The sequence below is a fragment of the Sander vitreus genome, chromosome 1 (assembly GCF_031162955.1).
Source record: "Sander vitreus isolate 19-12246 chromosome 1, sanVit1, whole genome shotgun sequence".
NCBI lineage: Eukaryota > Metazoa > Chordata > Actinopteri > Perciformes > Percidae > Sander > Sander vitreus.
In genome coordinates, this window is record NC_135855.1 from 28,873,860 (window position 1) to 28,995,638 (window position 121,779).

At 40.0% G+C, this 121,779-nt stretch overlaps 9 protein-coding genes across 17 annotated transcripts; 5 read left to right on the plus strand and 4 right to left on the minus strand.

The window, feature by feature from the left end:
• The first annotated feature begins 217 nt into the window (after positions 1-217).
• On the plus strand, positions 218-25,381 carry lpin1a (lipin 1a). 2 transcript variants are annotated; one of them, XM_078251650.1, is made up of 23 exons: positions 218-382; positions 2,260-2,460; positions 3,103-3,198; positions 9,048-9,144; positions 9,228-9,447; positions 14,044-14,118; positions 14,345-14,437; positions 14,582-14,699; positions 14,921-15,149; positions 16,815-16,967; positions 17,080-17,173; positions 17,852-18,048; positions 18,259-18,352; positions 18,879-18,948; positions 21,778-21,870; positions 22,076-22,137; positions 22,226-22,364; positions 22,774-22,922; positions 23,133-23,219; positions 23,446-23,598; positions 24,035-24,149; positions 24,346-24,449; positions 24,576-25,381. In XM_078251650.1, exons 2-23 carry the CDS (start codon positions 2,269-2,271, stop codon positions 24,697-24,699), a joined length of 2,754 nt encoding a protein of 917 aa, XP_078107776.1. In that variant the 5' UTR covers positions 218-382; positions 2,260-2,268; the 3' UTR covers positions 24,700-25,381. The 2 variants fall into 2 exon arrangements, with proteins under 2 accessions (XP_078107776.1, XP_078107784.1); XM_078251658.1 differs by having other exon boundaries at positions 14,585-14,699.
• A 4,407-nt stretch (positions 25,382-29,788) lies between these two features.
• On the plus strand, positions 29,789-33,444 carry LOC144518760 (uncharacterized). Of its 2 annotated transcripts, none has more exons than XM_078251671.1 (7): positions 29,789-29,894; positions 31,066-31,188; positions 31,381-31,497; positions 31,759-31,815; positions 32,066-32,179; positions 32,972-33,085; positions 33,236-33,444. In XM_078251671.1, exons 2-7 carry the CDS (start codon positions 31,066-31,068, stop codon positions 33,278-33,280), a joined length of 570 nt encoding a protein of 189 aa, XP_078107797.1. In that variant the 5' UTR covers positions 29,789-29,894; the 3' UTR covers positions 33,281-33,444. The 2 variants fall into 2 exon arrangements, with proteins under 2 accessions (XP_078107797.1, XP_078107806.1); XM_078251680.1 differs by lacking the exon at positions 29,789-29,894 and adding an exon at positions 29,914-30,091.
• Positions 33,445-44,771: 11,327 nt separating this feature from the next.
• Positions 44,772-51,257, minus strand: ddias (DNA damage-induced apoptosis suppressor). Its single transcript, XM_078251690.1, has 5 exons — positions 50,836-51,257; positions 50,404-50,565; positions 48,568-48,667; positions 47,136-47,449; positions 44,772-46,801 (listed from the first exon to the last, which is right to left on the minus strand). Exons 1-5 carry the CDS (start codon positions 50,955-50,957, stop codon positions 45,103-45,105), a joined length of 2,397 nt encoding a protein of 798 aa, XP_078107816.1. The 5' UTR covers positions 50,958-51,257; the 3' UTR covers positions 44,772-45,102.
• Positions 51,258-52,144: 887 nt separating this feature from the next.
• On the plus strand, positions 52,145-59,320 carry LOC144518799 (uncharacterized). Its single transcript, XM_078251723.1, has 10 exons — positions 52,145-52,283; positions 52,378-52,442; positions 52,533-52,641; positions 53,716-53,867; positions 53,991-54,133; positions 54,297-54,459; positions 55,534-55,642; positions 55,779-55,857; positions 56,936-57,009; positions 57,096-59,320. Exons 1-10 carry the CDS (start codon positions 52,270-52,272, stop codon positions 58,087-58,089), a joined length of 1,902 nt encoding a protein of 633 aa, XP_078107849.1. The 5' UTR covers positions 52,145-52,269; the 3' UTR covers positions 58,090-59,320.
• A 1,712-nt stretch (positions 59,321-61,032) lies between these two features.
• On the plus strand, positions 61,033-70,246 carry LOC144518808 (uncharacterized). 5 transcript variants are annotated; one of them, XM_078251729.1, is made up of 7 exons: positions 61,033-61,122; positions 61,229-61,370; positions 67,016-67,195; positions 67,297-67,458; positions 67,556-67,608; positions 67,794-67,884; positions 68,102-70,246. In XM_078251729.1, exons 1-7 carry the CDS (start codon positions 61,033-61,035, stop codon positions 68,236-68,238), a joined length of 855 nt encoding a protein of 284 aa, XP_078107855.1. In that variant the 3' UTR covers positions 68,239-70,246. The 5 variants fall into 5 exon arrangements, with proteins under 5 accessions (XP_078107855.1, XP_078107856.1, XP_078107858.1 ...); XM_078251730.1 differs by having other exon boundaries at positions 68,120-70,246; XM_078251732.1 differs by having other exon boundaries at positions 67,297-67,440.
• Positions 70,247-70,332: 86 nt separating this feature from the next.
• Positions 70,333-77,589, minus strand: cdc42se2 (CDC42 small effector 2). 2 transcript variants are annotated; one of them, XM_078251753.1, is made up of 5 exons: positions 77,494-77,589; positions 75,365-75,608; positions 74,147-74,248; positions 73,973-74,051; positions 70,333-71,774 (listed from the first exon to the last, which is right to left on the minus strand). In XM_078251753.1, exons 2-4 carry the CDS (start codon positions 75,416-75,418, stop codon positions 73,977-73,979), a joined length of 231 nt encoding a protein of 76 aa, XP_078107879.1. In that variant the 5' UTR covers positions 75,419-75,608; positions 77,494-77,589; the 3' UTR covers positions 70,333-71,774; positions 73,973-73,976. The 2 variants fall into 2 exon arrangements, with proteins under 2 accessions (XP_078107879.1, XP_078107873.1); XM_078251747.1 differs by having other exon boundaries at positions 70,333-72,571; positions 77,494-77,585.
• Positions 77,590-77,611: 22 nt separating this feature from the next.
• nip7 (NIP7 nucleolar pre-rRNA processing protein) lies at positions 77,612-85,686 on the plus strand. Its single transcript, XM_078251738.1, has 5 exons — positions 77,612-77,767; positions 77,897-77,983; positions 78,077-78,215; positions 80,956-81,096; positions 85,238-85,686. Exons 1-5 carry the CDS (start codon positions 77,712-77,714, stop codon positions 85,355-85,357), a joined length of 543 nt encoding a protein of 180 aa, XP_078107864.1. The 5' UTR covers positions 77,612-77,711; the 3' UTR covers positions 85,358-85,686.
• Positions 85,687-85,769: 83 nt separating this feature from the next.
• On the minus strand, positions 85,770-93,871 carry terfa (telomeric repeat binding factor a). Of its 2 annotated transcripts, none has more exons than XM_078251710.1 (13): positions 93,678-93,871; positions 93,053-93,148; positions 92,458-92,588; positions 92,081-92,167; positions 90,670-90,807; positions 90,236-90,360; positions 89,039-89,560; positions 88,143-88,271; positions 87,262-87,384; positions 87,040-87,171; positions 86,615-86,697; positions 86,469-86,515; positions 85,770-86,134 (listed from the first exon to the last, which is right to left on the minus strand). In XM_078251710.1, the coding sequence occupies exons 1-13, from the start codon at positions 93,841-93,843 to the stop codon at positions 85,976-85,978; spliced, it is 1,938 nt and encodes a 645-aa protein (XP_078107836.1). In that variant the 5' UTR covers positions 93,844-93,871; the 3' UTR covers positions 85,770-85,975. The 2 variants fall into 2 exon arrangements, with proteins under 2 accessions (XP_078107836.1, XP_078107828.1); XM_078251702.1 differs by having other exon boundaries at positions 86,469-86,533.
• Positions 93,872-95,739: 1,868 nt separating this feature from the next.
• On the minus strand, positions 95,740-110,604 carry zdhhc7 (zDHHC palmitoyltransferase 7). The gene is made up of 8 exons (XM_078251764.1): positions 110,441-110,604; positions 108,718-108,816; positions 102,647-102,997; positions 101,288-101,412; positions 101,009-101,105; positions 100,342-100,423; positions 99,681-99,811; positions 95,740-99,128 (listed from the first exon to the last, which is right to left on the minus strand). Exons 3-8 carry the CDS (start codon positions 102,989-102,991, stop codon positions 98,946-98,948), a joined length of 963 nt encoding a protein of 320 aa, XP_078107890.1. The 5' UTR covers positions 102,992-102,997; positions 108,718-108,816; positions 110,441-110,604; the 3' UTR covers positions 95,740-98,945.
• Between the last annotated feature and the right edge of the window lie 11,175 nt (positions 110,605-121,779).

The following is a 121,779-nucleotide window of genomic DNA, read 5'->3' on the forward strand; positions in this document are numbered from 1 at the left end:
AATTAAGAATACTAAATACAGAATTAGTAAAATCACATTAGCATACAGTCATAATAGATCATAATATAATAAATAAATAAAAACATATAGGGTCAATGATTTTAAGAGGGACATTTTCAGTCAACATTGTGTGACGTCAGCGCCGGCTCAGCCAACCGGATCGTTCTGTATTTGCATTGATCGGTGGCGGTGGGAGGAATAGTTTAACCTCGGTTTACATAGCGAAGCAGCCTCGAGCAGAGCAGTGAGGATCAGCTGTCAGGAAAGCGTTACCGACAATGTTAGACCTGAAGACTGAGGACACGTAACGGACTAACGCTGCAGGGGACGTTTGGTGGAAAATTTGGATTACTGGAAAAGCGACATCAATAAATAGCCTAATGTAAGTAGGATTGCTGGACTGTACAATAATCTGCCGTCACGGAAATATTAAACATCATAATAGCCTATTCAGTATTTGTTGAATAGAGGCTTGAACTTCGGTTTTGCGTAATGTGCGGCTGTCAGAAAGAAGCTCCGGTGCAGACTGCAGTGCCTCACCCCGTGTGCAGATGTTTACATGTCGCCTTACAGGCCACACATGATACTACATGTTACAAAACCTCGTGTTTATATCTCGTTTGTTATACAGCTTCGACATAGGCGTTTTCATGCAAACAAAAACGACGTTTCCTCACTTTTTGTTGTCTATTTAGAGAGAATAAGGTCAGACCAAATTAGAAATAGCCTGTATGAAATGTGTCAGGCTGCTCCTTCAGTCACATTCATTCAGTTTTTATTGGATAATTATTCGCATTTTACATCTGCCTGTAAATCCCTCAGCCTATCTGTCACATCTGTCTGTCTCTGTTTGTATGTGGGTGTCTGGTCTCACTGTCTGTGCTGTAGTGACACCGGAGGTTGTTTTTTTTATATTGACTAACATTGAATAAAGACACCTCTGTGGTGTTGAGTGTTATTGCACCCTCGCCTCAGAAATAATAGCAGTTAGGGTTAGGGCGACATGAGTTTATGAGTGGTCTTTAGATTGGCTATTACATAACAGAGAAGCATAGTGATTGGCTGGTAAACAGATATTTCCTAGAAGAGTGGACAAGGCTTAGGTCATGTGTGTGTGTGTGTGTGTGTGTGTGTGTGTGTGTGTGTGTGTGTGTGTGTGTGTGTGTGTGTGTGTGTGTGTTCTTGTTTAACTATATTCGTGGGGTCCAAAAACCGGGAATACAGTATACTTGTGGGGTCCGGACAGCTTTGTGGGGCCAAAATGCTGTAAACCACAACTTTAAAGGGCTGTTTGAGGGTTAAGACTTGGTTTTAGGATTAGGGTTAGGATTAGGTTATGGTTATGGTTAGGGTAAAGGTTAAGGTTAGGCATTTAGTTGTGATGGTTAAGGTTAGGGTAAGGGGCTAGGGAATGCATTATGTCAATGACGGGTCCCCACAAAGATATGTCAGTGTGTGTGTGTGTGTGTGTGTGTGTGTGTGTGTGTGTGTGTGTGTGTGTGTGAATGATCCCATCTGTTTGCACGTGGTCTATGTAGACAGTGATATCAGGTCTGTGGCATGACCATGAATAAGTAAGTGTGCATGTCTGTTTGTGTGAGACAAAGAATAAAAAGACCAAGGGGTCAAATAATTATGTAATCTTTATCAAACAGTCCCACTGCCAGTTCTTGAGTAATAATTCACACTAAGAGGTTATAGTGTGCACAACTAGATGTCACTTAAGTTAGAAAATATATTTCATGTAATTTGGATTGACTGACCTGACAAAAGACAGATAAGTTCAACATATCCAAAAGACGCCACTGTTATTTTTAAGTTTAATCCTGTATTCATAGGTCAAGTACATGTGACAGTATACATTTAGTGTGTAGTGTATATCTATGGAGGGTGATTCGAGCAGAAGAGCCCCATTCTCATATTCCCAGTAATTGATGGGTGTTAACAAAGCATCCTCATCATTAGAATGTTCTCACATGGTCTGCCAAAATATTGAGCCATCTGTTCCCCTAGGCGACAGAGAACTAGAGGATGCCAGTATCTGAGTCAGCACAAGCAAGTCGCAGGTGGAAATTTTAAGGGACACTTTGTGCAGACAAGACAATGATGTCACATCTTTTACATACAGTAAAGGTCTGAAATATGAATTAAACCTAATTTAATGGACAACAAAAGAGAAAAAAAACTAGAGACGTCTGTATGGGAAAGTAATCAACAAAAACTCTCTCCCTCCCACTTTCCTTCTCCGTCTGTCTCCAGTTACAGACCATGAACTACGTGGGTCAGTTGGCGGGCCAGGTGTTTGTGCAGGTCAAGGAGCTATACAGGGGACTCAACCCTGCAACACTGTCTGGATGTATAGACGTCATCGTGGTCCGGCAGCCTGATGGCTCACTGCAGTGCTCCCCCTTCCACGTCCGCTTCGGCAAGATGGGTGTGCTGCGGTCCCGTGAGAAAGTGGTGAGATCCCTCACTCACGCTTTCACTATCTTTCTTTCTTTCTTTTTCATCTGCATGTACAATTTAGTTGTGTGTACTCAGAGACGTTTGCTCACACTTGTATTCTGACAACAGCATAAAAGCAAAGGCAAAAATAAGTTCCTAAGAGGTGATGACAAGTTTTAATCAGTTGTGGAAGAAGTATTCTGGCCTTTTACGTCTGTAAAAAAAAAAAAAACTTTTCCAAGTAAAAGCCCACCATTCAAAAGTGTAGCTTTTTATGACAAATTCACACGTTGCAGCACAATTCAGTTGACATTTAATGTGCAACGCAGTAACATATTTCAGCAGGCCAGAAACCATATTGTATTAATTGAAAATCAAACAGTAGTGCATTACAATATTACAATACAGCACATTAAAAAATAATGACAAATACATCACCCCCAACACTGTGTATGTATGCATTTCTACATCATTGTGGGTAAGTTAAAAGTGACAGATCACACACAAAAATACAGTAATTGCTATCTGTTGGACGAGATGGACATTTATTTACAAAACTAACAGTTACTAAACACGTCAACACAAAATCCCAAATTGAAGGATGTTTTATTAAATGAGGTTTAAAACATGTTAAAGGACTAATATTCTGTCTTGCAGGTGGACATAGAAATTAATGGCGAGCCGGTGAGTTTGCACATGAAGCTGGGAGAGAATGGAGAGGCCTTCTTCGTCAAAGAGACTGAGAACAGAATGGTGAGTAATGATTGACAAGAGTCATTACTCTGAGTCAGTAAACGCACACAAATATAGGACGGAACATAACTTACTGACGTTAAGGTCGTACAGGATAAACTAACACTTTACAGAGTGGTGCAAGTCGTCTTTTATGAACATTAACGCGGCAAAAACTAAAGAAATGCTGATCGACTTTAGGAAGAATCCCCCCACCCTCTCTCCCACCCTTATTAACGATCAAGCTATCGAAGTAGTGAAGCAATACAAATACCTCGGTATTATAATAGACGACAAACTCACCTTCGAGCCTCAAGTTGACGCTGTCTGTAAAAAATCACACCAGCGCATGTTTTTTTTATCGTAAATGCAATTTTAATGTCGATAAGACCTTTATGAGGATGTTTTATTGTTGTTTTATTGAAACTATTCTTTCTTTTGCCTTTGTGAGCTGGTTTGGGTCCCTCACTCTTAAAAACAAAAACAGGCTGCAATACATAACTAAAGTGTGTGGCAAAATTTCCCACAACTCTCTGACTGACTTAAAATCGCTATATGAGACAAAGACCTTGAAGAAGGCCCAGTCAGTCCTGGCTGATATAAGCCACCCCCCCTGAACAGCTACTTCATGTTGTTGTCGTCTGGCCGCAGATTCTGTCTGCCTAAATGTAGGACAAACAGACATAAAAACTCTTTTGTTCCTGCTGCTATAGGGTTTGTTAATAATTCAATGTGAGACGTGGACTTCTGTGTAGTATGTATCTATTTGTGTCCTCTATTGATAGTGTCTGTTGTTTGTATGGCTTATGTGTTGTTTATGTTGCATTCTATTGCTGCACAACGAATTGCCCCTCGGGGATAATAAAGACTCCTTGTCCTTGACCTTGACCTAAAATACAAGCAGTGCTTACATTTTTGCGCAGTAGTAGTTCTAACTGATTTCACCACCTGCCAATAAATGTGCAATTACATGTCATTGTCATGTTAGTTATCAGGTTTAGATCTCTAGTTTTACCAGCCGGACAAGCCCAGAGGCGGCAGAATCCTGCCCCTCCTTTCCAGTAGTCTGAGATGGATCATGAGACTGAGTTCTGCCAGACAGCTGCTGGTGGAGGCTTCAAAATCTTTTATTAGTTACCGGCCTGTCATCATCCTACAGTACCAGTGGGAGGGTTGGCCCGAAAAATCAAAACAGACAGTAGGTCTATGAATTCAATAAGTGCAAAATAAAGAGTGCCCTGGTCTTGATGACAGAAAATATGCCACAAAATCTGAATTAAACAGAAATGCAATAATACGATCATGAATGCCGTTTTTAATACAATCATGTGAGTTTTTTTTTTTTTTTTTTAAATAACTCGGCACCTTAAGAGAGTTGTCTAAAACCATAACAATAATCAACACCTGACTGTAAGACTAATAGCCTATATCAAGATTCTAAAATACCCCCAAAAACATTGGCAGCCAGAGAAGAGAGCACCAAGTTTCTGTAATAATGATTTGATTTCACGCAGATTGACCAACTTTTACAATTTTAGGTCTAATTGCAGAGGGTTCCAGGCAGAGGGATGCAGCGCACATAAAAACTATTTTACTTCAGGGAGTTTGGGAACTGGGAATGAAGAGCATAGCTGTTCATACATTTTTGTTGAATAAACTTACATGAATATATGAACCCGATGAATATGTTTTTACTAGGTCAATCGATTAAAAAATGTAATCTAATTAATTACGTACTCTGTGATTAATTAATCGAAATTAATCGCATACATAATTAACGGTGCCTGAACCGATACTTTTTAAGAAAGTAAGAAAAGAGAAGAAAAAAAAGGGTACTAAACAACAGTTGGTGACATTAAAGAACGGCTTGTTCATTGCTAAGGCCATATGGTCAAAATTAAATGTTTAATAATAATGTATAACAATAACAATAACTTATTTCACTAGTAAATTGAACGACAAAAACAACCACCAGATGGTAAAGGACATTTACAATAACTTCAAATGCACCACGACGCTGTAGTTTACCAGTTTCATTGAACGCACCGTCTGTGTTGTTTCTCCGACGGCAGCTACAGATTGTTACATCCCGGTGTTGAATCCTCTACAGTAAAACACAGTCAAACTTTACACCGTTTAGCGTTAGCTGTCAACATTTTAACGGTTTTTAATCCAGCTACTAGCTAGCGGTAGGCTAACGTTAGCTGCTGTCGAGTATAGTGTTAACTAGCGTCATGTGCAGCGGTGTTTGTGTTTCAGAGCATCAGAGAGAAGCGCAGACATATCAGTGGCACCAGATTTCGGTAGCCGGCAGGAAGAAGATTTTTACAAGTAAATGTTCCAATTAATGATCCAGGCAGAACATTCTTGTCTCCCTCCTTCATTTTACAGTCGAATGGTGGCTAGAATGGCTCTGGGTCAAACGTCAATATTGAATGCATTAATCTGCGTTATTCTTTTTAACGCGTTATTTTTTTCTCAGATTAATTAATCGAAATTAACGTGTTATTTTGACAGCCCTAGTTTTTACATTTAAAAATGTTTTATTGTTTATATATGGAAAGTATATAGTGTATATACATGTGTCTAAGAAATAAGAAATTATAATGTTAGGTATTTTCAACAGCAGCCTGGCTGTACAACGCATTGGCATTTGGTGTGACATTTGGAAAACAATCTGCTGATCTGAGAGTTTGTTTCTAAAAAAGCAGATAAAGACTTAAGCATGTCAGCTGAAATATAAGAATGAACATATGAACAACAGGAAGGAACAAGAACTTCTGTCCCCTCGTGTCATCCTGTTGGCCAGCATGAATTTATTTTCTTAAAAGTTTTCCTAGAAATAAACAATCAGGAACAGAAACAGATACAGACACGCAAGCAGTGGACGGTTTGTATCATTTTCACGCATGATTGTGGAAAAATTAACACTAATTTTCTCTTTTTCTCTATCAGACAACAACTGAGCTAAATCTTGTTGTATGCTGTTTTCCTATGCATTACAAACATCAAATCCATGGCATGGCCACTGTTGAGGGGCGGGTCTAGAGGGGGGGCACGGGGTGGCACCTGCCCGCCCCTGAAATATGATTGTCCCCCCCCCAATCCATTGGGCTAGAGTGCTGTCAATCTGACAAATTTGATTTCCATTGGATCAGAGTACTGTCACTTGTCTTCCTGTTCTGCCAATCACTGCCTTTCCATTTGGTAAATGGATATAGGCCTATACTTTAAACACACATTGTATGGCAGCTGTGTACTTTGTTGAAATTTTGAGGTCAGTTGAGAAGTAGAAACATATTAAACTCACTGTAGAGCACTTGTTAATGGGATTAATGGGATGTTGGAGGGTCAGGGGCATGAGGGGGAGCACTCCTTTGAAGGAAACAAGGATGAGTGGTGAGCATGATGAGAACTGGCTATGTTTCCCAGTTAGGAGTTAAGAGGAATATGTCGTAGTCTGAGAAAATTCTATTCCTTATCTGAGCAATTACATTGGTTTTATTACTTACTGTCTCTGTCAAAGGTATGGGAGCCTTTCTCCAACCGTCAATCCTTGACATCATTTTTCCTCCACAGAGTGGAAAACCACCAGAGGGCTATTTATAGAACCTTCCCTGCAGTCGGCTGCACACAGGAACTGGCTGTCACTGATCTGTGTGCTGTCCAGTCAGACGAGAAGACAGGCGAGATGGTCAGACAGACATACACATAGTGAAATAGGAGCAGGACAAACAAGACACGCAGAGGCCAGATAGGCAGACAGCACATACATCACATACTGTACAGTACTAAAGCACAGATAAACATACACAAGAGGAAACACTCTCAGATATGGCAGCTTGAGGATAGCTATAGCATGGTCTGTTCCAGTTTCGAATGATTTATCTTCCATCAGTGTTTTTGTTCCGCCTTTCAATAATGGTCTAAGTTATCATCTTAGCTATTTTAAATGGAAAAAGATCACAACAACATTTTTGAGGAACTATTTGGCATCAAGCCAAATCTGTGCCTCTAACCCCCCTCTACTCTCTCCCTCTCGGTTCATCAGGAGGTAAAGTAAAATATGAGGATTTGTTGGGGCTTGAGTATTGGCAAATAGATTCCGCATGGGATGTTCCAGCAGAAATTAATCTTCAAGTTAGACAATCAGGAATCTTTAAATAGCTGTGGTTATGAAACACACATGATGTAATTTATCTTTATCTTGATGTGGTTACGTTAAAATGCCTTGCAAGGGAAAACTGAAAATTAAGTGTAATTGTTTTCACGTTTGTCTAATCTATTCACTGTATAACCAACTTTAATTTCAGTGAGACTAATCTCAGTTATTACATCATGTCATCTAGTTTTTGCAGTGTATAAACAAACACTTTATTGTTGGTCAGCTTCATGGGTGAAGTGGGTTTGTCTCAAAAGATAGACCATCTGAAAAAATAATTCATTCATGTAACATATTACCTTGATGCAGGTAGATCAAGAAAATAATATATACAGAAATAGTACATCAAGCTTTGATAGAAAGTTATGTAATATATTAGCTAATAGATTGAGAATTAAGCATCCGAAAACATTTAAATGAATTAAAAGTGCTTAGGGGGTGGATATTTAGAGCTCTGAGCAGATGAGCTGTGACCTGGTATAGTGCACATCCTGAGCACTGTCCCTTTCTCTCTCCCATCAAAAAGAATGGGGCTGTGTTGGACTGTGTCATGACACGTGCACTGCAAGGCATGTGTCAGTCTGCACTCTTTGCATCATCTCTTTATCTTTCCCTCGCTGTCTCTGTGTGTCTCTTTCTCTTTCTGGCATAGCCATTGTGGTGAGACTGTGATGAGCAAATCTGTGTGATTTTACTAATCTCAAACCCAAATTCCCACCAGATTATGTAAAAAGAAAATCTGTCTCATCAATCAGCAACACTCATTTTCTACTCTGCAATAATGTGTTTTTGTGATATAACACAATGCATTTTCTAGCAAAGCTAGCTGCCTGGCTCCAAGAATGACGATATCTGTTGGTTGGCAAACCACTTTGTTCTGGACTGAAATATCTCAACAACTATTGCATGGATTGCATTGAAATTGTGTAGACATTAATCGTTCTTACACTTTCACCCCAACGGCAACAGCAATGTCTCAACAACTATTCAATAGATTGCCATGAAATACGTTACACACACTCATGTCTCCCTCAGGATAAATTGTAAGCTTTGGTGACAAATATATCAAAATATTGGTAACGGCAAAATTAATGACATTCCCATCAGCCTCATCTGTAGGCTACTTTGTGTTTAGTGCTCATTAGCAAATGTTATCATGCTAACACACGTGGTATTAACATTATACATGCTTAGAATCAGCATTGTCGTTAGTATGTTCACATTAGCAGTAAGCTCAAAGCAACGCACCGCCGTGTCTAAAAGTACAGCCCTACAGAGCCACTAGCATTCTTGTTTAGCCTTGTTTAGCTTATTTCTCAACAACTACTAACGTTAGATGGATTGGAATGAAATTTGGTCTTGAATGTGTACTTTGTGTTGTGTGCTAATTAGCAAATGCTAAACTAAGATGGTAAACATTATGCCTGCTAAACATATGTTAGCATTGTCTTTGTGACCATGTTGCCATACTAGGGTTAGCATTTTGTTTAAAGCACCGCTGCACCTAACTACTGCCTCACAGAGCATGGCTGTAGAGTCTTTAGCTTCTACCCCACTTCATATCTTCGCACCCACTTTCCCACATGATTCCATTCCAAATTTCAATTATTTTACTGTACATTTCAGTTCAAGTAGGAAGTTAATCATGATTTTTTTTTTTATCATATCTATTATCTCATATAATCATGTCATGTTTCTGTTTTGACAGGAAATAGTTCCATCCTACCTAGCAACCTCACCCATCCTGTCAACGGGGGCAGAGTTAATGGAGTCCCAGCTAGGCAGGGGAAGTTCTCGTCACCATGGTAGGCCCTGTTGAGTAAAGAATATTTTTGAATTTGTGAAAACGTGTGTGTGCTTTTTTAACAGTTTTTATCACATTACATAGACACCATTCTGTGCAGCTCACTTCCTGTCCAGAGCCTGGGACTGCAGCAAAGTGATGGCATAATGATCAAGAAGAGGAGGAAGAGGAGGAGGAAGGCACGGCCAGAGGCAGGCAGCGGAGGAGGAGGCAGGAGGGAGGAGAGCGGGGAAGAGTTCTCGGAGGACCAGGACATGTTTACTATTGACTTAAGCTCGGATGAAGAGAGAGAGGGTGAAAGCAGGTGTGTATGTCTGTGTGCATAATAGATTATTTGATTGTGTGTTGAACATTTTAGGATTTTAGGAGGTGTGTGTGAGAGAGAGACAACTTTCGTCAGCAGTCACGATGTTGTTTGTCAGGCAGATGAACCACTGCTAAATACATTTCTAATTTTGTGGAGTGGAGAGAGTGTGTGCATGTGTGTTTGTTTTTCATGCATGAGTGAGTAAGTAAGTGGTTAGCAGCTATCTAAAAAAGGTAATGTGCATTTGCACCACATGGATCAGATGAACAGAAATACAAAAAATCACATGTAAACTAAGGACATTCTGTTAATGCTCACATTGTAATTTGTCCATTTATAGCAGTGTGGCTCCATGGATAGCAATGTCGACCACTTTGGTCCAGACTGAAATATCACTGAATATCATATAACAGCTTTTTAGATGGATTTCATCCCATTTTGTGAAAAAAAAGATTTCCCCCTTAGGATGTGTTGTAATGACTTTGGTGATACCAAGACAATTAGTGTTGTTACATTTATGCTTTAATTATAACTAAGAATTGTATCACAATAAAATGTCAGCCCAACATCGGTGCCTCTTATAGCCCTTGAAAACTAAAGCTTTTCTCTGTAACATTACGTATTCATGACTAAAAAGCAACAGTCAAAGTTGAAAAAATTCTTTAGGTAATATTTATTAAGTTAACACACAAAAAACCAGCCAACCTGCTTCATTGGGACTGTGTGGGTGTGATTTGTTCAGATTTGATTGACAGTGACCAAACAACCCATCAACTGTCATCTGATTCAAATTGTTGCTAAATCCTAATAATGTGACATTACCTTTCTCTACTGAGCTGCCCATGTCAAACCAGTGAATTATCATAGAAATAACCTGATTGAGAAAATATGTTTTCAGGGCCTTTAAACCAATTTTATGCCGCTTCTGTCTCAATTCGGTAAAATCATTTCAATGGCTCAAATTAAATTCTTAGGAACAAGTTAAAGCAACACTACTTTTCCCGCTTCGGTCCCCCTACAGGTTGGAAGCGGAATTGTCCATGACATTACATTATGCAAGTTTGCCAGATCGGGTAGCAGATCTGTAGTTCGAAAGAACTGGACAATGTAATGTAATGGACAATTCCGCTTCCAACCTGTAGGGGGACCAAAGCGGGAAAAGTTCTCTAGCGTTGCTTTAAGGGGATGAGAATTAATGGGCGAGCCTGCATGTGCGTGCATGTTTGTGTTTACGTATGTGTGTAAAGCCGTTTGAAAACCAGCTCTGTTTGTGGGACGCGCTCCAGGGATTTGTCGTTCCCACGGTTTCTCTGTTCCTTTGAAATAATGGCTCTTTTTTTAAGGAAGTTAACCACATGTTATGGCCGGAAAATTTCCAAAACCCTTAAAGACAAGAAAGAATGTGCGTCTGCCTCATGTCATGTTTAATACTGTACTACATGTGGTTTCGTCAAACAGGCTGCAAACGTAGTTTTCCAAAGTAATGATGAGATAAACCGATATTATTGTTAGGTTAAACAAATCTCTTCCATCCATCCATCTTCATCCGCTTATCCGGGGTCGGGTCGCAGGGGTAGCAATTCCAGCAGGGGACCCCAAACTTCCCTTTCCCGGGCCACATTAACCAGCTCCGACTGGGGGATCCCGAGGCGTTCCCAGGCCAGGTTAGAGATATAATCCCTCCACCTAGTCCTGGGTCTCCCCCGAGGCCTCCTCCCAGCTGGACGTGCCTGGAACACCTCCCTAGGGAGGCGCCCAGGGGGCATCCTTACCAGATGCCCGAACCACCTCAACTGGCTCCTTTCGACGCAAAGGAGCAGCGGCTCTACTCCGAGCTCCTCACGGATAACTGAGCTTCTCACCCTATCTCTAAGGGAGACGCCAGCTACCCTCCTGAGGAAACCCATTTCGGCCGCTTGTACCCTGGATCTTGTTCTTTCGGTCATGACCCAGCCTTCATGACCATAGGTGAGGGTAGGAACAAAAACTGACCGGTAGATTGAGAGCTTTGCCTTCTGGCTCAGCTCTCTTTTCGTCACAACGGTGCGATAAATTGAATGTAATACCGCACCTGCTGTGCCGATTCTCTGACCAATCTCCCGCTCCATTGTCCCCTCACTCGCGAACAAGACCCCAAGGTACTTGAACTCCTTCACTTGGGGTAAGGACTCATTCCCTACCTGGAGAAGGCACTCCATCGGTTTCCTGCTGAGAACCATGGCCTCCGATTTAGAGGTGCTGATCCTCATCCCAGCCGCTTCACACTCGGGCTGCGAACCGATCCAGTGAGTGCTGAAGGTCACAGGCCGATGATGCCATCAGGACCACATCATCTGCAAAAAGCAGCGATGAGATCCCCAGCCCACCGAACTGCAACCCCTCTCCACCCCGACTACGCCTCGATATCCTGTCCATAAATACTACAAACAGGATTGGTGACAAAGCGCAGCCCTGGCGGAGGCCAACTCTCACCTGAAACGAGTCCGACTTACTGCCGAGAACCCGGACACAGCTTCGCTTTGGTCGTACAGAGATTGGATGGCCCTGAGAAGGACCCCTCACCCCGTACTCCCGCAGCACCTCCCACAGTATCTCCCGTGGCACCCGGTCATACGCCTTCTCCAGATCCACAAAACACATGTAGACTGGTTAAGCATACTCCCAGGCTCCCTCCAGGATCCTTGCAGAGTAAAGATCTGGTCCGTTGTTCCACGACCAGGACGGAATCCGCATTGTTCCTCTTCAACCTGAGATTCGACTATCGACCGAACCCTCCTTTCCAGCACCTTGGAGTAGACTTTACCGGGAGGCTGAGAAGTGTGATACCCCTGTAATTGGCACACACTCTCTGGTCCCCCCTTTTAAAAAGGGGAACCACCACCCCGGTCTGCCACTCCTTAGGCACCGTCCCAGACTTCCACGCAATGTTGAAGAGGCGTGTCAACCAAGACAACCCCTCCACACCCAGAGCTTTAAGCATTTCTGGGACGGATCTCATCAATTCCTGGGGCTTTGCCACTGTGGAGTTGTTTAACTACCTCAGCAACCTCCACCAGGGAAATTGATGCCAATCCCCCCCTCATCCTCCAGCTCTGCCTCTACCATAGAGGGCGTATTAGTCGGATTTAGGAGTTCCTCAAAGTGCTCCTTCCACCGCCCTATTACCTCCTCAGTTGAGGTCAACAGCGCCCCATGCTTACTGTACACAGCTTGGATGGTTCCCCCGCTTCCCTCCTGAGGTGGCGAACTGTTTTCCAGAAGTACCTTGGTGCCGACCGAAAGTCCTTCTCCATGTCTTCTCCAAACTTCTCCCACACACGCTGCTTTGCCTCTTTCACGGCAGAGGCTGCAGCCCTTCGGGCCCTTCGGTACCTTGCAACTGCCTCCGGAGTCGTCTGGGATAACATATCCCGGAAAGACTCCTTCTTCAGTCGGACGGCTTCCCTGACCACCGGTGTCCACCACGGTGTTCGTGGGTTACCGCCCCTTGAGGCACCTAAGACCCTAAGACCACAGCTCCTCACCGCAGCTTCAGCAATGGAAACTTTGAACATTGTCCACTCGGGTTCAATGCCCCCAGCCTCCACAGGGATGCACGAAAAGCTCCGCCGGAGGTGTGAGTTGAAAGTCTGTCGGACAGGGGCCTCCTCCAGACGTTCCCAATTTACCCGCACTACCCGTTTGAGCTTACCAGGTCTGTCCAGAGTCTTCCCCCACCCCCTGACCCACCAGATGGTGATCGGTTGACAGCTCCGCCCCTCTCTTCACCCGAGTGTCCAAAACATACGGCCTCAGATCAGATGAAACGATTATAAAATCGATCATTGACCTTTGGCATAGGGTGCTCTGGTACCAAGTACACTTATGAGCATCCCTATGTTCGAACATGGTGTTCGTTATAGACAATCCATGACTAGCAACAACAAACAACCACTCTGGTTTAGATCAGGGAGGCCGTTCCTCCCAATCACGCCTCTCCATGTATCTCCATCATTACCCACGTGCGCGTTGAAGTCCCCCAGCAGAACTATGGAGTCCCCGACTGGAGCCCCATGCAGGACTCCACTCAAGGTCTCCAAGAAGGCCGAATACTCCGAACTCTTGTTTGGTGCATATGCACAAACAACAGTCAGAGTTTTCCCCCCCACAACCCGCAGGCGTAGGGAGGCGACCCTCTCGTCCACCGGGTTAAACTCCAACGTAGCGGCGCTCAGCCGGGGGCTTGTGAGTATCCCCACACCCGCCCGGCGCCTCACACCCTGGGCAACTCCGGAGAAGAAAAGAGTCCAACCCCTATCCAGGAGTATGGTTCCAGAACCAAGACTGTGCGTAGAGGTAAGCCCCACCAGATCTAACCGGTAGCGCTCCACCTCCCGCACAAGTTCCGGCTCCTTCCCCCACAGAGAGGTGACATTCCACGTCCCCAGAGCCAGCCTCTGCTGCCCGGGTCTGGTCCGTCGAGGCCCCTGACCTTCACTGCCACCCAACAAATCTCTTGTTTGACTTTATTTGGACTTGCAGAGACACTGTATTTATAAAGTATGGTGTGTGCACAGGTTGTGAAATAATGTGCATGTGTGTGTTTGTGTTCAGGCCTGTGTACGGTGATCAGGGGTCTACAGTCAACACGCACACACACCCAAGCACTAATTGGATCCGTTCACAGAGGTAATTACTTTGACACAAAACACACACAGATACACACTTCATGATTAACTTATTCTTGTCTTGTTTAACTGTCTAGTAAACTCGTCTTAACCTTTATTGAGTTCTTTTTTATTTTGTTCATATTGTACAACGCATTTTTGACTGTCTCTCAATCTGTCTCTTTCCCGCTCCTCATTTTCTTTTTCTGTTTTTGTCTGTCTTCCTGTGTCTTTTTATCTTCCTGTAGTCAAGTGGTTAAGGAGACTCTGTCCATCCCTCCACACTGTGCTCTGTCTATCTCTTGTCCTCAGCAGACTTCTCACTTCTCCTGCCCTGTTAGGTATCACCTTCAATTTTACTCTCACAGTTAACATAAAATTACATTAGAATTTCTGATTTATTTTATTCAAGTATTTTGAAGTCTATAATGTATGTTAAATGTACTTTCTTTAAAAAAAAATAAAAGTGTCTTTCACTTTCCCAGCAGCCCCGACAATTCTAGGTCATCAACACCGAAGAGCGACTCAGAGCTAACCAATCATCCAAACAAAGACAACCCTGAGATGCTATGGAGCTGGGGGGAGCTGCCACAGGCTGCCCAGGTATCTGCACACACACACACACACACACACACACACACACACACACACACACACACACACACACACACACACTGCAGCCACTCTGCACCTGCTTACATGTTCAGATTTAGGAATAGTTTGATTACTGTAAGTGTATTTCCCAAAATAGAAAAACGGTGGAGATAAGGAATGTAAGGGTAGAAAAAAGTGTGTAACAAGTTTGATCTCTCTCTCTTTCATAGCCGTCCTTCCTGACTTCCCAGCAGAAGCAGGACCCTGCCACAGCAGTCTCCATCCCGGTGTCTGCCAGCACTCACTTCAGAGCCATTAGTGACACTGGACCCCCCTCACTCACTCTCTATGCTGAGGAGACCGCTGCTTATGGTGGGGACAAGGACACTGAAGAAAGCAAAAATGGAGGCAGGGTCGGACTAACCACTAAGACTGGAGACAGGGCTGGAGGTGAGCATGGTAGGTATATGGAAGACATATATTTAACTACAAGCGCCTAGAATGACATTATGGCCTAAAATGTTTTTCTTTAAATCAGATCTGACTTGTTAACTTTTTTTATGGATGAATCATACAGTTTTTTACAATCACTTTGCTACTAATTTCAGAACCTTGACGTCATTTTTAAAAACTCTAGACACAAGACACAAAACTCAAAACGATCATCACTTGTAACACAGGCTGTCCAATGTTCAAAACATTGCATTGTGCATTCATATCTTTAAATAAATCTTGCACTTGCACAATCATTGGTTCAAAAAACAAATTTATTGTGAAATACCATTGAAACGTTACTTTAGATCACCCACACACAAGCTATCCATAGTTTCACTGGGTCATCGTTCGTACAATCATTAAATATTGTAGTACAAAATAGGTGATACATGTTTCATTATGGTACTAGATGTAAAGCCTTCCCTGTAAAAGTACTGCAGTAGTAGAGCGAATACTACAGACAAACCTGAAATGTATTGATGAAAAACAATACAGTACGATCACAACATAGGTTTATTTGAATCAAAGCAAAATAATTAGCTACAAAATAGAAAAGAAAAGACAGTACTGTAAAGCATCAAAATGCAGTGTTCCTCAACTTTCTTGTACTGTAAAAAGCAAAACAAAGAAGTGATTACTGTACTTCTACATATTCATCAACTCTGTCTTGTGGATTTGGCCGCAGGTTCTCATCTACATTGCAATTAGCCAAACATCTTGGAAAAAACCTTCGGGCATGGTGAACAATGTGGTACGAGTATATTTAAGTATATGTATATGTATATATACAGTATATATACAGTTGTGGATTATATATACAGTATATATATATATATCTCAATCATCAGTAACATGTTGGCAGAATTGGACAAGCAATTCCAAGGGCCTGCATGCATACAGTGCAGTACTGTCAATACTGTAAATAGTCTCAAAGGTGGTACATGGGACCATAGAAACAGTGTCTGATAGACAGTAGTACATTACAGTATAGAATGATGATGAAATATTACATCCATAGATAATGTAGTCTAATTGGTTCATGTTCCACACTAATTGGTGACAATGAATCTCGTTATCTTGAAACTTTCATGATCTAAACATGGAATATTGTTTGTCTGTTTCCATACAACTATGCATTAAGAGTAATGCAACAGTTACTTATCATTTTGAGTAGTTGTATCGATTGATAGTTAGATCATTGTAATGAAATGAATAGACAATCATCTGAAATGTAATGTGTGAATTTCTTTTTGAAATAGTAGTACTTTGATGTTAAGTTGTGTCGTATTGAACAGGTGATCTTTGTTAAATGAACAAATGATCTTTGGTTTATGTGTATTGTATCCAAGCAATTGAAAAAAAGTGTTAGAGTTTTGAAAAATGTGTATTTTGATCAGTGGTTGTGAGTTTTGTGTCTAGAGTTTTCGAAAAATGACATCAAGGTTCTGAAATTAGTGCCAAAGTGATTGTAAAAAAACTGTAAACCAACAGGACAGCCTAATTTAAATGGTAAATGAAGTGAAGTGTAGAAATGCAATATCCTTGTGGAAAATTATGTATCAGTATATCCTGTTGTCCCATGAGCTTGTTTTATGCATTAGTTGATTCTTTACTGTTTTTGTTCCATAGGGAGAGAGTTGGAAAGTGTTGGGCCATCGTGTGCAGAGATGGAGGGTTTAACAACCTGCCCAGTGTCTCCCAGGATTCTTCTTGATCATCTTGATGAAGACGGGAATGGAGGAAGTCCCATCAAAAGAACTGATTCACCATCCAAGAGGAAAGGTATCACTGCTCTATCCCAAACAATACAAAGGAATTTCTTGAACTCAAAGCGTCTATATGCTTCATTATCACGCTACTGTTACTGATGATGTGTGATATTGTCTCTTATTAGAAAAGAGAAGCCAACACCTTGGTGCTGATGGCATATACCTGGATGACATTACAGAGCTGGAGCCTGAAGTAGCTGCTCTCTACTTTCCTAAAAGGTTCATTAACAAAAATATACATGTACCGAACATGTTGATGCATGCCTTCATATGAGTGCAAAACATACTCCACCCCAAATACACACACCTACTGTATAGAAGGCTTTCATGTGGTTTAATTCCCCCTCTGGCGGCCACCACGGAGGTAGTCGGCAGGATTCAAAAGAATTATGAAGACTTATTTGTGTCGTGGTTTTCAGAAGTCTTCAATTACTTTTGGACTATTATTTGTGATTGTTTGGCTATAGTTTACCATCACTGCATGATTGCATTACATTACATTTATTTAGCTGATGCTTTTATCCAAAGCGACTCACAATGAGTGCATTCAACTATGTGGGTACAACCCCAAAAAGTGCAAGAATCATGCAGATACATAAAATATGCTAAGTGCATTTAGAGGCAATAGGAGATAGAGAGAGTTTTTTTATGGGCCATGGTGCAGTATGAACAGATGAGTTTTCACGCTGCGACTTATTGCAAATACTTGCAGTAATTAATTGTTACAGTTAAGTAAGTTCAATAAGTGTGGTGGCTGATGTGAACATGCTGCTTTTCAAAAAAAGGTTAGGTACTTTAAGGCACTTTAGGTTAGTGTTTATTTGACCTACACCATCACAACAATATTTTTTAGTGATGTATTTGTGTTAGAGCGTGTGTGTTTCTCTTGCTTCTCAGTGACGGAGGCAGTAGCTCAATGAGAGGGGACTCTGAGATGCTGATGATGATGGGAGTGCGGAGCGCTAATCAGTCCCCAGTGGGCAGCAGTGGGATGGACAGCGGCGTAGACAGTTTGTCCGACCAAGTAGGGGACCTGCCTCGTGTTGCCATCTCTTTGTGCGGAGGACTCACTGACAACACAGAGATTACAAGAGGTAGGATGAGGAATGTACAAGGAGGCAATGACAGAAGGACAAAACATAAGGTTACAATGCTGTTCAATTTGAACTTCTTACCCCTTCTTCGTTTTACAGTAAAACATGTCTTTCAATCTGTTTGTGTTCTTACCTCTGTATGTACTATGTGCGTGTGCGTGTGTGTGTGTGTGTGTGTGTGCGTGCATGCGCGTGTGTTTCATGCCACAGAGCAGTTCAAGGAGAGGGCAATTTCCTACCAGCAGTTTTCTGAAAACCCTTCGATTATCGATGACCCTAACCTGGTTGTCAAGATAGGAAACAAGTATGTACTGCTATACTATATCCAATACCATAGTGTGATACACATTTAGACATTTAGCACCATGCTGCAAAAAACGTAGCTTTCAAAGGAATAGTTTGACATTTTGGAAAATACCCTTTTTAGCTTTCTTGCCTTAAGTTAGATGAGAGGATCGATACCTCTCTAATGTCTAAATATGAAGTTAGTGTCAGCAGCTGGATAGCATAGTTTAGCACAAAGACTGGAAACAGTGAGCTTCCCTCTGTCTGATTAACTTCTCTTATTTGTTTAAATCTATATTAAAAAAAAGTGTAAAAATGATGTGCCAGACTATTTCTTGGCTGGTCGCATCAACTTCCTGGAAGTTACTGTGCTTCATATTAAACGTGCATACATGAGAGTGATATTGATCTTCTCATCTAACTCAAGCAAGCAAGTGAATAAGCATCACAGGAGTCCTTTAAAAGCAAATATATCAGCTGTCTTGGTCAGCTAGAAGTCTGAGGTGTAAAGTAGCGCTTATAGCTCTCTCTGTCATCTGTTGTAGGTACTACAACTGGAACACAGCCGCTCCCGTCATGTTGGCCATGCAGGTCTATCAGAAACCACTGCCGCAGGTAAGACCACCTCAGTGATATATATATATATTCTCTAATCTGTTTCCAGTTGACTGTATGTTTTATGTTTTGAGTTTATGGCATCAGTGGTGGAAGACGTATTCAGATTTATTTAAAGGGAACAACTCACTGTAGCTGTTGTTCTTTCCGGTCGCCGTCCATCTCGCAAGTCAAAAATAGTCGAGGGAGGAGAGTAAAGATGGAAAGCTCCTAAAGCTTAGTTCCATATAAATGCACGGATAATTTATTGTTTTGTCGTTAGTGAAACACAATATTGACCTTGTAGTTGAAAAAGGAGCCTCATATAAGAATGACATTTCCTCCTATGGAGTCCGTTCATTCGCATTCGGAGATCGACTATTTTTGACTGAAAAAATGGCGGATAGCGTAAACAACAACTGCTAACGTGAGTTGCTTAAAACCTTTCTTTTTAGTAAACTCTGGGTACACAAACAATGTTCTCAATGCTCAAGTTTATGTGTAGAGACCCTGGTGATACTTAGAGCAAAGTTTCATGTTGTGTCGAGCCTTCTTAGTGTTTTAAAAATAGTGATTTTGATGCTAGCATAAAAGTGCCCCTAGCACTCCCATTCAAAAGGCCATTTGACCGAAAAACGAAAATACGGTAAATCTTAAAAGTGGCGTTTCTGCTTTTAAACGAAAGTTTGACTCGGGTACATTCAGAAAAAAGACCCTAGGTTGCATTTTGGCGAGAGTTACGCTTTAAGTACTGAGATTCAGTACTTCCTCCACCACTGATAGGCAGACAGGTGAATACAGGTATATTTAGACAGACAGAAAAAATTATGTGTTTTTTGTACATTAAAGCATGTAAGCATGTTCTAGTGGAAACCCAAAATACAAGTATGAACTGGAAAATGAGCATGATGTGTCTCCTTTAAGGCAAAGTAGCCAGTATTATCACCAAGGTGTAACTAAAGTATCAAAAGTAAAAGTACTCATTATGCAACAGAATGGACTCTCTCAGTTGTAAATTAAAATATATATATATATATATATATATTATATAATAAATTATATATTATATTACTGTACTAGTATTTCTGATGTATTACTGTATAAGCAGGAACTTTCATGTTGTATACTTTACATACTGCTGGGTAGTTGAATCTATAAAATTAAGAAGAAAGAAGAAGACACACTTTATTAATCCCAGATGGCATCTCATTTGTTACTGTTTTTTAATGTAAAATCTGAATCTGCAAAGTAAGCCGTTACTACAGCTGTCAGGTAACTGCAGTGGAGTAAAATGTACAATAGAAATAGAACTACTCAAGTAAAGTACAAATGCCTCAAATTTTACTTACAGTAAGCAGTACTTGAGTAAATCCTCAGTGACATTCAACCAGTGGTTATCATTACTGTTGTTATACAATTATATGCTACACCAGAAGTAACTGAGTAAAGTGATTGTACAGAACTATGTTAATGCTGCACTAGTAGACAAACTGTGGTATGTTGCACTCCTCCTAAAGCTCCATCCCCCAAGTTACATTATTTGTCATTGCTGTGCCATGACCATTTGTCAATAACGCTCAAACCTGCCCTGTGTCACAGCTTATATCATGTGCAATGGAGCTCTTTTCATTAAAGTAAATGGATAAGGTTTTTTTTTGTTTTATGTTGTTTTGGTCTTTCTTTCTTTCTTTTTTTTACATTCTTTGATCTACTCTTTTCTATTGTGGGATTAAAATGAATCACTTGCTACAACATACATGTCCTTCAGGGTAAAGTTATACAGCATAGAATGATTTTTTTTACATTTTAAAATAACTATATTATGTTTTTAAATTATTTTAATTTGACTTTATTATCATTATATTTGTTAGGTGATGTTTGGTGTATTGTAGTGTTCTGCAACCCCCTGCATCACATTCTCCTGGGCACTCCCAGCATTTTGCAATTATTAATAATTCTCCCTAATCTGATGTGTCACTACAATGTTGTCATATGCCAGCGTCTTCTCATTGTTTCATGAAAAAGTTGACCAAATGCTTCTGTTCACATTTGTTTCTGGCTGTCATAATAATCAATATTCAATCATTTCACTTACTATTGTACAGTACATAAGATATTTGGACAAAGCTGACAATATTGTTGTGGCTTGTCTGATATTGGCAACCGATATGCCAGGAATGGGGAACTTCGCATCAAAGCTGCTACTTTTATATCAGTAAAATATGGCTTTAAATCTAACTGTTTTCCTAACACTTTAATAATGTCATGTCCTTTTTTCCCTTTTATTTACGTATTATCTTTCAACCACCATCCATCCGATGTTTATGTGTTCTAAGTGTTGGTGTTTGAGTTACGTGTTTTCTGCGTTTGGCCTCTTCTCATACTGCCTCCCTGGTCTGTTTGGCTCCAGCTCTTCCCAACCTGTATGGTGTTTTCTTGCTTTGCTTGGGTGTTTGTCTGGGCATGTCTTTGTCTGTCTGTCTGTTTGTTTTTCCATCATTTCCCACCACTGTCAACCATGTCTCTCTCCTCATCTTTGTGCTGTGTCTTGTTGCATTTTCCTTCACTGCCATCCAGTCACAATCTTCAGAAGTCTTGTCCTTTTAGGTTTTACTTTGCATCCTTTGCTCTTTGTTTGTGCGCCATTGAATTTCCACCTGTGACTGCCTTTATTTCGGTGATTTAGGTTTGAAATGTGCTGTTTGTTATTTTTACTTTTGTATTTTTTCTGTGCTTTCTGGTCCATTGGTTTACCTGTATTTTCTGCTTCACTTTGTTTTGAGTTTCTCCGGTCAATTTTCAGTTACTTTTTCAGTCATTTTTGAGTTGTATGTGCATGGTTGTCCCTAGGCCTCAGTGGAGAACATCATGAAGGAGAAGATGCCAAAGAAAGGAGGACGCTGGTGGTTCTCATGGAGGAGCCGGAACAGTGACTCCAAATCAGTAAGTACAGAGATACACACATTGTTGGTGAGATTATTTTTTAAATATAGTCCTTACCTTTTATTATCTACACAGTAAATAATGTCAGAGGGGGGAAATGATAGGAGGCAAAGGCTGGGAGCCATATTTCTTCCTCACATCAACACATGCAACACTTTTTAAATTGATTAAGCCAGTTGTGACCTTTGAACTTTTTGCACTTCAGGATTCAGTGACAGATGCAGGAAACTGTGGAGAGAACTCACTCACTATGCCCTCAGTGAACAGGTGATTTCTTTTATGCTTTAAATCACCAGCACTCCCATTTTAATCTGTTTTCATAGTTTCACCAAATTTGTTGTCTTTGATTTTTCAGGATGAAGGATGAGTCATCCTCTAGTGATGAGGACAACAGATTGTCCAATCAGGCATCAGGTTCCTGCCAGTCAGAGCTCCTTATGACTTCTGGCAGCATCTGTTATAAGAAGACTCTTCGGCTCACCTCAGAGCAACTGGTATGTGTTACTACAGTTGGTTTTATTGACCTTAACGGGGAAAGAAACATGCACACAAGTTAGTTTATGGCAGCTTTGAAGCTCTATAGTGACTCATTATATATTGCACACTATGATAAAGCAAGAAGGTGGACAAAGTACTGTATATACTACATTACTTTGATAACAAACATGGATACATTGTTTCCCTTGGACCAGTCTCTGAAGATATATAGTTGGTGACATTTAGTGTATCTTTAGATGAAGGGTTTTATTCTCACATTTTGTTTAGATGAATAACCCATACATAGTTGTGTTATTGCATGCAATTTATCTGGAGTACATGAGAAGCCTGTTAGAAAACATTTTAAATGTCCTTCTTTCGATCTTTGTGTGTTTGTGTGTGCGTGCATGCTTGTATGGTTTACAGGCTAGCCTGCAGTTGAAGGAGGGTCCGAATGATGTGGTGTTCAGTGTCACCACTCAGTATCAGGGCACCTGCCGCTGCAGTGGAACAATCTATCTTTGGAGCTGGGATGACAAGATAGTCATCTCCGATATAGATGGAACCATCACCAGGTAAAGGAAAGCAAGGCAGCTGCATGGCAGTCTCACTGTCACTGTTATTAGCCAATGGGAAATTCACAAACCAGCCTATACAGAAGACAGTTCAGTTTCAACCTTCACCAGTAGATGTCAGGTTTTACACATATTTGGTGTCTCTATTTGCATTAATTAAGTGTTTCTGTATTAATTGTGTGATGTTGCCTGGCTTGTGTCGTGCTGTAGGTCAGACACCCTGGGTCACATCCTCCCCACACTGGGTAAAGACTGGACCCACCAGGGTATCGCACGACTCTACCACAAAGTCAGCCAGTGAGTGCTGCCTTACAATCTGCTCATGATGTACAGAGTGCAGTTGTTAAACCAAGGAAATTTGGCTTAATCAGCTTTTATAATATAAATGTCACACTTATTTGTTCAGCTCATTGTTTATTTTACTTTAACTGAAATATATGTAATGTTATTCTAATGATTCTTAATTTAAATCACAGTGCACAGCTAAGTACAAGCTCTCTCTGTGTGTGTCTCTCTGTCACAGAAATGGATATAAATTCATGTACTGCTCGGCGAGGGCCATTGGCATGGCTGATATGACACGAGGCTACCTGCACTGGGTCAATGAGAGGGGAACCATGCTGCCAATGGGCCCGGTGTTGCTTAGCCCCAGCAGTCTTTTTTCTGCCTTGCACAGGTCAGACACACACCACATGTACAAATTTGCTACATCGGAGTAATTAGTATGGCCTTGAAATCATAAAAAATTAAAACATTTAACAATATTGAATAATAGTTACTTTAATTAGTTTTTTATAATTGTATTTTATCAGGAGCAGCTACAAGGTAATGGCAAATATGTAGTGTTATAGCAATAGGCTAGATGCATTTTTTGTCTAATCTACTGTATACGTATATACAGTATATCGATTTATATATATATATATATATATATATGTAATGATGACTGGTCATATGCAAATATTGCTATGTCAATTTTAGGGATTTTCATGCCTTTAATTCTTTTCATCTGTTTACAAATGAATTAATTTCAAAACCCCAACTGCATGGGAAACTTTGACATCTTTCCCAGTGGAGGTGTAAAACGTTTAATGTCATTCCGTGATGTGTAGGGAAGTGATTGAGAAGAAACCTGAGAAGTTTAAGATTGAGTGTCTCACAGACATAAAGCACCTGTTCTACCCCAACACTGAACCATTCTACGCTGCTTTTGGCAACAGAGCCACGGTGAGACTGCTGCACATGAACAGAAACAAGCATGCACTTTCTCTGTAACAAGAGGATTACGTTGTAGATTTCATAAGGACAATGTTGTCATTTCTGTGATAATAGTAATTATTTGTGTCCATTAGGTGAAATCACTTCATTTTTTGGTGCTTTTGGTAGTGATGCTGATTGTTTGTTTGTGTATGTGTGATTTCAGGATGTGTATTCCTATAAGGAGGTGGGTGTTCCTCTGAACAGGATTTTCACTGTCAATCCCAAAGGGGAGCTGATACAGGAGCATGCCAAAACCAATATCTCCTCGTAAGCTATATTCTCTGTTTCACTTGATTTTCATCCCTGTGATCTGACTCTGGAAATGTGTGTATACAGATGTTTGACTGTCTGAATTCTGGTTAAAGTCTGTAAAACTCTGTGTCTCCCTTTCAGCTTTGGGCGTCTGTGTGAGATGGTCGACCATGACTTCCCGGTCCTAGCTCGAGATGAGGAAACAGACTTCCCCTGCTCTGACACCTTTGATCAGTGCACCTACACGGAGCAAACAACTTCCTGATGGCAGCAACCAGAAAGAAGAAAACTGAGGAAACCCAATGAAAATTATCATTGAGGACGCTGTGTTCCAGCTTTTCTCCACATCAGGCAGTGTCAGGCACGACACTGTGGTCAGTGGTTCCGCGATTCATCGCGAAAATCAGCCCCAATTCAGAGTGAAGGTGTTGATTATTTTAGAACTGTAACTGATAATTGAATGAAGCTCTGTGGCTCCTTTAAGGATCAAATACCATTTTTTTTATTCAAATATATATACAAGATATTTTCATTTAACAACATTTGGTTAAAAGGCTGTTGCAAATATACATAAAGGTTTGACTACGTTGACTATTTACAGTCCAGAATGGGAATCATTTTTGACCTATTTGAATCTAAACTGGTCCTGTAACAGCAGACGGAGGTGGGGAGGCGAGCTTGTATTCGGAAAGAAGTTTTCCTAGTCGTAAGCTGTGACTGTGGGGGCCTATTGGTTGCCATGGAGCCAGCAGGGGGAAGCCGTAGAGGGGCTGTAACTGTAAATGATCGCTGTCAGCTGGCTGGCTGGAAGAGCCTGATCCTCCAAAACTACAGGCGTGGGAACAGACCATAAACAGCTGAACCTATTGGTTTGTTTGTTTATTGAATCAAAGTACCAAAGCCTGACATTTAAACTGCAATATCTCTAGAGTTAAAAAAAAACACAACAGCAAGGAAAAAAGGAACATGATCGGTTAAAAAAGACTAATGATACTGCAGAGCACAACTGTACAAAGCTACAATCTTCGCACAAAGTAACTGTGACTACTGATCAAAGTAAATGAATGTGTTTTCAATACCCCACATAAACAAACCTTACCATCATTCAACCCTGAGAACACAAGCAGACCTAAGGGTTCATTGCAAATAAGACTGCTGTGCCAGAAAAAAGAAAAGAAAAGCATTTTTTTTGGAATTGTTTAGAGAAGAGAGAACAAAAAATCCCTGATGAATTTCAACAGCTGCAACTGATGCTTCTACCTGAGGATTGCTCAACACAGAGTCACAAATCACACATTAGCAAGTGCACTGACTCACAGACAAACACTTACACGTAAAACTTGTAAAGACATTCCATAGACAATGCACAACATTGCAGAACATAAGTACATTATACCTCACTGTTTTTCAGCTCCGTAAGAGATTCTTTTGACTGGTTTCCATTCTGTCCTTCATACCACACCACTCTTTAGCCACACTGGTAGATAGAAACGCTGCCACACAAAACACATACTGTTTGCAAGAGGGTCAAATTTATTATCATATTTTTTTGCATCAATATTGCTTTGGTGTAAATATTTGGTCATCCACCTGATAACCATTATTTCTCAGAATTCTATGCAAAACAAAAGTATCTTAAAAGTATTAACTCTCCCAAGTTGACCTAAGCATTGGGTGCAGTCCACTCACCATGTACATTAGATAGGAAATTATTTTGCTGTACCACACAGAATTTGTACACAAGCAGCCCTTCCACATTGCCTACACAACTGGTTTTTACAATTGATAATACAATAGAAATTACATATGCAATTCAACTTTTCAAATCTCAAATTAGCCTTTTGGTCATTTTATTTTAAATCTTGTTTAGTAAAGAATACTGTACCCATCGCATGCAATAAATTCACCAAATAGAAGAGACTCTTGGTGGAAGTTTTATATACAGTATGTGGCTGTAGTAATCTTTTCTGACCTTGAGTGCAATAGATACAGCACACCACTTTGCAACAGAAACACCCATTACATTACTTACAATAAAACTATCCAGAACATGCAAAAATAGCACAGATAGTGTATGCAGTCATCTTTCTGTGCCTAACTACTTTGCAGGTTCAACTAAATGTGTGTGCTCTTCTGACCGTGTTACTGTGAAAGATGTGGCTCTGGCACTTTTTCTAACTTGTGTTCAGTGACAATACTCAAGTTAAATGCAGGACAGTGCCAATCACTTCCGTCTGTTCTTATTGTCTGTTTTATATGTGCAAATAACACCAGGGATAGTATATAAATCACTCAGAGTGGATGTTATTATCATGACTAATGCTCATCAGTGTAATTACTTTAGAAGCCCATAAAGGACTATGTTCATATATTTTAAGTATTGTAAAGTTGTTACTGCACAGATCAGGATACTTTTACTTTTATTTATGCAGTATATATAAATACCGTAAGGTGTTCTCGTCACATATATTCTTTGTCATTTGTTATCAAATGTTTTCATCCGTTGATCAAATAACATCTACTGTACTGCATTTATGCGAGATGGAAGCCTGTCTGTTTATTTTTACTACATGTCTAACTTAAAATGGAGGAAACCACTGTAAATAATGAATAACATTCATTTTTGTGACCATATGAAGTCAACTAAAAAAAAGCACTGCTAATCTTTTGAGAGCTGATGTATTGTGTAATACTGTGTTACTGCTGCTCATTCAAACGCACTTATAGCCATTTTAAGCTTTATTATGAACCTCTTCTCAAACCAGCCGCCTCCCACTGCACTAAGAGGCGGCAGTTTTAGCATATGACCACTAAAGCAAGAGATCAACATGCAGTATTTTAGGACAGCTAGATGGATTACTTGACTCTTTCCTGATAATGTCAGCCGTTAATGTCATTTTGTTTCATTTGGCGTCTCATTGGCATCAAGATGGTTATTTACATGAAAGTTCATGTTAAAACACAATTGGATAATTGTTTGTTTTTTTGCAGTTTTGAATACCTGACAGCTTCAAGAAAAGGGAGAAAAAAAAATGATGTTGCTACGTCCCTCCAGAGTTTTAATCATTGTGTCTGAGTCTGTTATACTGCTATATTCTCTTAATGCATAGGGTAGAAATGTCTGATGCTGTACTGTGATTGATTTTGACTAAAAGAAAACTAATGAGGAACTAACCTTTAATCGAAAACTGTTGATGTTCACGTCTTTTGGGGAACAGTGTAATTTGTGTAAGAGAAAAAAGAGGCAGAGGACGCATGGTGTGGTAATGCTATAAATGCATATTTACGTGGATGTAACAATCACTGTCTTGTCACCTTTGTAGGGATGTACATTGCTTCAGTATTTATTAGTTATTTGTATGGTCAAACATGCACAGATGTGTACACTTGTAATTATTTAAGCCAAAAGCACACTCTGATCTGTGTGAGGTCACTTAATTTGATGCTAGAAAGATCCTTCTGCCTTGTAGTATTGTAATTATAGCATAAAGATCTCTAATTGTACAATGAAATATGGAAGTCAAAAGTAAGAGATGGTTTTTCTTCTCAATGTACACAATGCTCTTCCCAAACTTTTAAAGTAAATCTGTTTAATGATTATCATCTGCTTCTTTCTGTGAAAGATCTAGTAAAACTCTTGACCAGTTATGCAGTCTGTCCCTGTGTTGACATGGATCTTGTTCCAGTTTGTTGTCCCATGTAAAGATTATGTTTAAGCCGCAGTGTGCAGTACAAGCTATTGTTAACAACGTAGTTTGAATAAATCTGTACAATGGACACATTTTTCAATAAACTCAACGGTGATTGCTGCTTTGTGTTACACTTCTTGTTTACACTTCCATTCTGCATGAGTATTTTTTTCACTTTTGTTACTATACTATACTGCTAATGCGTTTGTACATTTATTAATGTGCAATATTGAATGCAGAAGGAAACACTGAATCTTTCTTGACATGTTTTATTAAAATACTTCACATATATCTTTTCTTTCCACTCTGCCCTTTTTACCGCAATTCTTTTTCATGGATAGAGCAAAAACACAAAAGCATACAGCTGTGTCAGATTTGGAAACACAGGAAACCGTGTCTCTCTTTCCTTCTCTCTCAAACTATTTCTTCACAATCCTTCTACTTCTCCATTTCCTATGTGAATGGATCAACACACCACACACACACACACACACACACACACACACACACACACACACACACACACACACACACCCTCCCCATGAGTAAAGGAAATTGGGGCTCTCTTTCGGGAGTCAAACATTTTCGGACTGGTAAAGCAAGAGTTACTCATGTTGTTGGTTTTTTGTTTCTATAAAAATGCTTCGGCCCCCACTGTAATTAACAGAGTTTCTTTTCTATTCTACAAAATACAGCACTGGATACTACTAACGGTTAACTATTTACTTAATATAGTACAAATCATTTTAGGTTGTGTGTAAAAGTAAACATAAAGGGACAGCTTGATTGACACACGAAAAACAACAGCATCGGTCGTCTCAGTGGCATTGCTCCAGTGCCGCAGGAAATTCCGCCGGATGTCCCTGATTTAGGCCAGATGTCCCTGATTTAGGCCAGATGTCCATTACCTTCCAGTTTCTTTGTGTTGACATTTTAAACTCTGGGCGATTCTCCGATCTCTGCAGGGTAAATCCAGACAGCTAGCTAGACTATCTGTTGAATCTGAGTTTTCTGTTGCACGTCTAAAACAACCTTTGAACGTACACGTTCCACCTAAACACGTTCCTTCCTGAGGCTATTTTGCAGAGGTGCCATTGCTTCGTGCAGCACTTAGCGGCGCCCAAGACAATTGTGATTGGTTTAAATAAATGCCAATAAATCACGTTTTTCTCCCATCCCAGAATGCTGTGTGGACTAGCCAGACCCTCCTCCGCAGCGCTGTGAAGGAAGGTCTGGCAATGTGAGAACCTTTAAGTGACAAAGATCTCTATCGAGGTTGGTAAATATCTGTTCACTTAGGCCTACATAATAATCCGCATTTGAATGATGATGCAAAGCTTAATTTAGAAATAGTGGAGGGCCAAATAGGCCATTACTAAATTTTATTTTAACTGAACTGAATTAAACTGAAACAGCTTGAATCAGCAGATTCATAATATTCAGCTTTACCCACTAATAGGAACGCCATCATTTCACTCTGTGATTCACCACAGCAAATCACTCTGCAACGCTAAACAATTACTAACAGTCAGATTTTATATTATTTATGACCTAAAACAATACAGCAAATGAAGTTAATCTACAAGAAAAACAATTGTAAACCCTCTCAATCATGAGTTACAACAAGCCCATAAACATAGGCTACTGGTTGTGTTCAAAATGAACCGATCGTTTAGCAATTCCCCTTCACGTTGCTCGGCTGCTCCAGATGTGAACGTGATGTGAGTCTTTACAAGACTGAACTACAGCAGCGACCACGGGACTACACAAGGTCTGGCTCTCATTTTGTTCTCTAACAGATGTTGTTGTTCGTAACAAGTTCGTCTGGGATTTGACACTTAAATACAACTCGTGTCCACGTTACATTATTATGTAAAAAGTTAGTTTAAATTCACATCGCATTACTACAAAACGTTTTCATCTCTGCAACTTCAGAGGAGTGGAGGACAAACTTCTTTCGAGACAAATGTGTGTTGTTTACTTAGTAGGCCTAACTTACATGATTATCAGCTTTGCTTGATGTCAACATTAGTCCGACATGTTGGAGATATCTAACATACAGGCAGACCGCTTAAATCCCAAACCTTTTCCTGTTACTAGCATGTTGTGCGGTGTCTAAATCTACTCCGACCGTAGGTGTTAAGCTTGAACTATGTTTCTGGGGGTATTTTGTCGTTGTTCTAATCTTGTATTTACTGCTGCACTGGAAAGTTACATTTTTAACACGTTGTTATTTTAAAGGTATTTTTTTTTAAAGATTAAACATGACGTGTATTTTGTTCAACGACACATCCCATGAGTCTTAGCCATTGGCCTGCTGTCAGAGCTTGAACGCTTTTTAAGTCAATAACATACATGTGTGACTTTTGTGATTTTGACATTGGACTTTGCAATATATAGGCCCTATTTAAGCATAAAGAAAGCAAATGTATTTTTAAACTAAACAGGCTGATTTAAATGTAGGCAATTAAAATATGAATAAAACAGATACAGTGTACCCAATTTGATTTAGGGTTCAGAGCAGATCTTGCTGGTTCAAATTATAAATAAAAATCGAATTTGTCACTTTGTAAAGAAACATGCTTATCGATTCCTGAAAGTTACTTTTCATCAGCAAATTCTTGGATTTATTGCACTTTCATTTACATTTCAGGTTTCATGTCATTCAATGCCCCCACAAAAAGGTTACTAAAGCTTTACAAAATACAGCTGTGATGCACATGGATGGATACTGAACGAGCCTACCGGGCACAGGCACAGGGGCCCATAGCGTCAGGGGCCCTGACCATAAAATATAGCTCCTTCCTAGGGAGGAAATATCATCTGCCTGAAAAAACATTTCCCTAAATCATGGATAAGAACCAGAATCGATTGGCAGAATATAAATGTCAGTCAGACTTGACTCCCTACATATTAATATTTTCAATCTATTTGTCCCCAAGATGTCTGCTGAGCTCTACTGTGTGAGTGAACCAGGTGGAAATAATGCAAGTCTTCAAAGCACCACAGTGGGAGGCAGCAAACCTTTACACCGCTTCTTGAAGGGGCAACCCAAGATTATTGGCGTGAGACACACACACACACACACACACACACACACATGCGCCAACACCTAAATACTTATTGATTATGATGTAACACAGTATTTTGCAAAGTCAAAGATTTAAGAATCAGGCCTAATGAGTCTGTGTTACAGACAATACATATTCAAATAAAACAGAGGTGATGAGCTGATGATTGAAGTTGTTTTCTCTTAGATCATCGTGCTGGTCATGGGCTCGTCTTTCTTCACCGTTTCCATAGCGATCATACCAGACTACTTTAGTTCATTCATATGGACAGCCATCCGGCCTGGCTTCTTGATGGGAATACTGGTTGGTAGCACAACAAGAGATTCATCAGTGGATCATTGCAACTTATGGAATCATTTATTTACTAAACAGAAACTAACACAAATCTAGTTTTGACAGGATTTGATCAAGGGCTGATATTCATTTGAGCTCCCTTCAGTAGTTAAGCCCCAATGATAGGCTGTGTTTTTGCTAACATATTTAATAATTACAAACTAATGCAGCCCTGTGGTATCCCAAATTATTAAAGGGATACAATAAATGTTTTTTTCCTTCTCATTGTAGTTCATCATATCTGGGATCATGTATATTCTGACAGACCACAGCCCAACAAAGAAAACCGTAAGCTCTATTGTCATATTTTGAAGCAATACTGGCAAGTTAGAACAATCTATTTAAAGGATCAAGAGAGGCCTGTAAATATTGTAAATGAACAAATATTGCAGATAATTTATTTTATGGCTCTTTGCAGGGTTCTCCATGTTGTCCATATACTGTATATATATATATATATATATATATATATAACTTTTACAAACATTTGTAAGTTTCTGTCTGTTTGTCCTTCATCTTTACTGGTGTCTACATCTAGGTAACCATTTCGTTGGCTCTGAGTATTGTGACCATACTGGGGGCATGTTGGACTCTCTTGGGCATAGTGCCCTCCGTAATTAGATACAGCTACCACAGTAACTCGTCATATCAGGTGATTATTATTTCTTTTATCAATTTTTGATTTGTTGCTGGTTGCATTATCATATTGATCCCAAATCTAAGGAACGTTTTAGTTTTACATGATATTGAACAATCTTAAAAACAACATACAGCCTCAAATGGTCAGCTTTTCAGATTTTGTGACTCTTGAAGACTGACAAACATAACACAATACATTTTAAATGTTGGGTCATAGCACCTATTGTATAAAATATATATAGATATATGCTATATGCTTGCTGTTACCCCATTAAACATATTTACAGTTGATTCAATTATTTTCTTCACGTGGTAAAACATAACCTAATTGGCATCCAGGATTGGCATCACGCCTGTATCTCATTATTTATTAAGTTGCATCATTATTAACAGAGTCCCAAAGTGTTTGATATTAATAAAATAAATAAGACATAAAATAAATATAATATGAATTTCCCAATGACTTTTTGATCGCAGAAACCAATTTTCATCACACAGTCTTCTGCAGAGGCAGTTACATAACCTGCGCTGCCCTGTTTGGCTTGATTGACAGACAAAGACTTTGGGATTAAAAGTTGTGTTATGAAATGAAAACAAATATTTTTGGGGTGAAAAAAATAGCTGTAATTAAATTTAAAAAAGGAACTGAAATACAGAAAGCAGAATGAACACAAACAAATGTCAATAATGGGCTTAATAATAACCACTCTGGTCATCCCTACATTTCAATTTGGTCCACACCACAGCATGGATATCAGTTGTGTTTCTTTATGCATTTCTCATGTGTGAACGTGTGTTTTTCCAGAACATGGAACTGTCTATGGATCTGATCTTCCTGGTTCACAGTATTGTGGGAGCAATTATTTTCATTGTAATGTCATGTCTGGCTGGGGCTTCCCTGCGTTCCACCAAGAGCCAGGTAAAAAAACATAACTTAAACTACTTCACACACATTACAGACTGTGCAAAGAGCTGCACATGTCCCACACCCAAGATAATGGAAAATTACAAGGTGAGTAAGGATCAGTTAAGTCAACTATTAATGTTCTCTTCTTTCTCTTCTCTTTAGGCCATTGTAGTGATGACTGTGCCGGCTGAAATACCAGTTGAATAACAAGCACAAGAGGAAGGTCTAAAGTGTGATAAATTGAGCCGAGTGAAGAAATATAAAGCACACAAACATAGCCAAGCATATATAATTTCTAACTACTGACCACTGGTAACTACAATTTTTTGATGTTGTATATTAATGTAATACAGATAATATGAATATAACTATATGTATTGTCTTGTGGTGTTTCTGTGATCTATTACTACTTCCAGCACCATGTGAGCACTATATTTCCCTCTTTTGAACATTTGCCACCAGATTCAACAGGAAGATGGCATTGAACTTTCCCCACTGCGTCGACAATTAGCTGCTTCTTATTCTGCAGTCTGGCATTGGCTGACTGGCAGCACATTCTGTTTGCACTTCTACATCACAGGACAAAGGTCCGGGTAAAACAAACGTCCCTCTGAGATAATTAAAGAAAACTGTGTGGGATATTTTAATTTCTCAAAACATTCAAATTAGTCAAAGGCAGGCTGAGTTAAGCTTTTTTTGCTGGTTCTGTTGTTACAGTAAGCAAGCGCCATGTTTGGATAAGGCAACCCCCGTAGAAAGGAAAGTTCATTAATAATTTACTAATGCTTGACAGATTAGTCATATTACCATAATAAGAACAACTTTGGGGTTGACAGGCTGTTATTCTTTGCCAGCATGACCTTAATGGTTCAAGCCCGAATTGTTTTTGTGCTGATTTTTTATTTTTATTTAGAAATGTTTGTGCAAATTTCCATGAGATGGTACATCATAAACACAAGACACTTTCACCAATGATTGGAATTTGTTATATGAAATATAGTCTATATCCTTGACGTTCCACTTCCGGGATTGCTCCGGTGCCGCAGGAAATTCCACCGGATGCATGTATTTTTCATTTCCTTCCGCTTTCTTTGTGTTGGAATTTTAAATTCGGGGGATTTATGAGGACTATGGTTGACTGCTCCTCCGATCTCTGCAGGGTAAATTGAGACAGCTAGCTAGACTATCTGTCCAATCTGAGTTTTCTCTCGCACGACTATTAACTAATTAACTAGTTTAGCACCGCCCATGACGATTCTGATTGGTTTAAAGAAATGCCATTAAACCAGAGCACACTTTCCTCCCATCCCCGAATGCTATGTTGAGTAGCCAGACCCTCCTTCAGCGCGCTTTGGAGGAGGGTCTGGCAAAGCCATAGGTGCAAAGCGAGACTAGATGAAATATGACCATAATCAGCCCGATGGGCGCGCTATAATTAAAGGACTTTAATAATAATTTGAACTCCCTAATCATAGGTTTGAAGTACCACATTTTCTGTGGATCATTATTGGACCAAGCTTTTCAAAAGTCATCAAAAGCTGTTGTTGATATCTCATTGCGTTTTGAAGATATTAACTCTGAAACATTTTATTAAAAGAGAGTTTTTTTATTCAAAAATTGAAAATGTAATGTCAACAACTTTAGCCACGAACCTCTTGTAAATCTAAATTGTTGAATACAGAAGAAGACTGTCAGAGCACCTTTCTGTCCCTTACAGAAGACATTTGGCAGAACATGCACAGAACCTCATGGCTGCCCATGACACTTTATTTTTATATATTTTTTACAATGTCAGCTCATGTTCCAGCAGCAATTAAATATAAAAACTATGACACCCAGCGCACTGTCATTACTTACAAAAGAGAGCATGTAAGACAGCCATATCACTTGTACAGTATATGTTGTGATATGAACAGGAAGTGTAATGTTATTCAAAACATGGCATGTTTGCACCCTTCCTGTGTAACTGTCACCATACATTTGCAAAAAGCATTTTGGGTTACTTTTTGATTTTGGATCAATTTACCAAAACAAAGGCAAAACAGGCTACACCTAAGAATATGTAAAACGTATTGTAATGTCTTAAAAATGTGTACACAAGGATCATAAGTGGGAACGGTTTTGATGAATAAAACGTTGAATACCGAATGACATAACAAATCCAACACATTGTGTTTAGGTGGTTCAGATTGTATTTGTAAGTGTTGTCGTGAAAATCTGAAAACTGGAAAAACAAAAACATTGATCAAAAACATGATTCATTACATACACAAATCAGACAAAACTATATATCAGCAGCTGTAAATAATCTCTAATTTGAATCTCTTCTAGATTACACACCCCACATCCCATGAACAAAGGACAAAATGACATGCATAAATAAAGGAATGAAAACGCTGCTAAATGTTCCTTATTTGAGTATCACAACATTACATTATTATTATATAAAAACAAAGAATTGAAGATTGACATTCTATACATACTCTAAACAGGGAATATGAGTCACAATAATGATACGTGAGAGGCAACTCTTTTACAAAACCTTTGTAACTGTTCGACATGCAATACAAAAAGTAACTCATTTCTAATAGTATGTTGTCTGCCAAAGATAACCTCATGATCAATTACAATGCAGTGCCAACTGATGAAGAAAGAGAGACTGGAGATGTTACATTTTAGCAAACTCAAACACTTAAATGCTTTTGTTCACGGAAATAGCCTGGTCCCAAAAAGCTAGATGTTAGCACTCAGAGGGTCAGGAGGAGCTTCTACCCTCAGGCCACTATAATCATAAATGAGGACACTGCTGCTGAAGTGACTCTGGTCATAACTTTGCAAAGTTTTGTTTCGGCCTGTGACTCAGAATTAGGGATCATTGTGTCTATCATTGTTTATACCTCTACTGCTGCACTCTAGGGGAGGATAATCAACAATCAGAAATACATCATCTTTAACAGATTTCTTTTCACTTGAGGGCCGCGAAAACAAGCTGTGAATACAATCAAATATCATCACCTTTCATGTTATACTGTATGGCTAACGTGTTAGCAAACTTTTGCTTATTTACACAACAGGCGGATAAGGAGCAAGATAATCCTGCAATAACAGATTTTTCGGCCACTTGGATGCAACGGAAACAAGTTGTGAACACAACATTGGCATGTCTATTAGCTGGAGATTGTGAGTCCAACATTCACTCTCTTTTAGCTCTGTTTTTGGTCCCATCTTCTTGGAAATATTACTAACTTTGTTCTCACTATAAAGGGCAGCTGCAAATTCAGGTGATAATTCTTTGCAGGTTCTTCACTACGAGCGACCCCTTTTACATTGTCACATTGTTTTCACATTGTCATTTCATACAGTGTTAATGTAAAAACAGAAAAAGTCAATTCAAGCTGCTTTAAGCATTTATTCAGTCTCAGATGGAAATGGCTCTGTAGCTGCTTAATGCTACACTATGGTCACCATCTTGCAGCTAACTTTGTTTGTCTGATGTTGCTGGGCAGGTAGTAGATTTGTAGAGCTGAAAAGACATTTAAAAGCTCTGTAGATGTAAGGGAAGCGTTGGGTGATAGTCATCTGTGGTGTCATGGCTAACATCGAAATATTGATTATAGGTGCTTTCAATAATTTATTTATTTACTCTTTTGCCTCTTTTTCCCTTTTACTCGTTATTTGGAATGGCCAATTGTCATAGCACTGCAGCTTTATGACCCTTGAGTGCAAAGATATTAACACATTCTGAAATTAATGTCAGGACTTTTATCTCATTTGACTAATTGTCTTCCATATATTTGCAAAATATGAAAGAAAATTCTCATCATCCTGAACTATTGAAAACAAACCAATACATTTGAATAGTACCGTCCTTTAATGACAGGACAATGCATTTCAATTTTGAGGCTTCTCCTTGTTGTTTCAAATTGAAGAAGCAGGGGGCTGTTGAAGATCACTCCCGAGGACACACCGCTGGTGAACACGCATGTGCTCTGTGACACGGTACTGGCGTGAAAAGGTCATAGGGCAGCGGGGGCAGGGGAAGGGCCGTACGCCAAGGTGGCTCCGCACGTGTCTATTTAGAGAGCCTCGCTGGCTGAAGGCACGGTGGCACAGAGAGCACTTGAAAGGATGGTGAACAGGGTTTGGCAGGTGAACTGATATATTTGTTGCCATACTGGCTGCCAGGGTAGGAGGTATGCAGATAGACAAGGTAGATGACATTGAGGCTTGTATAGAGTCTTGCACACCAGTAGGTGAACAGACTGCCAAGGTAGGGGTCTGGCTCTGACCATGTTTAGGGTTGGAAACCCCCTCCTCAACCCCAGCTTTATGTATAACCTCAGCTCCTGGCCTGCTTTGGTCTTTACCAGCAGATTTTCTTTCTTCATTTGTTTCTCCAACCCGATATTTAGTATCAACACATGCTACAGATGTTGCTTCAGTCCATTGCTCTCTATCATTATTCCCAAACCCATTTCCAAATGTTTCCTTTTGGTGGATCGCATTAGCAACTAGCAACTCAGCAGGTGTGGCATTAATGTCCAGCAGTAGAATCTGGTCTGTAGTTCCTGTAGCAAACTGCTGCCTCAGAGGACTGTAACCTGGACTGGCAAAGGTACTAATCTCCCCCTCATCACTGGAATGGTCTGAATAATCAGGGTGGCTCGGTTGGTTGTGTTTGCGACCAGAGTATCTGTGTGATAAGTATGTTTCCTCCTGTGGTAGGCAGTGGTATTGAAGATGTCCACGGTATGATGGGCCCACAACACTGTACGTAGGGTCAGTGGTGTTGTGGGCCATAGACATTGTAAAAGTTAAGTGTGGCTCTGTGAGCTCAGTGCCTGACATCTTTCTGATTTCCACAGATGTACAGTGTTCAATGCCAGAGAGATCACCAGTGACACTATCCAAACATAATTCTGGAGTGGTGGAGACTGGCCGACAAACATCAACACTGTGTCTTTTGTCCATCATAGGTCTGTCTCTGTTGTCTGAGTCATGTTCATGCTGGCTAGAGGCAGCATCTGTTGTGCTCCTTTCAGCTCGATGCAAGTTTGGGTACCAATCCGCCTTGGGTCCATAGAGGTTATAGTGGCTGTCTAGTGGCTGTGCTCTATCTGTTACAGCTGGACACCTTGAGTAACTGTATTCCTCTTTTGTTTCTCCCTGGGAACACAAATCTTCAGAGTGAGAGTCACTTCCTGTGTTTGAGTCCTGTACAGGAAGTGAAACTACAGCGCTTGTATCTTGTGAGCGAATGTACTGTTCCTCTGCTGCAGTTGCCATCCAGACATTTTGGCAATCAGAACAATCCAGTCGCGGATGTTTGGAGGTAAAATCATCAAAACTGATATCAGGTTTATACTGCAATCCTCTTGCGAAATTGCTGCTATCCTCCTTCTGTGGCACTAAATCATCTCTAAGATGTTTTGTGTGATTCTTAATCTGAAATGAATCACAATAAGCATGGTGATCATTATGATCTGTAATGTGGGATAATCCATTGCTCATATGTTCATCATTCTGTTCTATGAAAGGATCTGTATTGCTGGTGTTGTAATCCTGTTTTAGGATGTGAGATTGATTTGAACTATCCTTATGATCCCAATTATGTGTCCCAATGTGTTCTTTATTGTATCTGTAATAATTATTCTGTTCCCCATAGTGATTTTTGTGTGTAGCGGTAATACCTTCAACAATGCTGTCACTGTCTGTGCTTCCTGATGGTGAGTCAGGGGCCCTGTTGGAGCTGCATGAGGCCTGGGATACTGGATGGTGAGGAGGCATTGGAGACACTTCTGCCAGATGGAGCATAGCTGCTCTACTGCTGTGACGAATGACAGGCACTGCTCCACAGCACGGATGCGGGGATGAGGAAGAGGATGATTGAACATTTTCCCTAATGTGGGAGGCCGAGAGACAAAGAAGGGGAGAGAGACGGGTCTTCCTCTTGTCTTCCTCTTTTCTATTAGTTTCCTTCTCCTCTGCTTTACTTTTCACTGTTAAACATAGTCGCTGCTTCTTCTCTGCTCTGCTCATCTCTTCCTCTTGAACCTCAGCAGTGCACGGTAAAGTCAAGCTCCTCCTGTCCTCATGTGTCTTCTCTAGCTCCTCCTCTATGCAATCTGAATAAGCTGAATAAAATGGATCATTTTGCACCTCTTTGTCCTCTCCAGATACCACATGCCCTTCAGCAGTGCAAGGGATATTTTGAATCAAATCCTCAGGTGTCAGATGAGTTACTTGCCTGTAGTCACCTGTATTTACACTACAGGTACTTGCATTGCTTATAGTGCTTGCATCTTTACTGCTACAGTGGTTTGCACCATTTTTACTGCTAGTTCTACATGGATCTAAGTCATCACATGTGTCCACAGTGGCTGAATAGTGATGATCCTCTCTCTCCAGTGATAATGGCAGAAGCTTACTGAAAGTGTTCACAGTTTTATTATAAGTATTGTTAATGTCTTTATATGGCTGATTCGTAGCTCCAGCAGAAGCATTTGTATCATCTGCAGTCTGGTGCCAAGCCTTCAGAGCCTCCTGTAGTTTATTCATTTGTAGGTGGCAGGCGGCAGCGAGGAGATTATAATACTGTTGCTGGCTGCAAGTGTATGGCAAAGTCCCTGTGTAAATGTAATCCAAAAGAAGTGCCAGTACAGAGTCAGACAGACATGGAGCCTGCAGTTCTACCAGGGCACCAGAAGAGGACAAGATAGATGCCAACACTGGACTAGAAGCTGCCAGGACACACCTGGTGGAGCAAAGAGCAACTAGATAACGTGATGCTGCATAAAACCATGAACATCATGTCAGACAAATGTCACAGGCTTGTTAAAAGTCACACACCAACTCCATGACACAAACAACTACCAATATAAATAACAATTTCTAATATTTGTGCATATGTACTTGTTGGTGTGTTTGTTGTAGAGCCCAACCGATAAAGGATTTTTAAGGCCGATATCGATACAAATATTTGGTTATTTAAAAATCCGATATTCCGATATATCGGCCGATATACATATTTTTTTTAAATCCAGAAACGCGTTAACAAAACATAAACAGATTTCCCTAACATTAGTTATTTGTGAACAAGCGCAGTCTGTACCCACTGTTGATCTGCAATAAACATATTGTTTTTAAAAGGCATTAGATATTTGTAGTTATTTATGAGTCCTCACTAAAATAATATGATAATGCAGTTTCAAAATAAATGTGTTTGTTTTTTTGTCACAACAGAACAGAGGAACATCAAAATATATTAAAGTTCTGATAAATAAAATGTTGCCAACATGGACGTTGTAGAGTGCCCTCTGGTGGACCAACTATGCCACGCCAACAATCATAACATGGTTGAAGGGTGTTTCGTCCGTTTTTATTTTATTTTTTAAATATTCATTTATCGGCCGATAGTTTGGAAAATGCCTAATATCGGCCCGCCGATATATCGGTCTGGCTCTAGTTTGTTGTTTCTGTTGCTCACCTGTGTGCAGGGTGAAGTTGACTCAGGTTCTGTCTCTGTCTGACCACACAGTCACAGAACTGAGCTCGTCCTCTTTGAAGGTTCAGACTTGCCAACAGCGATGCTGCGTGGCTATTAGCTTCCTGGACACAGGGTGCCACCTGGGGAGTAAAAAAATAAAATAAACTATTCTTAGGGTATGTCCTTTCTGTGTTGTGAGGGTTAACAGATTTTAGTGCCTTCCATTATTGCTTTACTGTCTCTGTCTTAACATGCACCATGGCTTGCCACTGAAACCTTAAGAAGGTGTTAAGACTTTGCAAGGCAACGTATGCTACTGATTAAAACCATATGTACTTATTTCTGGCAAATGCACATAACTGACCTACATCTATCAGTGACATCTCAGAGTGCACAAGCAGTTTTCTCTTTTATGCTAAACAGTTTAAATCATGAGGAGACTTTCATTTTCAAGGTTTACCAGTTTACTATAACTACTTTGTAGTTTAAGTACATCAACAACACAATAAATGTAAACTTTCAATATGCTTATTTTTTCAATAAATGTTTAAGCTTATAGAATCGAAAACAAAAAGCTACGACCCCAATGTTGAGCATTTACTTAATTGTTACTTGATTATTTTAACTTATCAGTGGAAGTCATAGTAGTCAATACAGTAATACAGACTTAAACATGTACATCAGGTATACATGATTATTCTCTTACCTCCATGTTATACTGGGAGAGGAGCAACAAACCGCCACTATCCTGTGGTGTGCAGTGTCCTCACAGGTCTTGCTTGCAGTTGTATGGATAAAAGATCCTCTATGGCGACTATAGAGTCCCAGTCTACTATTTAAGCACACTGTCTCATTCGGAAAACAATCACACGCTTTTCATATTGGGAGCTTGGCGTGACGTGGAGGGACAGGTGCTTATAAGGAACGCTGGCGTCTAACGTCACAATCTCCATGGCCCGTTATGGAGGGGGACTGAGACCAGCCTACAGAGAACCAACAGGAGACAACAGAACTGTAGTACACAAAGCCAATATTTCTGTTCACATCTCAAGGAGATGGTATCAGGGAAGTCATTTTTTAAATACACAAATATGCAGTAAATTCAAAATTGTAATGAAGGAAATGGGTACAAGACATGCCTGTCATTCATACTTAATGATAATAATAATAATAATAATAATAATAATAATAATAATAATAATAATAATAATAAGAGAAATAATAAGAGAAATAATAGATTATAGACATTTCAAACTGGATCTCAAAAGCTTTAATTGGCTTAATTTGTCAACTGTGAATCCCACTAGAGTCTGCAATTGCTGTTAAGAGTATTACACACAAACCATCACATCACAGATGCATTGAAGAAGAAATCTGGGATGTATCTGAACATTTCTATGTGTTTTGATTCTACAAAGGGAAACTTCTCCACTGCCAGCCCCCAGGCTGATGCTTTGTTGACTATGCCATACTAACAGGTACTTTTTTTAGTACCACCTCAGTCGAGGTTCCAAGCGAGCTGAGGCGATACCAAAAGGTGACGTGAAAGCGACACAGGAGGGTGTCCTGAACAAACCCGCCATTTTTAAATAGTTTAGCCAGCTGTGTTTATTTTTGCTGCCTCCAGCTTCATTTGAAACAAAATGTGTCTTCTGGCTGTGGCAACAACAACACACCTTCCACGTTCTGTGTGTGTGTCGCGTTAGGTCATGGCAGTTTACTGCGGCGCCGCTATGACGACCAGCCACGCTGAGGCAATCTGCAATGGAAAACGGATGCACAGTGAGGCGAGTAGAGTCGAGGCGAGTCGAGCAGGTACCATGTAATGGAAAAACGCCATAAGTCATTTCTCCACCCTTCACACGTGCTTGTCACGCCTCTTAATCTCTACAGCACTCTAATGTTACCACCACGGGTCTAGCGCTCCACTGGTCAGTAGTACATTTTCCCTTGCAACTGTGCAATGGAAGTGCTACCATCACATAGGGAACAAAATGAGTCCTGTGGCACTAACTACAAGTTAATAATAAACTATTACACAACTAATTTTGTTGCCAAAAAACATGTTTAAAATATGTAAATCACATATATCACAAATATGTATATAAAAATCCATAGCAGATGACTTAAAAAACAAGTTATTTTTTTAGGTGTGCTATCCATTCAAAAACAGATTGAAAAAGGCTAATTATTTTACTGTAAAATGAATTTAACAGACTTAACCATAGTCAGTTGTGATGTTTGATACAAGAATAGAATAGTACCAGTATTTTTGCCTTACACTGTACATAGTTGTGGATGCCCCATGTTGTAGTGTTATCATTTTGTTCTGCAGTGCCTTCAGTATTTGAGTGGGTAGTGTGGTACCTGAATGCAATATAGGTCAAATGTATTTCAAATAAAGGCAAAACACCCAAAGAATTATCTTGGTAAAATAAAAACAAAATAAAAAATCTGTAATGTAATACAAAATAAAATCACAATGAAAGAAATGATGCCATAACTTAAGAAATAATGACAAACACACAAAGTATAATAATGCGTGTGCTCTACAAATGGTGGCTTTGAATGATTCCATTCACTGAGGGTGACATAGCTCACACTGTATTAGCAGCATGCTAAGGAGAGAGGGTTTCCCATGGGCACACACACACACACACACACACACACACACACACACATTTTTGGAAACACTTCAAGTCCTGTGACTGTATCTATAAATCATCTTAAGCCCAATTCACATTGTGTTGATCCCATTTTAAACTCCTTAGTAAGAGTACAGTAAGTCATTCAGTATTTTAGTACTAACATGGTTCCTGAATCATTTAAAAGAAAAAAGGTAAGAGATGCACACCCAAGTTAAGTAATGAAGACAAAAATAGAAAAAGTTAGAAAAAGTGTATAATGCCTAAAATCTGCCTTGCAAAAAGGTCAAATTACCATCAGGCCAGACTTAACATTCAAATCTTATAAAATCCCAATGGTAACTTTATACAATCAGTACTTTGTATTTCAAAGCACATGAACTGACACGTGGGGTTATATTTACTATTTTTATTATTGAAGCAACTGAAGCCAAAATTCTCTGGCACACACACACTGTGCCTGAAGTTGAGTACTCCCATAACTTATGTTTTGCACTACCTTCCAACATGTCTCTGCCAGCAGAAGTACTGCAGACATGCACCACAGACATGCAACTTATTTTGTAGAATTGCATCATATTTAAGAACTAGTGCTCTTGACAGATGTAACATAGCTCAATGGCTTACAAATATACTAAAAGATGTTTGTTTAAGCGCCTAATTTTGTAGTTTATTGGCAAAGTTAACAGGAGAGAAACAGGACTAAGAGTCTACAGCCATGTTAGCAGCTCTGTGAGGCTGTAGTGCTCATTGTAAAGAAACTCAAACTCTTTGATAGATAAACTAAAGTACTGGACAAATTTAAATGTTGACCTAATGATGGCACTAGATGAGTAGTTAGGGGATCACCAAAGTTCACAGACCATGAATGTCTACACCAAATTGTATTGTCATACATGCAAGTTGTCATGTCATGTGTACATCAGGAGTTCTCCAAGGTAAATGTACACATGGCACTTCAAATAGACACACACCATACCCATCTGACTAATACCAACCCTGCTTCTGCAACACATAGTACAAAGCTCCAGCTGTTAGCTTCTTGTCCCAGTTTCCATTTTTACACTAGTAACATCATCTTCTTCTCGCCCTTGCTCTCTTTTACTCACATCCAGAACATTGTAGTCATGATATTTGTTGGCTGCTATTCTTAGCTCTTTGGCATGACACTGTGCATACTCATCCCTACATTAACACCCCTGCAAAAACAGACACACACACACACACACACACACACACACACACACAGTAGCAGCAGAACAGCAGTCTCTCTGGTGTCAACAGAAGTACCAGGGAGCAGTGATTAAAAGTAGGAGACTGGAGAGCATTCAAAAGCGTCAGAACGTCTTGTTGGCCTTTTGGTACCTAATGTTTATTGAAAGAGGAACGTCCCTGGTTCAATTCAGCTGGGGATTTTTATTCCAGTACCAGTATTTCTGTCTGTCTATCTCCATTTTATTTTAATAAAGACTAAAATGCAAGAAAGAAAGAATTTCAATAATTTCAATCCAATGGTTATTAGATGTAGCATCAGCAGATCATTTATCAGATACACACAGAAGCATCCTTTTACTGTCACTTTGCTTTAATAGCATTCATAGTTGTAGGAACAATGAAGATCCGACAGGGTTATGAGTAAAATGCAGCAATGAGTGAGAGAGTGCAGCAGCAGAAAGTCTTTAGAACACAGAGTTATGATAAATAAAATAAAATAAATATAATATATACATTTTTTAGCAATGGGTGTGCCTGGGATAGCAGCAGAAGGTGGGTCAAGTAAGGCTTCTCTGGCAGTGCTTTTCAACAGAATATCATAACTTGGGTTGCCCGCCTGAAATACATTAAAAAGATCTTTAGTTCTCAGATCAATTTGTAAAGTCCATCTGCAACGGAACCTCTCAGATTGAGTCAGAGAATAGATCTCTAGACCAATCACACGCCTCATTCGCATCATCAAGGAGGTAACAGTTCGATGTAACCAGACTACCCTCATTAACCGTCTCACTGTCACAATTCCCTATGTGTGCCAGACCTCTCTGTGATGATGTGAGAGCGTGATCCAACGGATTTCTTTTACAATCAACTCCATCTCCCTGCTGCCCTTCCCAAGAATAACCCAAATTTCTGCTGCTTGTATCAGTCCGCCTTCTTTTTCTGAGCTTCACACTCAGTCGTGTTTTAGCAGCAGGAGTCGGAGGAACAATTAATGCATTGTCCTCATAATCACAGACAGTCACATCACAATTACTTGAGTCACATTTGTGGTTGATCTTTCCGGTTAGGTCTGTGTTTAGAGCCCCTCTCTGGTTTTTATGCTCGTCTGGTTTCCAGGAAGTCGTCCTCCACACCATGTTTTCTTTTGTAGACTCTCTGCCACACTGGAACAGCTGGTTTGCACTGACACAGTTTAATTTACAAAGAGAAGAGGTGGTTCTGGCTGTCTTTTTATCTACTAATTCAGGTATATTTCCTGTTCTGTAAGAGGAGGCCGTCACAACAGCTTTTACAATGGGGGTGGACTGAGAGGGAGGGATGAAGTCGAGCTCTTGTGTGCCTGATGAAATTAAACTCTCTCTTTTAATGCATTTATCACTTTTCAGTTTCCGTTTGTCTGGTGTTGAATGCGTACAATTTTTACACCTCAGGTGCTGGTTGTTTAGTTCGGAAAGCAGTGGGCACGCTTCTGTGGCCGTCCTGAATGTCTCTGCATGTGTGTTGAGCTGGTTTGTGTTCATATCGATTATGAGTGAGCTACTGAATAGGTCTGCTGAACAATTGTAGGTATCCCCTTCAAGCTGCTCTTCCTCTTCATTTTCAAAAGACAGAGAACTAGCTTTCTCATCCTCCTGATTACACTCAGGGGAACACATGTTTCTGGCTTGACTCATGCTTGCAAATCCAACAGGGTTCTTATGTACCTGGTCAGAGAAATCATTACCATTCGGTGCAGGTGTATTGGTGATATCCAGTAATAACTGTGAGTGGCTGCCTGTTATCTGCGTGTTACTTTGACAAACAGAAGTTGATTTATGTGATATGTTCTTGTCTTGTGAACCGATTTCCAGGTCGTTTCTTGCGTTTTTGTCCTGATTTTGCACATTTAGATGTGGCTCTGTTTCACCAACAATGTCAAAATCTTTGTTTTCACACAAAAATTCTGTAAGACTCTCAGAGAAAGGAAAATCTTCCCAAACCAAGGAGCTTGACAAAAATGCTTTGGTGAGTTGTCTGGTAGAAAACCCCTTGGGGATGTTGTGGCCAGGTGACGGAGGACTGAACCAAGTGTTCAGGGTGGGGGAGTTTCCAACAGCTTTCGCAATAGATGAGTACGGGTATTTGGCAAATGGTGGACTACTGGAAGAACTGCACTCTAAAGAAAGAAGAGGCGACAGTGCTCTCTCCTCTGTGACTTGATTGTTCTCCAGGTAGCCTCTCGGTGCATGATCTGGTGTTTTGTTGTTGTCTGTCTGCCTTCTGTCCTCATCTCCACTGTCCTGGGTACTGCAGCCTTCCTCCTGCTCTGCCGATGAAGTAACTAGTCCTAGTGACTGTTGCCATGGAGGGGTGGGAGTAAGGCTGCCGTCCTGGTTCTGTGAACTAGGATGAAAAGAAAAGCAACTGTCACAAAATGCAATTTATCGAGGGAAACCACCTGACACAAGAGATTTTTCTTACATTTAATTTGAATTTCTTCCCCTACAAAAAAAAAAGAAGGAAAAACTGTTAGAGGCACAGCTACAATTCTTACGAGCTCACTAGTCAAACTAGCTCGTAAGAATTTCTGTTGTTTTTACTTTGATTTCAGATTGAGTCAGTCTCACTTATTCCCAATTATTTGTTTCTGGCCCCTACAGAGTCTGCCCTTAATATAAAATACTGAAAAGCATCAGACAGAAAGCAACAGTTACCAGTAGCGTCTTAATGTCATTACCTTTGCGGTGACTGGGAAAGAAGACCCGAGGCAGAAAGTGTGGCATTATTAAAGCTGCTGGCTGGAAAACGGCGAGGAATCAGCAGCAGGGTTGTTGCTGGGGGTCTGGAGGATTTGCTGGGATCAGCGGATCCCAGTTCATATTCTGCGGCTTTCTGAAGAAGGATCCGATAATAACTGACCACTGTGCAGCCTCCCAGGCCTGTAGCTTTGGGGAGAATCATCTGAGTGGCAATAAAGTGGACTGCTTCTTTACTGCTGGAGCCATTCGCAACAGGTCCTCCTAACCAAGGCTCACTTTCTGTCTTGGTTACCTGAAGAACACAGACAAGACCAGAGAGCAAGCAGCCTGAATACAAATGAAATTCAAAGCACAGATTTTGGATATGTTGTTCAAATACGTATGATTATAGCCCGACCAATACTGGATTTTTGAGGCCAATACTGATAGAAACATTTGTGTTTAAAACAATCTAATAACATAAAATAAATACATAACCCTTAGATTTGGTTTTATCCATACTAGCAGCACAGTATGGGATGGCAATGTTGGTCTGTTGGCTGGTCGGTCCACCACTTAGTTCCAGACTGAAATATCTCAATAACTACTGGATGGATTGCCATTAAATCCTGTAAAGACATTCATGGTTCCCATAATATTAATCCAACTAACTTTGGTGATCATTTGGCATTTCCTATAGTGCCACCAACAATCAAAGTTTTAAGTTAATCTGTGAAATAACTCAATATTTACTGGATGGATTACCGTTTATCTGTGTTTTAAGCCCCCAACGTCTCCTTCCACGCAGCGCTGCCTGGAAGGCACTAGGATTAGGCAATGGTTATGGTTATGGTTAGGGTTAGGTGCCTTGAAGTCAACGGTTGCAGCGCTGCCTGGAAGGAGATGAAGGGGGCTTAAAACACCATTGAGCCGGATTGGCACGAAGATTTGGTACAGGCATTCATGGTGTCCAGAGGATGAATCCTAATGACTTTGTTGATCCCCTGACTTTTCCTCTACCGCCATCATGAGGTTGGCATTTGTGTTTTTTAGTGAAATGTCTCGACAACTATTAGATGGACTGCTGTGGAATTTGGTATAGATGTCCATGTTCCCCTCAGAATGAATTGTCATCACTTTGTCGACCCCTTAAAATCTTTCCAACACCAGCAAAAAATAATTCCCATCATCATAAGACATTCCCAGCAGGCTCAGCTGCACTATTATATTTTAGCTGCAAAACATCAGCATATTAGCATGGCGACTTTAGCATTTAGCTCAAAGCACTGCTGTGCCAACTTACAGCCTCACAGAGCTGTTGGCGAGCATGGCTGTACTCTCTTAGTCTTTTTTGTTACTTATCGGCCAACATATACACAGATACAGACACAGTTGTAATAAACTAATATCAGCCAAGTAGAGAAAATGTACCTTAATACCAAAGATGAAATGTCTGCCAATAAAACAGTCCTCGACAGCCTTCACCAACAATGTGGATCTGGTTGATGCTCCATCTAAGTTCTCCACCAACCTACAACATTACAGACACAACAGAAATGCACACTGCTTTTCACTTGACTGGCAAAGAGAGAAAACACTGATCACAAGATGAGCTTTTTATATGTGCCACATTAAACACTGGTAAAAATAAAGCTAACTCGTGTATTCCCTCTGACCAGCACGGGGTTTAGCACAGGGTTTTATAGCAGAGTTTCGTCCCCTCACATGACACAAAAACCTCCAATAACATAATAATAACTTAATACACTAGATGAAAACATTAACCTTCAGGTAAAAAAAGATCAGGGGTACTGTTTCACACTGTGAATGCCAGATACTTCACACTTAAGGCCGTTTTATGGTTCTGCGGAGGCTCCACGCAGAGCTTTCGCCGTAGCCTATGTAAGTGGCCTGATGTTTATACTTGTGCGTTGGTGTGTGCGTCGAGCCGGCGCACGTGTGTGTGTGTGTGGGGACTGTGTTTTAGAGCGAGGGAGAAGTGAAAGAGTGACGGCGATTAGCTTCGGAGCGAGTACTGACTCTACAATCATAGTGAGAGAAACAAAGTGTCTCCCCTGTGTTTTCTGACCACAGTGGGAAATCTTTAGCAGGAAAAGTTAACCCTCTCCTTGATTTCATGTTGTTTAAGGACAAAGAGAACCAGGAAATGAGTCAGGGGAAATGCAACGTTATCAAGCCACGGCCGAGCGACGTGTGGCGCTGCGACGTGTGGCGCTGCGACGTGTGGCGCTGCGACGTGTAGTTACATATTTCGAGAGGTGCACGTCAGGCTATGGCGTAGGCTACGGCGTAGGGTAAGGCGTAGACGCAGAGGGGTCTGTGGGGGTATGCCGTCGATTCGACGCAGAAGCATAAAACAGCCTTTAATAATGGTGTTGTTTAGGCCACCGTCTACTAACTATTATACAGGATGTGTCAAGATCTAAGTAGCTTACTTCACTCCCTTAACCTTTTACAGGGTGTGGTGGAATTTCCAGCTTACGAACTCATGCTATGTAAGTTGAGACAGTGGTCTCCTTCAGGTCAGTGTCCAACATAACCTCATAACTCAGGAGGAGTTGTTCAACTTTGTGGCTCCAAGGAAGACGGGAGACAGCTGTATGACAAGACAGTGCTGCTCAGCCTGCCAAGGCCATAGTTAAACTAAACACAAAAACATTTTGTCTGTGCTGGGATATTTGGGCACCAGCAATATCTTGGTATTCGTTGAAGTTTCAGTAAAACTTAGCGCCTCCAGCATGAGTTTAAAGACACCTTCAGTAAGACAGGACCTTCAGGGAGTTGGGACGGCACGACAACTTAACACATCATGGTTAAACTGTACTGCCTGCTTAATTCTCTCCTCAATTGGAATTCATTAAATGCTCCTGTGTAAGTCATCAAAGTCTCACAAACTGTCTTCAAATATGTGAAATTAGTTGTGCTGCTCCTGAGTTGTGCCTTAACACAGGGGGAACCAAACTACTACAATCCACACAGAGACTTGGTACAAAAGATAATGTCAGACAGTAACAGAAAACTTGTGTTTAATATGCAGAGAATGCTGTCATGCTTCAGATACAGAGCATTTGCAAGATACCTTTAAATGGCCTGCAAACCATTTGCAAAGTGTCAAATTAAATCCTACCAAAAACTAAATAAAATAAATGATGTTCATACTTACTATGGATACAAGACTGATGGAAGTTGACAGACTAAGACATTGCAGAAATTTGGAGTTGCTTGAAAGATTATTTCTGTGCTCACCTCTGTAAACCACTTGCATGAATGCCAAAGAATGGGTTCAAGCAGGTTCCAAACACTGTAACTCCAAATATGCATCCGTCCCGGGCCACCCTTAGTGACAGACGATATCTGTAATCAACCTGTTCCCTCAGACAGCTGGAACCACACTTGGAGCATCTGCATCTGTGGTGGAGAGACAGAGAGGACAGCATGTGAGTGAGTACATTTGCTTTGTAGGAATCAATTAATTTAATGTTTTAAGCGTATTCAGCTACAACCTTTATATAGGTTAGCATACCTAGAAATGAACTTGTCAATGAGACATAATAAAGTCAAGTACCGGTATCGATTTCATTTAACTCGGACAACTGTAAAGAGTAATCAGTCACAGTAAAGTTTTGAAAATACATTCCATGGACCCACTGTTTCTTCGTTGGTTGTTTGTGTTTTTACCTCGTCGTGTCCTGCTGTTCAACGTCAATCCTTGAGAAGCAGCCTTTACAGCAAGGATAAAACAAACAGGTATCTTGCAGAGACAACACAACACAATCCACCAGAGCCCGTCTAACAGACATTTAATCTGTTAGGAGTAAATTACTCTAAGGCACGGACACCTGGCTGTTGTAGCTAACGTTAGCAGGCTGCTAGCTGAAACGTCTCACAACATAATTAACTGTAACGGCAGCAACTTCAACACGACAAATTTTCAATAAAGCTAGAACCAAATATGGATTAAAGCCTAAAAACACAAGCAGACATACACGCAAATTACTAATTTCTAATTCTCCGCATCGTTTTAGCTGTTAAAACAATGACTGTAAAAAAAGCGTTAATCACTATTTGCCTTCGCCACGACGTACTTTAATTCTGCTTGTTTAGATTTACTGGCGGTTGCAGAGCCAGCTTGAAGTGGCATTATTGCCACCTACTGGACTGGATGTGGAACATTAGATTGACAGGATGGAATCATACTGTCTATGGATGGAATTCTCTGTTTACTGTAATCTGGTTCAAAGCCATTTCAATATAAAAAAAACTTTTGTATGTGTGTGTATGTATTTCACTTACTTATAGAGAGAGCAGAACTATTATCAAAATGGACACAAGATAAGAACCTGGAAATGTATGTCTGGATCTATTTTAAATCTATTTGAATGTTTTTTTTGTGTCTATAAGTGTAATATTTTACATTAGGACTAGATCGTGTCCTCGTTTTTTTTAATGCAACGAAAAATGTGTCCATATCAGGTACACTAAATCCCATAATGCGACACTTCACCTTTAATATGCATAATTTACAGCTGTAGGACATTACATGGTGCACAATGATGATCATTCTAAAGTTTCTGAAGATTACATTTACTGCTCACTATAGACAATTGAATGTTTAATAGGAAATAGTGAAAAGTAGATAATAAAAATAGGCTGTATATACAGTATATATATATATATATATATATATATATATATATATAGTCATTTTGCTGATCTGAGTAACTTATTTCTCAATGATTGAAGTAGGCTATAAATTGAATGAAATCTATTATAATCGATATGGCCCAGCTTTTACACATTTACGCGCAAATTCACATTTACAATTCACAATTTTTTAAATTTATTTTATAGGTAGCCTAGCCTATTTTGGTTGCTTCATTTACAGTAGGGATTGTGTTGCCTTTCTTTTACTCTTTTGAGGAAATGGGAGTAGGACACACTTCCTCCCCTGAATTAGTGACGTAACATTTCCAGTAACCGCTTCCCATATCAGGAAGACTGTGAGACATTACAGTGTAAGCACGCAGCAAAGTAAACGTTCACTTTCCCATAAAATGGGTAGGAGCTGATGAACTGCACTGTTTTCGAAGGAGAAGAACAAATCGTTTCAGCATGGAGTTAAAGAGGTAATCTGGAGCCTTGGAAAGTGTTTGTGTTGCTTAAATGATCAAATATGTCGCATTAAATAGCCTAAAGAAAATATATGCTGTTTGCTTTCAGGCCAGTTCGCGATAGGATATCCTTGGTCCTTCTTATTTTGGGGATTATTACAACAGCTCTCTCTGGTACGTAAAGTGGACACGTAGACAGCTTTTATATAGTATATGCATTAACTCATTCTCACAATTAATCTCTTTGTTTAATGTGGATTTCAGGCCAAACTCTTGACTGTACCAACGACTATGAGTCACTGGTGTTTTGCCGCTTTGAAGCGCAAAACTGCACTGAATACAATTTGACTTTCCGGAGCAACAGCGGATACGGGTGAGGTGTTGTTTTTATTGTTTCACTTATTTTACGTACTGCAGAGCTAGTGAATTGGTAAAATGGTATACTTATGAGCTTAGTTTTGGCTGATTTCACTAAAATGGTGTCGAGTCAGTTGATTGTTTTCATACAACATATGTAGGCCTATAATATTAAAATTATATTACAGTTTTTCTCGATTGCTAAGACACATTTCTTGAAACCCTCACCCATTTTCTCAAAACTGTAAACACAAAACTAAATTCTCAAACTATGTTCACAAAACACCTGACTCTGTTGGCAAAATCAAACAAACAATGCTTTCAGATCATACACACAGCCAGTCAATAAACACTATAGAGCATTCATTACACAATACCTCAAAACATTGAAAACACAGTGTCATGGGCATGTAGTTATAGAATTTCTTTTTAGAGTATTTCATATATAGTAAACACATTTTGCAATGAAAACTTACAGTAAGTATATCACAACTTGTACAATGAATATCTTATACACTGCAAGTAGTGCAAGTAATACAATATTGAATGTATGTATACTGTATTACTGTAGGCACTTGCAGAACAATACAGTAGTCCAACTGCAAAAGGCCAAAGAACAAAGAAAATTAAATGAAAAGCACATGATGGTACACTAAAAAATATTGTGAAACCGCAAAATCAAATAACATTCAATGCTCCTGTGCCACTCGTGCACTCTGAACTGGCTTATATTCTATACAATTGGTTTGATCACCTAGAAACGTGTGTGTACAATTTTGAGTCGTTGTGTGTAAATGATGACAACTGTGTTGTAGTTGTGTTTAACTTTCACTGCCCGTGTAAACTATTTTACAACACAAGTGCATCACAGTGTGGAATGTGTTTTAACAAGTGAGAATGTGTTTAGAGTTTTGCAAGAAGAGTGATTGATTCGACAAATGGGTTTAGGCCACTGAGCATTTGGTTCAGAGAATGGGGTTTAGTGTTTTAACAAGTCAGAAAAACTGTAATATATCATTGTATTAAAAAAATCAACTAAAATGTATTTAAAATATTCAGAGCATGATGCATGTTATCTTGTATTCCACAGGGAGAAGCATAGCAATTTTAAACCGTGTGACACTGCACAGTGTTGCTCTGTCCACCAAGAAGAGATACTTGTTGTAGGGGAGTCTTTTACAGCCACAGTTAGGAAAGGAGGCAATCACATAAAGTCCAAAATCATCAACATCACAGACAGCAGTAAGTTGACTTCTTTTAAATGAAAGTCCATTAATCTGATCCAGAATAACACTGAATGGATGTACAACTGGATGGAAGTTAGGAAACATTCCCCTACTTCTTCTCATCTTTGTTCTTCTACAGTAAAGCCCAAAACCCCAACAATTGTCTCAGTGAACGAATCAAATGGGAATTTTCATGTCAAGTGGAAGAAGAACGTGAAGAAAAGTTTAAGAGATAACTTGACTGCTAATGTGACTTACCATAAAAAAGGAGACGCAGAAAAGGTAAGAGCAATGCCAGATGCACTTTATAACACTAAAAGATCATTTGCCGTAGAGATGTAGACTTAGTCATGGGCATTTACGGTAAGTATGTCAGCTTGCTTCTTTACTTAAAGGAAATGATTGCCAAGCCATGCTTTTAATAATTCTTGTTTCTCCATACCAGGTGTCTGCTAATGTCAAATCAACTGCTCTCGACGAATTTGGTTACCATGAAATACTTGGTCGACACTTGGAGCCAAATACAACATATGCGGTCAGCGTGAAAAGCTACCTATCCTTGAGTGAAAAGTTCAGTGAAAGTAGTGAAGAGTGGGAATTCACAACCCGTAAGTGTCATCTATTCAGTCTTTTGTGTTACTTTTGATGTTTAAGTATACCGTATATTTTTTAGACATGATAAGATTTCTTAAACATATTTATAATCAATTAATAAGGTGCAATAAAGGGTATGTATGACCCATTATTTGAAATCTAGGATCCCTTAAAACCTCAAAAAGTTTTTTTTTTATCTTCTCCAAAGTAATAAAACATATTTTGTTGGTATTTTGCTATTTTCTGTATTTAAATGCAGTTTGTGATATCAAGGAACAGAGTATCATTTAAAGCCATCCACTACAACTTTATTTCAGCAAGGGGGAGTGCTACCAAACTGCTACACAACCAGCAACAGCAACTGATCTTTTATCTGCATTGCTACAGTGACTTAGTTGTTGTGGCACACCACACCTAACCCACTGACTGTGAGGTATGCTGATTTCGGATGCAAAAACACAAATTCAGTAAACATTCTTCAAAAGGGAACAAGCCATAGTATGCGTAGGTTTTTATTTTGAAAATGTTATACTTGTTGACGCTCCCTGTCTTGGATCTGACCCAGGATCTGCACGCTATTTCAAGCTAAACATTCTCACAGAGTAATCTACCAGGCATGTGCTCTTGCATGTCTACTTCATTGGCATTGTGCTGCTATATGACATTGCATTGCACTGTGGCAAAAATTGAGCAATCCTTTTCACAAGGGCTCTCCTCTTAATGCACTCATGTTGCGCAAACTCAGTGGTCTCATTGAAATGAATGAGGAGGCGTTTCCCTCACATCGTTAAAGATGTATTTTGCCGCTGAAAAGAGGGTATTTCCTAAAACTGGGAGTGCAAACTTTCTCTTTTTTTTTAAACTGGTGCTACATGACCAGAGAAAGCTGAGAAAAGAAGCTGTGATATTCCGTTTCTCTCAAAAGGTAGAAAACTCACAACTACCAGAATGCACTGCGCCATACCGGACCAATTAACACTGGTGGGAAATAAGCAATAGAGTAACAGAATCTTGGTTTATATTTTATCAGCGCTGCCTAGTTTTACCGTTTTATCTGAGTTTTCACAGCCTCCGTTTTCTCAATACAGGAAACAGTATGGAGCCCACGTCCTCCACTGTCCTGCCCTTGGTTATCATCATCAGCCTCAGTTTTGCTGCAATCATCATCAGCGCTGCTATAAATGGCTGTTATGTAAAGTAAGTCATGCAGATGGTTTTTGTGTTGTTTCTCTGTTAGTGAATCATATGAAAGGCTTTCCCCCCAAATACTGTAACTCCTGTGTTGTGTTCATGAGTGTATCTGTTGTTGATTTATTTGTGCAATTGATTTTAGGCTCAAAACTAAGTGGCAGGACACAGTTGCCAAATGTCCAAATCCTAAACTTCTAATTATGCATCCAGGCGAGCAAGAGGTGAGTCGCTTGGTGATACTTAATTATTGTTGGAATTTTTCAGCAATAGCTATTCAATGCATTTACATTCAGTAATTCCTTCTCTCTGTAGTAGATTCAAATTGCCTTCACATGCATGAGGGATTCACAGGATTCACAATACAGCATATAATCCAGCATCACTAACATTTTATTTAAAAAAAACTACATGTCCTGTAAAATGAGGTTGAGGAAGTTATTACCGACGAGTTTGTTTGGCTGCGCTATTAACAGATACACCAGTTTCTCGTGTTGTGTTTGTGACATGGCAGCTGCTCAACAGTAGCCTGGTCCTACCAGACTCTCGTACATTTCATTTGTACAGAGAGTCTGGCCACTCTCCATTGACAAGCGTTAACTTCCTTGAAGGCGGGTACTTTGTTGAAATTTAAAACTATTGGATCTGCCCAGAGCCACTCTGGATCTGCCATAACCAATCGCTAACGTTTGGTCGTGACGTCGGTTTAGCATCGCTAGCGTTCGCTTAGCTAACTCCTTCACCACTAACAGAGCGAGCTGGAAACACAACTCAGCAAAGATTGTTCTTGCTCGGGCTTTAACTTCTGGATATTCGGCAGCGTTGCCACAACGGACCGAATGGCTTCGCTCGACCTCAACGTCATCGTTCTCAGCCACTCCCTCTGTTCACTGATTGGACTGCCAAATATTTGACCGGAGAAAACCCAAGACTATACCGCAAACCATACTGAAGGAAAATGAAAATTGAGCGGAAGTACGTAGGAGGGCGGAGCCAGGCTAGCTCAACAGGCATTTGCTGTAGTATTAACAAGCACTTGCTGTTACCATCATTAACCATAGGTGTCACCTTACCAACCAGGACTAACATCATAATGATTATAACTTAAAACTTCACCAGATACTTTCACAAACATGAAGTCAATTTGAAAATGTTTAATAATAAATAATTAATAATAATAAATAATAATTAATAGGTTTTATGAATAGTTAATGTCAAATCTATTGGAAAAGAACATGTGAGCCCTTTACCCGAAATGTTTCCAATCTACAGTTTGAATGGTTTTTATCCTCCTTGTTGCAGGTCTTGAAGCCTGTGCATCCCATCATCTCCTCTGTCTGTGTTGAGCCCCTTGTTCCAGATGACAGCAAACCATGGTTTGTGTGGCTGCACTAGTACATTTCCTTAAGGATTTCTGTGTGGTTTTGTTGGCAGTCTAAGTAACCCATTTGTCTGTATTTAGGTCAAAGGAGTCTCTGAGAGACACTAGCAGTGGGAGCCTTCAGCAAAGCAGTGGAATCAGTACCGGCTCTTCTGGTCTCAGTTATGCTAATACAGAACCTAACGTTATAGCCTGTGTTCAGGATGCCCTTCTTAAAGCCCTCCCCAACATCAGCCCGATATCACATTTTATCACCAATTCATTTACAGAAGTAAACCAAGACAGTGGTTTGCTCTCCCTTTCCTACAACCCTTGTTGTGTCAGAGCTGATGACATGAGTTCTGGATCATGTGGCTTTGAAAATAAAACCTACTCCATCCTCATTCCCAGCGGCCCACATCAGAATCTGACGGACGCTGAAATGCTTTGTGACTGTGCATACCATCCTAGTGCGGGTGACGTGACCTGTGTTGACCAACACGCACCAGCTTGTCCGCTTGTTAATTTTCCACCAGTGGTTTTATCTCTCATGCCGACAGACATGTCATATCAGCAAAGCAATGCAGATCCTGGGGGATTTTCATATGCAGAAGACTCCAGTTTGTCCTCCGTCTCTAGTGGCACCAACACGATTGCGTTATGTGATCCTGTGTCCAGAGTCGAGGGCGGGTGTGAGAGCTTCGATGAGGCTGCCTGTGGTGGGACAAAGCTACATGGAAAAACTGAAGGGGCAATTATATGTGATGAAAACCCCTGCTACGGCTGTGCGCCTGCAGGCTCACACAGCTTTCCTCCAGTGGATGACGGCTACCAGGCATTTCAGAATCTGGTGGAGCAGCCTGATATTTTGTTTTCAGAGGAGAGAAGTGGTGAGAAAGAGGAATGTTTGAACAGATACCCAGAGGACTCATTCACCAAGATGCCTCAAAGCTTCTTAAGCCCAGTTGTCCAAGGTGTCATTAACAATGTTCAGGGTGACCAGTGTCTCTCTGAGCTCCAAAGACCTTTTCTCTCTTTGATCCCTGCTCACCAGTCTATGCCACTAATCACAGACAGTGGCTATCAGAGTGTGTAGCGCTGACATTTTATTATGTGCAATTTGTGCTTCTTTAAATTATTGAGAAACAGTGAGTTAGTGCGCTGAAGCACAGAAGGGAGGGAACGGGATGAGGAGGAGGGAGGATCGAGCTAGTCTTCGTTTTGTTTGAAAATACTTTGAACGTCAACAAGAAGTAACGTCACCCAACATCGCTTAGAGCACCTTTAAGATCCATTTAGTAGCTGTTCCTGATCTTTCAGTTTGCCCTGTTGTCATGGATATCTTCCGAAGAAGATTATGTAATCGTGACCGAAAGCTTCAGAACAGTTAATAAATGGACTTTGAGTTGACATTGTTTTCTCAACTGTGACATGAATTAATAGCGCTCATGGTCATGGAGAGTTTTTGTTTTGCGGCAGCGATTCAAAGAAAACACATCTTTGCACCTTAAGAACAGTTGATTTGTTTAATTTATGAATACTTTGTAACTGTGTATGACTGCTTTTGATGTGAAATGTCCATTAAGTTCATACATAAAAACATTCATGTAAAATTTCTGTCATACAGATAACAGAATGCACTTAGCTTGGCATCGGCAGACTAATTCGCAAATGCGTATTAGAGCACATGAAACATGAGCTCACAGATTCGTCTGGTTTCCAGGCTAGAATGCACTTGCTTTGAGTTTTAGATGTGTGCTTGCTACAAATGCTTGAACAAAACAGCTGCAGTCAGCTCACATATTCATATCTCACTTGTCATATTAAACTAAGGTAATTTGTTTTTCCCATAGCTCATAGGAAATATGAATGTTGTATAATATAATATAAATGTTGTATAAAGCTTATAGGAACACACTGTCTGAAATCATGTCTAACCATCCAGTCTGTAGTATTAGTAAGACTTCAGTGAAATATGAGTTAACAGAAGAGTCATTACTATTAATTGCATAGATTATTTCAATCTCTCTCTGAGCTTCATTTGACCAGGGGAGTCATCATAAGAAAAATTGCCTTTTAAGGAAAATTACATCTGAACTGACTAAACCAAGCGTCTGCAATAAGTCAGCGGTCATAATGAGCTGCTGCAAGCCAGGGTTGTGAAATTGTTTCCTCATAGCTCTTCTCTGGAACTGCTGAGCCACTTCCACAGAAACACACGTCACTTTGAACTCAATGGAACTCATTTCACTATATGCAAAGAAAAGGCAGTATTCTGGGAATTTATTTGCTAGAAAATAGTTCAAATAAAGTTGTTTATTTCTTGAGTTGTGTTTGCTTCAAATGGACTTTCCGGCTGAGTTTTTAATGTTTGAATGTAAAAACAAACAATTTCCACTTCGATTACATTATGACAGAGGACACCTGGTTGTGGATGATGGCACAGTGGATCTGACACAGGCCTTTGGTGTGGGAGATCTGGGTTCAATTCCCACTGTGAAACATTAACCAACATGTCCCTGAGCAAGAGACTTAACCCATAGTTGCTCCAGAGGTGTGCATCCTCTGACATATGTAGCAATTGTAAGTTGCTTTGGATAAAAGCAGAAGCTAAATGTAACATCTTAGATATATCTGCAAATAACACTAAAACTAACTGCTAATTGCTAGATAGAGTGAGAAGATGTTTTTTTTTAATGATTTCGATAAATGGCCCCTAAGTAGGAGTTTAAACTTGTTCCGTTATTGTGTCACAATAACACAGAAACGCCAAGTCAAATACAAACTTAACAGCTTTAGTGGGAAACAACGTCTGAAAGATTGGATAAAGACTACTGAAAAAAAATTCTGTTGAAACTGGGTATCAGGACATGACATAATTCGGAGAGGAATATTTCAAAAGTGTAAACAGTGGCACATAAAAGAGTCATTTCATGGGGCGGGCAGAGAGGTGGGACTTTTCAGAGTTAAGTATGTGAGTTGTCAGTTGGTGGAAAGTACAGATACATTGACTTGACCACTAAAGATATTCTGTTAATATAAACATGAGTATTAACTTAAAACTGTCATATATCAATGTCAATATTACAATATACTGTATATAATATATAACGATTATATTATATAACTTATTTGTATTCACATGCAATGCGTTATATATTTTAATATATATATATCCTTTTAGTATAATTAAACATTTTTATAATAAGATAACATTGTGAATTGATCAGTTGATTTCATAATTTAGAATTATAAGCAATGTGTCATTTTATCGTATATATTCTCATGTATAGTTTTACAGTGACATTGATTTAATACAAAATACTGTTTCAGTGCCACTAAAATGAAGACAGTATCTTACAGTGGTGTAGTGTTGACAGTCATACATAGTGAGTCATGAACAAATAATATACCATAGCACAGAGTGCATATTAATTTGCAATGCTCATTTGATAAAGTAGCCTAACTGTGCACTGTGTATAATATTGTGTCAAACTGCATGTTCGACAATGTGGATGTGAACAGTGGTAACAGGAGGCACACAAGTTTAAAAGGGTGTTCTTGCTGATAACAGTATGAACTCTGTTTCCACCTGGTGGTCTTACATGAATACACACTGTCACTGCTGCCACAGTAATTTCATATGGAACCATGAAAAACCACATGGTCCCCAACATGTTTAGGCACTGACTTAAACCAAGCAGGATAGTTTGTTAACAGTGAATCCACAACTCAGCACGTAGAATTGCAAGAAAAGCATTTAAAACCTTTACAAAGACCTTAACAACTCTCCACTCAATCACACTCCACTTGTCATGAAAAGAATAACATACAGTATTTCCTGTAATTGGAGGAAGGTTATTGGAGGAGGAGAGTTATTGTCATAACTGCAAGATCTTCGATTGGAAGAATCCAGTGGAGGAGGAAGGGTGCCACGGACGGAACTGTGATTAAATCTGAGCTCCTGAGAAATTTTCTGTTACTGTTGAAACTCCTGTGTGGCCGGTAACACATCTCCACCTGAACCTTGGACTGCAGAATGCAACAACCAGGCCGGCTGAGGCTGAGGCCGTGGCTGGAGGAGCAGATTCAGTCTGGGAGGTATCCAGGAGTTAGCTGGCTGGACCAGGTAGACCCCCTCCATCTCACCCTCATCCCGCAAACGCATGCACACACCAGGGTGCAAAAGGTTTTGCTATTGACAACAATGTATTCACTGTTATTTTCTTCTACAGTCAGCACGGATCTTTCAAATCCCGTGGAAACATGCCGCTCGTCATGGATGGAGTATTGACCGAGATGCTACACTCTTCAGGAGTTGGGCCATGCACACTGGTAGGAACCCCAAACCAAAACAAACTGTGTTCCAGCTGCATGGTTGGTCCCCTATAGTCCATTCAGACTATTTCTTATTATCTTTTAATAATAATAATAATAATAATAATAATAATTTATACTTGATTAATCCTGCAAGGGAAATTGCAATGTTTTCACTCTGTTATTATTATACACATTACACACAGGCCTGAATTACACACACATGCTCAGTACCTATACATGCACTAATGTAGAGATGTCAGAGTGAGAGGGCTGCCCATGGACAGGCGCCATGAGCAGTTGGGGGTTCGGTGCCTTGCTCAAAAGCACCTTGGCAGCGCCCAGGAGGTGAACTGGCACCTTTCCAGCTACCAGTCCACCACCATACTTTAGTATTGATAGCTAATTTTCTATCAATCTAAGGCACTTTGCCTGATACCTTCTGTTACGTTCCTACATTTACACTTGCATGCTGACGCTTTGATGCAGAGCAATAGTTGAGAAAAACCACAACAAGCTTATATTCAATGATATTATGAGAACATTTTCATAATGTCACCTTTATGAATGAATCAATGCTAAATGTATTGATTTGCCTCACTTCATATATGGCATTAGTTTTTCACTGTCACAACGTCCCTGATTCAATTCTGGCCAGGGATCTTTCAATGAAGTATAAAGTGCCCCAAAAAGATTGGTTTTAGGTTTAGGATTACCTTATTCATGAGAAAAGTCCAAAGAATAATCCTTAGCACAGCATGTCATTTCTTGAATATGTTTTGGAATAAAAGTAAAGTTTCTAAATGTTATCTAAAGTTAACCATTTTGGAAACTACAACCATCCCAATAAGATTAACCTGTAGGTCCTGTTTCCTGCTTAGTAGAAGTCTTTCCAGTGAAGAGCAGCCACGGTTGTAAGGCTTTTCAGTACACGTCTTTCTAGATTTACCACATTCATACCATCCAGCTAAGTGATACGATGTGCACAGGAACTTTAAATAGCACCAGAGTATATGCCACATCAACTGCATTTAAAGGAACACACTTGGAAAAAGATGACTGATCGATTTATGTGTTTTTTTAGTGTGTGCAAACACTGCACATTTAAAACATTTCCAACCTGTTGCTGCTTAGATTTGTATTTACATTTTACATGCAAAATTCAAATCTCAAGACATGTGAAACTCGCAATTGACTACATATGATTTTTATCAAACCTTTCAGTTCATGTGTTAGGCTTTTTCTCATAGGAATCAGAACTTTTTTTTAATTATCTGTGTCAAATTACTGACTACCTGCTTATAGTGTGCAGTGAGATTACATATTTGGGGCATATTATTGCAAATGACCTGTCTATAGGCAGCGTCGGATGCTGTATGCTCAAGCGAACATGCTGTGTCGTGTGTTTAGCATGTGTTCTGTATCTGTGAGGATCTCACTCTTCAGAGCGTATTGTACACCTTTGTATACTGCCTACCTGTGGTGTCGTTATAAGCAAGGCAGCATTAGAAAACTCATAGTGGCTTATAATGACAGCATGAGGCTGCTGCTGAGGGCTCCAAGAAGCTCCAGTGCAAGCCATATGTTTGTCAGTGTCGGGGTACCTACCTGCTCTGCTGTTTTACGTAACCTGATGTATAGATTTATGTGTAGGGTATCTGAGTCAGAAAATGACTTGATCACTGTTTTGGCTAACCCTGTACGCAGTTCTGTCAGATTTTCTTCCAGACTGTTGAACCATTGGCGAACATGTCTGTATGTCAGACACTGAACATTGTGGAAGGTTTTGTATTTTTGTATTTTATATTATACTCTGTGTGTTTTTTATTGTGATATGGATCCCCCTGGGTCTGAAATAAAGTGTATATATAGTAAAAAGCAAAAACATTGAATAATTTGTGGAATATTTTGTGTCCAGAATCTAAGAAACTAAATTATAATTTGTATAATATAGTACAATAATAATAATTTGATAATCCTCTTCATAATCTCATAGCCAGATGTATTTGCTCTATCTGTAATCTCATTTCTGTATGTTCTGATAACACACACACACACACACACACACACACACACACACACACACACACACACACACACACCGTCACACAGTCCAGTCTTGGGAAAGTCACGCTTTGTGATTGTAGCTGCACATCACATCATGGGAAAGCTCCAGTTCAGTTGCTGTGAATGTTGTGGGTGATCATATTGCTGTCAAAGTACAACAGGACAGCTTCTCACAAGATCTAGAAAAAACATATTCATCATTTGAATATGTAAAAGCGCACACTGTACGGAGTGTTGTATGTCCTAAAATTCAGCTCAATATTCAAGAAAACAATAAAAAAAAGTAATAATAATAATATAGTACACAGATTATAGAATTGAACCACCAACTAAGCCTGGGGAAATTGACACAACATTTGTAAAGGCTCGTCAAGTCGTAATGGCAGTGAGAGATTGGAGCATGTGTGCAATAGAGCTGCTGCTACCTGCGCTCGCCCTTGTCTGCTGTAAATGGTCCGTAGAGGATCTTTTTAAGCTCCAGTGATTTCATTACTGAGGCTGGTAATTAAATTCAGAGGATTGGCTGAGATCCAAATGCTAAATATGAGAACTAAACACACTGGATGGAGTCACACTGGATGATCGATGGAAGCAACAGCACAGTTTAAGTTGTTACAGTGATGTTTGAAGATGAAGATTTTGTTGTGTGCAAGTCCTCGTTTCTCCAAATATCTACAATGGTGGCGGTGTGCAAATTACGGTGGCCGACAGGGGCAAACACCCTGCAACTTAAGAAAACACACGCAAATAGACAAAACACAAGCAAATTAAGAAAACAACTTCATTAATTTGACAACACATGCGCAGCATTCAGCAAACGCACTGCAAATACACACAACACAACCAAATACATTAACGCGCTGCAAATACACACAACACAACCAAATACATAAACGCGCTGCAAATACACACAACACAACCAAATACATAAACGTGCTGCTGAAACGATAAAAAGAAAAGCACACAAACCCAGAAAACAAATGCAACAAAAAAAGCAGCATCCAGATTATACAACGGAAGTTCTCCAGACCTCTAGAGGGAGCAGCTAGTGGAACAGCTTGATTTTCGACCCCACGGGGAGAGAGCGCTCTGCCTTTTTATTAGAGTTGGGTATGGCTGCAGCCTGGAGAACTCCATAGACTGTATATTAAATTCATATTATTATTAATAACATAATATATTAATAATATACAGTCTATGCTCCCGTCTCATGCCCTCCCGGCTGGTGCAGTCCCCGAGCTTTTTGTGAACTAAACAGTACGGCAATCATGCTAATGAATACAATAACTTTTTTAGCAGATGTCTTACTTACAACACGTTGGAGTTAGCAAAGCAGTTTTGTGTTTATATGTGCGAGCGGGATTTATTCAGATTGATAAATCCCACGGTAAATTGGCTGGTTTACTAAACAGGGAGGGACTATAAATCCTGTCTGTTTTTTGTATTTCAAGAGCCAATTGCTCCACAATATGAATACAGATTGATCACTTATTTTGTTGGTAACCGTTGTTGTATAATCACAATATTACACTTGAGGAGTATCACCTGTGACCTGAGCCGAGACACACCCACCAAACGAGAGAAAACATATCTCAAACATAGACTTAATATTTACAGTCTATGCAGTTGCTCTCTCACTTTTCCTATAACATGCACGGAAAATCCCCCAGTGGTTAAACTTCTCACCTTGCTGCAGTGATGCACCGATGTACTCTAGGACACCATGACATCACTGGGTGGTTACAGGTGCAAGATAGTGGTTGAACTTCTCACTTTGCTGCAGTGATGCACCAATGTACTCTAGGACACCATGACATCACTGGGTGGTTACAGGTGCAAGATAGTGGTTGAAGTTCTCACCTTGCTGCAGTGATGTACCGATGTACTCTAGGACACCATGACATCACTGGGTGGTTACAGGTGCAAGATAGTGGTTGAAGTTCTCACCTTGCTGCAGTGATGTACCGATGTACTCTAGGACACCATGACATCACTGGGTGGTTACAGGTGCAAGATAGTACACTTCTGACCACACCCCTGCCCCTACAGCCTCTAAACACTTGCAAATTAATACTTGAACAATGGCTGTAACCCTATTACTTCAAACCTCTAATACTGACTGTTGATTTGTGTCTATCCTACTGACTACTTTATTCCCTTATAATGCGCATATTTAATGCTGTCTTTTTTAAACTTTATCCTTGCACTGCTATAGTTTTTATATTACTATGTCTACATTATTCTCTTATATTCTCCATATGTAATGCTGGTCTCTAGACTTTATCCATTCACTACTTATTTGCACTACCACCATGACACACACTCTCATAGAGCACCTTACCATGCATACTGACACACAGGGTCAGTCCCTGCCCTGTCACTGCAGGGCAGTCCCTTAGTATTAGTAGTTATCTTTTCTTTTATTGTCCATATTATTCATGTGGATTTGTTAGTGTATCATCCTGTTTATGATGTATGTGTATGTTGTGTGTGATGTCTTTAAGCTACTGGGACCTTGAATTTCCCCTTGAGGATCAATAAAGTATCTATCTATCTATCTATCTATCTATCAATCTATCTATCTATCTATCTATCTATCTAGACAGATTTGCAGCTTGATAGGCTGATCCAATTACAGCATTCAAAAATGTGGTGAAGCCTTTGGAAGCTAATTCGATCGGAATTTGTAAATGCTTCCTTATGCAGATCTGTTTCCTCCTCTCTGTCTTCTTATGCATATGATTCTGAGTTGATACTGTGTGTTTTATTTTATGTGTTTTTAATGTTTGCATGTATATTGTTTGAAACACTGTATCTGTATGCTGCCATCTTGACCAGGGCTCCATTGAAAAAAAATCTTTTGTAATCTCAATGGGACTTACCTGGTAAAATAAAGGTTTAATAATTATAATAGTAATAAAACACTCAACCATTGTATATACCAGTGATGCTGTGTGTGGTCAGAGGTGATACACACTTGAAACTTGCAGTTATTCCTGCTTATTAGCCTGTTGCAGGAAGTTACATTTTAAACTTACTACATCTGGGCAAAAAGTATTCAGTATTTAAACTTACTTCTGGTTTGAACTCTGGTTTGTTTTTACACACACACACACACACACACACACACACACACACACACACACACACACACACACACACACACACACACACACACAGAATATAGACCTCATTCCAGCACATATCTTGCACATATCGATGCTCTGTTGCTCTGAGTATTAATATTATTATTATCATCTTTTCTTTTCTTTTTGCATTGGGTTAGCTCACTCTGCATTTTTCTGTCTTTGCTCAGGGGGAAACACTCAGCACTGATTTTCAATTTGTTTTTAACACAGTGCATGATTATTCCCCATGCTGTTGGCTAGCACTACTGACAGCTGTGAGTGTGGGGGGTGGATGGAAGCATATGTGTTCATATGTGTGCGCACGTGTTTGCCTCTGCGTGAGAGTGCATGGGGACTGTGTGTGTGTTTGTGTGTGTTCTTGTTTTGTTGAATATCAATATGTGGGAAAGAAAGAAATTACTTTTTGTCCGCTGTCCTTTTGTGGAAACACAATAGAAAAGTGTTTCTTACACACAGACCAATGCTTGCCTGTACACTTGTTCACTTCAGGACGATATCATCCAGGCAAAGACAAGCCAGATCCCAAGACATGGAAGGCAAATTTCCGCTGTGCCTTGAATTCTCTGTCTGACATCTGTGAGCTGCGGGAGCACAGCAGGAAGAGAGGCAGCAATGCCTACAGAGTCTACAGGATGATGCCCAGCACACAAACACACAGACGCAGGAGAGGTAAGACACACCTTGAACATGTATTTATCAAACATATTCTGACATATTCTCAGTCAGACCTCATGTGACATGACTGTCCTGCCCCCCCTCCCCTTCCTCAGGGTTGAGGTTGATAAGCAGGCCTCGAGAAAGACAGGCGAGTTTAGGTGATGATACACACACCACGCATGCCTGGCAACCCACAACAACAAGACCCATTTCAGACACACCACAGAAGGTGGAGACCCATGCAGAGGACATATTTGGTAATGCCCAAACGCATGGTGAGACAGTTGTTGTCAAAGCGTTTTGTTGTTTTTCTATCTGTTGTCTAAAAGACTCTGGCACCTTGTAATGATGCTAGTTATTGTTGTTGTTTAGGTATGTGGGAGGCCAAACCAGAGGACCAGGAGCAGAATGAGGCTGTATTTAAGGTATCAGAACTTCCATGTGTGGTTTATCCTGTCATAGAGACTATCTCACCGGCAGAAAAAAGGAAAAGTTCCCTAATGAAACTGCATCCTATTATAGATCAGTTGCATGTTTCTGGGATTCAGTTTGGGTTCTGTAGGCAGTGCTCTTGATATCTGACTGACTGTTGATATTTTGCTTCCTGTAGTTGATGGACCACTTAAGCAACACTGATGTCTGGAACCAGACTGGGGAGCAGAGAGGATGGAGAACACACACACTGTGGGACCACTGGCACTGTACGACACTTTATATATATATATATAGTTTGTTAATCTATTATTAGGACTGTCCTTGACATCTAAAGCCTTCTTACTCCTATGGTCCAAACGGGTTTATGATGTTTTCAAATAATTGCTTGAGTTATTTTAAAAAATCAGTCAGATTGCATCAGTAGCAGGTTAGGTGGGAGTATTATTGTGAGAAGGACTGTGAAAATTGATTAAATAAAAGCAGTGGTTTTGTGCTCCTCAGGTGCTGGTGATGATAACCCGTATTCTCTGCACACAGAGAACTACAGTGATCTGTTTGGTCCAAACTACATCAAGGAGCTCTCTGATTGGTCCACACATCAGCAAACACTCATGCCGTAGCTGTGTAGCCTACTGAACGCTTCATCCAGCTCTTTGTGTTAACCACAGCTGTTCTTCCTTCAGGCTTTCTTGCTAACTTTCAGCTGATTTCCTCCTGCCGTCTGTCTGCTGAGCTGACCACTGAAAAGGGGAAACAAGAGAGGGGGAGCGGACAGAGAATATTGCTCTGTCAGTCAGTCGGACGGTCATCTTCTCTGCTGAGCATGCTGAGATGAAGATCCTGTTCCAAGCCAAGCTTTACCTCTGTCATCATCACTTCACTATGGTTCAGTGCCTCAAATTCACTGACATGACACCAAGCTCACAGCGAAAACAGATCTCATTTCGCTTTAGTGCAGGATCAGTTATTGCTCTACTAGTTCTCTAAGTTTTACTGGATGTTTAGCCAACATACAGTAAAGGAAGTGCAGAACACACAGGGATTACATTACATTTACATTTAACAGTTTGGCTTGTGTTTGTTTGGGAGTGGGGTTTAAAACTCCAAAGTACTACACAGTAAGCCGCAATCAATATATATCTTTTTTTGTCCTATATATGCATGTGATTTCTCTACCTTTAGTTTTACCATTTTTTAAGACTTCTCACAGAGATACTCAAGTTTAAATATTGTCATTGTTTGAGGCAGAACATGGTGCACTTTGTTTTGTATGATATTGTACAACCTGTTTTGTGTTTGTTTTGTATTTTTAAATACTGTTTGAACGGAATGCGGTGGCTTCAGAAGGCAGCTGTTTATCACTTCAATAAAATCTATAACCGGCAGTGGAATTAATTATATTTGGCAGTCAATGACCCACCGTCATTATTACACTGCTGTCTAATAATTCTCCACAGAATTGATGTGATAGATTTAAAAAAACGCAACCAATAATATGCCTTTATTGTTTAATGACCTTTAAAGATCAGTGCATTTTAACATTTTATGAAAGACATTTTAAACAGCACAGAACATTTAAGTAATTTGTTGTGAGGGCTTCACTATAAATACATATGTTGTCAGACTCACCCTGTGACTGTAAACATGTGTAGCCACAAGTACAAATATAGCTCACATTTCCAAGTTCTGTAACAATAATGTCTACTAAAATCTAATCTCTTTAGTGTGATTAAACGCTTTAGCACCATATAAAAATAGCCTTACTTTATTGATTATAACTGGAATATACAGTAGATTATCACACTAGTTGTTTGTGCTTGGTCACTTTACAGGCTTTTTTCATGGTAGACATCTTGTTATAGACGGATTAGCACAGGTGTAAACAATAACACTAATTATGACTCTGTTACTTTGAAGTGTCAGTGTCTTCATGTCTAGCCTTGAAAGTGGCACACCAGCCTGTAACTTGTAATTATGAAAAAGAATGTGCTCTTCCTTCTCAGCATGATTGTCTTTGGGTCAAATTTGACCCATTTCAAAAAAAATGTCTACATCAGAAATTTGGGTTTCTTTCAAACAAATTGCCAAAAATTAACATGGATTTTTCCATTTAAAGCTCTTCTCAAGTAAAATGAAGGATCAGTACACTACTTTCATTGCATTTTGGGTGTTTTATTCAATGTTATAGCATATTCCTGCTTTTTAAACTCAAAAATTTGGTTTAGTGTCCATGAATTCCAAGAGTAAGTGTAAAACTCGTTGTATGACGATTACAGATGTAGCTCTTTTTAGGTCCAAACTCACAACTTATTTGTTTAGAATGGCTTTTAATACCTAGTAGTGGTGTGACAATTCCCCTCTCCTGTTTCTATGTAACCTTTTCTGAATTTACTGTTTTCTGTTTCATTCTTTTTATTGTATGATATGTCATATATTATGTGTTTTTCTCTTGGTTTCTGATGTGAAGCACTTTGGATACCTGCTGGTTACTGTAAAGTAACTCTCTTTTGTGTATATTTGATGTTTTTCATGGGGTTGGGGTATATTACTTTATATTATTTTTTGTAAAGCACTTTGTAATCCTGTTTTGAAAGGTGCTGGATAAATAAAGCTATTATTATTATTATTTTACTCTTGAGCTCAACCATACCCTGTATCACCCCATAGATGTGGGGTTTTGGCCTTAAGTAAAAACATGGAACACACAGTCGGTCAAACATCAACATTTAACATTTATTTGTCATTATTCTGAAAAATGCAGAAAAAAGACAGATGAACTTCCCTTGAAGTGGGAACTACATATCAGGCAGTTCCTGAGGAAAGACAACAAAAAAACACTGCTCCAACTCTCTGCCTTCCCAGTAATGTTATAAAGAAAAGTAGCCTAAAATATACGTATGACCCTGAATACATATAAACCATGGATCCTTTACTTTCATGTTACGTATTTACAGTGTCATCATAACAATCCCAACAATTTTTAAAGTCACATTCAACCAGTCCACTAGCACAGCCTGCTGGTCAGATAATATACTGCAGTCGCAGCATTCAGCACAGAGCTGGAAAACACAAACTAGTCTACGCATTTTTGGATCTCTTTTCACACAGGAATTACTACAGAAACATTTAAAGAGGGACAGATGAACTATGTGACAATATTTTAGCCTGATGATTCACAATATTAAATCTGTGTTGGGAAAGTGGTTACCATCAGTTTTAAGGCTGTAAATGACAATATATAACATATGTGAGAATATCTATCCAGCATTCATGTTGCCTGGTACCAACACCAAATATATCATTCTTTTATCATAAATAGGACAATAGCACTTATTTAACACCAATTTACACAGACTTTCGCTTGACTTAATAAAAGAACCACATTCTGTTGTTATCTGTTGATGTACATGGAGGACAAATAATCACATGTATTAATAGATCCAGGCCTGGTGGGTTTGGTCGACACTTTTCATTTCTAATGACTGTGAGTAGTGATGAGCAGTGTGTAGATGATGATGAACAATAATGGCAATACTGAGGGACGAAAGTGTACCAGCCGGTCAATAAAAAGGGAGAATCTTAACTTTAGTCTGATCCCTAACACAACTGACAACCAACGTAATCAGCCAATAAGAGCTGCACTTATTTACTTTCCCCTAAGAGAGGAAACCTTTATAGAAAATGATATACCTTTGAAAAAGGAAATATAACTTTTTGTAATTTTAAATGTTTTGGACAAAATAATGTTAACATCACATGAAAACATCTTTTAACACTGAAGCAACCTAATCACAAACACTGCTACAAAAGGTGGGTCGCATTAGATTGAGTGCCAGATGTAGTAGCATCTGGCAGCTTTAAGGAGGTGCGGCATTTGAGTTTTCAAAGAAACACAAAACTACTAAGACCTCCGGAGGGACAAGATCCTTTCTGACAGGATTATGAGTGTATCAGCCAAATAAATGACAGAAAGATTATTTTTATGTCAAGAGATGTAATGACAAGGAACAGTGTGTAACACAAACTGTGTGAGGGAAAAGGCAGCACAGCAGTACAACAAACCATGTATCAACCCTGACCCACATTTGTGGCGCTGTTTGCAGTGTGATTTGGTTACTTCCAAGTTTAATTCTTGGTCTACTGCTGGTACACAAGCCTTGAAAAAGAAGAAAAGACATAGAAAAATATGAATTGTCTTGGAACCACTACGCTCAGTATTTGCAGCATGAAGCTGCCAAACGTCACCGGTAAAACAAATAAACATGACTTCAGAAGGCAGATTAGGAAGTTTATAGTTTATTAAAATTCTATATGGTTTAATCTAAATGAGTATTAAAAAAAACAGTTGAATCAATGCAAAATTCCCTAGCGAAGTGTGAGTGTACAATGTATGATCCAGTGTACTCTACTCATTCAAGTTTATTACAAGACAGCAATCTTCAACCCTGAAAGCAACTCAGAGGATCATGAGTATTTCTCAGAATAAAAACAATGAACATATCGCTTTTTGCCTTGCTACCTCTACCTGTCCTTTGATAAACCTCTGATAATAAAGAAAGAAACTGAATGTTCCAAATCTCCAGCGTGGCCCAGCCACCATGAGGTCCATTTACAAATCAGAAAATAAATACAGGCTACAACAGCAAATATTTTTGAAAATATTTTCCTCATGCATACACACAAGCATACGTCTGACTGAGATTATGAGCTTTCTAAACCCTCTTATCTATTCTTAACAGTTACTCTTTACAGTGCAACAGTATGGCAGCAAATGGATAGCAGTGCTTTCATTAAAAAAAAAAAAAAAAAAAGGAATGGAAAATAAAAAATATATACAACATTATGGAAAAGCAGTAGTTTCATCTTTTGGTCCTGTGTCCATTACAGACAGAACTGCTTTTTGAAAACGCTTCCTCATATCAACAACAGTAGTTTCCACAAGACTGTGAAGGGCTGAGAGGGGGAAAAGAGTGGAACAAATGTTAGGATCTTAAATGCTACTGACAGGCCAAATTACACTACTGTACCATCAAAATCTGAGCTTGTTTGGACAAAGTTTGTGGGAGGCGGGGGGGATTCACTTTTTGAGAGTGAAAAGGCATCAGAGTGCTGACTCTGGCTCTTTCCCCTGACTTTTCCGCACAAAAATGTTTGATATTGTGGTGCTGAAACTATTTAGGTACCCAAAGAATGGTGAGGGCCAAAAATAATAAGTGAGAGTAACCATGGCAACATCCAGTGCGAGTTTAAAAACAACGCAGGGTGCAACATTAACAGTTAACCAGTTGCCTGAGGCCAGTAGAAAGGAATGCCACAAGAAAAATGAAAGTGGTTATCTGCACAACAAAGATAATCAAAAGGAACAAGGACATTCATTCCGTCATGGAGGAAGGGTTGAATATTCCTTAATAACACATGACTATATATATATATACACAGTACAGTATAAACATGCGCTGTGGGGCATTTCACCTAGCCTCACAAGCCAGACCCACATCAAAATACATTTGCTGCCGCTAGGGTGCGTCTAGATTTCTAGGCTACATTTCACCAGTTCCCTTTCAAAGCCAAATAAGACAAGCTTGCTGTTGTGTGTAAGCATGATTTGCCATCATTTGTTATGAAAAGAGTCAAATCAGGGTCTTTTAGTTGTAGATGGTAACTTGAGAAGTCTTCAAATTCCCATATTGGGGTCTTTTTCATCAATAACAAAAGTGTTAAAGCTAGAGGCTGAAGGCTAAAACTATATTTTTGGTTAAGATTTATACACTATGTGGCCGGGTTGGATCAGTGGGTAGAGCAGGCGCACATATACTGAGATTATATATATATATATATATATATATATATATATATACATACATATACTCGAAAGCAGAGGTCCAGGGTTCGATTCCGACCTGTGACAATTTCCTGCATGTCTTCCCCCTCTCTCTCCCCCCTTTCTCACCTAGTTGTCCTGTCAAAAATTAAAGGCGGAAAAGCCCAAAAAATAATCTTTATACACTAGTGTGACCTGGATGATTAAAGCGTGGAAGACAGAGGAACTACTTCTTTGGAAATAAACCTCTCACATACTGCTGCTGCTGTTGTTTATCAGTGTTTACCATGAATGCTGCATTGCTCTGTAAAATATCAATCAATTCAATCTTTTCCCTTCTTTAAATCGTATGAGGTACAATTTCAGTGAAATATATTGGAAAATCATATTTTTGCATTAGTTTTAAATGTTAAATTTGTAGGTTTAAAAAAAAAAGTAGTAGACTTAGAAGTCTAAGCTGGGCTTGTATGGCTTTGGGATAGTGAAAGCTCTGCGGCTGAATGATCAGTTCCACTAAGTAAAGAATCTCTTACCTTGTTACAACTGAGAACCTTCAGATCCTCCATGCACATAGCCTCCTTTAGATTTCATCTGGGCCTGAACAAGGTCCACCTACAAAGACCGAGGTGTAAACGTTAGTTGACTGAAAACGTAGGTTTGCTTTAATCTGTTGGATGAGTATTCTGTAAAGATAAGGAAAAACCTACTGATGCCAATCCATGGCCCATGTCCCCCGAGCCTACATGTGTGGTGTGAACAAAGTTTGTTGGCTCCCCGATCATGGAGCGATCGATCCGCCGTCGCCGTTTCTGTAAATAAGTACCATAAAATGTAACTTCTTTTTTTTTTTAGGCCACTAGTCTTATATATTTAAGCTAATATTACTACTCAGTGAGGATGGAGCAAAGGGGAAACCACCGGCTGAAACAGAGCCTGCTCTAGGGCTGCACAACATATCGCGAAAGAGAGAGATTTTTTGTGTTAGTTGAAAGAAAATAATAGAATTTCTTTTTTTTTTTTTTTTTTTTTTTTTTACTGCTGCCTTTTATGTTCAATTCAATGTTCAATTTTGTTAGAAATGATTTCATGTTATCTGTTTACTTTGGGTCAAATTGACCCATTTTATATCAGAAAATATGGGACGTAGAAATAAGCGCTGAAAATGTGTAGAAGAAAAATGTAACAATTTAAAATGTTGGAAAAAGCAAAAACAAACTGTGAAAAAAAAAGGTGTCAAAAATGGGATAAAAAGTGTTTTTTTCAAGGTTGAAAGGAAGACAACACAAGGGTTAAATTCAACAAGCAATTTGTTGTATTTCAGCAGAGTACTGGAAGCAGCAGAAATGCAGAACTGAGAACACCTTAATATCTGTTTATTTGTATCGTTATCGCGATATTCAACAATGTTATCATGTATAGCACATTTTCCTCATATCGTGCAGCTCTAGCCCGCTCATCCCTCTCCTGTGTACATTCTCAAACTTTCTTTAAGCAGTGAGCCTGTGCTGCTGTGGAGCTTAAACTGAGACAGATGTCGACATTGATGATTCCTTTTATCTTATCCGTTAGCTGACAGACTGGCCGACTACAATGAGGCACAATAACTGGTTGTCACATGAATAAACCTTATTGAATCCAAGTAAGTGTCATGTCAGACAGGGGGGGGGATGTGGCTAGCTGGAGGCCGTACCACTTTCTTATTTAATCCATAACAAAAAAAGGATGTGATATATACACATTTCAGGCACGACACAACCACATTGAATATTCACCATTGTCAGATAACGTTCTTAAAGAAACGTTATCTGACAATGGTGAATATTCGCTATTTTCCCAGCAGGAGTAAAACTGAAGATATATGGGCCAGAAGAGAATACTGTTTATTAACTTATATTATACATCTTCCGAGTTGATTTCATACTCACAGGTTGTGGCTGCTCTGCAATGCAGCAGCTGAAACAAACCCAGAACTCAGTCATTCTGAGGCTGACGAAGAAGCCGCAGCAGTTTCCTCTCTCAGTGCAGACGTCTCTCTGCGTCTGTCTTCCTGTTCAGTGTTATCAGAGCCACAAACACACGCCGGAAACTGATGACAGACACAGACCAATGGTTTCTCCGGGGTAAACCGTTGGCGCAAGAATTGTTCTCCCAACACAGGGCAGCACGCTCCTGTCAACAAGTGAAAGGCGTAGTTAAAAAAAAAATAAAAAAAATACTAATTACGTTTTTTTTTTTCCCCACAGAATGCCGAAATACTATGACAACATTAGTCATTATTGTCAAGGTTATCAATGATCTCTACACTTTGTTTTTTCCTGTCAAGCAACTATAGATTGGGATTAGCAACTTGTGGACACCTTCTGTTAGGCACAGGTCTAATTTTCCTGAATAAAAGTTGTTTAACACTTGATAGCAATATTAAGAAGTGAAAAATAGATGCATGTGATGGGGTTGAAGCCACTTGATTTAGCCCAGTAGCAGTTTTGTGCCTAGCGGGCCACTTCCTTCACTTGAGCAGGTTTCTCTTCTGGCAAGACCCACAGATTATGAGGTCAAACCTAGAGGCAGGGACATTGGCGTACATATAGCTCTTCAAATGAAATAATTTGCATTTCAACATTGCTGTTACACACATTTACCACATACAGACATTCCGACTTTCTCATACAGAGTACGTGAAAAGCTATTCTTTTTAAGTTATAACGTGAAACCTCAAAATGGAAGAAATTGGGTCAACGTGTACTGATCCTGAGCAGTAACCTACTATTAAAAGATGTCCAGGTCATCAAGAGCTTTCACGGTTACTGATTAACCTATGCTTCAGTGTTCATCATGCTGTTATTAGCACTACAGCCATGATAAGGTGTCATTTTAATTAATACCCCTCTGGAGCTTAAGCAATCGAGAGGCTTCTGTTAACTGGACAGGCAAGACAACGTAGAAAATAGAATTTGAAGCATCATCTGAAAAAAATGACTGAAAATGCCTATGCTGTTACTACTTAACATTTTATGTTGCACAGGTCCTACATATCCTACATCATAAGAAACGATTGCTTTTAGGAATACAGGATCTCCAAATGGTGACTCAGGATGAAACTTGTGTCATATGTGTTAAGATGAGAGTGAAACTGTGAAGGAACAAGATACAATTGAATTTTAAGGCTGTCCTAAACTTTAATTCTTAGTTTATCAGGAACAAAGGCATTGGAGTTATTTTTTAGTATTTTTAGTTGAAGTATGATTGAACACCAGCAGGATCAGATATTTCTCAGGTCAGTGAATAGTGGTTTTGCTGTGTAACGTTATAACTTTACTTGGCAGCATCTGAAAAACAGGATCAGGCATTCATTTCAGCCATTATTGCTGTCAGGCAGGAGGATCAAATGATCTGCCCAATGCAAAGAGCTCGCTGACAAAGTAGATTTCCTTATTTGCATCTGGCTGACATTACACATTGCATTGAGCGGTTACGATGCACTCCGTGGAGGTGAATTATTTGATCAGGTGCCAAAGAGTGATTGCATATAGTCTTAATGACTGTTGAAATCCTAAAAGGATCAGTTATTCTGCCTCTAATCTTGGATTACAAGAACGCAATTTGTATTTACAAACAGCTGGACGTTATGCAACGTTAACTTGGCACCGCTGCGGCAAAGACTCTTCTATTCACAGGGCGAGTCCGAGCTAAAATCACAACTGGAGGAGATTCCATGTGGTTACCGACGGCATCCCCGTGTCCCAGATTTGAATTGAATTGCTTCAGTAACGTTAGAGCGGGGTCGTTGCTTGCAGCCAACCAGCGTTAGCATTGATCAGCCGCTAACACAGTTAGCTCACAAGCTAACCATAACTAGCTCGCTAAAAGCAGCAGGATCGTGTTTTTTTCCACTGACAGCTAGCTAACCAGGCTAAGTGAGCCCGTTTTCGAAGGTGTGACTTCTATGTTCAACAAAAACGAGATGTAAAACAAATGAATACTCACCTAACTATTTACCAGCTTTATAAGAACCCTATTACCAATAGTTATTATAATTTTAAGTAAATACACTTACCAGCTGGCGACCGGTTTGCCGGAGTAAAATCGTAAGATCGACTGAAAGCTAAAGAATGCAAAAAAAAAAAACACAACCAGGAACTACGCTCCCAGATTGCGTCAACCGACTTCCGCTGTAAAGTGTGACGGTTTCCGTGTTGACCCACGTTTTCACGTTTCGCACAGGAGATACAACTAACGTTATTCGCTGATAAAAGTTGCTTTTAAATATCCAAGATGAGGCCACTAACAGACGAAGAGACGAAAATAATGTTTGAGAAGCTGTCGAAATAGTAAGTGACGTAGATATTGCTGCATGCCTATTTAAGACAAGTTATTAAAAAATGGTAACGTTAGCATCCTCGCTAGCCTGCGCGTGTGTGTGTAAGAACCTCTGAGCCATGCTTTTTCTCCCACAACAGCATCGGTGAAAACATAAAACTGCTGGTGGACCGACCTGATGGTTCATACTGTTTTAGGCTACACAATGACCGTGTGTACTACATGAGGTAAATCCATGATACATTAGCATACATGTTCTGGCATCTGTCAATGTTTGTTAATCATTCAGAAATTCATGTATCCTCGTTTTCTGTCCACAGTGAAAAAATTCTTAAGTTGGCCACAAACATTTCCCGGGACAAGCTCGTGTCTGTGGGGACATGTTTTGGAAAGTTCACAAAGACCATTAAATTCCGCCTGCACATCACAGCTCTGGATTTCCTGGCGCCCTATGCAAAGGTGAGTATGGGTGCTTAGTTTTATTCTTGGTGTCCTTGCTTTCATCATTTGCATCCCCTCCTCTCTCCTTAGCTGCTACCAATGGAGGATGGAGTTAGAGATGCAGTGAGGAGTGAGGCAATACAAATATATTGTAAAGTGACACGTCCTAAAGCTTCAATTTGCATTAATGTCAAATGAAGTCTGAAAATCTGTGTGTACTCTGGAGTGCAGATCAGAAATGGCTAAAGACAGGCCACCTAAAACCTGTGGCATTACTATTTTTACACAAGTAAAATATCTGAGTATGTGTTCTACCACAGATGCCACTGTCCACCTGTATATACTGATCTTTACTGACGCATCATGACTCTTTTGTGTGCCACATAAAACATGGCCCATCACTTGCAGTGTGTTAAGTCTCTGAGACCCACATAGACCCATTTGTGTCTTTTTTGGGAGGGACAGAGGATCTGTAGGGGGTGATAGTAGGTGCACAGTAGATGCCACATATAAGTGGTATACATCATCTGAAAGCTGGGAACCCGACAATTAATTTGAGATGCAGCTCAGCACTGTGTCGAGGTTTTCTACTCATAAATCTGTAATAAACCTTTTGTGTTTTGGTTTGGCACTAAAATGAAATGGCTACTATGTGTGATGACTAACATCACACATGAATACAATTAGACTCGTTGAATCCACAAGAGTCTCAGCTTACCAATCGTATCCAATTTGTGCAATTTCAAGACTTTTTGTTTATGGACCCCAGTTTGCAAAAATATTCAAATACACCATTTTAGAATATGTGAAAATAAATGTGTACTGTATGCAAAGAACTTCATGGTTTTTGCCCCAACGTTGCATGGGAGCATGCCGTGGGCATGTCTGTAAAGGGTGAACTCGTGGGTACCCGTAGAACCCGTTTGCATTGAGATATCTTGAGGTGAGAAGTCAAGGGACCCCTTTGAAAATGGCCATGCTAGTTTTACCCTCGCCAAAGATTAGCCTAACTTTGGAGTGTTATTTAGCCCCCTTCCCGACAAGCTAGCATAACATGGTCGACCCATGGATGCCTAAGGCCTCCTAGTTTCATATAATACCCAGCTCGCTACAGCATCTTAAATCAGAATCCGAATCAGATTTATTTTCCAGGTATGAGGACACATACGAGGAATTTTGCTTTGGATTATACATTGCTGACAATGTGCTTACTCATACAAAATGAACAACAAAAACAAACAATATATACACACTATAAACAGAAACAATATAGACAGGTTGAGGCAGTAGTGCAATGAAGAGTGATAAGTGTGCAGGAGTAAATTATCTTTGATATTATTATTTTAATTATTATTTAATTATTATTTATTTTAAAGACAGTAAAGTCAACCTGGGAGCTCCGACGCTGCCGCAGGTCTCGGGGCATAAACTGGTAGTTCATGCTATAATGTTATACTGTAGATAACTACTGCCGAATATGCGACGTGCCACTCATTTGGCTGTTAATGCTAAGTAGAGGTCAGTGGTCAGATGTATGCAGGTGGTATCTGACCTGCTGGTTTTTAAGCCATATGACAGAACAGTAGCTGCATACTAATAGTTTTTTTTCACAGCAGGCGTTTAGAATTGTGACGGTAGTAAAAGCACAGGTGTTACCAATAACATTAACAATGGCTCCCCTTTATGTGGTTTGTCGTGATTGGCCACAATTAAAATTGCAGTCACTCATGTGAAGCTCTCAGGTCTAAAAGCCCATCACCCGTTTTCCTCATGAGGCAGGATTGTTTAAGCAAAATAATATAACTTTGCCGACTAAAACCCAGAAATATTTAACATTAACCGACTGAAGTAAAAAGAGCTGACCCAGGTTTTATTGTGCAACCAGATAACTTAAAGGACAATTCCGGCGCAAAATAAACATGGGGGTTAATAACGTGTACCGAGTCGACCGTTCTCTGGGACATGTTTTCATCATTCAATCGAATGTGTCTCTAGCTTGAAACAAGCTAGCGCAAACCGGTGATTAGCTGCTAACGCTAGCCTTCGGGGCAGAGGGTAAATCGCTATTTCTACACCACTAACAAGGCTCAAAATAGCACCACATTTTAACGGTAGCATAATGTGGGTCCCTACATGTAAACCGAAGCATTGAGAACTTTGTAAGTGTACAGACACTTTATTAAAAAGATGGATTATAAAGACAGTAGCGTTCATGTTTACATGCGGGCGCCATCTTGGAAAACGGTCATGACCAGTGGAACCACAAACGCCGTGTTTGAGCTATGTTACTGGTTGCATGGTGTTCGTTAGAAGCTAATCACCGGTTTGCGCTAGCTTGTTTCAAGCTATAGACACATTCGATTAGCATGACAACATGTCCCAGAGACCGGTCGACTCGGTACACGTTATTAACCCCTAGGTTCATTTTGCGCCGGAATTGTCCTTTTTAATCTTGGTTTGAGATGGCTTCCTGATGTTTGCACCTGCGTACACAGTCTCTTGAGTTCATTCATCCAGCAATCAATTATCAATTATATTGATATCTTTTAAAGCTGTCGTAAGTTGGATTTTTTGATATTTGAGTAAGTCAATATGAAGATTGTCTTGCTTGTAGGATAATTAACAATGTGATAACTTAATATAAATTAAATTATATTACTGCTCTCTCTCTATGCTGCTTTGCATTTGCACAAATAATATAATTATAAAAATAATTTAAATAACTTTTTTAAAAGCAGCTTCCTGTCATGTCTTTTAGTTCAAGGTGTGGGTGAAACCTGGAGCAGAGCAGTCTTTCCTCTACGGGAACCATGTGCTGAAGTCTGGGCTTGGGAGAATCACTGAGAACACCATGCAGTACCAGGGAGTTGTGGTCTACTCCATGACGGATGTGCCCCTGGTAAGTTTTGTAACTATGATGCTGAATTGCTCACGTGTTTTTGAGGACGGCGCTTACAGTGCACTGTTAAAGGCACAGGCACTGTTTTTAAGTACAGGCGCTGTTCATATAATTAGAATATCATGAAAAGTTGATTTATGTCAGTAATTCCATTCAAAAAGTGAAATTTGTATATTATATTCTTTCATCACACACAGTGATATATTTCAAATGTTCATTTCTTTTAATTGTGATGATTATAACTGACAACTAATGAAAATCCCAAATTCAGTATCTCCGAAAATTAGAATATTACTTAAGACCAATACAAAAAAGGATTTTGAGAAATGTTGGCCAACTGACAAGTATGAACATGTACAGCACTCAATACGTAGTTGGGGCTCCTTTTGCCTGAATTACTGCAGCAATGCGGCGTGGCATGGAGTCGATCAGTCTGTGGCATCATCCTCTTCACAATACCCCATAGATTTTCTACAGGGTTAAGGTCAGGCGAGTTTGCTGGCCAATTAAGAACAGGGATACCATGTTCCTTGAACCAGGTACTGGTAGCTTTGGCACTGTGTGCAGGTGCCAAGTCCTGTTGGAAAATGAAATCTGCATCTCCATAAAGTTGGTCAGCAGCATGAAGTGCTCTAAAACTTCTAGTAGACGGCTGCGTTGACCCTGGACCTCAGAAAACACAGTGGACCAACACCAGCAGATGACATGGCACCCCAAACCATCACTGACTGTGGAAACTTTACACTGGACTTCAAGCAACATGGATTCTGTGCCTCTCCTCTCTTCCTCCAGACTCAGGGACCTTAATTTCCAAAGGAAATGCAAAATTGGCTAGAGTGGCTTGACACAAGGAATGCGACAGCTGAAACTCATGTCTTGCATACGTCTGTGCGTGGTGGTTCTTGAAGCACTGACTCCAGCTGCAGTCCACTCTTTGTGAATCTCCCCCACATTTTTTAATGAGTTTTTTTTCACAATCCTCTCCAGGGTGCGGTTATCCCTATTGCTTGTACACTTTTTTTCTACCACATCTTTTCCTTCGCCTCTCTGTTAATGTGCTTGGACACAGAGCTCTGTGAACAGCCAGCCTCTTTAGCAATGACCTTTTGTGTCTTGCCCTCCTTGTGCAAGGTGTCAATGGTCGTCTTTTGGACAGCTGTCTAGTGAGCAGTCTTCCCCATGATTGTGTAGCCTACAGAACTAGACTGAGAGACCATTTAAAGGCCTTTGCAGGTGTTTTGAGATCATTAGCTGATTAGAGTGTGTCACCAGGTGTCTTCAATATTGAACCATGTCACAATATTCTAATTTTCTGAGATACTGAATTTGGGGTTTTCATTAGTTGACAGTTCTAATCATCAAAATTAAAAGAAATAAACACTTGAAATATACCAGTCTGTGTGGCATGAATGTATACATTATACAAGTTTCACTTTTTGAATGGAATTACTGAAATAAATCAACTTTTTCATGATATTCTAATTATATGACCAGCACCTGTATATTGTATAAAATGGTTTTTACACACCAACAGCAATAAATAACTTATGGCCTCGCGGTCCGCTTGGAAAGAACCAATGAAATGCCTCCTTGCCCCGCTGCACGTACTCTACCCCTCTCTTGTACGAGCTTGAGCTCAATGCGCCATCACGGTTTGTTTTAAACGGTTTGTACGAGATTAGGCGTTTGCTTACCGGTGAATGAAACGTGTAAAATTGTGGTCCTTTCTCTGCTCTGAAGCAGCGATGCTCAAGCACGTCTGTATGTGGGTCGCAGCCCCCGAGGAGATGCTACTTTAGAATCTTGCTAGCTTTTCAACATTACCAACCCTGCCTTTAATGGCTTATATACTCAGCAAAAAAAGAAACGTCCTGTCACTTTCAACTGCTTTTATATTTTAAGCAAACTTAACATTTGTATGAACATTAAAAGATTTAACAACTAAGACATAAACGGAACAATTTTCACAGACGTGACCAACAGAAATGGAATAATGTGTCCCTGAACAAAGGGGGGGGGGGTCAAAATCAAAAGTAGCCCTCAGTATCTGGTGTGGCCACCAGCTGCCTTAAGTACTGCAGTGCATCTCCTCCTCATGTACTGCACCAGACTGGCCAGTTCTTGCGGTTGTTGTTGCCATCCTGTACCTGTCCCGCAGGTGTGATATTCGGATGTACCGATCCTATGCAGGTGTTGTTACACGTGGTCTGCCACTGCGAGGACGATCAGCTGTGCTTCCCGTCTCCCTGTAGCGCTGTCTTAAGCCCCTGACACACCAACCCGACGGCCGATTGTCGGCAGAAAAGGCAGTCGGACTGATCAGTCGGCTACCCGAGGTCCAAAAAGTGCCTCAGAACACACCGAAGCGACGCCGACTTGAGTGTACATTCTGCGCGTGACGTAATACGCAGCGTTAATCTGTATCGTCACCCAAAAAATTAAAACCGGCAGCTGATTGGACGAACGTGTCACGTGGGTCTGGCTGTTCCCGGATTTTTCAACCGGGCATAATGGTGGCTCCGTTCGGAATACGATCTCAAATTTAACGAAGATAGTTCACCGAAACGTGTTTCTGAAAACATTTTTAAGCGAGAAATAGGCCATGCGGTTGCTGAATCAGTCTTCATTTCAGATTGACAAAGATTTTTGTCAGATTTTGAGAGGCTTAGTCACGCTCATCCCGCTCGTCATTTCCGGGTTAGCACTCCTCCAATCAAATTGGTCATTGAGTCCGACTGCCCGCCCTCCAACCCAGCAAGTCAGGTCGGCCAAAATGAAGGCTGATAGCTCCTCCAACGGACGACGGCACAGAACACACTGAACAGACTTGAGTCGCTGACCTCGCCAGACTGTCCGATGGCCAACTATCGGGTTGGTGTGTCAGGACCTTTTGGCGTCTCACAGTAGGGACATTGCAATGTATTGCCCTGGCCACATCTGCTGTCCTCATTGGCGTGCGGATCGGGAGCAGTAACTGACAGAGCAGTAACCGAACCCGAGCCCGACAGGCATTAAGATATTTATGTCCAAGCCCGACAGTTAAAATGTTTTTTTTTTTTCTCATACTAATGACACATGTACGTTTGTTTGTGTGGAAAGCTTTTATTAAGCAACTGTAGGAAGGCATTTGGAAATGTCAACAGATGAGTGCACACGGGGAAACAAGCCCACGTTAATAAGCTGTTTAATTTAAAATGCTAAAATGTGTTAACCTTTCCGACCGTGGTCAGGAAACCAGACTCGTTACCTCCAGGGCCAACGTTATAAAATGAATAACGTCGGGGTTAAAATCCTGTTTCTGGTGAGAAAATGAATGAACTTGGCTTTCAGTCTGGGGTGTATTTCGGATACCGCACACACTAGGTGCAAAACTTCAACTTATTCTACCAACTCTGCTCCAGTCGCAGCTACACATCTGCTTCCTCTTTCTCTCTCTCTCTTCTGCCCACTTTCCACACACACCCACACACCCACCCACCCACACACACAAACACTGAGCTCTCTTAAAGGAGCACCATTTTACAACAAATGCCTTATCGCGCTAATGTGACCGAGCCCGACCCAAACATCATTTCTAAATATCTGTCCAAACCCAGCCCGGCCGTCAGGGTCGGGTATCCATCCTCTAGTCCTCATGCCTCCTTGCACCCTGCCTAAGGCACGTTCACGCAGATTAGCAAGGACCCTGGGCGTCTTTCTTTTGGTGTTTTTCAGTCGTTAGAAAGGTCTCTTTACTACTTAATTGCCTACCACCTGCAAGCTATTATTGTCTTTTCAACGCTTCAACAGGTGCATGTTCATTAACTGTTTATGGTTCATTGAACAAGCATGGAAAACATCGTTAAACCCTTTACAATGAAGTTATTTAGATTTTTACAAAAGTATCTTTAAAATACAGTGTCCTGAAAAAGGGGCTTTTTTTTTTTTTTTTGGCTGAATTTATTTCTGCACATGAGATGGTTAACAAGCTTCACATAAGAGCACACGCTGCACTGCGATGTTATAAGGGCTGGTCTCAGTTTCATTTCTTCACAGCAATGCAGAACTCCTGAATTGAATGTATCTACACATACCTTATGTATTAAATGCAAACTGATTTTGTCCCCCACGGAATTTCTGAACTAGTTGTCTTAATTCTCAGGGTTTCGGAGTGGCAGCCAAGTCTACCCAGGAGTGTCGGCGAGTGGACCCCATGTCCATTGTAGTGTTCCACCAGGCCGACGTAGGAGAGTTCATTAGGAATGAAGACACATTAACATAAACATGATCACCAGCTGGACTGTCAAAGGCTCCTATCTTTTTTATACCCAGTAACGTTCACTGAAATTCACACCCAGAACATCTTGTAGCACAGAAGTGGTTGGATCTAAGGGCCCCTTTTAATAGATGTTACACCTGTCTCATATTTCCAATGCAGTCTAGGGACTGAAACAAAGACTTCTGACTCACCATGGGATACCACTTAGATACCATCTCAGGATTCCCTAGTCACCGAGCTTTGATATCACCTGCATAAAAGGAAGGGGGGGGTTCTTTTGTGTTTTTTCTTTTGTAAATGTCCTCTTTCAAATAAAATCCTTAATGTCTGTATTTTTGTCTTTGCAAGCTTGCTATTGTAAATGGGGCTGCAGTGAAAATGCATGTCAGACACATTGCAATAAAGACAGCTAATCTTACAAATTAAACCCAAACAATTTATTGAACTAGATGGGATGAACTTAAATGGTACAATATCTTGAAACATGATAAACAGGAGAAAAAGATTGTGCTAAACAAGAGGAATAAACCATAAAATAAATGTGCTTTTAGAAACCGTTCGGAAAGAATTGTGGACTTGGAAAACAGGCCATTGTATAATGTCCATCCATCACTTGTCCACTCAGACCTGGTTTGTCTTCTTCAATGTTCTCCACCTGTCCTTTAGGTTGACATTCGTTCGATCCTCGAAGGAGTAATATGCCATTATCTTACTCCAGTTGCCTTCTCCAAACCTTCTGACCCCTTCTTTCAACTTCTTTGTCTCACTCTCACTCCACTTCTGCAACACAACAGGAACATCAGGTTACACAGCTTTGTTTTATTTTTGACTGATAATTGAGAAGTCTGCCTGTGTGGTGCTTTCATCAGCTGCTGGACAGTCAGATATCTGAAAGTTGCAGGCTCCGGCAAATTAACGTTTTGAAGACAAGCGACCAAATCTGTCATCCTTTTTACATACGTTTGCTGAAAGATTGTCTTTCAGGTTTGATATTCCTACAATATACCTTGTGAATGTCGCCGATTCTCAAGACTTCTCAGCAGCACATAAATGCACCGCAACATGTAACTTCATTTTTGACTTTTGAGTGTTAAACAAGTTTTGTTATGCTTACCCTCTTCTTGTTGCCTGAATTGGAAATGGTGCTCTCATTGTGAGATCCTTTGGGGGAAAACAAAGCTATATTACCGTATGAACAAGATTTTCACGACTAGTTTTACACAGGATTAATTAGAAGCAGATATTTGATGAAAATATTACCGGTTTTCTTTCTGGAGGTGACATATGACTCTTCATCGCTCCACGTTTCCTTTGTTTCTTTAGCCTCTTTAAACAGCCGTTTCCTGTGAACAAGGACAGAGTTTCTTCTCATGCTTGGCACCCTTATTCATGACGGTAATTGATAATGTATTTAAATATATTGGTTGACATTTTGGTGCGTGTTAGTGAAGTTTGTATGGGATTTTTCTAAATTAGTTGATCTCTTTTCAGTTAAACAAGTTTTATTGTTAAGTCGTCAAAATGTGTAACTTTTTGCGTGACTTTCAGACGCCCAAATTCATACTGAATTATCTTCTGGTGAACTTTTAAAATACTTTTTATTGTTGCATGTTATGCTAGAATTCATTCACAACAGGTCATTCAATCCATTCTAAGATAAAGCCGCTGGTGTAATATTTACTAACCATTTGGAATTGGAAGGCCCTTTGTCTTGAGCAGAGTCCTTGTGAGGAGTGGAGCTCGTTTGAGGGACAGGGGGACGAGGGAACAGATTGGGTGAGCTGTCCAATGAATCTGCGATACAGACATCTGTATCCCTGCATAAATACATCACAGTTTATCAAATGTCAGTCACTGAATCATAAACCAACATTGTGACATCAGATGAATGTTGTATTTGGACTTGCTTGCTGAGAGGTTCACTGGCTAGTTGTTTACGAGGTTTCCGCACTGGGGTTTTGCAGGGAGCCAGTGACTCCTGTGGGTCTTCCTTACTGTCTGATGAGGACTCTCTTGACTTGGTGGAGTTTCTGCATGATGAGAGGTGAGACTCAGTCAAGCATTGTCCAGGAAAAGAAAGATGTACTTTTAGAGATGTAAAGACTATTACATTTCCTTCTAGCTTCCATATAGTGGAATCAAATGTGAACCACAACCGACTAGCTAACTAAAACAACAATAGTGATGCTTTAAGCTCCCCAATTTAAATTGACCTTACAGTGAGTTAACACTGTTAACCAATGTCTACTTGATGTCCTCAGATCCCAGCATAAACTGGAGGCCGTCTTTAACCATCAACTTTGGAGTGTCCAACCTCTTAATACTAGATCATCCAGTTCAGATTACTTTTGTAAAAGCAAAAGAGCAAACTTTGTTATAGTTTTTCCAATGTGGGGGGAAACGCAAACAAGAATGTGCAAAAAGGGAATTATACGTCACAGTTTCGTTCAATTCCTCTGGTTTCACAATTCCTGGAACTTTTGGTTTTCAAATTGAGCCTAGGTTTTTGAGGTCAAAAAGCAGGAAAACCGCTTGAGCACTGTAAAAAGGTTTCCAGGTCTTTGGAAAGGCTTCTGTGGTTGAAAACGGCTAATAAAAAAGACCCATTAGTGGCCGACAGAGGTCCATGCTATTCCTTAAACTCCTAACTGACCCAAGTTGTTTTTACGACAGACCGTCACCGCTATCCTTACAGCCCTGTGTTCTCACTAACGCGGATAAACATTACAACATGGCAATAACCTAAATGGCAGCCCTACGTGGGGTGATACTGTACATTTGGACTTACCCGCTGAGTGAACTGTTGGACTGGCTAGGGCATTTTCCCGCAGAGATCTCCCCGTTCTCCTCAGAGCCAGGGGGGTCCTCGTCACTCTCTGTTGACAACTCTGCCGGTACTACTCTACAAGTAGAGGCTCTGCGTGACAAAACAAGCCGTTTTAGTGCTGTACACTCACTGAGCAATGGAGAACCACAAGCAGCCTACTCATGATGAAATGTGCTATACAAGGCCAGGTGTAACAAATATTTTCATTCATGAGATGGAGATGTGTACTATCAGAGTCTGCATTAAAAAATGATTTACTATATGTTGTGAGAGTCGCACTGATCCGATACTGATGACTTAATTCCTGTTTTTAAACATTTCTGAGCTGCTGTTACAAAATATGAAATAATTCCTTTATCCTACTAGTTATTTAGTAATGCTCTGTATCAGGACATGTAGTTGCGCTCCGTTACACCGTGCGCTATTAAAAAAATAAAAAAATAAAACTCTGTTAGCTTGTAGCGTGCTCAGACAGGTCTCCATTCCTCAGGTGATAGATAGTAGCTTAAAACTACTGCTACTGCCTGCCCGCAGCTTATGGCACCACTACAGTCAAAACCATCACCTCGACTTATTGTGAGGCTACACAGGAACAGGCCTATGTGATGGAGATGGAGCGTTTTTGGACAGTTAAAACACACTTTGAGAAATTATTTATTTTCTTGTATAATGACCATTTCTTAAAATGTGTGAAAGTAGAGGCCACAGACCAAATCCCTCCAATACATCTGTAATGGTATTCTGGCTGACATTTGATTGATCAGAGCATCCCCTAAGTATTCTCTGATCACCTTGTAAGAAGTGACTTCTGAAAACAGCCGTTTAAAAAAACAACAACAAAAAAACAAATTGTGTACCTGCTGCTAATTTTGTTGGCTCGTCTGGGGCACTTCCGCACAGGTATGGTAACCTCATTGTCTGTTAATGGGCTCTGTGAGCCTTTTCTACTGGGTATAGCCAGTGACTGTGGTGGCTCTTCTGTACGGACATCAGTCTCCACTTCCTGTAAAGCCGTTGTGCACTGCGAGCTCCCCTGGCTGTCCGGCTCGACCACCAGTCGTGCCACAGTGTAAAGCCGCCTGTTCCTCAGCACTGAGGGGGTCTTTGAGAGTGAACCTGCCTGTGTTTGAGGATCAGCGCCTGTGTGTGGTGGTTGGTCTGCTGGGGAAGCCTCCATGGGGCTGCCTGAGTCTCTCTGAAACAGCCCATCCTGCTCCGAGTCTCGATCGATGCCCATCTCGGGACTAGGAGAGAGGCGCAGGCAGAGAACTTCTTCCTCCACTTCTTCCTCCAGCTGAGCAAATGTTCTCTCATCTGAACCTGCAGCCAAAGCCTTGTAGGCCGCCTCCAGCCTGGCCTTCTGGATTATTGTATGTTTACTGGCAGATAAGACAGAGACAAGCAAAAGAGGTTGAACAGGGTATTTAGGCCAAAGAATAAAAAGGGTATCCAGTTGACATATTAGCTTAAAATAGGAAAGGTTCCCATAACATTGTACTTGAAACATTCTGGCCTGGAGCCCTAAAAAAAATACCCTGCCCACACCAGTTGAATCGGAGTACCGATAAATGTTTTTAAACCAAATACCGTGCTTGGATATGGTGAGCAATGTAATAATATATGGTTATATGGGTTCTAAATGTCGTTAGCACAGCTTCTAATTGTGGGTATTAGTAAAGCTTATAAGTGGTGGACCTCACTGTTTCCTCTAATCCTTCCCAATAATAGCAGATAGACTCCCTCAGAGATGGGCCTATTTAAAATAAAGAAAGATCTGCTGTCATCCAGATGATGTGTTTTTCACAAAGCAGAGAGAGGGGTTGGGGACGAGATCTGGAGACACAGAACACAGTGGGAATCTTTGTGTCAGATGTTTAAACTGTAAAGTGTCCCTTGTGTTTCTGCTGTTGTGCAGCCCAATAATGAGAGGGGTAGAGTGCGCCATATGATGGTATGGCTGACTTAACAGAGACCATAACGCTTTGGCCATTTTGCATTTGAAAAGAAATGATGAGCTTGTTTGAAATGAACTGAGAGGGAGCAAGAGAGCCTACCACGGTCCAAAGGGGATGATGTTTATAGGCGGAGTGAAGGACGGGCCTGCTTTCTCTTGCTCATCAGGTTCAACTTCCTTGTCGATTTGCGCCTTGAGTCGTTCGTCAATAAGATGTGTTGCAGCCTGTTATGCATACACAAATCCAAAACACAAAATAAGTATAAAAAGACAGTTACGTCATCAACCAATCAACAGAGTTGTATCTGTGGATTGGCTAAACAAATGTGTGGGTCATCACAGGCAAGGCTTTCTTATTGAACTCATGAACATGTTTTCATGATGACCAATCAGCTTTTAAAGGGCAATAAAATCTCAAACCTACATTTTTAATATTCAATCATTATTGGCCAGTTGTAGCCAAAATATCTCATCAACCTAAAGAAACCTTATTTCAATGCAGTGAGCTTTTATCTTGTGCGTAATGCAACATACCTTGTGGAGAAAGGGAACACTGAGTGGGCAGAGACTCTGGCAAAAGGCCAACATCTCCTTCTTGAACCGTGAGAAGTTGATTTGCTCGACTTGATGCATTTTACTCTTCTTTTTGATGAGACTCATAAATATAGCTTTCTACAGAGAACACAGACATTCAGTAATGTGACACACATGCCACGCTCACAACCAGCTTCAAAATGTATAGACATGCAAGTCAAATTGAAAAGGATTTAATGTAAAAAGGCAAATTATGGCCTTAAATTTCTACATTATATAAAACACTTTAATGTGTGATAGAAAATGAAAACCAGCTAACTCTGCTGGTTCACAACTTATAACAAAAATATATCTAATAATAGCGTGATTTTATTTTTTATTTCGGTTATTGGTTTCGCACACATCATCAAACAACCAAGAAAACAAGCTGACACGTGTTGTGTCGAGTTTTTCATCCCATGACGGATGTGTTAAAAGAGTAACTGTGGCTTCTGCTATTTGGCACTAGCACCTTATTTCACTGTGCTGTATGTGCAAGTCTCCACACTTGACTGAACAGTTTCAGAAAGAAGATTAGGTACAGTAGGTAGATGTCTGTAGAGACTGCTAAAGACTAAACAGAAGCAATGTATACTTTACTTTCATGGAGATGTGTAACATTAACTCATCAATGTATAGCTCTTTGACTGGAACATTTAACAAAAACTAACAACCTGAGCATTGATGTCTTTGCGATATCGATTAGGCTGACCCAGCATCGATACACCCTCAGGGTTATTAGTGTAACATTATGTCCCTGGTATTGAGCTACATACACATGAACGCATGTATGTGTGAGGGACCTCAGTTTCTAAATAAAATAAAATAAATAACACACCACTAACTGTCTGGTCATACGAATTGGCATTTTACTTTGCAAGATATACAACTAAAGGAGAGGTTTGCTACAGGTGGGAGATGGAGCGGGAAAACAAAACAAAAAAACACAGGGAGGTGTGGAGGATCCATCAACCACAATCAGGTGATAGAAGGTTCTTCAATAGTTTGACAAGAAGGCTATCCCCCCACCCCCCCCTTTTCCTCTCTAACATGGTCAGAAAAAAATGCAGCGATCACAAGATAAATAGAAGAAATACAGCATTTTTGTTACAAAGTTATCCATTTCACTCAGTAGTTTTAATATTATGTATAATATAATGTAATAACGTCACATGAATGTTTATGATTCAATACACAACACTTTTGCTCATAATGGACACTGCAACTTTTCTATAACAATGCGACTTACGACCATATGAATGCGGTAACCGATACACCCTAACCGGTAAGAGAAAGAAAGTTAAATGCTGATTTCACTCACCGAAATTACAGAGATAGTGAGTAAACATGCTGGTTTAGTTAATGAACTCACCTTGCCAACCATTGGTTTGGGAAAGCGTTTGTTCAGCACTTCTTTTGCTTTGTCAAACTCATTGTTGTTAATGAGCATCCACACCATCTAAGGACAGAAATAAAAAAAATAGTTAAATCAAATCTAATTAAACTTTGTGAAAGCTAGTATCTTTAAACAAGTCTAGCTTCTTCCTTTATCAGGCAGCCAGGTGGCGTGAGCTGATGTATTAATCAAATGCCAGACAGGGTGAGGTGGACACACACACAGGGACACACACTCGGACACACAAAGTGGATGCAGCATTCACATCAAAATGTAAGCTGTAGCTTTTGATTGACATGTATTTGAATGCCCTTGTGTCACACATTATAACATAAAAACAAAAAAACACTTACCATGTCTTTAATTGAAATGCATACTTTCTCGAAATCCTGCTGTGGTATACTGCATTCCTTGCTCATATCTTCCAGCACACTTAAGGCTGATTCCAGAGGAGTTACAGAATGGTCAGCCTCAAAGGACACGTCTGTAGGCAAAGACAAAGCCATATTTCACTGTGGTGTTTGGTTCACAACATGAGAGTAGGATTGGATGTATGTTCAGGGAAAAGCCCTTTAAAAATTTAGGGTTTTTTTTCATTTTCTGTGTGTGTGTGTGTGTAGGGGGGGGGGGTTAAATACATAACCCATTGCTATTAACCTATGTGTGTTAATTGTATAGCCCACTTGTTCTTGATAGGCTGGAAACAATAGACAGCGCTGATGGTTTCTACTGACGAATAACTCAACATTAGTATTCACTAGTTTCCAAATTGGGATGTTTCCAAAATTCCCCAGCTTAACTTTCCATGGAAAGTTTCCGGAAATTTACCGGAAAATTTCCGCCCCTTTGCAACCCCAGATGCAACTAAATTAAATCCCCAACAATACACATTTTTTGACAAAGTTACTGATTTGTGCCATCATGATGAATGTATAATGTTGAGCTTACCATTTTTTTCACCGTCATTTATCCGGGAGAGAAACTGCAATATTCGAATCTTTGTTTTCATAACATCGGTGGACTCCAAAGGACGGACCAAGACACCTGTAACAAGACAATGAATACGTTTGTCATTGCCCAAAACATAGCTACATGTTCAAATAGTAAGTAAATCATTCACACTCAGCAGGCTCTGCACTATGTAGTCTTCATTTCAATCCATGTATTAATATAAGGTCAACTGGAGATACAGGAGGGAAATTGTAACATAATTTTAAATTATGTTCATGCTTGTATGGTCAGGATAAGGTATACATTTGGAAAATAGGCCATATAGCTAGCTAGTACTAATGTTTGTGAGAACATGATGGGGCGATTAAACAGGTGCATATTTGGAAAAACCAACCAGCTGGTCCGCTTCCTAAAGTCCTTTATTTACAAAACAGAAAAAGACTGTTTGATAACACTTCCGACACTTCCACAATTCTAACTTGGCTAGCAAGACCTTTAGGGATTATCGACAAGCGATATAACAGTCCTGGTGTTACTGGTAACGACAAAGTTGGTCGGACACAATGAGCTAACGTTAACTAAACTAACTTAATTTGTGAGGCGGTTTGTTAACGTTACTTACTCTCAAGGATATCTCTAATGCCACAGAAGTCCGCGTATTGCTCGTTTTTAAACAGCTCTAGCCCCAGATAAAAATAATAATCAACTATCCAGCGGTTGACAGTAGATTCGACATCCTCAGTTTGATAGCTGTTTACAATTCTCTTTGCCGCCATGTTGTCCACCATTGATGTTGTCAACGGAAGCAGGTAGAAGAAAAGGCGGCTACTGTGAGTGCAAAAAGCGGCGCTTCCTTCTCCTTCTTCTTTTTTAGTCTATTTGCGGGCTACAAACTAACGTTTAAAGGTGCATGCCGCCACCTACTGTACCGGAGTGTGTAACACCAGGACTTTAAACCAATAAAAAGGAAGGGGGGGGAAAATATATTATATTCAGAATATTAAACCCGATTTAAATAATGAAATAAAGCCCTTTAAACCTGTATTTGTTTATCCCCTGTTTCTAACAGTCCTTTAATGCTCCACTCCCTTCCCAGATCTACCACCCTGTCCTTCCATCTCTTCCTTTCTACAATAAACTTCCTACAAACTATCAGTACATGTTCAACAGTTTCCCAACAATTACAAATCTCACATTTATCTGTCACTGTCTTTTGCATTAAATATAAAGTAGCATTAAGTCCTGTATGTCCTAATCTTAATCTAGCAGACACTGTAACTTCTTTCCTACATTTACCTCTATTATTTCTTACTTTGACAGACTTTTGAATTTTGAAATAATCTACCCTTATTATCATTATTCCAGAGTTCTTCAATCCCAGGGGCGCCACCATGAATGTCTTATATTACATCCATAGGATAAAGGCGACACAAGCGTAACCGTTCATAAGCGTTGAATGTACAACAAATAATTTTAGGTTTAGGATCAAATTTGAAATTAAGTCCAATCAGGATCTGCCAATCCAACTGAAGCAGACGCAATTTGATCAAATGCTTTGCCAAAGATCCTAAACCGTCTTTGACTTCGCTGAGACAGGCTGAGAGTTACTAATTCTTCTTTTCTGAGTTCATTAGCGAATTTCACACCAGCAGAAAACATAATACTGCCACACACAAAAGGGTGTATCGTCAGGGTACGGTCAAATCTGTATAAAGCGTTGTGCAAACTGAAGATTTTGTCAGCATCCCGCCCACTTCCAATGACCATAACTGCACACTTGGAAGAAATATGTACAGTATTGTGTTACTGATTTTCTTAGAAGGGAACCTGCACAGGAAAGGTAAGCCATATCCATTTGGTGGAAGAAGCATTCAGATCCTATACTTAAGTAAGAGTACTATTACCACACAAAATACTCCACTAAAAGTCCTGCATTCAAAACATTACACATTATAGCGCCACCTAGTGGTCCACATGAAAAGTATGTACGAATTTTCAGTGAAGTGTACTTAAATTATGAACAGTAAAAGACCCACCCATTGATATACAACTATTAAAATATTATGAAATGATCCATTTTGGTAATTAACCAAGGAACAGGCTAAAATTGGTTGATGCTACCTGTGACTGAAAGAGGGATTACTGTACTGAATAGCTTGTGCTGCTTCACACTTCAAATGAGTCGCTCAACATGGACTCTTAAATCTTGCGATAGACTGCGTCTCCCTGACCTCTGGCAAAGACAGTTGTGCTCTTTCTTGGACAGGAAGGCAGGTATGTTGACATTACAGGGCACACAGTCCTCCACAAGGAATCCCTCAGTTATTCCTTTTATTATACAGGACGGGTGGGAACTTTACCTGCATCATATTTGGGTCACAAAATCTTTTACTTTGTCTTTACTGGATCTATTTTTACTTTGATGTTGCAGCAACGCCTTTCCCCAGTACCCCCATTTCAGTTACTGCATATTGTATCTTAATTTCAAGTAAAACTAACATCCATGCAGAGGTTGTCCAAACTGACACACTCCCTAAACTGCCATCTATCCCAACTTTTACTAGTTCTAGCAAATCTGCAGCATGTTATGTCAGTGTGATACCCAAAACACTTTCTATGTTATCCAGAAACATAAAACCAGGAGTAGACAAAAGTAATTGTGTATGATGGACAATCACAATGTATAGCTTTAATTTAATCAAGTTTATTATGTAAAAGAATGACATTAAAAGATAAAAGACATTATACAATTATGACACATTAATTAAAAAAAAAACATTCCATTGATATATTGTCAATAGTAACCTTTATACTTTGTTAATAAAGCGGAAGGACTTTTGTTCTTGGGGAAACATTCTCCCAGAGAGAGAGCGAGAGAGAGAGAGAGCAATGGCAATGCTAATGGTAATTCTGAGATCAAACATCCATCCGGTTAAGAATCATTACTAAACATCACAAAATGTTTAACATTTTCTTGCACAAATCCCCCTTAACTGCAAACTAGTGTGGGAAAAACCATTGACAGAATATTGTTGTATTGGTTAACACAATTTTGCACAGTCAAACAATTCTCTCCCCATGTTGACTGTATGCTAATAATATTAACATACAGTCAACATGGGAACTTAATAAGTCATACAGCAGGAGATGGAACAAAATACTATATTGGTATAACGCTTTCAAATCTGAATTCATTGATTTTGTTGGTGAGCATGAATGTAAAACTACATACCCTGTAACAGAATCCCAAATTAAGTTTGGCCATTAAACAGGACCATCTTATTGTGAAAACACTTATACATCAACCAAGCTTACCCAAATTATACCAGTCAACATCAAATATACATATTCAACACAAAAAGATTTGTCAATCCATAATTAGCTCCGATGTCCTGTTACTTCCTACAAATACCACAAAAAGTTTAACAGTGTATTAGTCCTGCCACTGTTAAGTTCTGCTATTCTAATGACATTTTGTGTTTATTAGACTAGTCCTATTGGCTCTCAATGTAATTTTGCCACCAATACCTGCAACTATTTTTACTAACAGCTGTTGCTTTATGAGCAACATATTTGTGCATCTGCCACACTAAACAGTATGACATTTCCTGTTTTCTTCATCTTATACAATCCATATTCCATTTATGTGCATAGGATTTTTATAGATATGCTGTGTGTTCATTTTGCACCTTGTAAATAAATAAAAAAGGTACATTGAGCATGTACACGCAACACAGTACTTGCTGAATGAACCATGCTGAGTGTTGAGAAAGCATGACATGAAAAAGAAAGTTATATTGTCCCAACATTTAATCTTAAAAGTGTTGCTGAGGTTATGCAGTCCAGCAGAATAAAATGAGAGGCCAACGGTAATAAAAATCCCCTGATGTGAGTTAGCTTTCAGTGCTGTATCCCTTAGTCCCAAAATAGATACATTTTACATTCTAATGACAGCATGTTTCTGAAAAACATTAAAGCCATAGAGCATCAGATATAATTTAGTGTAAACAGTGGAGTTCCTTCTGACAACCACAGATGACAGCAAACAGCAGTATATTGTCCAACACGCCATAAAACTGAGACTTTGAGAATCTAGATTTGACATTATTTTTTGACAATGCCAGCAAATGAACTGAACTCTCGATTCAAAAAGCCACATTCATCCAGTGCAAAACAGGCTCATTAATAATGCAGAATAAAAATGAAAATCGTTTTCTTAAATATGGCAATAATGACAACATTTTTCAAGCTGATAAATTCACTTAACTGAATGATAAAAAGAAAAAAAAACATGGATAAGTGTTCTCATAACACTAGAAAAAGTAGCTGCTACTGTCCTGCCACTACAAGTTACAGGCCTGACATTTCTGGAGTAAAGTAGGAAAGGTCTCGCAAGCATCGGCTGAGCTCCCAGAGACTTTGTTCAGTATTAAAGCTTGTATAATGAGCCTGGTACCTCAGCCTCTTTCAGCAAAGCAGATCCTTTTTAATTCTACAGGCTGGCTGCACAATAGGGCTTGGCTCTGTAGATCAGCGTGAGCTCACAATGAGCCAAAAGGAGGTTGTGCTAGTGTTTATGTTCTCCTTTTCAAAATGTTGCATCATGTCTGAAACTGGGATCTGTCTCGAGGGTTTGTAGCGTTGTTTTTCAGAGTTTAAATGCTATGAAATCTTACCCAAGTGTTCTTGCATGTGGATTCCTACTATACACAGAAGTAGCCTTCAGTTTTCCAAATTAGAGAGAAACTGTGTATGAGTAAAACACTTAATTACTTTCTGTCTTTTCAGCAGTCAAAGTTATTCAACCTGAATCTCTTCTTTATGAAAACATATATCAGTGGTCTGGGGCTCGCTGATCGTTTGGAGATAATGAGATGTGGAGCAGCATGTAAAAGTGGTGGAATGGCAGATTTATGGACACGTACGTACAACTAATTAAAAACTATGATTTTTTTTTTTTTATCTAAATGAAGTAATCTCCAGTAAGTCATTATGGTCAAATGTTGAGGAGATTTCACTGATGAAAGGTAAAGAAGCTTCAGCAGTAATTTAAAAAACAAAAATAATTTCCACTGGCCCGAGTAACCTCAAGAATCAACAACTCCAGCCCAATGAAGGAAACACAAGACCACTCAGTCCTCTTGAATAAGAATGAGGCTCGTGTTCACAGTAGCCTGTTCACTGATTTGAAGATAGTGAAAGCCTCATTTCCTGGCTGAGACGCTGACTGATTGAGCTGCTATACATGCAAATCAAGGCAGCACAGTTCCACTTGTGATGTCCACTGTGCTCCATATCCAGACTCTCTCTCAAGTGCCATGTAAGTAGTGCATGTCCTTGACTGTGATTCCCTTCCCTACTGGGTCCAACAGAACAGTTTCAAGCATTCCCCCATTTAGATCCACTTGTTTGTCTCCAGTGATGATGAGAGATATGTTGCCGATTCAAACACTATTCTTCAATCTCATGTCTGCAGCAAAATAAACTAACTGATGTAGTTGTGTACTGAGGGTGCATGATTTGAGTTCAAACAGCACCTACGAGGAATAAAAGACCCACTTGAGTTTACATACTGCATGCTTTACCTAAAAACACACAAACAAACCAAAACGTCTGCTGATGTTAGAAACAATATTCCAGTTGTTCAGCACACTCGTGCAGACCAAAGGAGCTGGGTCTACATCAGCATGTGAGAGTGAGAATACAAACTTTTAGTGGTGATTGTGATTGACTGGGGTCCCACTGGAGCAGCCTGTCTCCCTGTCACCCACACATGAAGGACAGCCTCAGGGAGCAGAGGTCCATCCGAGCCGCCGCTGAGGAGGCTATACAAGAAATCTTGCTTCAGAGACGGTCAAGTGTTGGCGAGCTGCATCCGTCTACCCTGCTCTCAGACAGAAAACTCAGACCCGCCGCGGCGAGCATGGGTCAACAGCAACAGGCGCCGCAGACGCAGGCCTGTGAATGGATTGCACCACTGCAGGGAGGGCGAACCCCCAAACACAGCTCTCATTCCATCCCATCTCATGCGACGCTCCCACATGGGCTTCTCATTTTTAAGACGTTCAATCTCCTGCAAGACATGCATAAAAGAGCCCTCATTAAGTTTGTTTTGGCTCATTAGCATGCTAAGACACAATTAAATTACATCTTTGTTCAGTGTTTTTCATTTGTGTACTGCTGGCTGTGACATGTGACTTTCCCTCCAGGGATAGATAGATAAATAGATAAGTAAGTAAGTAACTAACTAACTAACTAACTAACTACATTGGCATTGGGACAAACCGGAGAGAAAACCGTAGCGTATAAAATTTATACTTTATTTCCTCATCTGAAAAAACAAAGTATTAAACATAACTAATATCATATTAAGAGCCAAAGGTATTTATCAAGACTAAGGTTCCCTTGTCATCTTACCCTCGCTGCCACACACACACACACACACACACACACACACACACACACACACACACACACACACACACACACACACACACACACACACACACACACACACACACACACACACACACACACACACACACACACACACACACACACACACACACACACACACACAACTTGTTGAGAGGAACAAAGCTTGTGGGGTGCAGTGGATACTGACCGTCTCGTCATTGCAGATGGAGTGGAGCTGCGTACCAAACATTACAGCTGTAAAGGTGAGAAAGAGGATGGCTTCGAGACAGAGGAAGATCAGCAGCAGTACAGACACCCCTGGAGAGAAGTCACTGCACTCTGGTCACAGGAGGAGAGGAAGAAAGGTGTGCGTTTTTATTTTTGCACTGAACAACTGAGATGTCAAATGAAACAGACTGAATTAACAATGTGTATATTAATATAGGACTGGATGTGCACACAGTTACTCTAATGTATCCTCTCCCAAAACTATTGCCTCATTCCAACAAGCTGGAAAACTAAATATTCACCAAACAAAAGGTTTGCAACTAAGGATGGTCTGGAACACTGGTTAGCATGGAAAACATATGGAGCATAGAGAAATATTTCCTTGCTAAGTCAGAGTATCATTTTGTAGAGGGCAGAAGAGGCTCGAAGAATGAAATACTATCTTTATTTACTGGTTCAGGTTTCAGCTGTTCTTACATGATAACGATCCCTTTCCCTTTTCCACTCTGCTCTCTCGGTCATCTCGATAAGCAGTCTCAATTTCTTGTATAAATAGCTGTATTTCTGACTCATCTCTGACATTCTGTTTTTGTATTTTTGACACACGTCATAGTCGATGCTGCAACATAGAGAGGCCTTACCGTTCCACTGGACTTTAATACAGGTGAAGAAGTGCATACCACTGAGGCCCAGGGCATGGGCAGAAATCAAAGCTATGTACATCTGCAGAAAGAATAAGAGAGAAGGAGGAGATGTAATGAGAAAAAAAAAGAGACCAAGAGAAGGCAAAAAAGATTCCACTCTTATCCCACAAGGTTGGTATGCAGATACTGTGGTAATGCAGGCTAGCTCATTTCACAGTTGTAATAAAACTTTAAAATCTTTTGACCTGCAGGTAAAAAAAACAAACAAAAAAAAAACTGTGTGGTGCTGTGTTGCTTTAGTTTTTTTACTATAAACCTCTCCATCTGTGAGGAGCGCAGACTAAACATTTCATCTCACAGGTGACCTTGTACTGCTCAGCCATAAATGACAGCTTTATGTTTCTGTCATCAAAAAGTTCCAGTCAGCATATAAAGCCATAAAAAAGCGCTGATATTGTTGAGACTAAACAAGTGTCTGTTGTGCACTACATCACTGTAAACCTCAGCTGGTGTGTGGATTCCAGACAAATGTGAACTTGTTGTTTTTTTTTGGTTTTTTTAAATGTATTTATTATAATGAACATTAAGTGACTCAGAGGAATTATCATATCCATTAACTGTGTATTTCCTATCCTTACCACACCCCTGTGAAAATAATACTTACAGTGAAAAGTACAAAGAATCTCTGATTCTTTTCTCCCACGCAGTTATTGACCCAGGGACAGTGGTGATCCATCTTCCGGATACATCTTTTACAAATACTGCAGGCAGGAGAGAGAAGATGTTCACACACACACTGACACACACACTGCTAAACTAATGCCATTTACACAAAATATGCAAATACAGACATTAGTAGTACAACTTGGATGCGACACAGTGGGGTAAATAAGCATGTCACAATTTAATTCTGTGTAAAATTGACCACAACAATTAGACTGACCTGCAGTGGTGTGCCCTCTCAGGCTTGATGCTGCAGCATTTCGGACACTTGTAGATGACCTCGCCAGGCTTCAGCTGTAAGCTCTCCATGTACTCCTTGGTTGCGTTGCCCTTAGGAACTGCACCCTAAGGAGTTACAAATGTCCAAATAAAAGCATTATACCATTATAGATCAGAGAAGTCAAGCTGTGTAACTTTGTGTGTATGCAGCAATTTAACTACTGTTTTTACGTTTTTAGGCCTGTGAAAACACCCAGGACTTGTACACACAATAATTACTCGTCTCATCTTTGGGAGTTAAGTAAGATTGGATGTTTAACTGAATTAGCAGGAAACACTGACTCTGCTGGATATTTCTTCAGCACGACATAATGAAGGGTTTGGTACATTTCAACAAAAGTAATCTCTTTGGCCTGGGAGCTTCCAATATAGCCATTACCTGATTGAATCACAATCGGGTGTAACTACCATTTAAAGTCAAATGCACAATTACACTTTAAAACCTGTTGGCACACTGCTGCATAAACTTTGGTGTACTACTTTGGGCATTTAAAGCCGCAATTGTTAAGGTTGTGCTGTTGCGAAGCTGTCATCAGGCATCCAGTTCCTCTGAGTAAACATGAGTCAACATACAGCAGCAGCACAAACAGTATTTGACCTACAGCCCCCTGAAGTAGTGCTGGGCAATATGGAGAAAATCAGATACAACGATATTCTTGACCAAATACCTCGATGTCGATATATACAGTATATTATATAGTGCACCAATGACAATTGGTGCTTTAACAAAATATCTTCACAATTATATTTTAGATAAATAATCATCAGTAATGGGGATATAATGACCAAAGTGGTTAAAGGCAAATAATTAATAATATAATAATTAATGCAGCTTTTAAAACCAGGAAAGTGAAATATATTGCCAATTAAAAAGCAGCTGTCAATGGAACTAACTACATCAAGTCAATTGAACTTTGAGGAGATAAAGTATTTTTAGTTCCGATGGGATGGAAATGCAAACATTCAATTCCTGACTTTGTTCCTTGGCCTTTTATTGTCTTTTATTGTTTGGTCAACAACAACAAAAACAGTACTGTTCTCAGATTAGCAAATTAAATGTACTAGGATGCTCTACACAGTTTCCCCCATCCAGCATTCCTCACACACTGCCCTTACATCAGTGATGGCACTGGCGATGCTTCCCAATTAAGCTCCAAATTGAGGGTATCTTTTTTTTATTATAGTATCATAAGCTTTGTCTTACTCACCGACTAGGTTTCCTCTTCCCTTCACACCCTCCCACCCTCTCTCCATCTGCATCCTCAACCTCACCCACTCTTACTTTCCTTAACATCCTTACCGGGTCCGTCAACATGGTGCGCAGATGTGACGCCAATGCAAGCACGGCCAGGGAGTTGAAGGTGGCCCCGTTCAGCAGCGAGTACCAGAAGTTCTTGCCGGGCAGCAGCATGACAAAGTTTACTACGAACTCAGCATACAGCACCAGGAACCAGGTCATGCCTGCACACACCATCCCACAGCTGTCCTGAATGAACCACATTGTGCGGTTCCCTGCGGTGTGACCAGCGTGGGGACCACCAACCATCACCCCTGCCGCCAAGCTCCCCGTCTCCACATCTGCACCTGCCGACAGTAGCGGGTGATGCTGCTCCATATCTCGCAGTCGGTGGTTTGAAGACTGCATCCTGCCCTAGGGGAAGAGGAAATATTTCAAGCAAGATTAAATTTAGGTCTACGGTCTATTTTTTAACCAATGATTGGCCTAAATATTTTCTGTTTATATGGTACTGCTGACGGCGACTACATCATATCCGTTTTCCAGAGGTGGAAAGTAACGAAATACACTTACTCACGTTACTGTATTAAAATATATATATATATATATATATATATATATATATATATATATATATATATATATATATATATATATATATATATATATATATATATATATATATATATATATAGACTAAATATAAACTTAGACTAACGAAAACCGAAAGGAAGAAAAAATAAATAAATCACGCCCGGAACCACCACAGTGATGAATGATCAGTATCTAGGCTGGCTACCAGGCGCCAAGTCTTTCTGTAGGAGAGTGAGAATGAGATGGAGGTGGATCAGGCGAGCGACGATGGTTCAGAGACTGCTTCAGTAGAAATGCTAGCTGAAACATCGAATTCTGCTGCCCAAAACGCCGAAAATTAAAAACAAAATAAATAGTTTGGGATTTATGACCCCTTGTCCTATTTTCACTACATGGGAGAGATCCCCCTCGCCCCGTTTTACAGTTTTATTTAATGTAACTAAGTAACTTTCACTTAAAGTACATTTTAAAATGAACTACTTATTACTTTTACTTGAGTCATTTTTCAGATAGGTAATTTCACTTGTACTTGAGTAATATTTCATCAAAGTATTGGTACTTTCATTTGAGTACAATATTTTAGTACTTTTTCCACCTCTGTCGGTTTCCAGCAATACAGGCCGAAAGCAGAAAATCCATGTTATGTACGTCTTTACAAATGAAATAAATGTCAGACTGACTGACACGTGAAATGCATTCTTTTTAGAAAACAATTTGTTTTTAGAAATGTCTCACGATACATTGTCTCTAGAAGTGTATTATTCAACTTTTGTTTTTGTTAACGAAGGAAAAGAAAATCGCAATCCTCAATACTATCGAATTGCAATACTTCTAGAACCGCAATAAAAGAAAATCGCAATACATATCAAATCGGCGCCCATGTATCGTGAAAGAATCGAATCGGGACAAAAGCGTATCGTCCCAGCCCTAATAAATACGCACCATATTAATGCTACGTTGGGTTAAATATATGTGAGTTAAAAATGTTTGAAACATTACCAGGAGAGGGGGATTGAGAGAGACTGATATGAAGGCAGGGAAATTGAGGAAGAGAAGATTCTCATAGAAGAGAAGTTGTAGGAAAATCTAGGATACAAGGATGCATATATACATTTACTACATTAATGTTTACATTCAGCCTATTCATTTGCAAATACTGTCTTCCATACATTTATATTACCTTATTTTACATGTATTATGTTATATTTTATTCCTATATTTTAACTTGCACTATTTTAGGTCTCTTTTCTTAAGATTCTCATTTAGTTTTTTTTTTTTTTTACTTTTACTTTTTATACATATTTGATTAGCATTGTTGGAGGGAGCCTGAGACCCAAGATTTTCAACGACACTTGAAACTTGGACACGCATCACAACAGCTAATAAGAAAATAAAAAGGAATAATATCCAAGACTCAAAGTGAAAAGTGGATTTTTTTTTACCATTACAGTACTGATATGCAAACTGCACAAGTAGGATATAATGTTTATCAAATGTACTGCGTCTCTGAAGGTATTCCATACAGTACAAAGAGCAGGCTAAATCATGACACACTGACATTTCTTTCATGAAATAAACAAGTCACGGAAGAAGTTTACAGCCTTGAGCTTTTCCTTTCAGAAAAGCCCAGTTAAACTATGGGAATATTTTGTCCTGCGGTTAGCTGTACTAAAAAGGTCACAGGGTCATCGAAATCATCAGGAAACATCACATGAGAGCCTTGAATATCTTCATATTTATGGCAATCTGGCCAGGAGCTGTACATACAGTGCTCAAACCAAAGTGTTGGACAGAAAACCAACTAACATTACCATCCTTAAACCATGCCACTAGCGGGGGCAAAGAAAATGTATGAACAATGGTGAGTCAACTTTGGACCCAACTGTTCAGGGCCCTTTGAGCCATGCAGATGTTATTACAAAAGACATGAGTCATTGGAGTTTCTTTCTTTGTATTTATGTCAAGGCCATAAAAGGACGTTCATGACCTTCCTGAGAGACTCTGTCCGCAGCTTTAAGATAAATCAATGGCTGACCTGATCCCTTTAGGAAACTGATCCTGCAGCTGAGGAACATGTGAGGAATACAGGCTAATAATAATAATAATAATAATAATAATAATAATAATCATCATCATCATCTGTACACCCGGTTAGGCCTACCTCCCGCTAGCAAGATTCAATTAGACAAAGTACACGAATTAAACCTGGCAGTACAAAAAAATATATACTTAATAATCTGTGATTTTAGTTTATTTGGTGTAAAAAGAAAATTCATATTGCAATTTACCGTTAGATTTGTCAGAGGTCAGATCCAAAACACCCATCCGTCTCTGCCCAAATAATCACTTTGTGTCCATTTTGAAGACCCAATCATTTGAATACAATGGAACGCAAAAGATTTCTACTGTTACTATATTGCAGCAGATTTAATGTGACAATGAATGCGTATTTGCTCATAAGCACTAACACAGGATGAAAGCCAGTGACCCAACTAAAAGACAATAGCCATCCATTGAAGAATCCTGTTTAACATGCTTTTACACCTTACCAGTCAATCATTATTTAGTCATTGTTTAACCACAGGCTTGACTTAAGTTGTTAGGTAGAGGTGTTTATTGCATTTGTTGGAGCAGTGTTCTGGTAGACTTTGAGTTAATGCTCTGAAGCAAAGGACTGTTTCCTTTTGCTAAGCATTTTAATCAAATGAGACATTTCCAGTGAGATGGGTGGTGCAGAGCTAAGCTTTCAGTCTTTAGCTTACTAGCCAACCAGGCGGCCTTCCAAGCCCCACACATCGTTTCTGCTTGCATCCAAAGACTTTCCATGTCAGTGGGTGTCATCGAAATTGCTTGCAAAATGGAAATGCCAACTGGGACAAAAGGTTTTTGGCCTGCAGAGCTGAAACCCCACACCAGCAAAGACGTCTTCCTGACAGCCAGAAAAACAGAGATCCAGCTACAGTAGGAGGCTAGCTCAGGCCACACAGTGATTCAATAGGAATTGATTCGGAGTCAGTATATTTGATGCGTCTCCTGCTCCTGGCTATTAAAGGGTAACTATGCAGTTTTTTTTTTAGCTTAATTTACCTTAACTGAACAGCTTCTGAGTCATTGGAATGGTTATATGACTTTTTTCGAGTTGAATGGTGGTCGTCTCGCTTCCCCCTAGTGCCCGTGAGAGGAAAAACCACCTTTGCAACTTTCGGCCGACGCGCCTACCGGTCTGGCTACTCCACACAGCATTCGGGGATGGGTGGAAAACGTGCTCTGGTTTATTGATATTTCTTTAAAACCAATGACAATCGTCTTGGGCGGTGCTAAGCACCGGAGAAAAGCCGCGATGACGCCGCAAAATATGCTTTTTTATTTTTTTTTAAAAAGATCTTTTTTTGGGGGGCATTTTTAGGCCTTTATTTCCACAGGACAGATGAAGACATGAAAGGGGAGAGAGAGGGGGAATAACATGCAGCAAAGGGCCGCAGGTTGGAGTAGAACCCGCGGCGTCAAGGAGTAAACCTCTATATATGTGCGCCTGCTCTACCAACTGAGCTAACCCAGCCACACCGAAGAAACTTGTTTTTTTACGTTTAAATGTTGTTTTAGTCGTACAACAGAAAACTCAGATTGGACAGATAGTCTAGCTAGCTGTCTGGATTTACCCTGCAGAGATATGAGAAAAGGTTAACCATAGTCCTCATGAATCGACCAGAATTTAAAATGCCAGCACAAAGAAAGCCCAAGGCAATGGATATCCGGCCTAAATGAGTGAAATCCGGGGGATTTTCCGGCGGCAACGGAGCAATCCCGGAAGTGGAACGTCAAGGAAATGGACTAAATAAATTCGTACTGAACTGCCTTTATTTGTTTTTACATTTTTCTGCATCAAAAAGATCAAGGCTGGACATGACACTGGAGGAAATCACGGTCTCAGGATTTCACACATCAAAATGACTGAGGCTACTGTTAAGAGCATCATCAAGTAAATACATTGACCACAAAAGACAAGATGTATCAGGATCTGTAAGTCAGCTCAAAAAAATGGTAGTAACTGATTCATCTGGCTGCCTCATACATTTACTTTGCAGGGTTAATCAGAGTAGTATGTCACAAGGACAAGACAAAATGGAAAACATTCTCAGTTTTTGCAGGTTGGGAAATATTGGACACAATATGTATGTATGGGGAATTACTCAAAGCACAAGCACACAGGTTGGCTACATGTGTTGGAATAAAGTTTTAAAGTTAAAGCTGCAGTGGGTAAAATGCAAAAAAAACACGTCAGAATATGAAGTAGAGTGCAGCTCTCCCTCGTGTCGCACAGTCTCTCTCTCTCTCTCTCTCTCACTCTCTCTCACTCACTCTCACTCTCTCTCACTCTCACTCTCTCTCTCAAATAAAGCCAAGAGGAGGCGCAGAGTCTAGTTTTTCAGAACACTTGAATTACAATTTGCTAAAGGATTATTATGGAATGTTTGCCCAATGATGCCAACGGTGCCTACCACAGCTTTGAGTGGAAGTTTCTAACCATAGAAGCTGAGGGAAAATGCTAGCAATGCCAGCAGACATTTTTGGACAACTTAAGTTCTACAACGAAACCCCTTCCCCTCATTATGCCCGGTCTGTGAAAACGTATAATTAAACAAATGTCAAGAAATATTACTATTTGTGGTAGCATGATGAGTGCCTACCAAAAGGGGCCTCTGTCTATTAACAAGTGTATTAAAATACAAACAATGTTGTTTACCATGCATCACCAGCAGCATACGGTTTTTCTGTTGTCCTTAATAGCGCAAAAAACGCTCTTGCCCAGTACAAGGCGTATTGATTTTTCTGTGGTCAATGAAAGGGAGGTCCATTAAAGCCACACCAGCTGGTTGACCAGCTGTCTGCCCTTCCTAGTCAGAGGGCACAACACAAGAGCCACTAGTCCCCCATCTCTCCCCTCTCCTTATCTCTCTTCTTCTCTTCTCTCTGACCTACTCAACCAGCAGTGTCATCCTGCTCAGATCACTTTGCAGGGTCACTCTGTTGCAGAGTCATCACACACAAAGTCAGAGCAAGGGCTGGCGTTTACGGTCAAAGAAAATTAGATGAAACAATAGCCAAAATTATTCCTGAATGAAATGGGTTTCGATTTGCTAAGTGAGTTTATGTTTCACTGTCACATTTCCAAATTGCCAAACAGCTTAATGGCCAACCTAATGTCAATCCTACTGAAAACAATGAGAACCAAAAATAAAACCTGGGTGAGAATGTTGACACTACTGAATACATCAAGAATATAAGGGCCAATAACACTACAGGTTGCAAATGACTTTTCAGGCCAATGTTCTCCGGTACAGACAGTTTAGTAATAGTCTACTGCTCAGTGCCTTTTTAGAAACCCTCCTGCCAAATTGAGAAATGCCACTCTTTCGGCTTTTGTATAAGAGATAAACAAATGACATGAGGTTAGCTGCTTTGCTCTGTTTGCCCTTGTTATTCATTCGGCACTGTGAAACAAAAGACATGTAAATTGGGAAAAATGTAGGGCAACCTACCTAATATGTTCTCTCCTCACAATAACATGCTGTGGTGTGTACGTCCTGGACCAGCATTCAGGATGAAGTACATAAGTAGGCTGGCATGTAGGCTGAGACCTGAAAAAGACAAACACACGCAAAATGTGTTTAATATCGGAATCAAAACGTAATAATATAAAAACACTCACAACACACCTACTAAATTTGTGAAGGTTATGGTATTATGTTTTGTTTTAACTATATATATATATAAAAAAAAACGATTCCTCGAATAACTCGAATAGTTCGATTACAAAAAATTCTCGATGCAAAATGATTTGCCTCGAAGCTTCGTTAAATCAATGTTACCAACGTTGTATTGCTGACGTTTCCACACGGATCATTATTATTGTCGCACACCAGACGCTGCTCAGTCTGTGTGCGGCACATGCCAGAGAGTAAATAGTGAGGGGCTAGGAGAGACAGGCTGGAGAAAACGACAGAAAGTGTCCAAAGTTTGGAATCAGTTCAAACGTAGTTAAAACGAGAACTCTGTATAGTGTGTCTACTGAAAAACCAAACTAGCTTACCACAGTAATAGCACGACGTCAATGCTTCAGCATCTCAACAGAAAACATTTCTCAGTTGTATGGACGATGAAACTACACCAAACACACCAACTACCAAAAACAAAGACAAGAAAATACGTAGCAGTGACCACAATTTGATCTAAAGAGCCGACTTGTTGACTATCCCGTCAAAGAAACAGCTGATTGTTCCGCACCATTTTCTCTCACTTTCTCTCTTCACGGAGAAACAGCTGATCAACGAAGTAGTGTAGACCAACCGTTAGAAACACCTCTCAATAAAATGCCATAAAGTTCAACAGCACCGCACTACAGTCTCCATTATGACCCTACCTCTTTCAAACAGTTTCAACAAAAACGTAACATTACAACCTCCATGAAGGAAGGATGTATTACAGGGATGTTGTATTAGACTGCATTAGGTGTACCCAGTAAACTGGCAACTGAATTTATAAACATTTACAGCTTCCACACATTGTCACACGTTTGTACAGTGATTTCTTCCTCCCCAACTGAATGAGTCTGTGTGTGGTGTCCAGGATTTTGCAAGTCTTCCTTTTTTATTCCCAGGAAACACACCCATCACGATAGCTATTCATTGCAGTGTGGTGACACTGCAAGTACTTTCTGCTAATAGTCTGTTGACTAATCACAGATTTACTTCTACTGACTTGACTCTATGGTGGAAAAAAATTATCCTGTCTAGAGTGTTTTGACCATCTCAATAGCTGAGGTCTCTGTCCAAACCACCGTGGTAATACTGACATGCAGCAGTTACTCATATGCAAGCTACCGACAATCACTATCGACCATATCCAGGCGTTCAGACCACAGACTGAAGCACCTCAACACATTAGTCAGAAGTGACTGAACTTAGAGCCCTTCATCACATCTCTGCTGCAATAATACATGTAAAGGTCGTGACTGAAACACACACACACACACACACACACACACACACACACACACACACACACACACACACACACACACACACACACACACACACACACACACACAGCAGCTTGCTAGCTAGCCTGACACATTGGATGGTAAATCTAACTTGCTAACTAGCCACCAACAGAAGCTAACACAGCTAACGTTAGCATGCTAACACTGTATGCGAGCTACGGGAGCAAAAGCAGAGCCTCCCGAGTGACAGCTAAATGGCATACCTTAATAGTTCTAATTTATTTCATCGGCAACGCCGTCTTAATACATCTTGAAGTCCCGTTTGAGCTAAACTTCAGTTCCAACGAAGCCGTACCCACAGCAGCAGCAACACATTGCTCTAACAACGGACTGACAGTGACCACCAGCAAGGTAACGACCGAGCTTCCGGGGTCGCCTCGGGTTTCTCCGTGACTATTCGCACATGTCCGGCGAAATAATATTTGCTTAAATAGCTTCACCTCGTGGATTGTGACAGAATTGCAACTACAAAACTGCGACAATCTCAGTTTTCCGCTACCGCGTGCTATTAGCTAAATACAGTGACAGTACAGTACTGTCAAGTGTAAAGTACAGTTTACTTGACACTCTCAAGTAAACTTTGAGAAACTATACTGCATTGAAATACTGCAGTTTAAACTATCATAATTAAGATAATTACGGTTTGTAAAAGTACTTTGTTAAATGTTCCTGAGCCTTTACCTTCACAGTGAACATCAAGTGGATACTTTTCAAATCAACTTGCACTTGAACTGCTCTGGCACCCCAACCTTGACCACGATAGAAAATGGATAAATATTTTAGGCTAGATATCTAGGCTATCTGGTTATGCCTGGTCTGAACCCAGTCTCTCTCAAAAGGCCAAACTCACTGAATCCTCTTGACATTTCTACAGTGACCATAACCTTGAAGCTTGATCAGAATCCATGCAAAAGTAGTTCAGCAAAGCAGAAAACTGTTACTCTGCTCTCTTAAACTTTCATGCATGTTACACTTCTGCAGGTATTTTTGGGATTGACAGCTGAAGAAAAACATGGTCTGACTGAATAGAAATATTTAGCTTGTCCCCAGCAGGGAGCAGCAGGACCTTCCTGGCTGCAGTCTCTGCTGTCACGTGTCTCTCAAGAGTGAATTATAAAGCCAAGACAAAGCAGCTTGGCCCTTCTCTGCCCTGTGTGTGCAGCTGCGCAGTGAAAGCTCAGAGCTTCAGCCCTCTCCTGTTCTGGTTCAGAGCCAATATCATCTGTCTGTTTTAAAAGGAGGGAGGGAAAAATACCCAGCAATCCTCTAAAGCAGCTTAAAGGCTGAATCAGGGGACTGAAGCCTTTTCCATTTCCAGAACTGCTTTTCTCACTCTCTCCATTATAGCTAGATGAGCATCTGACTGACTGCCAAACGAGCAGTCACAATGGCTACATGTAAAATGTCATCTGCATTCTCCTAAAGGCTCTCCCTCACCGGATACATTCCCCAAAAAACATCTCCTACTTGGATGTACCAGCATATGCATTAAAGGGATCAGCACTATAAGACAAGCAGGGGAATTTGATTTGAACTCTTGATGTAATTCGGAGTCCTCCAATTAAATAATGAATGCTAAGTGCTCATGTAACAAACAAAATCTCCCGCCGGGGCCTTGGGTTCCTATGTGCATTATTATTATTTTGGCGCCGTCCACCCCCCACCCTCTGTTGACATGCTGGCTTTTGGAGTGAAATGATGTGAAGCAAAGTGGAGTGGAGAGCAGAGTGGTTTGGAGCGAGTGTGTGATGTAACTGTAGCTGGTCCCCCTGTGTGTGTGTGTGTGTGTGTGTGTGTGTGTGTGTGTACGTGTGTACGTGTGTGTCTGTGTGCGTGTGTGTGTGTGTGTGTGTGCGTGTGTGTGTTGCTGCAGGAATCAAAGGGGAGCAGAAGATGTGGGGCTTTGCTTACATCAGAGAGGATGAGAGGGAAAAATACATTTGGAGAATGAGAAAGCAAGAACACACAGGCAAAAAGTGATTATCACTGGAATCTGTCCGCCAACGGAGCCTTATTTTCATGTGGTCCAGGAACAGAGCCACAGCTGGGCATTCTCACTTTTTGGCTGTCTCCAGATTAACATGTTATGGGTGTTTAAAGAATTTGTTAGCATAACCTCTAACATCTCATCAAACTACTTCATTTTGATATAATGCATTCTAATCTAATCTAATTTTGGCAGAGCGGCAGCCATTTTTATGTGTACCATTGCCATTGCAAAGAACTGTGACCATTGTCTTTGTGTGCACTACATCCGTTGCCTTGGTGCTAGAGAGGAATTGAGGATTACTGGATTTAATTGCTTCATATTTCTATGGGGGAGTCATCAAATTCTATACATTAAATCATAGATCAAAACTGCACTGCTGGCATATTCACCTTCAAAGAACAAATGCATTGTATGCTACAAGACAAAGGTACCAGGCCTGAGCTACACTGAGAGATGCCAGTGTGTGGAGGCCTATTGAGATTTACAAGGGAAACACTTGGGGGAAATGTCTTGTAAAAAATTAAAAGAGAAAGCAGAAAAGTCTTCATGAATTCTTAAAGAGAGAGACACCTCAAGAGGAATTGCTCTGATGTTTTTGAATTAAACACCCCTACCTCACATTCATTTATCTGTCGCAGAGAGAAAGAGAAGGGAGAAGAAGAGAAATTAGCATATAGCTACAGTTGGGTGCAATGTTTGATGGGTATATGCAATCATAGGATGCTACATGGAGGTATTTACAGTATTACTGTATATGGAATAATACAACTTGATATCTTAAAAAAAGGTCCCATTAAATTAGAACAAATGTGTTGAATAGATGATAGATTAGAATAGACTGAACATGATATTTGACCATACCCTGAATTAGGTTTGGTGAACCTTTAATATGATCAATTTAATCATGATTCACTTAAGAAATTGAGGATGGAGACAATTATTTGTCTTCTTCGTCTATCTATTTGCAAAGGCATTACATTAGCCTATATAGTATTTACTAAGTAACTCTGCTCATTTATATTCCACACAACAGACCTCGCTGGGGTGACTGTACTGTATACTGCCATCTGTCTATGCTGGAAATATCCAAGAAAGATGTATGCATGCAAACTCTCCTTAAGACAGACTGACGATAAATCATTTCAGAAGTATCAAAGTCTTGACTGCTGGGAGTGTTGTCCACAGTGGTATGAGGAATAGCACAGACCCAGGCCGTGATAGAATGGCCTCTAACCTTGCAGGCTTATCTCTGTTGGATCCACCTTCCCCTCACCCACACAAATCCCCCTAGAAGCCTTTAAGAAGGGATTTTCTGAGTAGGGAAATCTGTTTGCCTTTCTAAAACCACAAGAGCAAAAACAGACAAGGGCAAAGGCCTACTGTGCTCCAGGCCATCAGCTCTGCTTATATGTTTAGTTGCAGCGTGCACATGCAGTAGCACAGTGCAATGGAGTACAGTGAGTTATACAAATAAGCAGTGGTGGAATGTAACTAAGTACATTTTTTTTCAAGAACTGTACTTAAGTACAAATTTGAGGTACCTGTACTTTACTTGAGTCTTTTCTTTTCATGCAACTTTCTACTTCTACTCCCTTACATTTCAGAGGGAAATATTGTACTTTTTACTCCACTACATTAATCTGACAGCTGTAGTTACCAGTTACTTTACAAATCAAGATTTCTGCACACAAAATACAGTACATATGGTTTATAAAATACAATGTTTTATTATAAGTTAAACTACCCAACAATATATAGGCCTACAAGTCCAGCTGAAATGATAAGCCAATTAAACACTTAGTTGATGGACAGAATTCTTGTGATCGTTTTCAGTTTCTATAATGTGAGGATTTTAACTTTAAGTACATTTTCCTGATGATACTTACATACTTTTACTTAAGTAACACTTTCAACGCAGGACTTTTACTTGTAACAGAGTGGTATTAGTACTTTTACGTAAGTAAAGGATTTGAATACTTCAATCAATCAATCAATCAATCAATCAGACTTTTCATACATAAAAATATAGCACAAAGTGCACACACACACATACATATAACACAATTGCCCCTCCCGGCCCCATTCACCCACCTACCCAACCACCCCTAAATTGACAGAAATGATGTCATTCAAAACAGGAACAAGCTGAACCAACTGGGGAAACGCTATCATATGTGAGGAAACACCAGAGGCAAGACACAAAAAAACCCCGTAAATATATAAATAAATAAATAAATAAATAAAATAAAAGCTCTGAACAATAGATAATAAGTACATAAACTGTAAATTGTTAAAACATAAAATTTAGCTATATACATAACTAGAATAAACAACTATTAAAATGAATTACAAAACTAACTAAAACAAACTACAAATAAAATAGACCACAAGTACACATAACTTGTTTAATAAAAGGCATGGCTAAAAAGGTAGGTTTTAAGTTTGCCTTTAAAAATATCAGTACTCTCTGCAATTCTCAGTTCCTCATGCAAGCTGTTCCTCCACTTCTTCCACCACTGCAAATAAGTTACATATAACAGCTCAAGAAGGTCACTAATGTAGCTCTTTTATTAACTACAGAAAGCTCCTGTAGTGTGTTGTTGTGGTGGAGCTGAATGTCTTTTAAATCCGCTTATTATTTCCTCCGGGAAGGGACTGGTACAATGGACTACATTAAGGCTTTGGTGAGAGGAGCCAACAGACAAACAAGTGCCTCCTTGACACACACAACACACACACACACACACACACACACACACACACACACACACACACACACACACACACACACACACACACACACACACAGCATTCAAAGTAAACGGTGTGCATTTTAGCCTGTTGTGCTGACATTATTCATCCAACATATCACTTTCCCTGACGCCAAACGCCCCTCAGGTTTGCTACCTTGATGTGATAAGATAAGAGCTAAGCCTTGACCCAGCAGATGCTGTGGATCCTTTTGGCTCACCTCAGTTTAGCATGGAAGGTGGACTTTAAACTGTAGCACACTAGAGAGCCTTATTCCATTCTACTCTACTAAAAAAATGGCATTCATGCTTTAGTTCCAGCCCATTCATCACAACCCCTGGTTAAAGAAATATAGCTCAATAAAAAAAAGAACACTACTCAGTGGCCAGTCCGTGCCACTTCTCAGACTGGAAGAGAATGTCATAGGAAAAGTTTAACATTTTGGGAAATACTCTTATTCGCTTTCTAGTGGAGAGTTTGATGAGAAGATTGATGCCACTGTTATGTCTGCCCATTAGGCTACAGCCAGTAGCCAGCTAGCTTAGCTTAGCACAAGGGCCAGAAACATCAAGCAACAATTCTCCGTTTTACAGGGACCTATCTACCAAACAATTTTGATCTGCTGGTTGCCTGGCAACTGCTCAGAGCCAAGAAATAGTGCTAAGCTAGCAGGCTGCAAGCTGTAGCTTTATATATTTTAGACAGATATGAGAGGTATCAATCTTCCCATCTAACTCCTAACTCCAACCTAAAGTGAATAAGCGATTTTACCAAAAAGTTAAATAATTATGGTTCTTAGAAACATCTCTCTCTCTCTCACACACACACACACACACACACACACACACACACACACACACACACACACACACACACACACACACACACACACACACACATACACACCACCCTTCCTGAGTGCTGCATCACATTTGCAAAGATCAATACAAAGTTTATATGAGGGCTTTTAAGGTACTGTAACCTTAGCTTTCCTTTTTATAGGAAGTGTGTGTGTATGTGTGTGTGTGTGTGTGTGTGTGTGTGTGTGTGTGTGTGTGTGTGTGTGTGTGTAAGTCATGGTTGAGTGGAGATCCTCCTAATTCTGGACCTTGGTGGATTTGAGGCCTGATTCACGGTTCACCCTGCTGCTGCATGCTGTGCCGTGTAAGAGACCACATAGTGGAGAGGTCCATTAATAATTCAACAAAGATAGACTTCCCTTTTCTCTGGTTCTCACTCTCCCTCTCTCCCTCTCTTTCCCTCGCCCCTCAGTGCTCTGCCTGTTTCTAACCGAATGAATCTTCTTAACTTCCACAAATGACCTCCGTCTCTGGGCTCCCTCATCCGCCTGCCTCTCTGCTAACCCTGCCGTTCCAAACCACTTAAAACAAGCTGCAACATGCTTCGAGATCTAAATCTGAGGCCCAAGTAATCTTTGGCTTTTAAGGGTTTATTAACAAGACATCAAGTTAGCTTTTCGTGATCATGTCAGATTAGGGCTACGCAGAGTGCTAATCCTGTTCCAGACACTTATCTCAGATGTGGGCATCCCTAAGTAATATGTCAAACCTGGAAAAGTCCAAAAAAGCAGTGTTTTACAGGATTTTAGAAGATGATATTTTGACCACACAGTGGCTCAGTGGTTAGCAGTTACTACTGCCTCACAGCAAGAAGTTGTGAAGAAGTACTTCACTGACTGAGGCCTTTCTATAAGGAGTTCATTGGTTGTCCCCTGAGTTTATCTGGGTTTACTTTGGGTGCTACAGTTTTTTTTTACCACACCAAAAGACACACGTTAGATTAAGACAAATCTGATTAACCTTTAATTAAATAACCAAAATGAATACAACTGTGTTCAGACATTTAGCAGAAGCAGCACTTATGGTGACTGCACCAGCCAAAAGTTAGTGTGGGCCTTTCTCTAGAAAGGGCAGAGGAAAGAGGAAAGAGGAAAGGGCAGTCAGTGCAGGAGCTTTTTACTGGGAATATCAAGAGAGCTGACAGAGGTTATTCAAGAGTTGTCTAATGTGTTTGTGCAGGGCATTATGACGCTTTGGCTCTGGGCAAACATCTGTATGTCTGTCCCCTTTTGACCATTATCTCACACAAATTCAATCAGGAGAGACTGTTTGCAGATATGCAAAATGTTTTATTTGAACAAGAGCATAATTTGAACATAGTATTGGAGATTGAACTCCATCGTTATATTAATACATTTGTATTAATACAGTTGATATATTAATACATTTATACATATATATATTATACATATATAGGGGTAGGGAACCATGATGTAACCCTCCCGATGGAATCCAGACACCGGTGGCGGTGGGGAAGGGCCGGAAGACCAGACCGAGGAGGCACTGGAGCGACAGCCGTAGAATCACTAGGACGGGAGGTGGAAGGGGAGGAGGAGGAGGGACGACGACTTTCTGAAATGACAGCTGATAGCACAGGGAGAGAAAGTGCTTTTAAAACAGTGTTGTGACGCTGTGATTGGCCTATGGAATCTTTGGCCGTTCCTGATTGGATTATCAGAAGGAGAGAGCCTCAAGCGCTGATTCGCTTTAGGAGAGACTGATTATTTGTTAGGTCTTCCTGAAAGAATTTGCGCTGAGCTACATTTGTAATGAATGCCAGCAGGGACCATTTCCTGCCTAAACCATTGATTCCATATGATGAAAATGCATGAGAGACAGACGCCAGCCTCCATTAAAAGATACATTAGAGGGCATTTTGATTGCTAATCCCAGGCCCTTTAGGAACCTGCTAATCTGGATTATAGCATGTGTAGATAATTTTACAGCGTCATTTATAAACCGCCCTATACCAAGTTATTTTCCTCTCCTTTGGTTTCCTCTTCATCTTAACCTCTTGAACCTCGGGTTATTTTTGCTCATCTTTCATTTTAATTCCAGTTTATGGTATTGACATGACACGTCTCACCCAATCCAGGATGATCCAGGATACTTTTTTATGAAAAACTATTTTGACACAATTTGCGTCCGCAGGGTTGAAGGTTAATGCCCAGATCTGAGGCCTGTACTACGAAGCAAGATCAACATGCCCTGGATTTCTTTCAGTTACCCGGCTTCACCTAACCCAGGGTTTCCCAATCCAGCAGCGCGCGCGTTCACATAAAAGAGGCGGTGTTTGCACAGCACGACCAATCGCAAACATCTACCAGAGCCGCATATTTTACATAAGAAGAGCAAACTATAATTCTACATAAATATGAAGAACACAGACACGGTTTTGCAGGCAAAACGCATTACAGTCGCTGCTTCCTAAAACAGGAGGAAAGCTGGCAAAAAAAATTGCCGACGCTGTAGATGCGTAAATCACAAGGCTTATCAATATCACTTCCCCATCTGTCAGGCACTAGATCTGACCATAATTACACTTGTACTTTCCATCATCTGTCATTGCTTTAGCCTTTTATTTCAGTTGCAACCATGGCAGTGGTAAGCGATCGTGAGAGCAAATAAAATATATAAAAACATAATTCAAACCGATGTGCGCATTGGCAACACACGGCTCAACAAGCCGATAAATAGCCTATACGTAATTCCCTATGCTGAAAATGTATATATTTCATAGAAATACCCATCAGGGAATGTTAACGGGATTGTCGGTCTCTAAACGTTTTTGAGCGTACCTCTCTCTCTTCGTGCACCGAGCTCTACCTGATCTTCTAATAACGGTGACGCCGTTATCAATCGAGTATTCATTGGTCAGTAGGCGGTGCTTTAACACCAGTTGATCTCTAATCTCCAACATAACCTGAAGTTACCTCGTTAACGCCAAATCTTGCTTCGTAGCATAGGCCTCAGCTCTGTGAGCTGGGGCTCACATGTAAACAAAAACACACTTAGTCCCAAAGCAAACACCACTTTAAAATGTGACACTAATCAAGAGTTTGGGCTCATGCTATGAACACAAACACATTTGGCCCTATACTTTCAAATATCAGTGGAAGAGATGGATTTCTGCAGCAGACTCGTGTCAAATGGCAATCACATATGCTGCCATGTCACCCAACAGTTGTGGACTGTTACCATGGCCTTAATTTGACATTTACATATGTATGTATTATATATCTAATAGATGATTAAAGAACACATATGTATACAGTATACATATGTGTTCTTTAATCATCTATTAGATCCATCCATATTCAGCACAAAAGGTGTAACAGTACAATCACAATGTTTTCAACTGATATTTTGGTTGCTATGCACTCTAAAATAATGCTAACTTTTGCTTTTGTCTTTGCTTACTTTGGGTTTATTAAAACAAACAAAAAAGATTTTTTCAGGATTTATTTGTCTTTTCACGAGTCAGTGTAATGCATTCATCTGTGGAAAACAACATTAATATCTGGAGCTCCTCTCTATCTTGTTACTCCTCCCTGTGTTACAGCAAACTGCAGAGAGCCTCTGCACAGGAAATCACATTGAGTTTTTCAATATGTGTTCATTCTGAGCACCACAGCGTATCTGACTCATCCTAACACTTCAATCTGACAGTCAAACTTATCAGAAACCTTATTATAGGAACACAGACAGACAGACAGACAGACAGATAGACAGACAAACAAACAGACAAACAGACAAACAGACACACACCACGGCCAATTTTAAAGTGTAATCCTACAATGCTGTCAACAGTTCCACGTAAAGGTTAACACTATAACAAGAAGAGAGTGAACAGATATACATTCTTGGGTTTGTAGTTGTCAGCAGGCCACGGGTCGTGTTTGTCCGATGGACTTTGACTGTGTTTCTGCATTCGTTAACTCAGGATTGGAATAACTTGCTGCTATTTTGTGAGCTGAGAGAATCAGATTCAAGGACTCTGCAATGTACCTTCCTTGTAAAGAAATAAAAATGTTTTTAATGAGGACATTTTTTTTAAAGTTAGATAGATCCATTAAATTCAAATCATATCATTTTGAAATCCGTCAGCATTAATCTGACAGTGAAACTGTATAGATTTAATTTTAAATGCAACATGAGAAACATTACTGTGCTAGCAGAAGTTGAATACCTTGAGGAAAAATGACTGAAGGGTGCTTGCCAATAGGTGAGAGGTTGCCATGGAAACATATTCAAAGGAAAGAAGATCCATTTGCCAAGATCTTAACAAGACATCTGACTCAGCCAAGATATTTGTTATTAGTCAGACATCACAGGCTTAGCTACCAGCAGATCAAATATAGCCTTTCTAATGGCACAGTTTACAGTACAAATAGAGCAGAGGCACATATAGCAAGATTGAATTGGTCTTATCATGAAATATGGGGTTAGAGATGTTAGTGCATCCGCAATAATGCATCAAATTTGAGGGATATGCATTACTGTTAAACGAGTGAGTGAAACTAATGTGAGCGAAAACAAATCTAACTAGGAATAAATGGAATAGATAAAATAATTACACAATAAAGCAAACAATAGATCTCTCCCGCAGTTCCTCAGTCCATTAGCCTTACACTGCAATCAATGGATCATTAGGCCCCATCCGCCTCAATAATGCAAAAAGAGCAAGCCAGGCAAACACCGCACAGCCTTATCTGCATCTCACCTCTCAACACAGCAGGAGCCAAGTAGGTAAACAACACATTATCCAACCAACACTGTGTGCATTTTCTTCCGGCATTTTCTTCCGGCATCCTTCCGTCAGAAACTGTGTGCAGACAGGTCTGTGTCTAAGGCTATGTTCACACCGCAAGTCTTAATGCTTAATTCGGATTTTTTGCTCAGATCCAATTTTTTGTTTGGCTGTTCACATTACCTTTTCAAATGTGGCCTATATCAGATTCCAGTGTGAACTGTTTGCGGTTTCGAACTGACCCGCATGCGCAAAAGAACAATAACAATGACGCAGCACGCTGTTGCACTAAAGTTAGAGAGGTTATGGAGGAAGTAAGCATTTTCGCTTTTATTTCAAAATGTTTGTGTAATGGCAGTCGTAATATTTATGAGCAGGTGCTGAAGAGGAGAAGAATGAAGAGAAAGAGAGCCAAGTTGTCTATTTTGGCCTTTTGCTGGGTTATGGCTGCAAATTCACTACAGAGGTCTGTGTGGATGTCGAGGGCAACTTTTGATTATCTCTGTCAGCGCCTCTCCTCAAGAATTTAGGCGCATTAATTATAACAAATGTCGATGTAGATTGACGTAAACGTTGCATCAAATCCACCTTGGTTGTTCACACTGCGGCCGCATTGAAAAAAAATCAGACCTGGGTCTGATTCAGGACCAGATATGGAAGTGGTCTAAATCTGATTTGAAAAAATCAGATCTGGGCAAGATTTGAGTGTTCACACTACTTCTGAAGAAGTCTAACCTGGTCACTTGGCCCCCCAAAAAAAACAGATTTGGGCCACTTTTGCCTGCAGTCTGAACATAGCCTAATTGACTGTAAGGCATGCAAGGAGAATAGAATATGTGGGTTGCTATTCATAGCCTACATCTCACACAGGTTATTATCCATTATCTACTACATTACTATAAATGTAATACCTTCAGGTAGCCTATAGGGTGATTCAAATTAACCTGGAAAAGTGTGAATGGATTTGCACTAACAGTACTGTTTTTAAATGAAAAGATAAACATAAAAAATGTTGAATATCATATCAGTCACCAGCAATTGCGTAACTTGTCTTCAGAAATGAAGCAGCCAAGCATACATAGGGATCCTGATGACAAATGGCAGATAGTGGCAGATAGGTTAGAGCTTTGTGGCTTTACATCTTAGCTTATAGACATCACTGCACTGCCCACATCAGGGACAAAGCAGCCA

Coding starts and splice junctions, on each gene's coding strand:
- lpin1a (XM_078251650.1), top strand. CDS start 2,269: ATGAACTACGTGGGTCAGTTGGCGGGCCAGGTGTTTGTGCAGGTCAAG. Junction 18,049..18,258: donor CAACACAGAGATTACAAGAG/GTAGGATGAGGA, acceptor TTCATGCCACAG/AGCAGTTCAAGGAGAGGGCA. Junction 22,365..22,773: donor GGCTCACCTCAGAGCAACTG/GTATGTGTTACT, acceptor TATGGTTTACAG/GCTAGCCTGCAGTTGAAGGA.
- LOC144518760 (XM_078251671.1), top strand. CDS start 31,066: ATGTCTGCTGAGCTCTACTGTGTGAGTGAACCAGGTGGAAATAATGCA. Junction 31,189..31,380: donor GGCAACCCAAGATTATTGGC/GTGAGACACACA, acceptor GTTTTCTCTTAG/ATCATCGTGCTGGTCATGGG. Junction 31,498..31,758: donor GCTTCTTGATGGGAATACTG/GTTGGTAGCACA, acceptor TTCTCATTGTAG/TTCATCATATCTGGGATCAT.
- ddias (XM_078251690.1), bottom strand. CDS start 50,957: ATGTCTGTTAGACGGGCTCTGGTGGATTGTGTTGTGTTGTCTCTGCAA. Junction 50,566..50,835: donor GAACAGCAGGACACGACGAG/GTAAAAACACAA, acceptor TCTCCACCACAG/ATGCAGATGCTCCAAGTGTG. Junction 46,802..47,135: donor CTTTCCCAGTCACCGCAAAG/GTAATGACATTA, acceptor TTTTCATCCTAG/TTCACAGAACCAGGACGGCA.
- LOC144518799 (XM_078251723.1), top strand. Junction 52,443..52,532: donor TATTACAACAGCTCTCTCTG/GTACGTAAAGTG, acceptor TGTGGATTTCAG/GCCAAACTCTTGACTGTACC. Junction 54,134..54,296: donor AAAAAGGAGACGCAGAAAAG/GTAAGAGCAATG, acceptor TCTCCATACCAG/GTGTCTGCTAATGTCAAATC.
- LOC144518808 (XM_078251729.1), top strand. CDS start 61,033: ATGCAACAACCAGGCCGGCTGAGGCTGAGGCCGTGGCTGGAGGAGCAG. Junction 61,371..67,015: donor AACTGTGTTCCAGCTGCATG/GTTGGTCCCCTA, acceptor TGTTCACTTCAG/GACGATATCATCCAGGCAAA. Junction 67,196..67,296: donor AACACACAGACGCAGGAGAG/GTAAGACACACC, acceptor CCCCTTCCTCAG/GGTTGAGGTTGATAAGCAGG.
- cdc42se2 (XM_078251753.1), bottom strand. CDS start 75,418: ATGACTGAGTTCTGGGTTTGTTTCAGCTGCTGCATTGCAGAGCAGCCA. Junction 74,249..75,364: donor TTGCAGAGCAGCCACAACCT/GTGAGTATGAAA, acceptor ACTTATTTACAG/AAACGGCGACGGCGGATCGA. Junction 74,052..74,146: donor TGGGCCATGGATTGGCATCA/GTAGGTTTTTCC, acceptor CGGTCTTTGTAG/GTGGACCTTGTTCAGGCCCA.
- nip7 (XM_078251738.1), top strand. CDS start 77,712: ATGAGGCCACTAACAGACGAAGAGACGAAAATAATGTTTGAGAAGCTG. Junction 78,216..80,955: donor TCCTGGCGCCCTATGCAAAG/GTGAGTATGGGT, acceptor CATGTCTTTTAG/TTCAAGGTGTGGGTGAAACC. Junction 81,097..85,237: donor CCATGACGGATGTGCCCCTG/GTAAGTTTTGTA, acceptor CTTAATTCTCAG/GGTTTCGGAGTGGCAGCCAA.
- terfa (XM_078251702.1), bottom strand. CDS start 93,843: ATGGTGGACAACATGGCGGCAAAGAGAATTGTAAACAGCTATCAAACT. Junction 92,168..92,457: donor GCATTTCAATTAAAGACATG/GTAAGTGTTTTT, acceptor TTCTGTCCTTAG/ATGGTGTGGATGCTCATTAA. Junction 86,534..86,614: donor CACCTCCAGAAAGAAAACCG/GTAATATTTTCA, acceptor ACGGTAATATAG/CTTTGTTTTCCCCCAAAGGA.
- zdhhc7 (XM_078251764.1), bottom strand. CDS start 102,991: ATGCAGTCTTCAAACCACCGACTGCGAGATATGGAGCAGCATCACCCG. Junction 101,413..102,646: donor GCACCATGTTGACGGACCCG/GTAAGGATGTTA, acceptor GTAACTCCTTAG/GGTGCAGTTCCTAAGGGCAA. Junction 99,129..99,680: donor CCATCTGCAATGACGAGACG/GTCAGTATCCAC, acceptor CATGTCTTGCAG/GAGATTGAACGTCTTAAAAA.